This window comes from Ctenopharyngodon idella, chromosome 3 (assembly GCF_019924925.1).
Source record: "Ctenopharyngodon idella isolate HZGC_01 chromosome 3, HZGC01, whole genome shotgun sequence".
NCBI classification, from domain to species: domain Eukaryota; kingdom Metazoa; phylum Chordata; class Actinopteri; order Cypriniformes; family Xenocyprididae; genus Ctenopharyngodon; species Ctenopharyngodon idella.
Window position 1 is genome coordinate 24,338,397 of NC_067222.1, and position 144,179 is coordinate 24,482,575.

The 144,179-nt window shown below is 37.8% G+C and overlaps 6 protein-coding genes across 13 annotated transcripts; 2 read left to right on the forward strand and 4 right to left on the reverse strand.

Annotated features, from left to right (window-relative positions):
• Window positions 1-316: 316 nt before the first annotated feature.
• tmub2 (transmembrane and ubiquitin-like domain containing 2) lies at window positions 317-4,668 on the reverse strand. Of its 2 annotated transcripts, none has more exons than XM_051887533.1 (3): window positions 4,502-4,668; window positions 3,247-3,765; window positions 317-1,778 (listed from the first exon to the last, which is right to left on the reverse strand). In XM_051887533.1, the coding sequence occupies exons 2-3, from the start codon at window positions 3,747-3,749 to the stop codon at window positions 1,391-1,393; spliced, it is 891 nt and encodes a 296-aa protein (XP_051743493.1). In that variant the 5' UTR covers window positions 3,750-3,765; window positions 4,502-4,668; the 3' UTR covers window positions 317-1,390. The 2 variants fall into 2 exon arrangements, with proteins under 2 accessions (XP_051743493.1, XP_051743494.1); XM_051887534.1 differs by having other exon boundaries at window positions 4,512-4,657.
• A 966-nt stretch (window positions 4,669-5,634) lies between these two features.
• On the reverse strand, window positions 5,635-12,303 carry asb16 (ankyrin repeat and SOCS box containing 16). 3 transcript variants are annotated; one of them, XM_051887527.1, is made up of 7 exons: window positions 12,126-12,303; window positions 10,692-11,071; window positions 10,340-10,607; window positions 8,760-9,168; window positions 8,484-8,567; window positions 8,271-8,384; window positions 5,635-5,940 (listed from the first exon to the last, which is right to left on the reverse strand). In XM_051887527.1, exons 2-7 carry the CDS (start codon window positions 11,026-11,028, stop codon window positions 5,755-5,757), a joined length of 1,398 nt encoding a protein of 465 aa, XP_051743487.1. In that variant the 5' UTR covers window positions 11,029-11,071; window positions 12,126-12,303; the 3' UTR covers window positions 5,635-5,754. The 3 variants fall into 3 exon arrangements, with proteins under 3 accessions (XP_051743487.1, XP_051743490.1, XP_051743488.1); XM_051887530.1 differs by having other exon boundaries at window positions 10,692-10,978; window positions 12,126-12,276; XM_051887528.1 differs by lacking the exon at window positions 12,126-12,303 and having other exon boundaries at window positions 10,692-11,388.
• A 793-nt stretch (window positions 12,304-13,096) lies between these two features.
• Window positions 13,097-29,819, forward strand: si:busm1-163l24.3 (E3 ubiquitin-protein ligase TRIM8). 4 transcript variants are annotated; one of them, XM_051887517.1, is made up of 6 exons: window positions 13,097-13,372; window positions 13,455-13,669; window positions 15,806-15,912; window positions 16,037-18,886; window positions 19,028-19,248; window positions 21,889-22,745. In XM_051887517.1, exons 2-6 carry the CDS (start codon window positions 13,486-13,488, stop codon window positions 21,992-21,994), a joined length of 3,468 nt encoding a protein of 1,155 aa, XP_051743477.1. In that variant the 5' UTR covers window positions 13,097-13,372; window positions 13,455-13,485; the 3' UTR covers window positions 21,995-22,745. The 4 variants fall into 4 exon arrangements, with proteins under 4 accessions (XP_051743477.1, XP_051743478.1, XP_051743476.1 ...); XM_051887518.1 differs by having other exon boundaries at window positions 13,097-13,337; XM_051887516.1 differs by having other exon boundaries at window positions 13,273-13,669.
• A 1,997-nt stretch (window positions 29,820-31,816) lies between these two features.
• Window positions 31,817-63,770, reverse strand: vat1 (vesicle amine transport 1). The gene is made up of 6 exons (XM_051887526.1): window positions 63,050-63,770; window positions 55,340-55,547; window positions 45,801-45,971; window positions 44,115-44,204; window positions 38,861-39,102; window positions 31,817-36,894 (listed from the first exon to the last, which is right to left on the reverse strand). The coding sequence occupies exons 1-6, from the start codon at window positions 63,503-63,505 to the stop codon at window positions 36,616-36,618; spliced, it is 1,446 nt and encodes a 481-aa protein (XP_051743486.1). The 5' UTR covers window positions 63,506-63,770; the 3' UTR covers window positions 31,817-36,615.
• An 8,551-nt stretch (window positions 63,771-72,321) lies between these two features.
• rnd2 (Rho family GTPase 2) lies at window positions 72,322-87,834 on the forward strand. Of its 2 annotated transcripts, none has more exons than XR_007929341.1 (5): window positions 72,322-72,705; window positions 75,016-75,103; window positions 82,793-82,902; window positions 84,686-84,899; window positions 86,147-86,286. XR_007929341.1 is itself a non-coding variant. In XM_051888550.1 (5 exons), the coding sequence occupies exons 1-5, from the start codon at window positions 72,595-72,597 to the stop codon at window positions 87,559-87,561; spliced, it is 714 nt and encodes a 237-aa protein (XP_051744510.1). In that variant the 5' UTR covers window positions 72,355-72,594; the 3' UTR covers window positions 87,562-87,834. The 2 variants fall into 2 exon arrangements, 1 of the variants encoding a protein (XP_051744510.1); XM_051888550.1 differs by lacking the exon at window positions 84,686-84,899 and adding an exon at window positions 87,292-87,834 and having other exon boundaries at window positions 72,355-72,705; window positions 86,147-86,281.
• A 16,996-nt stretch (window positions 87,835-104,830) lies between these two features.
• On the reverse strand, window positions 104,831-139,857 carry mrc2 (mannose receptor, C type 2). The gene is made up of 28 exons (XM_051888531.1): window positions 139,530-139,857; window positions 131,811-132,245; window positions 126,681-126,854; window positions 126,351-126,515; window positions 126,071-126,184; window positions 125,115-125,258; window positions 124,641-124,832; window positions 124,222-124,376; window positions 123,693-123,797; window positions 118,048-118,163; window positions 117,785-117,933; window positions 117,448-117,665; window positions 115,803-115,945; window positions 114,867-114,954; window positions 114,415-114,577; window positions 114,097-114,260; window positions 113,427-113,595; window positions 113,048-113,190; window positions 112,333-112,447; window positions 111,929-112,086; window positions 110,405-110,513; window positions 110,078-110,316; window positions 109,833-109,998; window positions 109,028-109,177; window positions 108,817-108,936; window positions 108,544-108,723; window positions 106,800-106,826; window positions 104,831-106,666 (listed from the first exon to the last, which is right to left on the reverse strand). The coding sequence occupies exons 1-28, from the start codon at window positions 139,648-139,650 to the stop codon at window positions 106,446-106,448; spliced, it is 4,443 nt and encodes a 1,480-aa protein (XP_051744491.1). The 5' UTR covers window positions 139,651-139,857; the 3' UTR covers window positions 104,831-106,445.
• Between the last annotated feature and the right edge of the window lie 4,322 nt (window positions 139,858-144,179).

The following is a 144,179-nucleotide window of genomic DNA, read 5'->3' on the forward strand; positions in this document are numbered from 1 at the left end:
GTTTCTGTGACTGTCCAAAGCATGTTAATATGAGGCACGCGATTGGTTGTCGGTTGCTAAGCACCTAGTTTTAACAATCTAACGTCGTTCACCGTACCGTTTCACACTGTACAATGCTCCAAAGCAGGGTTTCATAACCCTGGGTAAAAAGCTGTGCTAACCCTGCATCTTAATTACAAGTGTGAAACGTTCCTTTATCCGGGGTTAAAAGCAGTGTTTACGACGATAACCTGGGGTTTAGCACAGTGTGAAAAGCTCTATTATGGATTTATGGATGGTGTTAATTGTGTGCGAGTGTGTGTAAAAGCACAACAACTTATTTTCAAAGATGAGCTATTTTATTCTGAATTACTGCATCAAAGCAAAAACAAAAAGCATTTCAATCAAAGAGGTGCTGGTTGTCTGTTAAAGCAAGGATGAGAATAATAGGTAGACCAGTTTTCCCCCCAAACCATTTTGGGGTTTCCCCTATTTCTGACAATACTGAAAAAAACTCGTGACCCATTCATACGAGAACCATCATATCATCAGAGAGTTTTAAGGTTCCTCCACAACTCTCTTGATTTATCTATAGTAAATATATTGCTTATATACAGATTTTACACAGGACAAGAAATTATTTGCTTTGTTATCAGTCACATATGAATTGCCTATTAATGCAGTGAGTTTTCTATAGACTCTTTAGACTATAGCAGTCCAGATGCTTCTGTGTTAGTTGCATGTAAAATCTTCAAGTATGAAACTCTTAATTGATTACTATGAGCTGTAGCTAGCAGCAGACATGCTGAACCAGACTGTCATGTAGAAACAAGTTTGAAATAAATACAGATTTCAGTGTAACTGGCAAAAGAAAAAACATCCTTCAATCACAAACATCAAAACTCTGAGTAAATTAAAAAGGAAATTGTTGTCTCACAACATCTGCTAACTGGTACATCACATCTGTTTGTTGTTATTTTTTGTGCAGTAAGACTGAACATACGACTTTATTTTTCTACTACAGATGATAGTGGTGCTAATACCGGTGAAGCTGAGACACATTAAATGATAAAAACCATCAGATGACGCAAACTGCAATTCCTCTAAAATAAAAGACCAGTCAGACATGGGATCCTGAATTCTCTTTACACAGAGAACTAAACTTTAGGCTGAGATTAAATAATTATAAAGCTATTTTTCCAAAGAAGCTAAATTATACAGCAGTGTTACTTTGTGCTGCTCACAAAGCTGAAAGCACTAGCACACACACTCTCACCCCACACACGACTTCCGTCTAAATGGCACCAGAACCCTCGAGGGCTCCCTGAGAACTTTCTCGGCTACCACTGACTGCTTATTTTCACGTCCAATTGTTTCGTTCTCCCTAATATTGGCATCTTAATTCGTCTTCTCATCGACTGTGCATGCCGAAGATGAGGAAGCTGAAGAAGACCGTGACCCCAACCAAAGAGATGGTGGCCGGGGCAGTGAACAGCTGGCGGTAGTTGATTCGGAAGTACCAGACCACGGCAAGCAGCACCACGAACACGGGGATCACCAGGCTTCCTGTGCTGAGAGCCAGGCCGGCCGACCGCAGCCCCCCGCTGAGCATGGAGCCTCTCCCGGCTCGAGGGTTCTCCTCTGCGGCCGCCTCGCGCAGCGCCTGGGCTTGAGAGATGTGACAGTGCAGCACGCTGTTATGAGTGATGTTCAGGGACAGGAGAGAGCGCTGGGGGTCCTGCAACAGCTGGCCCTGGTAGATGAGCTTAATCTGATGTTCACGGCCAGAGAAGTACTTACTGAGAGAAAGAGAGGGGGGAAATCATTACCAAACAAGAGTGAGAAACAAGAACAAGGAACATGCTGCTTACATACTTTACTTGTGCAAATGAGCAATACTGAATAAAGCAATGATTTTAATGCTTTTTGATTTGATTTTTTGCAGTCTCGCGCTTGTGACTTGCAAGAGTTATAGCATTAAAACAGACATTTTGATGTAACTCTGATTTAAACTTCAGTAGCAAAAACTTTAATACAGCTGTCGGCCCAGATCCAGCCCACATCTGGAACATGTGAATTCCACACGTACCAGATGTGGGCTGGGTCTGGGCCGACACTATGTTGCTGTTTGGGTTGCAATGGTCATGTGGACAGCAAAACATTGTGGACTACTCATGTGTGAAACAATGCATAAATAATTTTATTTAATAAATCATCTTTTTTAGCAATAAATGTTAAACAAAATGTAAACATTTAAAATGACACCTGTTCAAAAGTTTAGGGTCAGTACAAGCAAAAGACTTTAATAATGTTACAGAAAATATATTTTAAATAAATACTGTTCTTTTGAACTTTCTATTCATCGAAAAAACCTGAAAATAAGTATTATGGCTTCCACAAAATGATTAAGCAGCACAACAGTTCAACATTGATAATAATAAGAAATGTTTCTTAAGCAGCAAATCAGCATATCAGAATGATTTCTGAAGGATCATGTGACACTGAAGACTGGAGTAATGATGCTGAATATTCAGCTTTGCATCACAGGAATAAATTACAATTACACAGAAATAGTTTATTTTAAATTTCAACAATATTTCACATTTTTATTTACTGTATCTTTGAGCAACTACATGCAGTCTTGGTGGGGATAAGAAACATCTTTCAAAAACATTTCAATTGCTCAGTTAATAGCTAAACAGTTAGGGACCAAATGTTGGTTTGTAGTTATAAATCAACTTAAATTTAAAGAAAAACCTTCACCAAAAATGGCCTTGGGTAAGGTTGATAAGGTTTTATCTCTTATTAATCAGTTCATAAAATCCATTTCAGTGGAACAATTACAAACTCTGATTTAACTATTCATTTGCATAATCATTTAACAATGTTCGTTAAACTGAACCATAGCTTCTAAAAACGCCCTTTTTCTGTAATTTCAGAGGAAATACATAAAGGTATTGAATATCATGAAAGGTTATTTTGCAGTAAAGAACAGTTTTTTTTTTTTTTTTTGCACAGTCCTAGTTCTGCAATGACACACATCTTCATGTGTAAGAGATGGTACTAACCCTTCACAGTATTTACGTTATAAACTTTATTTTTAAAATAAAGTATTTTTCATGTTGGTACAGCTGATGTCTTTTTTGTATAGAAACATGGGACTTCCTTTCCCTACTCCCTGAGCATTGCGATTTCTCCCATTCATATGTAAGAGCATAACTAGAACATAACCATTTTTTCACTACTTCCTGTGTCCATTTGACTCACCTCTTTAGCACTCCGACAGTGTCCTGTGGTCTGAGCACTGCCAGCTCCTCTGTGTCATTCAGAAACTTCAGTCTCACCGTGATGCTGGTGGCCTCATCCTCTGACTCCTCTTCCATCCCTTCTTCATTTTCATCACCCTGAGCAAAGCTCACTTTCTTCCTTCCACCCTGAATATCCAGCAGCTCTTCTCCAGGCAAGTCCTCTCCCCCATCTGGCCGGCCTTCGCCCTCTTCTTGTTTCTCCTCCTCGGCGGGCTCATCGTCCGGCTGCTCGCTGGGCTCTGAGCTGGGTGTGGAGCTTGCATAGCTGTCGTGACCCCCGAGGCCAATGAGGGAGGCGTGGGCGCCTACGGTAAGAATGGTCCCCAGAATGTGATCTCCACGGTCGGCCACGTGGGTAGACAGCCAGGCAAGAACCACAGCCAGGAATAGGACCACCACACCACCCAAAGCTGTAGCCTCCTCCCCGAGCCCGTCAAGCACAGTTAGAGCACACACCGCCATCCCAGCCCCTCTCTACCTGCACAAACAGGTAAAAGAAAGATCAAATCAGCATTAAAAAACATTTAATAATACCAGGAAAGTGTATTAACAAAGCAAATAGAATTTCATGTTGACTTTAAATAAGACGTCTTAGTCTGAATCTGGCATTTATGATTTCTTGTCATTAATTATGTATGTGTCAATCGACTTTAATTGTGTAATTATTAAACTGATAGAAACATCTACAGCAGTGTGTTGTATGGATCGTAAAGATCCTTAACACTGTTATCTAACATAAAGTGACACTTCTAAGCTGCATTAGACAATAAGCCCGATGACACAAAGTACTGAGTGTCATATACTTTTCTTCGAAAGTAAACACAAATAAGAAAGTAAATACTGCATTAAAACTATATTTCACCTCTGTTATGGTATATATTAAGCTCTTTTGTTTGTAAAACACGGTTATCAGACAGTTTGTACCTTCGTTTAAAGGTTCGCTAGCGGTTTCCGCTAAAGCCATGAAACCTTTAACAAACCTTCACTGTTACACATTTCATGTCGTCCACAGGGCATAAAACAGAGTTACAGTCGATTATAAACACAAATGAGACGAAAAACGAGCAGTAAAGATATTTAATGAAAATGATCTGCTTTGTTTTGCCTGTATGGAAGGGAAGGCAGCTAATCAAGTAGCAGTGATATAGGACGACCTTGATTCGCGAGTTTTAGCACAACACATGTCCTCTAAACATATATTACAGCACATTTACCTTCTCTTACTTCAGATCATCCTGGATCGAGGCTGTTTTAATCCCTACGCCAGTTGAAAGACGCAACACCTCGCATAGAAATAAATAAACACACGTACAATCTCACGCGCACGCGCACAGCTGACGCTCAGTCAGAGTGGGGAGGTCACGTGGTTGGCAAAACGTTCAGTGATTGTGTGAAACAAAAGTAGTCTTTGGTGAAAACAACGTAATCCTCAATATCTCACTTCTACCTTAAATAAAATAAACAAACAAACGAAAAATGTATAAAATCACTTGTGTAATGGGGGAATCACAAGGTTTCAGGCTTGCATGCAAATTGTGGGACAGACATACATTTTATGTTTTTGCTAGGCCTATTTAAAATATTTTTGTACTATTAATTCTTTAAAAAATGTTATGTGGCAGTTCTCTACACAATGTGACAGTTATTGCTGCTTATACATTGTGTGGTTTAAACACACTAAAGCAAATATGGCATGAAACAATACATTTAAAAATTGTGATCAAATAAAGAAAATGTTGTACAAGGCCCCTGAATTTTCAACATTATATCAATATAACTACATCTGACAACCTCAACCTTTTATATATATATATATTGCAGATGTGGTGGTTTACAAAAAAAAAACCTTGAAGTAGGTCTGCAACATCATATCATTTTGCAGTATCTTAATCGCACGATGCGATTTTCAAATTACAGTATTGGATATTGAAATGGGATATATTTGCATTTATCTCAGAAATACAAGAAATAAAATAGCAACTGTGAGTAATAAAGAAATAACACTGCAACAGTGATGACAGTGTACATTTGGATACATAAAAGATGCAACAATACATTCAGTTAGTGCTAATCTTACTCTCATTTCTTTGTTTATTTCACATTGTGAGGACAGCCATTGGCACAAATTCAAGCACTATCCATCGATCAATATCACTATCAATATTACATTTGCAGTGCCTTATTTGTGTCTTTCAGGTCACTGTGGGCCTCTCAGTTTGAGGCCTCTGCTCTAACAGCTAAAGACCCTGGGGCACTAGTCCATTAGGCCAGGGCCAAAATCCATCCTTGACTGTGCTTCTATTTTCAAGAGGGGTGTCCAGAGAGATCTGAAACCATCAGACAGACATCAGTTTATACCAGTGTATTTATTTATCACAGATTAGAAAAGGGAAGGAAAGGAAAGAAAGAAAAAAAGTTCAGCCAACTGTTTCCAATCAGCTATTTTGTGCTTCTATAAAAGTGGAGCTCAACGGAGCTGTCCGTCGTTATGCAGCAGTAGATAATCTTTTAAAGTGCTGGGGATGTTGAGCTGGACTACTGCGAAGTGACACAGTGACCCCAGGTGGCGTCGGAGTGCACAGCGACAGAGGTGCTGAAGAGAGCGAGGCTGACCGCTCATCCGCCTGACCGCATTGAAGAAAGACTGATGCTCCTGACAATACAATTCATGGTTTTTCATTAGGATGAGATATTAGTTTCTGAATGTTAGTTACACACAAACACACATTGGATTTCCATGTTTTGGGGACATTCCATAGATATAGGCTAATGATTTTTTTTAAAACTGTACCAACAGTACAGTCTCCTAACTCTACCCCTACCCCTAAACCTACCATTCACAGAAAACTTTCTGCGTTTTCACCTTTTCAAAAAACATCATTTAATATAAATCATAAGCTGTTTTTCTCATGGGGACCAAAGTAATGTCCCCACATGGACAAGGATTTTGGACATTAATATGATCAATAAAGACAGTAAAGACATTTACATTGTTACAAAAGTTCCAATTCAAACAAATGCTGTTCTTTTGAACTTTCTATTCATCAAAGATTCATGAAAATAAATTTATCACGGTTTCCACAAAAATATTAAGTAGCAGCATATTCAATAATATTAAGAAATGTTTCTTGAGCATCAAATTAGTATATTTGAATGATTTCTGAAGGATCATGTGACAGGAGTAATGATGGAGTAATGATGCTGAAAATTCAGCTTTGCCATCACAAAAATAAATTACGTTTTAAAATATATTAAAATAGAAAACAGTTACAGTATATGTAAAAATCTTATAGCCTCCAAACTTATATACACTTTGCTACAATGTAAAGTAGTGAGTGTACAGCTTGTATAACAGTGTAAATTTGCTGTCCCCTCAAAATAACTCAACACACAGCCATTAATGTCTAAACCGCTAACCACAAAAGTGAGTACACCCTAAGTAAAAATGTCCAAATTGGGCCCAATTAGCCATTTTCTCTCCCCGGTGTCATGTGACTCGTTAGTGTTACAAGGCCTGAGGTGTGAATGGGGAGCAGGTGTGTTAAATTTGGTGTTATCGCTCTCACTCTCTCATACTGGTCACTGGAAGTTCAACATGGCACCTCATGGCAAAGAACTCTCTGAGGATCTGAAAAAAAAAGAATTGTTGTTCTACATAAAGATGGCGTAGGCTATAAGAAGATTGGCAAGACCCTGAAACTGAGCTGCAGCACGGTGGCCAAGACCATACAGCGGTTTAACAGGACAGGTTCCACTCAGAACAGGCCTCACCATGGTCGACCAAAGAAGTTGAGTGCACATGCTCAGAGTCATATCCAGAGGTTGTGTTTGGGAAATAGACGTATGAGTGCTGTCAGCATTGCTGCAGAGGTTGAAGGGGTGGGGGGGTCAGCCTGTCAGTGCTCAGACAATACGCCGAACTCTGCATCAAATTGGTCTGCATGGCTGTCATCCCAGAAGGAAGCCTCTTCTAAAGATGATGCACAAGAAAGCCTGCAAACAGTTTGCTGAAGACAAGCAGACTAAGGACATGGATTACTGGAACCATGTCCTGTGGTCTGATGAGACCAAGATAAACTTATTTGGTTCAGATGGTGTGAAGCGTGTGTGGCGGCAACGAGGTGAGGAATACAAAGACAAGTGTGTCTTGCCTACAGTCAAGCATGGTGGTGGGAGTGCATTCATGGTCTGGGGCTGCATGAGTGCTGCCGGCACTGGGGAGCTACAGTTCATTGAGGAAACCATGAATGAGCAGAGCATGATCCCCTCCCTTCGGAGACTGGGCCGCAGGGCAGTATTCCAACATGATAACGACCCCAAACACACCTCCAAGACGACCACTGCCTTGCTAAAGAAGCTGAGGGTAAAGGTGATGGACTGGCCAAGCATGTCTCCAGATCTAAAACCTATTGAGCATCTGTGGGACATCCTCAAATGGAAGGTGGAGGAGCGCAAGGTCTCTAACATCCACCAGCTCTGTGATGTCGTCATGGAGGAGTGGAAGAGGACTCCATTGTCAACCTGTGACGCTCTGGTGAACTCCATGCTCAAGAGGGTTAAGGCAGTGCTGGAAAATAATGGTGGCCACACAAAATATTGACATGTTGGGCCCAATTTGGACATTTTCACTTACTTCGCAGGAATAAATTACATTTTAAAATATATTCAAATAGAAAACAGTTATTTACAATTGTAATAATATTTCACAATATTACTGTTATAAGATACTTCTTTTAAAAACATAAAAAAATTTACAGATCCCAAAGTTTTCAACGGCACTGTGTATATATATATTTTCAATTGCATATGTCTACATTCTTATTGTATGTTAACAAATTGTGCCCAGCACATTTGTGTCTGCTTTTTAATTCGTATTAGATGTTGATCCTTCTATGAAACCTAACTGAGAACGTATTATTTCTCCTGATCTATGTAGCATAACATTTTTGGAAAGTGATTTATTTTCTCTGTATTCAAAGAGACCTTAAGTAGTTCCTCTGGTGTGTCGTCTAACCACTCCTCACATGCTGGGATGACTGCATAGCAATTCAGCATTACCTCCAAAGTGGCAGGAGAGAGGAGGCAGAGTTTCAGCATCTGAGATTTACACACACAGATATATAAAATAAGGATTCATACCAAAGGGTAGGTAGTAGGGCAGGGTAGGTACTAGGACACACAACAATCTGCACTTACTCTAGGGGAGGGCGGCTGTGCTCCATAGTTAAGAAGAGACTGGGCCACAACCTCTGGCTGCTGGTCTAGGTAATCCTCTACTACCTGGCAAAACAAAGAGAGAAGAATTCAACCATCAAGTTCATATTTAATTCTTCCTGATCAGGCTTCCCCTTCCTTTACAAATTTAAGTTTGGGGGTAAAGTGCTCTTTATATTTTTATACTGTCGCTGTGAAAATCAACATAAAAATAGGATCTTGCAGAGGTCTAAACCCTCTATCCCATCATCATCCCACCTGCAGCAGGCAGTCCATGGGTGTGTATCCGGCACAGTTAGCTATGTCCGCGCGAGCCCCATGTTCCAGTAGCAGTTTAACAATGCGGGGACAACAGTTTCCACAGGCATTATGCAGCGCCGTATGCTTTTTCCTCCCAGCAGTCTGCGCGTCGGCCCCGGCTGCTAGCAGCTTCTGGACAATACGCAGAAACCGTCCTGCATCTGCGGGCCTCTCCGCCCCAGCGCAGGCTGCATTCAATGGTGTCTCACCCTCTTGGGTCTGAGCCGTCACGTCCCCTCCATGGGACAGGAAGAGCTCCACGTGGTCCTCCAGACTTCTCCTGCAGGCCACGTGAAGGGGGGTGAGGCATGAATCACGCTGGGCCACGTTCACCAATGCACCACTGGTCACCAAGTGCTCAGCACACCTGCAGGGGAAGATAACAGTGAGATTGGTGGCGTTATTATGGTGCGCCAGAGGTGAAATAAGAAAAATGTCAGTTTCATTCCAGCACGGTATGGCGGTATGCAGTATAAATCACCTTTTGTTGTATGGAAAACATAAGCTCTGACATCCTGCCTAAGATCTCCTTTTGTTTTTTTTTTACAAAAGAAAGACAATAATACAGGTCAGAATAACATGAGGGTGAGTAAACAGACATTTTCATTTTTTTGGTTAAAACTATACAGTACTGTTCAAAAGTTTGGGGTCTGTGAGATTTTTAATGCTTTTGAAAAAGACTCTTATGCTCACCAAGGCTGCATTTATTTGATTAAGAATACAGTAGAAAAGTGAAATATTATTACATTTTAAAATAAATTTTTGTATTTTAATAAAATTAACTTATTTCTGTGATGCCAAGAATACAGTAGAAAAGTGAAATATTATTACATTTTAAATTACATTTTAAAATAAATTTTTGTATTTTAATAAAATTAACTTATTTCTGTGATGCCAGGAATTTTTTTGTGAATTTTCAGCATCATTTCTTCAGTATCACATGATTTTTCAGAAATCATTGTAGTATGCTAATTTGCTGCTCAAGAAACATTTCTTATTATTATCAATGTTGAAATTATTATCAGTGTTGTGCTGCTTAATATTTTTGTGGAAACCGTGATGCATTTTTTCAGGATTTTTTGATAAAAAGTTCAAAATAACAAAATTTATTTGAGATAAAATCTTTTGTTACATTATACTTGTCTTTAATGTCACTTTTGATCAATTTAATGTATCCTTGACCTTGGTGAAAAAAAATATTAATAATAATTTATTAAAAAAAATCTTTTGAACAGTTATGTGTGTTTTGTGGAAACCTTGATAAATAAAAATAGATACAAGTTTTTTTGGTTTGTTTGTTTTTTGTAACATAAATGTTACAAACAGTCACTTTTTTAATCAATAATTAATTTCTTTTTTTTTGTTTTTCACTTACCCCAGACCTTTGAATGGTAGCGTACCTCAAAAGATTTTAACTTTGCTTCAGAGACTTTAGCACCATATTGTTTATTTATTCTTTTTTATTTATTCATTCATTACTTTTCACATCTTGTTGTATCTTCAACTGAACCCCTCTGACCATATTCAGGTCTACTCACTGATATGTTTCCGCTGCATTGCAGAGGTGCAGTGGGGCATTGCCATCGACAGCGAGCAGGTCTGGGTCAGCCCCGTGGTCCAAGAGCAGGCGCACACAGGCATGATGGCCTCCTGAACAGGCATCGTGTAAAGCTGTACGACCGCCTGGGTCTGCATCCACCTCTGCTCCCCTAAACAGCAGCTCCTCGACACAGCCAGAGTGCCCCCTGCCGGCAGCCAGACGCAGTGCAGACGTCTGCTTTATTTTTGAGCTGAGAGTCCACATTCCTGGAAAAGAATGAGAGGAGTAGAATGTACATAAAAATACTCCTGAACTGCTTGTGTGTGTTGTGGCTGCGTAAAGTGTCCTACCCATCTCCGGGGCCCACACCATCTCCTCATGTGCGGTCTCCATCAGTGCATTCACCATGCCTGGATCTTTGAGGACGGCATACACTCTCTTCATATCTCCACACATGAAGGTACTGTGGATGGCTGGGTCTCGGCACCGTATTTGGGGTGGGGGAGCACGGACCGTCTGGATCCTCTCATTTCCGTGGCGGAGTCTGGGGGCGGCAGGCAGTGGACGTCTTGTCATTGCCCTCCTGTGTGCCAGGGCCCGCCTGGCATCCTCCCAGTCCTGAAGCTCCTGCTCCAGCCTTAAGGAGCGCAGAGAGGCAGAAGTGAAAGCAAAGGTGTCCCGGGACATCCCAACAAGAGTGTTTGTGTTTAGAAGTGTTCTAGTAGTACGCCTGAAACAAAGGAGTATTGGCACAGAGACTGTAGCCTTGTGCTGTTAGTGTTAAAGGGTTAGTTCACCCAAAAATGAAAATAATGTCATTAATTACTCATCCTCATGTCGTTCTACACCTGTAAGACCTTCGTTCATCTTCGAAACACAAATTAAGATATTGTTGATGAAATTCGATGGCTCAGTGAGGCCTGCATTGAGAGCAAAGCCATTCAAACTCTCAAGGTCCATAAAGGTACTAAAAACATATTTAAAACAGTTCATGTGAGTTCAGTGGTTCTATCTTAATATTATAAAGCGACAAGAATATTTTTTGTGCGGCAAAAAAAAAAAAAAAAAAGAGACTTTTCAACAATATCTATATGGGCTGATTTCAAAACACTGCTTCTGTGCTTTATGAATCTTTTGTTTCGAATTAGTGATTCGGATCTCCTGTCAAACGGCTAAACTGCTGAAATCACGTGACTTTGGCGCTCCGATTCACTGATTCGATTCGTCAAGCTCTGAAGCAGTGTTTTGAAATCGGCCCATATAGATATTGTTGAAAAGTCTTTATTTTTTTGTATTTTTTTTTTGGCGCACAAAAAGTATTCTTGTTGCTTTATAATATTAAGGTAGAACCACTGAATTCACATGAACTGTTTTAAATATGTTTTTAGTACCTTTATGGACCTTAAGAGTTTGAATGGCTTTGCTCTCTATAGAGGCCTCACTGAGCCATCGGATTTCATCAAAAATATCTTAATTTGTGTTTTGAAGATTAACGAAGGTCTTACGGGTATAGAACGACATGAGGGTGAGTAATAAATGACATTATTTTCATTTTTAGGTGAACTAACCCTTTAAGTAACTGCACATAGGTGTTTATAAAGCAGCACTGCTCAATAGTTGATCAAGTAAAACTCCTACACTACTCAGGACGTTGCAAAAGTGATTTTGTTTGTGTATTTAAAGAACAGACTTATATATTACATTAATAACATCCAATAATAGACTATAACAGCTCGGACACCCTTCAACAGCTGAGAACAGTGTGTATGGTAAGGTCTTCCTACCTTGAACGCACTTCAAGTTCCTCCTGTTTAGTCTGCACTTCAATAATCTATGATAAACTTGCCTAAAACATTTGTTTGATATGGAATAGACTCTGCTTGTAATTTTTGCTATTTCTCTTAATGAAACGACCGAATGTCCCTTCAAGAACGGAGCTGCCTGTCACAAGATATCGTTGACCTGACACACGGTGGAGCTCTGGGTATTAATAGACTGTGAGCAAATATGTTCCTGCACTAGCACGACATCGCCTGTAGTTGGTGCATCAAATGAAATCACTTGTCCTTTGTAAAATTCAAAACAAAACATTACTTAGTGGGCCAGATCAACTTGAGGTGTCATAATGGTTCTTGAAAGTTCAATACTTAATCACTGCAAAATATTTTATGCATTTACCTTAATAATAGCCTACTTATGTAACTGTATAACATTTGATTGCTGTTTTGAACATTTTTTTGCTCTTTTGCTATTTACAGAGTCTATGGGGGGGAAATGAGTGGCCTGGCATGCTTAAACTTTTCGTTTATAAGGTTTATATTTTCATTAGAAACTATTAAGCATCTAAAGTAGGAAAGAACGAAAGACGTCTTGATCCTGGGATGTGCAAAATAACCTAATTTTATTTTATTATTTTATATATATATATATATATATATATATTATAAAAATGTAGTTGCTTACCCATTTTATCTAGCCTTTCACATTTTATCTACCCATAAACCTTTTTAATAACTTGAGTTGATTTTCTGAGGTCTTTAAAGAGCAAGATAAGACATTAATTATAACAAATATATTAAATAAATTACAAAAATCTAGCCTATAATAAATAACAAATACATTAAATTAGGTGCACAACTTTTACTCATGACATCCGAGTTTCCATGTGGCTCAAAATACTTTGAAAAAAAAAAAAAACAATCCCTGGTCTTCTGCCTCCTTACTTTCACTTTTAGTTTTCACGACGCTGCGCATGAAATTAGAAAAAAGGGAAATCCTTCATACGAAAGATTAATAGAGCGACAAAGTATTGATATCGAGATACATAGATGAAAAAACAACATTATCTTTACTCATTTGTAAAAACGACAGTGTAATCGCGACATTTGTCACCAACTCTGTTGTTAGTTACACTTCCTGTGTGCACGAGCTCCGACGTGCACAAACGCTGGACTGGACAACGACTTTTTTCCCTTTTGTTTATTATAATGAGGAAGGTATAGTGACTGACTTAGCTGGAAAATATATTTAGGTAGGGCTGTACATCTGCTCAAATAGCTTGTCTGGTGACGCATTAATAATCATACCGCCCTTAACCACTTGTGTTTACTTAGAATCAGTGTTTATAGGTGTCAACCCTGAAGGATGGCAGAGGAAGGCCGTACGGTGTGCGTTTACGGTTTGCCAGCTAACGTGGATCATGAACGGCTACGGGACAAACTACTGATTCACTTTCTACGCGAGAGGAACGGAGGAGGAGAGGTCACCTCAGTCACTATCATCGGTCGGACACCTCAGCGTGCCCTCATCACATTTGAGGAGAGTAGAGGTCAGAGAGAATGTTTGCATGGTTATTATGAATGCTGATAAACATCACTGTAAATAGATGAATTAACGGATATTGATAAAACAGCTAGGGGAGAATGGGGTGCCATTTTTTAACATACATTGTCCTCTAAAAGAAATGAGATAAAGGACTAATTATGTTTCAGGTGGGGGGAAAGCAGCTGTAGCTACCATATGGCCATAGAAATATATATATACAGTAGTCAACATTTGAAGTGCATCAAAACCTTTCATCAAAGTTGTCCTAAAACCTTCTTCTTAAAGACAACTTAGTCCTTAGGACAACTTTGATGAACTTTTTTGATCCACTTCAAATGCTGACTACTGCATATTTATATATAAAACTGTTTCACGAGTTTACACGTACATGAAATCAAAATAAAATAATTTGTATAGTAATTTATGCGTATTTGGCGTGCTGTCCGGGGGAGGGCTCAGAGCTCGGAATTTGGCCCGAACCCAGAGTACTCCTCCTCCTTAACTGGGATAGAAACCAGCCAAGAGTGAGGTGATGGGGTGGTGGAGGGATGCTGTGAAACTTGTCGCGGGATAAAGGTGAGAGACGGCTTTATATACCGGCTTCCTCTTGCACTGATTGGTTGATTACCTGAACGTGCGCCTCCCGAATTTTGTTAAATAAAACTTCATTAAGTGGAACCATCTCCACATATTTTACAGCAATTTTTATATAATCCACACGTATTATTTAAACACTGGCAGTGTTAATTTAACACTGGGGGTTTTGCTTGAAATTGTACTAAACAAATCATTCAATTATTGGACAGAATAACTACTACATTATAAAAATATTAAGGGTTGTATCTGTCACAATTTACCCCACAGCTACCATTTTGGGAAAATGCTTAAAGGATTAGCTCACTTTAATATGAAAATTAGCCCAAGCTTTATTCACCCTCAAGCCATCCTAGGTGTATATGATTTCTTCTTTCTGATGAACACAATCGGAAATATATTAATAAATATCCTGATGCATCCAAGCTTTATAATGGCAGTGAGTGATACCAACTAGTATGAGCTGAAGAAAGTGTCTCCATCCACATCCATCCATCATAAACGTGTGCTCCACATGGCTCGAGGGGATTAATAAAGGTTAATTAATAAAATTAATTAATAAAGGTCTTCTGAAGCGAAAGCGATGCATTTGTGTAAAACAAAATCTATATTTAACATGTTATAAAGTAAAATATCTAGCTTCCGCCAGACCACCTTCCGTATTCAACTTAGTAAGGAAGTGTAATGCCTCTCGCAGTTCAAAACGCTTATGCTACGAAAAAAGCTTAAATGACGCGACGTCAGTTACGCTTTCTTCCTTAAATATGGATATTTTTCTTACACAAATGCATCGCTTCGCTTCAGAAGGACTTTATTAACCCCCCGGAGCCGTGTGGAGTACGGTTATGATGGATGGATGTGGATGGATGCATTTTCCTCAGCTCATACTCGTTGGTCCCATTCACTGCCATTATAAAGCTCGGATGCATCAGGATATTTATTAATATAACTCCGATTGTGTTCATCGGTTTTCTACTCATTTTATCTGCCAGGTAGAAAATTTACTTTGATATTTTGTTTAGTTTTTAGCATAGAATTCTGACACATCTTACCCCACGCATTATATTTCTGGTGCATACATTGAATTTCAGTGCATTTAAATGTCATTGCCAGAGTAGTTGGTCATTGGAAAAAATCCAAAATCCACTGATTGGCAGCTAGACGACTGGCATATACCTAATGAAGTCTCTGGCTCTTGCTAGCTGATGGGTCTGCCAAGGCTTAGGCAACATTTTAGTTGTGTAGTCAGTTTTCTTGATAAAGTGTGTGTGGGGGTGGGCAAGTTGTGAGGGGGTATTCTTTATGTCCTGTCAAGCCTGATTAAAGGGAGTGAGTTTTCAATGTGCTTGTGTGTGCGTCTTGCAGCAGAGTCAGAAAAGTGAGTATCGGTGTCTTTAGTGAGAAAATGAGAATTGATGCTTTTGTAAATCAGACATTATGAAAAATTTACTTCCATCTGTGTGTAAACATCTTATTTGTGTGTAAACTGCTGAGCCAGTTTATGCCTGTCATATGAGATTGATCCTTTCTTTCTGGTTTTATTTAGTGGCGCAGAGCATACTTCGTCATCATCCTCACATTTTACAGCTGGACGGCATAAAATATGAACTCTCCCTGAGTCTCTCATGCCAGGAGCCCCTGAGTCTGAATAAGGTTTGCTGACAGAATAAGCAAGATTAGAGCAAGATTGCTTTTTTAAAATTTCACAAACTTATATAGGCAAAGACAAATTTTGTTTTGACACAGTCACGCAGCTGATGTTCTTGTACTCCTTTAGGTGATCCTCGATATGACTGTGACAATAGATTGCAGTCTGCTTCCTCGGGGTGCAGACTCTCTGAATGTACTGCTTAGTGAGTTTCCAGGTCTACGTATGCAACGTGGCTTATCACAGCATATGTGCACCTTGCAAGGCAACTATTCCGATTTTCAAGGTGCTTTTCCACATATGCAGATGTTATTTTATCATCACCTTTCAAGAGCCGAATATCCTAATTATAATGGAAAAAGCAGTCAAGGTCCAGAGAAGAGGGGAGACCTTGCAAGTGTAAAGAAATGGGCCAGATTTACATCCGATTTACCAGGCCTTAATGCAGGAGACCTCAGCTCCGGATCCACAGTGGGTTTTAGACAAGAGCACTACGGACTGCAAGATAACAATGAAGCTCTCACTGAACGTAGTACTCAGAATAAGAAAAGCAAAATGGAGGAGGGAGCAGAGTGCAGGATAGATGAAGCTGATTTGGAAGATTTTTCGATTATCATGGAAGCTGATGTGTTTGCATACCTGCAGAGCATCAAAGAGTACAAGCATATACTGCATCATCATGGAGTGCAAGTGGTTCATGTTACATCCGAGGGAGTTACCACCATTTACCTGCAATCAGAGGTCCCAACTGGGTCAGAGGTTAAACAGAATATGCGGCAAGCCCATAAGGAGCTGAGGCAGCTTTATCAAAAGCAAGAGGGTTGTCTGAGGAAAGACCAGGTTCAAAAGAGTGCCCTTTACATGCCAGACGGACTGGCTGTAGCGTTAAAAAATGTGCAGTTAGTACTGCCTAATGTTTTGTTTAGCTATGACCAGGACAACGTTTATATAGTTGGAGAAAAAAGTGAGGTATCTCAGGCCAAACAAATGCTACTGCTTGGGGTGGAGAGAAGCATGATGCCGAGCTTGACAGAAATGCCACCATCCTCTTCCAGTTCTGCTTCAGCATCCTCTGAATCTTTAGAGAAAGAGCAACAGGTTAAGAGAAAAAGTGAAGTACATACTCCAGTGCCCCCTAAACTGTTCGGCTCTAACACTGAACGAAAAGGGGAGGCTGGGAATACAATGGGAAAAGAATACAAACTGGCAGCTCGGTTTAAGAGCTCTGGGCTAGGACTTGGTAGAGAGGAGATTGGTGGAGACATAAGGAGTATCACTGCTAAAATGGACATGCTAATGTTAGACCTAAACTCTAAGTCAGCACCACCCACTAAGTCTCCACTTGGCACCGCAGGCATACTCAGTAATGAACTGACAGGGGAAGGAACTGAAACATTCAAGATGACAAGTCCAAGTTGTACAGGAGAGGATGTCCTGTTTAAAAACCAAGAGCCGCTATCTATGAATAGATTTGGTGGAACCACCTTCAGCACATCCAAGGCCAAACCAACTACTCCTGCTGGATTCACTTCAACATTTACCACAGGAGTCAATGCTTCAGTGAATACAAGTGTGAATGCACTATCAGCCAGTAATACCGAAGTGAAGACAGCTGCTCCCTCCTCATCAGTACCCACTTCCAAATCCTCTTTAAGGAGGTCCAATAGTTTCTCTGGTCGACCATACCTAAGAGATCAAGTGCAAAAAAAACAGATTACCATTGAGCCAATGATTAATGCACATGCTCATCAAAGAGCAAGATCCAATAGCATTAGTAGTGGAAGACCTAGTAAAGATTGTCCGATTACTACAGTGGAAGCAGAACTTACTGTGTCTTCTCTTATGTGGGCCTATATGAAGGAGGCCTACTACAACCAAATGGACAGCATGAAATCTGACTTGCAAATGTCTGAGAAACAAGCAAGCAAAAGTGAGATGAGCGTGACGCTGAAGGGCACAGATTCATCGAAGGTTGAAGAAAGTCATCGGCAGCTTCAGAATCTGGTGGCTGTGGTGGCTAGTGACTTTTGCTCTCAGGAGGTACGTTTGGCAGAGCTTGGTGTGGTTGAACAAGATAAACTGTTTGAAACCTGCTGCTTGAATGTACGGTCACGTTTTCCCAAGGTTTTCTTGCACACTACAAAGAGCAGCATTTTCTTTCTTGGCCCAAAATTGCTGTGCTCTCAAGTCAGTGATATATTTAAGGATGTATTTCTTGGGCAAAAGTCTCATTCCTTATCACAAATGAAGACCTTCCAGGAGGGTGTACATCAAGGAGCAACCAAGGCATCTTTGAGCATACAATCAACAAAAGCTGATCACTCTAACTCTGATCAAAGTGTAAAGGTGTTTTCTTTTCAGGATACAAGTCAAGGGGTTCAGTCTAACAGCAGTCGCAAGAGCAGAGGTAAATTGACCAAACTGAACTCGGCTACATTGGAAAACTTGGAGAGCCCTAGTTCTATGATGGATGAATTAAGCACGACAAACTCACTAAGCCAATTAGCTAATGCCAGAGAAAACACAACAGGACCAAAAATTGATGGGCCAACTTCTTTACCACTTGAAGCACACAAAAAACAAGATAACGCAATGACTTTGAAACAGACCAACCTGCTGTCCCATACCTCTTCAGAGAAATGTGTGTGCGGAGCAATTAGTACAAATGTGAAACGGACCGCCTGTGGTGTCATCCTTTGCTGTGACTGCATACTACTTCATTCATACTGCCGAGTGTGTGGAAAAGAGGGAGTGTATTCTCAGAAGAAGGTGCTGGGGGATCCAGTGCAAAGTAATGGCTCAAAGGATATACGGCAGGAACATCAGGCTCAAGAGCAGCATTCAGAACAAGAGGACAGCAAAGAACACAAGGGCATCCAAGGAACGATGACATGTGCAGAGATGACTTTAGGTCTTGCAGGCTATACAAAATACACAACGGCCAAGATCACGTACTGCATACCTGATGGCATACAAGGGGTATTAGCATATATACCATTTATTAAGTAAAGCATCCTAGACATATAGCTTACTAAAAATTGTTAAAAATACAAAATGTTATTTTCATATAATAATTTTCATATCATCTTGTAATTTCCGTGCTTTACACATCTCTTCTAGGATAAGGATCCCTGTCCGGGGTCACCATTCAAAGGTGGTATATTTGAGGCTTATCTGCCGCTCGACCCAAAGGGACGGAGTTTATTGCCCTACCTGAAAAACGCATTTGATCAAGGGCTAACTTTTACTATTAGTTCAAGCAAGAAGGCCTGTGGTGGAGATGCAAAAGTGAACTGGGGCAAGATCCCCCACAAGACCAGGATGGAGGGAGGGAAAAGCAGGTGAGTCCAGATGCTAAGCTAAACAAATGCTAAGCTTGTAAAGATAATTTTGCAATAGCTGGTGGCATGGACATGTTACAGTTTTTCTCAATCGCTTTGGCTCAATTCTCGAACAAGACTTTTTTTCCCCCTCAAAACAATAAGTTCTGGTCTCTGAACAATTAGTTTCTTGTTCACATCAGATTTGGATTTCTAATTGATTTAAGCAATTTACACGTGTTTTGGCACATACACTGTATTGCCAAAAGTATTGGGACACCCCTCCAAATCAGTGAATTCAGGTGTTCCAATCACTTCCGTGGCCACAGGTGTATAAAATCAAGCAGACTGCTTCTACAAACATTTGTGAAAGAATGGGTCGGAGCTCAGTGAATTCAAGCGTGGTACCACGATAGGTTGTCACCTGTGCAATAAGTCTATTCCTGAAATTTCCTCACTACTAAATATTCCACGGTCAACTGTTAGTGGTATCATAACAAAGTGGAAGCAATTGGGAACAACAGCAACTCAGCCACGAAGTGGTAGGCCACGTAAAATCACAGAGCGGGGTCAGCGCATGCTGAGGCTCACAGTGTGCAGAAGTAACCAACTTTCTGCAGTCAATAGCTACAGACCTCCAAACTTCGTGTGGCCTACGGATTAGCTCAAGAACAGTGCGTAGAGAGCTTCGTGGAATGGGTTTCCATGGCCGAGCCGCTGCATCCAAGCCTTACATCACCAAGTGCAATGCAAAGCGTCGGATGCAGTGGTTGGGCTTGGCCCCTTAGTTCCAGTGAAAGGAACTCTTCAGCATACCAAGACATTTTGGACAATTTCATGCTCCCAACTTTGTGGGAACAGTTTGGGGATGGCCCCTTCCTGTTCCAACATGACTGCGCACCAGTGCACAAAGCAAGGTCCATAAAGACATGGATGAGCGAGTTTGGTGTGGAGGAACTTGACTGGCCTGCACAGAGTCCTGACCTCAACCCGATAAAACACCTTTGGGATGAATTAGAGCGGAGACTGCGAGCCAGGCCTTCTCGCCAACATCACTGCCTGACCTCACAAATGCGCTTCTAGAAGAATAGTCAAAAATTCCCATAAACACACTCCTAAACCTTGTGGAAAGCCTTCCCAGAAGAGTTAAAGCTGTTATAGCTGCAAAGGGTGGGCCTACTCCATATTAAACCCTACGGATTAAGAATGGGATGTCATTAAAGTTCATGTGCACGTAAAGGCAGGCGTCCCAAACCTTTTGGCAATATAGTGTATGTGCAAAAGAGTAAATACAATTGTCTACAATTTCCACAATGACTAAATGCACATGGCTTGTTGATCAAAGATTGACAGTTATCATAATATGTCAGACAAGCATGTATATTCCATAAATACCTGTGAAATGGAATGTTTATAATGTCTGCTAAATTGGCAAATGGCCTGCCATTGGAATGAAATAGGAATCACAATCTTACCAATCAAACAATCAAGCATATAGTAGCCTATATGGAGTGTGCCCAGCAAGTCACTGCCATTTTTGAACATGGAGGAACGTCTTACTCCCTAAACAGCAGCAACAGTTTATTTTTGTAGAAATGTGTTACATATAAACTGACAAAACACAGTTGCTTGTCATGGAAGAGCAATGGGAAGATATATAAGAATGTGTGGTGTTAGAGGAAGACATACTGTATAGAATACGTAAAAAAGAACAAGGATCTGTGAATTTCCAGTTTACATGTAACACATTTCTACAAAAATAAATTTGTTATTTTGGTGGCATTGGCCAGTTTACTGACACAAATAGAGATGCAATAGAGTTCTGATGTTTCAGCAAACAGTTGTGATGGTTGCACTTACAGTTTAGAGAATGTTAAGGCTTCGAGAAATGTGCCAAAGCGATTGAGGAAAAACTTATGTGTGATTTCTGTAATTTTATAGAGCACTTATTCTCTAATTATTTTTTTTTCTAATACCATTTTAGCAAGAATGTTTTAGTGCTAGTAGTCATCTTTGACACAGGTATGTTTGCCCAACTACTGTAGGCCTCGTGCTAAAAAACTAGCCGCTCCTTTGTAGTAGAGAGTGGATATTTTTGATTAATGGGTAATAATCTGTTAGAATTGAACACAAATGAAGTACATGACTGTGACAGGAGATCCATGGTGGTATTGTCCAGTTGAGTGGATCAGGGCCAATAAGATTCATTTTCAGAGTGCTTTATTTCCTGAGATCTTTCATTAAAGACTGATCACAACATTGGGTTGTGCATCATTCAGAACTGAACTTAGAATGCTTTTTAAAATCCAGTTAAATTCCTGAATTTAAATTAAAGTAGCAAAAAGGAATTCTAATTTGAGTTTGAATATAAAGTGGAATTAAAATGAATTGAAATTCAGAGATTTATAGAACTTATAGAATTGTAAATCACCTTTAACTGTAATTTTGTCATTCAAGCCAAATGTAGGAATTTCAAAGCCTTTAGGAATGTTTTGAAAAATGTTTTTTAAAGCCCTGAAGCGTTCTGGTTTATATATTTATCACTATTAATCTAATAGATTCACTTTTATGGATCAGAGAGGACGAACACTTCATTTCCCAGTATGCATTACTTTGGCATTCCAAATTTCCAATTCAGCTTTTGTTTGTGTGTGTGTGCAGCAATGGATATCCAGACTCTTCATACCTTACTCTTTTGTCTGATGCACTGGTGGCTCATGGGATTAAAGGAGCAGCTGCAATCAGTCAAGATCAAGCCAAATCCTGACCTTGAGGATAACACAAATCAGAAGACCACAAATAATTACTCAATTTTGTATTACTTATTTTCATATATTTCTTTCCTAGAAATGTAAATAAAAAAAAAAAAAAAAAAGTGTGATTGTGAAAGACTGCTTAATCATTTCTAAGTATTTGTGCTGAGAATTTTTTTTTTTGTACTTTTTGTAATCATTTTAGAGTGTCATTGTCATTTTATATTCATTTTATAATCATTGTACCATATCAGTAATGCTCAACACAATGCTGTGTATATTCTGAATCAGCTGAGCATGCTTTTTAATAAAACAATGATCTTGTTTTAGAGATTGATTATTCATTGTAATTCATCCTTCATCAGCCTAGCACATCTCTCATTTGTCTCCTCAAATTGTCTCACCTACTCAGGCTTTTATCTGTGGTGTAAATGTTAAATCATAAGGATAATGTATAATTGATTTTGAGTAAGCAGTAGGAGGCTATCTAGATTTTTTTTTGCTGCCTCAATGCTAGGTCATTATGGGTAATGTTAAGGCGTTCTCTGGATTTTAGGGTTATTAGGTTATGGGATGTTCTGAATAATTGCTGGGTGGTTAATTATATGGCCTATTCTAAAATCTAATCTTATTTAGCTTTGATTTAAGTACTTAATATTGTATTTTTAATGTATATATGGCTCATTTGTCTGTTGGCTGAATACAATTTATTCCAGTAACATGAGTTTTTACTGTACAATAAAAAGTACGTAGACATGGATGAAATGTTTCCCTTGTTGCTTCTTTCCACTGCACAAAATCACTGCAACATTCCTGCGTGTTTCCCTAATACGTCAAAGGAATCTAAGCAACAGGGTCATATTCCTTTTCTCTCTCTTTTTCTTTTTTGAATCTGTCCTTAGTATTATAACAGAAGGCTGGAGATTGACTCAGTAGCAGCTCAGCTCTGCAGACCGTCTGGCCCTTCTCCAGCATACTACACAGGCTGCATCAAGCAGTACTGGGATCAACAAGAAGCGCCAGGGTACAGAGAGACCTGTTCTCAAACAAAACACTGACCGCAACAGTGATCAGGAAGTTTAAAGAGACAGGTTACTAATTTCACCCTCAACTGTAATGTTGAATGTAGCGTCTTGATTAGAACAAAATCCCACAGGGCATTTGAAGCCGGTGTTGAGCTCTCATCATGACTTCTGGAATTTAGCTGGAATTGTTATTTGCATACAGCACCCTTTGCACCACAGCTTAGGCCAGATATTTGTGTGCAAGTTTCTGCCACAAAGTAAAAGATAAAACAGGTAATTGTGATTGCGATTATGAAAAGAAAAAAAACAATCAACAAAATATAAAGTCACAAAAACCAAATGTGGGATATGGAGTAACAGCTATTAGATATGAAGTCAAATTTACAACCAAAAAAAAGTCAAAATGACCCCTTTTTAGCATCCATATCTGTGAAATGGTGGAAGGAAAGATTTTACCAGGAGATGAGCGTCCCACTGAGAATTGAACATGCAGCAGTTTAATTAATCTAATCATAAAGTCATTTAGCATGTTTGATTTAACAGATTAAACATACATAATTTAACACAGACTTAATTAACTGGTTTTCTAAATTTGATGAGCATGTTAAAAACATGAAGTTTTATGATAAATCACAATGTGATTTCATGTTACGTATTTTAATTGAAGCACATTAGTAACTTTTCAAATAGAGTACAGTAAATGTTCAGCATTTGTTTAAAACAAACCGTCAATATCGTGTCACAACATATTGAACATTATCAGTTTGTACCCTCTGGGTTGTTATTTTCCCTGCATCTGTACAGACACCAGCCAGCACAGAGTCAACCCCCACAGTCCCCTGCTTTCAGAGCAGAAAACCTGCCTTTGGCAGTATTCTTAGCCTCTCCACTGCATTGTCTTCATTAAAATGGCTGAGCAGAGAGTTCTGCTGCTCCAAGAGCAACTCAGCGGTCCTGCACCGATTCCCTGCGGACAGTTCCTGCATGGACTGCATCAGCAGCTGCTGGGATTACAAAGCAAGAACTTTCTCTAAGGCTCGTAGTTTCATATGGTTAATGTAGTGGATAAAGAAACTGCAATTTTAAGATGCCTTTTGACATTGTAAATCATTGTTTTGAAAATCTGCCTACAACATGAATATTTTCACAACATTATTGAATGTAAGTATTGTTTAAAAACAGAATTATGTTTGTAACTTATAGAGGTATTTGTTGAGCTCTGCAGTGTGTAATTGTACTTTATGTGCGATAGGGGGCAATTTAACCCTTGTACGTCCTTAAAGACATTTTTTTTTTTTTTTTTTGCCTATTCACGCCAACTGCATTCATTTTATTAAAAGTTTAATATTTCACTCTTATTTCCTTTAATAAATCTATTTTACACTGGGTACACAAAACCCATTAAAGCTGCAGTTTTTAATCCCAGGGCCATTTAACTATAACAATGATGCCATCTTTGTTAATAGGCTTTCATTCTGCTGGCAAGGCTTCAAAATCAAAATTTTTACTCTTTTTTTTTTCTTTTTTTTTACCAGATGGGGACATTTTTTTTAGATTTGGCCTACAGGCCTAAAGCAATACCTCGCCTTTTTCCTGTTGTCTGCTTCTGCATATTATAGAGCCAATTGGATAAATTATGAAGCTATAATTGCGTGGGTGTGTTGGTATGGATGTTAGAGTGTGGTTTGCATGCGTGTAATAAAATAAAGTGTGTGTACACATTTGAGTGTTGTAAGAAAATGTAGTCTGCCTCGACCCAGATTCCACTCCAAAGTATATTTTAGAATGAGCTCATCCACAAAATGGCTTAATTATCACAGAGAAGAAAGTCAACAGTTATGTTGTTTCTGCACCATTAGGGTTGATCACATCCTGACCAAATGGTCATCAACTGTAGAATGGGAATAGGTGTGGGACAGTGGTAACCATCTCAGACAATGGGGTGTATCACAACTTCATTAACATATAGACCACAGCTGTTAAAACATGAGCAGCTACATTTACATAAAGGGTGGTAAACTGTAACTGGATAAAAGGTTTGAGATTTGGATGTTCTGGGTTCATTCCGACGCCGATGAACCCAAGGTGCTTCATGTACTGTGTCACTGCTTTGCTGCAATACACTTCTTCATCAAGATCTTTAACGTCCTCATAATTTTTTCTTACAGTGTGTAATGTTTGAGAGAGACAAATCCCAGCGCTGTGTGTACCAGTGGAGCTTTGCTGGCATCTAATCAGAAAAATGTATAAGACCACCACCTAATGTAAGGTTTGTGCCACAGCTGCCCTAAACTAACAGTATTGGTGATTACCAAAATCATGTTATCATTTTTTATGTCTCTGTAATGATTAATCCACACCAGTATGTGTAAGCTCTTTAGTCACTGTAGTGTTTCTAATGCTAAAATATAATTATTGTTTGGATTTAATGGATTCAAAGATAGATCACACAAAAGTTTAATCAAGTCTTTGGGAACAACTGTTTGGAATTCAATAACAACAGAGACTTTGGAAAAGTACAAAGTATAAAAACAATACTGGCAAGAATGCAAGCTGTTATCAAGGCCAAAGGAGGCCATACAAAATAAAGATAAAATATATAATTTTTTTTGTTATTATGTGTGAATAAAGACAATTTATTTGTTTCAGTTTGTTATTTGCACAAGGTTTAAGCAAGTTTATTTCTAAATTATCACAAACCTCAAGTTTGGATCATCCAAGAATACACTATTTGGCAACATTTTGGACACAAAACTCAATATACACTACCATTCAAAAGTTTGGGATCAGTGAGATTTAAAAAAAAAAAAAAAGAAAAAGAAATTAATACTTTTATTAAGCATCAATACAAGTTATTTCCACAATATTACTAAATTTTAGATCAAATACCAGTAAATGCAGCCTTGATGAGCTTCAGACTTATGCTTAACATGTTTGTAGTTTTCTTTGGATTTCTTTATTTGTAAATTATTTATAGCTATTTTTCTTAATTATTTATTTAGAAAAATCTCAATATGTTCTTCATGAAGTTGGTTGAACTTTATATAAGATAAAAAAAAATTGTTAATGAATTATACTTTCTTCATATACATTTGGATTATTTTTATAGTTTAAATCTCTACTATTATTCTAAAATTTGGAGAAAATAGTAGGCGTGTCTAAACTTTTGGCTGGTAGTGTATTTTCTCAAGGAAAAGCAATGAAAAAATACTTTGTTGACAGATGCTTGTACCTGTCAAACAGGTTACTGTACTTAAACACACCAGTTTCCTTTTCTCTCTTTTGCTCTCACACACTAAGTACGGAACAAATCTTGACATGTAGAGCGAGCGAACACTGAATTTAAAACAGTCAATTATAAGTTCAGACAAGCGTGTGAAATGGCAGAGGAGTGTTTCGAAGACCTCGATCCATTCAACTGTCCTATCTGTCTAGATGCACTCCAGGATCCAGTGACGATTCCCTGTGGACACAACTACTGCATGGGCTGCATTCAAGACTACTGGGATAAAAATAGCGGCAAAGACGTTGGTTACAGTTGCCCTCAGTGCAGGAAGACCTTCTCACCTCGGCCTGTTCTTAACAAAAACACCATGTTTGCAGAAGTGGTGGAGCGGTTTAAAAACACAGGCCTTCAGGATTCTCCACGCACACATTATGACGGACCTGGACACACGGAGAGAGAAACCTGCACTGCAAAAAACCCCAAAACTTTAAAGATATATCCAGAAAGTGAGGATTCATGCTGTAAGATGCACCTGAGATATCATAACAATGACTATCCCACAGAAAAACACACAGTGATTGTTATAAATCAGGAGCCTAAAGGAAATATTTGCTCACAGCACAACAGACCACTGGGAGAACAACGGTTCATTTGTCCCCTGTGTCTTGATGAAGTCCATCAAGGACATAAAGAGTTTTCAGCGGCACCTGAGAAGACAAAAACGCTGGAGAGCAGGACGACACTGGTGACACGTGAGCTCAGGAGTAAAGATAAAACAACTGGACATGGTAGGAGACCATCTAATAAGAGGGTTCATGGCACTGAACATAGACATGGGCATCGGACTGGACACACCCGGGGCTCACGTGCTAAAAGAGGGCATGAAACACACAGACATAAAAGTAGTGGACACAGAGGTAATTCACATGGGCACAGTCATGGTGCTGGACACAGAAGGAAAAGACTGGGAATCATGGTCATGACAGGAACTGGCACTAGAAGAACCACTGCAGATAACATCAGAGCGCTTTGAACCTTGAGTTTGACCACAGTGTTGCAGATGCCGTGTTTTCTAGAGGAATGTTGCTTCTACTAGATTCAGGCGTCGAATGAATTTTACTGAGGTGTCAAATTTCCTTTGAGTGACGACAATTCATTTCTGGATACATTTAATGTTCACTCTGTTATATAAATGAATAGTATTAATTAACATGGTTGTTTGCTGATATTCTTAACAATTCAATGTTGGGTGTATAACAAATATGTTCAACAGCAAGAAAAAACTCACACCTAAAATAACTTGTACACTTTACAACTCATTAATCTTGAAAACACACTACTAGTTAATAAGTTTCCTGAATGTTTATCAGATTAATTTATATATATATTTTTTTATATATATAAAGTTTATAAACATTACACTCACATCAATCAATTTCTAGCCAAATATTTTCAACTTATATTTAGTAAGGAAATTCCCATTACATTTCCTAGCCTGAAAATCACACTTTTAAAATATTTCTTTATATTTCCAAGTTGTCCATGTCTGTGGAAACTATTTTTTATTAACGAAATGTATGGTGTTTGTGCTACACTCCACAAAAAAAAAAAAAAAAAAAAAAAAAAAATGAAATAAAAATAATTTTGTTAATCAGTATCTTTGTCTTGTTTTACAGTAAGAATGTCACATTTTCACACAACATCCTTTAAATACATGAGAAGGAAAATAACAAATATATTTATTCTTGTTTTGGGAGAAATCTAACAAAATGTACAGTGGTAAAAACTTGAGTAACACCATTTTACAGTGTCCTTGTTACACGTTTTATATAGTTTCTATAGTATTAACTATAAATTATGCATAATTTCATAACTATCCCTAAACTAATCCTTAAAGGATTAGTTCACTTTCAAATGAAAATTAGCCCGAGCTTTACTCACCCTCAAGCCATCCTAGGTGTATATGACTTTCTTCTTTCTGATGAACACAATCGGAGTTATATTAATAAATATCCGGACGCATCTGAGCTTTATAATGGCAGTGAGCGGGATCAACGAGTATGAGCTGAAGAAAGTGTCTCCATCCACATCCATCCATCATAAACAGTACTCCACACGGCTCCAGGGGGTTAATAAAGGCCTTCTGAAGAGAAGCGATGCATTTGTGTAAAAAAATATCCATATTTAACAAGTTATGAAGTAAAATATCTAGCTTCCGCCAGCTTGGGGTAATTTTCATTTGAAAGTGAACTAATCCTTTAATCTAACCCTAATTATATAGTAAGTACATTTAGTAAATTAATATTACTCAGTACTTAAATGTATAATTACACTGAAATAAGGACACCTTAAAATAAAGTGTAACCAAAACTTTAGAAAAATAAACTTGTATTTCTATTTTAATTAAGTTTTTCTTACCTGAACAGCAAACAGGCAAATAGTTTATTTTTAGCCTTATACAAACCTCCGTAGTTTTTGTTCTATCTCGAAGTAAATGCATCTTATTTTAAGAATGTTTAGATATTTATAGTGAAAAGCAAGTACTTGTGGTTTTGCATTGTCCTGCTGAAATACACAAGGCCTTCCCTGAAATAGACGTCGTCTGGAGGGGAGCATATGTTGCTCTAAAACCTTTATATAACTTTCAGCATTCATAGTGCCTTCCAAAACATGCAAGCCGTCCATACCGTATGCACTTATGCACCCCCATACCATCAGAGATGCTGGCTTTTGAACTGAACGCTGATAACATACTGGAAGGTCTCCCTCCTCTTTAGCCCGGAGGACACGGCATCCGTGATTTCCAACAAGAACGTCAAATTTGAACTCGCCTGACCATAGAACACTTTTCCACTTTGAAACAGTCCGTTTTAAATGAGCCTTGGCCCACAGGACACGACGGCGCTTCTGGACCATATGTCCATGTGGCTTTCTTTTTGCATGACAGAGCTTTAGTTGGCATCTGCAGACTATGACATCCCTTTTATAGCTAATCATGTTACAGACCTGATATCAATTAGTGCTGTAGTAGCGGACTCGAAGCGTTTTTCTGTTGTCTCGGACTTGTCTCTGACTTGGTCATTGGTCTCGCAAAAAGTTCTAGATGGTCTCGACCGAGTCCAGCAGGTCAGTCTCACTTCTTTCCGATTCCGAGCCGATCCGTTGTTACCAGCGGCGCCGAATAGGCAATAACGTCAGCTACGCGTTCTCACTCTCTTCTCTCCGACGGTGAAGTGACACACCAGCGCGGGCGCCTCCTCTCTCTCACTCGTCTCATTCGCTCCAGTTAATAGTGCTTGTATTGCGCATAATTTTATTCATTCCCGCAGGTTTCGTGCTCACACCAAAGGCGCGCGCACCACTGATCTATATTAGTGAAGCGAACAAGCCATTCTCAGTCTCAAATAGAGACAGAAGTCAAACAGAGTCACAAAATGAGTGTCTTACTGCGCTTAAAAGGTCAAATACATACAAAATTATGTCAAAATGCCCGTCTTGGCGATTATTCAGATAAACACAGTCAGTTTTGGATCGTTAAATAGCTAAGAAAGAGAACGCATGTTGTGTAACAGTATTGGGTCCATTAATAAAGTCCAATATTCCTGCTGCTGTCTGTCATGTTATTTAAAGAACAAAAGACTGAATCTTGACTGAATTCGTTTTATAACTTTAATGGTAAGAATGAATCTGTATTTAATATTTACAATAAAGACTACAGAAATTAAGGTAACCAATGTAAAATAACACTGGATGTGTTATTTTACATTTGATTACTTTAATTTCTGTAGTAGGCTATTTCTTACCTGAATTAAAACCTACTTAACCTGAAAAACTTAGTTTCATCTCTATTCTATTGCATTTATTTGTGCTGTTGTTTGCAATTTTTTTTATTTGTTCTTATTTTATTACTGAGTTTTACTTTTGTTTTTTATGAAAATAAAACTTTGCGTTGAAGAAAAGTAGATTTTTTATGCTGTCAATTATAGTTCTTAGAAAGAAAATCGGAATCGACAAAAATAGGTATTGGCAGATCACACTATCTAAAAAAAAAAATAAAAAAAATAATCGGAAATCAGAATCGGCCAAGAAAATTGCAATCAGCACATCTCTAGTTCCAACTCATATCAATGTTTCGTGAACGAATCTGTGGCTGTGAAAAAACCATGAGAGCCAATGATTCAATTACCCTTTTAAAAATACCGCCACTTGCTCCGTTACTGAATGAATGAATGACTCGATAACTCACTCATTTAGACAGTGACTTTCCGCCACCTACTGGTGGTTTTAATTTTAATATTTAAAAGTATCACTCGTTTTAACATCATTGCTTATTTCTCTTTTGGACATTTTTAATTTAAAACATTATTTTATAAAGGTATTTATAAAGGTTAAAAAAAAAGAACTTTAATGCACAATGAGTTTAAGGGCGAAAATATTGTCCCTTAATGGAAAAGGTGTAACTGCAGCAGTCTAAGTGGAAGAGAGGGGGTATGCAGAGGAATGTTAAATGCCTCAGGGAGTACGCGACTGTAAAATGTTTGGGAACCACAGCTGAAGTGAATTTAAAAACAAGCAGGCAGCTAATATGCACACTTAATTATTAGTTTATTTATCGCAAGTCATCGTCATTGCAAAAGCCCCCACTGGTTTATTATTTTAGTTACTTTGTAGGCCTACTATGGATTCTTTAGGACAAGTAATAAGTTCAAGAATTGGAACATGTCATTTTTTTTTTTTTTTATAGTGACACCCGTGTTGCTTGTTATTTTTTTACATTTTCCATTGGTAGCCCAAAATGTGATTGTTACACTATAATAAAAAAGACTGAAAATGTGAAGTTGCACTTCAGCTTTATCTGACTTTAGTGAAATTGCTATACCTAAAGTAAATAAAATGGCCTAATTTGATCCTACAGTGTTGCTACTCTGCACATGCTTTTTGATCATTACAAATAATAATGCAAAAGGCTTATCTTAGAATAGAAGATATGCTGTCTCTCGCGTCACATGAATTATCAATAGTTATGTATGTGGTCTTGAAGAGGATTCTTTTTTTTCCTGTCTCTGTCTTGACTGTCTCATTTGGACTCAAACCTCTTTGGACCCGGTCTTGACTCGGTCTCGACTAGTCCTGGACTTGGACTTGTCTTGGACTCGACAAAGGTGGACTTGACTACAGCCCTAATATCAATTAACTTAATTAGTTGCTAATTTTGAATCTTTTCAAAATTTCTTGCTTTTTCAGCCATTTGTAGCCCCCATGCCAACTTTTTTGAGACCTGGAGCAGGCATCAAATTTGAAATGAGCTCATTAAGTGGATAAGTGTAAAATTTCTCGGTTTAAACATTTGTTATGATATCTATGTTCTATTGTGAATAAAATATTGGCTCATGTGATTTGAAAGTCTTGTAGTTTTCATTTTTTTCAAATTTAAAAAACGTCCCAACATTTCCAGAACTCGGGTTGTACATTATCTCAAATCAGATGAAATAAAATCCCCTTTGATAAACCTAAATAATGTGTATCGCTCTACATGTATGTATTTATGGCTGCAGCGTGTTCAATAATGACTCGGTAAACACCTCTTTTAGTTATGCTCTTTAATTAGTCCTGGAAAACATGTAAGGCAAAATGGTCACATCACACACAGAAGCGTTATGAACTCTACGGTCCTCATGACCACACGCAGTCCAACCAACCCAGAGTCGAGCACAGAAACAGCAGCACTTCAGATTCTCAAAATTAAATGGAGAAGGTTCTGATGGAAGGTTTCAAGAAACAAACAACAAAACACAAACAACCCGTGATGCTTCTCTGACGTGTGTGGAGGGGAGGAGCCTTAATGCTGACGGTTAGGGGCGGGGTTTGAATTTAGAACCAATCAGTGTACAGAAATGCAAGCTGGTGCCTCTGATTGGCTCTTCAGTCGAAAGGCCAAGCAGGAAAGTTGGAACTGTAATTTACAGAGTGCAAATGCTTTCATAACTCGAGATCTTTCCGAAAAGTCTCCGAAGTCACCATGACACTTTGTTTGCGCAAATATGCATCCAAACATACATAAAAAGTGCATCAAGACATTGTGATGTGTGCAGTGTACATTTGCGAGACAAAGATAGATCTGTTACGCTGAGCATGTGTGGGAAACAGTCCACAATGACTCACTGTTTCTCGTATGTGCCAGACAAAGAAGGCAAATACATCTGCTATATAAATTTAGACCTAAAAGGGTTTCAAAGCTTCATTTTATTAGTGATTTTATAAATGCATAAATTAATGAATACATTTCACTGTAGGCACACTGAAACTGCACTACATTTGTGTATCTAATATTGTATAAATAATGTCTAAACGTGATAGGATTCAGCGCTGGTTAAGGCTGCATTTGTAGCAGGAATTCTGCACTCTGCAAACCTGAGGGGTGTTTCCTGTTCTGGGAAAACTATTGGATTGAGAGACTGAGGAAGGAAGCAGCTTGGCTCGATCCGAGCCTCTCTCTGGCTCCCAGTCGCACAATTCCATATCCACGAGAGACACTCGCACCTGCAGCTGAGCTCATTGTGGAGCTGTGTGTGCTCCAAGAAAAAGGAAGAGGAAGAATTCTCCAAACCATCATGCTATAATAATGTCTAAACCTTGAGAGATTTAAAGTGAGCATTCCCAGCCCAGATGTCATTGTTGTTGGGTGTGTGTGCTCTGAACGGTCTCTGAACGGACCCAGTGGCGCATATCTTTAGCCAACGCAGACAGAACCAGGGACGAAACCGAATCAACAGCCGCTCTGATGTCATAAGCAGCCGAGATCAATTCCAGAACCGGAATGTCGCTGCTAGATCTTCTGGAAATGAAAACACAGCGGGACTGGCTTGTGAACAGGGCTCTAAGACTTATGTTAAAGGAATAGTTCACCCAAAAATGAAAATTCTGTCATTTTTTACTCACCCTCATGTCGTTTCAAACATGTATGACTTATTTTCTTCTACGGATGAAGCACAAAACATGATACTTTGAAGACATTTTGGTTACCATTGATTTCCATTGCACGGATTAAAAAACGCACTTTTTTCAAAATATCTTTTATGTTCCACACACATACACGTTTAGAACAATATGAGGGTGAGTAATTAATGACAGAATTTCAGTTTTGGGTGAACTAACCCTTTAATATCACATTCATTGAGAAACAAAAAAGCGAAAACAACGAATAATCAGCAAACGCTTGTGGCCTGAAACGGCTTGGAAAACTAAACCGACATTAATCATTAGTTCGTTCTGACTGCTGCTGGATCTTTTTGTTGGGTTACCTCTGGTCATAGGTTATCAAATATGCCGAATTACCTATGAACACCCACATGATACACAAAAAGTGCATCCGTAAACAACAGTACACCTGATTTGGGGGGGGGGGTCCTCAGATCAGTGGGAATGAGATTCCAGCCCTTCAGGACAGCAGAGCTGAGAAGGCGTTGGGGGCGAACTAGTGTCTACGTGTTTGTATATGCATTCACGTGTAAACATGCGCGGAGGCAATCTGGTGTTGGTCTACGACTGAGGCACAGTGAGAACGAGAGGTTTTGCATGGATTCGAACGTTAGCGGAAAACAAAAAAAAAAAGTCAAAAATCAGTCAGCACCAATAATATTCAGGGCGTAGTCGACCACACACGACAGGAGCGAATTCAGAATCTCAAGATCTTTTACTGCAAGGTCATTTTGACAATAACCACACACGTTTAGGTTTTTTTTTTTTTCTTCATCTTTCATTCTTTGTTTTTTTTTTTTTTCTTCTTCAGTACAGTAAGCACAGTTATAGCGAAGGTCACACCTTCACAAAAAAGTTTGGCACACTCGGTCAGGACCAACAAAATCACATGATTCATCACATTTTAGAGGAACTGCAGCAAAGCCTTTTGAACTCAAACTACTGAAATGCAGACCACAAAAACAAACAAACATACAAAAGAAAAACAAAAAAAAACAAAACAAACAAAATACAAAGAGGACGGATATATTTCACTGAAGTGTTAGTTAGGGTCACTTGGTGCTCTGAGTCACCATCCACAGGAACACAGGAAGAGAACCAGCAGAACACAACAAGAAGCTGAAACTCATCCCCTCGGATCCGGAACTAAAAACCGGATTGGGATTTAATAAATTGGAACAAGGTAACTCTTCAGACAAGTATGGCAGTTCCAAGCCCATCCCAGTGCATTCTGGGCCTGAACGGTTATCTGCACTCATATTGTGATTATGTAAACACGAGCATGCATCAAACAATGCAGCCTTCTGAGCATTTCCATGCATGTTCAAACTCTTCTTTCTCAGTTTTAGAGGTGCATAAAGAGCGAGTGTGTTGGTGGGAGAACGAGAATGTGACTGAAACGGAAGGTCTAAGTGAAGACCCGGACGGGAACCAGAGATACGGTGGATCGGGAGTGGAACCGCCATTCTCTATAAGTGCAAGCTGAGTGCAAACGATAGCAAACCAATGCAGGCCGTTCATGGGGGCCGGAATATTCAAGAGTGACGGTGAGAGTTAGAAACTGACAGAGGAGGACAGAAAGAGACGGTTAAAATGCCAGACGGTAGCATAAGGTAGCATGAGGGAGGTAGAGAGACAGAAAGAAAGAACATTTGAGTCTAAATCCAACAACAAACCTAAGGACAGACGGACAAATACAGAAACGCACACACACTCACTCACACACACAACAAACACACATATAAAATAGGGGATCTGGTTTTGTTTCACATAAACACTCATTCAAATGAACCGAAGAAGAGTGTTCAGCAGGTGTCTTGAGTACTTGAATGATAGCACTGCAATGCATATAAATCACCAGCGGAGGCAGTAGATTACTGCTATCTGAGAAACCGGGGAGAGGGAGGAGCCAGAGGGTTTGATTGACATGTCAAAGAGAGGGAGTAGCCACATTCCTGAATGCGTTGAAATAAAACCACTGAAGTTTATCTTATATAAAAAAGCTGCAGCGGAGAGATGCAAGTGGTTGTATGTTTGCGTCCGTCTGGGATGTGGGGGTGAGACCTATAACTGTCATCCCTAACTAACCTAACTGCTGTTGCTATGCCAACCACCATGCCGAAAAGGGTAAGAGAACGGGGAGAGGGAGAGCATAGTTAGAAGAGCCGGAGTGGAGATCATATTTAAATGCGAGCTGCAGGTCAGCGTTATCACGTGGTAAGCTGTCACGGGAATGAGGGGCGGAAAGCGTCAGGATCCTAAGGAATCCTGGAGGAGGTTCTGGAATGAAAGGCCACTCCTGTCTTTATGCAGCCACATCTGATATAAGAGAAACGATGGGAAAAAGGCTGGGAGAATGTTCTCTATAATTGGTCCTGCTTGCCAAGCTAGACTCATTAAAAGCCTGGCACTTGCCCCGTTTTAATGACATGGCACATTGATCAGCTGAAGCCTAAGACACCCTTGTTAGTTTTTGGGGTAATGTTGGTGGGGTGTTTGTGAATTTAGCACACATGCGTGTGCATGAAAGAAGCTTGTTGTCCCTCTCGGCCAATCAGAAACCACCCTGACTCCTCTAGGGGGCGGGGCTTGAGTGTATGTCAGTGAGTCTGGCCCAATGGGGGGAAAACAACATAAACAATGGGAGCGTAGGTGGTGGGTGCTCTTGTTTTGTGTGCCAAGGTGGGCAGGAAAAAAAGCTCTTTCACTTTTGATGATGTACAACAAATCAAACAAGTGCACCCACTTCAGAACAGAAACGAAAAGGGAACGGAAAACCCAGTCTCGCGGCAGATACACAAACACACGGAGGGGTGTAGAGAGCGAACAAGGTGGTTTTTGGTTTGCGTCTAGAAAAGTTAACGAATATTTCGGTGGAATACAATAATTTTATAGTGCATTAGTTTGGCAGGAATAACGTTAGAGGATATGGTAGTACGATTTTAAAGGGTGCAGAATAAGGTTATTTTGTTATATAATTAAAGACGTTGGTTGAGTAAACACTGTGGTGATACTTATAAAAAGGATAATACTGCCCTAACACGCCTCGGTGGCATGCAGTCATACGAAAGAGTTAGAAAGGACGCAGCAAAACTGAGAATAAATACTACCGGGTTACAACAGAACAATAAAGTGGTGTGTTCCCTTGGTGTATAATGTGTGTGTGTGTTTGTGTTTGAGTGTGTGGGTGAACATAAGTGGTGCGTGAATTCTGTTGATTGAATGATTGCAGAAATGCAGATCTAATGTCAGGGATCACCTGGGCTTCAGCTAATCATACTATACACCCCTCCATACACACACACACACACATATATAACACACACATACATACACACACACACACTCAGACCACTCCCAAACTGCTGACACAGACACAAAGCACATCCACAATGTTTCTGGCCACTCAGTTCTCCTCTTTCTTGACTTCTTCCTTCTTTTCTTCTGCTTTCTTGTCATCCTTCTTGGTCTCTTCCTTCTTCTTCTCCTCCTTTTTCTCCTCCTTCTTGGCCTCGTCCTTCTTCTTGTCATCCTTCTTCTTGTCGTCCTTTTTCTTGTCGTCTTTCTTCTTCTCCTCGTCTTTCTTGGCCTCGTCTTTCTTCTCCTCTTCCTTCATGGGCTCGGTGGTGAGGATGATTTTACCGATGTTGTGCCTCTCTTGCATCCTACGCATGGCATCACCGACCTGGGCGGGACAAAAGAGAGAGAGAGAGAGAGAGAGACCGGTGAGGGTGTGGATGAGGAACGGCAGAGAGAGCAGCTTGACTGGCCATCTGCTGTGGTAAGAATATCTAACAAGCTGTTGACAGTTGATCTAATACTGAACTTCACACGCACACAAACACCATTTATGAGATTTTATATGGTCACTTGCTACATTACTCTAGCGAGTAAGGCGGCTGGTGACCTATAGACAAGCCTTTAGATTTACACCAGTGTGAACTGCTTTTCTGGCACTTTCATTCTAAAAGAGCATTTTATTATTAATGGACATTGATTAAAGTCCACAAAACTCCATTTTGATTTCAAGAACTCTATTTACAATATATTATTGCAATCAGAAAAAGATATTTGAAAACAGAAAACAGATTATCTACTGACAAGGATGTCAGGTTTTTTTTTTTGTTTTAACTGACACTAGGTGGAATTATTATTTCTTTCAGTTGGTTAATCAGGCACATTTATCGACAAATGGCAGTAATCTGAAAATGGCCAAATGTCAGCTGATATTGTTTTTTAATGGCCAGTACTGAAATCTAGATAGCTGTGTGGCTTTAATTTAATTTAAATGATAAAATGCATACTTTTTTTTATTATTATTATTATTATAAATAATGAACATTTTTAGGTTACTATTTTAATTATATTGATATAATTGTTATTATAAAGTATTAGATACATTTTAGTATGATATATGAATATTTAAATTATAGCAAATCCAAGAAAAAAAAAAAAATAATAATAATAATAACAACAACAACAACAACAAAAAATATTGAATGATAAAAAAAAATTATATATATATATATATATATATATATATATATATATATATATATATATATATAGCAAATCATCAATAACATAAGAGTTTTTAAGACACATTTTTCACTTGTCATTTTCAGGTGAAAAACGATTGTTATTCAGCTAAGCATCTACAGCTGTAATGTCAAAATGGCCCAATAACAAACAATATGTCGGTCTATCACTAGTTACAAAAATGGTGATATAAGTACAATTGAAAACAAATTTGTTTTCTTCTTTGAATGTTCAACGTATGTCAGCTATTCTCTGGTCACTCCACCTGTCTCCCTCTCTGTTTTCCCCCCAGGTCACCTCTCCTTTACCACTCTACCTAACAACCAGCGCCACGGCAACAGCGAGCCATCTCCTAGCAACGATGAAAAGCAACCTGGCCCTGACGATTGACTCGGACAGATTGAGGAAAGAGAATGAGACAGGAAATGAGAGCGAAGGACAGGGAGAATGAGTTACCAACAAACACGGAGCACTTTTCTTAAAACAGAGCTTCTCTCACCCATCAGCTGAAGTCTTGTGAAATATGCGTTTCACTTGAATGTGAAAGCACTTCATAATTCTTTTTTTGAATTTTCAATAACACCAAAGTCTGATGAGGATGATAAAAGCCCAGATCGTCAAAGAACCATCAGCTCGCATTCGCAGTCACTTACTGTAAGAAGGAAGAGACGTCTCCATAGCAACAGGGGAGATAAGAAAGGAGAAGAAATAATAGGGAAAGATGGATGAAAGAATGAGTGAGGGACAAAGCAAATACGCTTGATCAAAGGGTGGAAGGAGTACAAGGCATGGATGGTGGTTGAGGTGAAGATCATGAAAGAACACCCACGCATGCATATTATATATATATATATATATATATATATATATATATATATATATATATTATATATATATATATATATATATATCTGCTCAAGGTGGAATCTCAATGGATTCCAACATCCTGGAATAAATACACTCCCAAATGTAATTATACTCATGTTTTTTTTTTTCCAAAGAACTCCCACACACACACACACACACACACACACACACACACACACACACACACACACACACACACACACACAAGAGTTCAAATTACCCCCATCAGACACTCATTCATTCACCTGTTCTAGGTGGTAGGTGGAGTCAATTCGGGGCTTGATCTTGCCCTGTTTGTACAGGTCCATAATGACTGCCATGGCCTGAGCGATGAGCTCACTCTCAGAGTCCAGGTACCCCAGATGAAAGCCGCACACAGAGCGGTTCCCTTGGATCAGACTCAGGGTGTGTACGGAAAACTGCTGGTACCAGGTCTTGGCCACCGCAAACAGGTTCTTCTTCTGGCCCGCCAACATGTTAGCGGCACCTGCAGGATCCAAACACAAACATCAAGTTGACATTGAAAACATCATTCCATTAAGTTCATGGTTTTGGATCCATTTTCAGTATCCAGGTACTTGATTCTTGCAAGATACTGGTATGATTTAGGGGATGGGCGATACGACCAAACTGTTTTGAGAACACTTTTATCACGGTAACAGAAAATATCATGCTACCATTCAAAAAAAAATTTTTTTTTTTTGTTTTTTTAAAAAGAAAGTACTTTTATTCAGCAAGGATGCATTAAATCAAAAGTGACAGGAAAGACATTTATAATGTTACAAAAATTTCTAACTGGTGGAAAAAGTTTTCAGCATTGATAATAATAATAAGAAAAGTTCCTTGAGCACCAAATATTAATATTAGAATGATTTCTGAAGGATCATGTGACTCTGAAGACTGAGTAATGATGCTGGAAATTCAGCTTTAACATCACAGGAATAAATTACATTTTAAAATTTATTAAAATTAGAAAAACAGTTATTTTAAATTGTAATAATCATAATTATGTTTAATATTTATATATTATGTATAATTATAATTGTAATAATTAACAATATTATTGTTTTTACTATATTTTTGCTCAAATAAATGCAGCACTGGTGAGCATAAGAGACTTATTTCAAAAACATAAATTAGAGCCCAAACTTTTGAACTGTAGCATAATTTGTTTAGCTGGACAATCAAAAAATGGATAATGGTTTATATATTAAATTAGCATGTATCAATGCCTGTAACTGATAAATCAGTAAAATAAATACTAAAATGTAGGGCTGCCCTCGACTAAAGATTTTACTAATCGACTAGTGATTAGTCGACTAATTGCACGTGTATATTAGCCATATAATACTTGTTTTCCACTTGAATTGGTTGACAATCGTTTGACATTTCAAGCTTTTTATAGATATATTTCTCATGTCTGTGAGGCAAGTATACACTGAGTTTTGGTTTATATTTATGACGCGCTCAAGTTCACAGAGACCGAGACAGCAGAAAGTGTATCCTGTTTGTTTTCTTTATTTTACAAAGGCACAACTTTTTCTTGTTATTGTGAATCTCCACACAAATAAAAGTAGACCCCTGAATTATGTATTACTTTTATCTGTTTGACCAAAAATTGAGTATTTTAAGTTGTTTCCACTGTTATCAGGAAAAAAATGCAAGCGATCGCGCCAGCGCCTCCATGTCTAGCAGTAAGCGCACCAATACTTCAGATTCCACACTCTGTACAAACACTTGGACATGCGCCTATCACACATTTATCTAGGTTAAAGCTGCAGGCCATAAGTTTTGCCTCTTTGTCGCCATCTCTGTTTGAAACCTGCAATTGCAGTTATTTGTGGAATTATCATCTTTACGTGGGTTGTGCGTCAGCACGACTCCTCAGCACGGATGAATCTAATGTTTTGAGGTGCAGCTGTGTGTGGGGGCTGTCAGTCAACGCACCAGTGTGGATCTTCACTGTACATCGTAATCACAGATGCTACGTCTTGTATGCATGTCCAAAATAAGAAGTTTCACTGGAAAATGTCATCAAGTAACATGTCATCCACTTTTGTTCTGACTGAAAAAAAAGTTTTACAATAAATCGCACAACCAATGGTGCAAATTATTACGGTTATACTTTGTTCTCGAATTGTTAATGTTAAAAACATCAACATTGCATGACTAAGTGTATGTAGTGTGTATTATCGTTATCCATAACTGTATGGATTAAGCGAATACATGTGCTACTGTTACCTTTTTTACCCAATGAACCACTGAAATGTCTTACCTGTCCAGCAGAAAAATATCCATCTCTGCGTCCATTTTTAGGTCACGCCACCTTTCAAAAGCCCTGCCGACATTTATTCTTGTTTTCGCACGGGCCCTGTCGCTTTCCCTTTTTTACTGTAGGCTCTCCGCAGACCGAAGTCTTTTACTTTTTACCAGTTGTCGATGATGATTGTCGTTTTGAACTTTCTGGATTACAAGTTTACATCTCAAGTTTAAATACATTCCAACTGCTGTAAGAAGATGCTACAAATGATGTGCAACCAGCAGCATCCACACATGCGATATAGCCTACTAGCCAGGCTCCTTCTTTCTGTTTACAGACGTGATGTAATGACGCAAAGACAAACTTCAGCAAACTTGTATTTACCGCGAAATCCTACCAGTACCAGTCAGATTATAAAACATTATTACAAGCTTACTGTTGTAAATCGAGCTAAGGTAAGGAGATAGTTTTGAACACTGATTGGTTAGGTACTGGCTCAATAATTGATTTTGGATCATTTTTAACTAAAAAGTTACGTACAGCAGCTTTAACGTTAGAGCGAGCAGCCATGTAAAGTTGATATTACATGTTTCAAATGATAAGCCATATTTGAGGTCGATGGATGCTAGGCGAACATTTGGATTTCCTGCCCGACATACTGTGATCTGTCCCTCACGGACTGCGTGACTTCGCCACAAGGGTTTTTTTAGGCAAATAACCGACTATTAAACTTTTTGGTCGATTAAGCCTCTTCTAGTCGATCAACGTTTAGTCGAATATTAGGGGGCAGCCCTACTAAAATGCATATATAATCTCTACTTCGGAACTTAGACAAAAGATAATATCACTGACTACATATACGTTTCTTGCTAAAATATAAAACAAAAAACAAAACCACTCTCACATGGTTATAAACGATTACACAGAATCTCTACCAGTCAATACATTTCTATCATACTGCCCATTTCCCTATGTGCTAACATGAAAAAATGTCTTTGCGTGTGCAAGGCGACTGAACTGAGAGTATGTTCCCCGAGCATGAATAGGTATTTGTGTGAGTTTTCTGCATGTAAAATGTGTGTGTGGTTGACCGACGGGTGAATTACTGCTTAATGGCTCCCTCAGTGAGCGTTCTTCATTTACAGAGGAATGACATGCCTCTCTGGCCCTCCTTCTCGCTCTCTTTTTCCCTTTTCCAACACTGTACTCTTTGACCCGTCTTCATTTGCTCACTGTCCTCACATCCTCTCGCGTCGCTTCCCATGTCTGTCACTCCCTTGCTTGTTTTCTCCCTTTCGTTTCAGTGTCTCTCCACATGATTATCCTCTTCATTTCGTACATGTCCTCACTTTCATTTTCTAACAGTCCAACCATCACTCTTTATGTTCACTTCAAAAGGTGGCTTATTAGCATGAAATAAGATAAGAACGCCACATATTGGGAAGACAAAGGATATCAGAGTAAATTACACTCTATAGTACCATTAGAGAAGGATAAATGTACACAAAGCAATGACAACCCTCTCTGTTTGTCTCTCTGCCTCACTTTCTCACACACACATTCACACAAAGCGAGCTCTGAGTTGGCCTGTGATTTGGACCTGACCCAGTCTGCTACATTCGGACACATTCTGGGTTCTGTGTCAGATAGAGGAGCCATTGTTCTGATAAGACAGGATAGAGGAAGAGAGTGAGAGAGAAAAAGAGACAGGGGGACAAAGACAGTTGGGTGGGACTACAGGGCGCCATGTTGTTTAAGGGGTCTTGTTCCGGGTATTGTGTGTCTGAAGTTGATTTACTGTAATACGTCACTGTCAAGCAGGCCCAGTTCTTGGCAGCTAAAGAAGGGTGGACTGACAGATATCATGGGTGGGATATCTTCTTTTTTTTTATGGGTAATTGATAGATATTCTATCTTAACTATTATTAAAAACTATGTTTATTTATACTGGGCATTTTACATTACAGCTCTCCATTATATGATAGTTTATCTTATTTTCACTTAAAATAAAATGCTTAATGAACAATGAATAAAATCACTTTGCTACTGTCCAGTGACAAATCGGAGAGAGAATCCTACTGGAACAAACGCAACTTTAAGTGCCGATTCACACAGAACGTGTTTTTCCATTTCCACTGCATTACTTTTTCCATTGTTTTTCAATGTAAACACATGCTAGTTGGACGTGTTTGACAGATGTGACAGTTCGGGGCTTGATCTGAGACACATGCGTCTCGCATCCATACTTTTGCAGCATCTCGTGCATGACACGGGGTTCTAAAAATGCAGTGTTTGAGTTAAAATAAGTTCAACTTTAAAAAAAAAAAAAAAAAATAAAAAAAAAACGTCTCTCGACCTGCACTGACATGCATCTCGTGTGAATGGCCCGCAATTGATCGATAAATAAAACGCACATTATTTCAGTGTTGTTATTTAAGCAGACAGTTTGCCTCGTACATTCAGTTTAAAAGCATTAACGGCAATCCAAAGAGGGCAAGGTTTCAACTGAACTATGCATATGTATTTCATACACTTCCATTATGTTCTTGCTTAGTCGATGTAATAAATGCACGTTCTTAAATGAGTGAGCTTTTCTAGCAAATTTCAACTGCTCAAGGTATGACCTGTTTTAGTGGCGGCCAAATTCCAATTTAAAATCAGTCAGAGCTATAAAAATGTATATTAATATTTACAAGTAGATACATATTCATGAAGATGCATTAAACTCCCTGTTATTTGCATCTTAATAGCGCGCAAATATTTCTGCCCGTTTTCTGGACTTGTGTGATCGTCAGCCTCTGCTTTTCTGCTACAGACTGAAAGCACCTTGTGAGTGTATGACATGCCACAGCATTACTTTCAGCTAATAAAAGAAAAATACTGCAATTTTCTAGTGTGATTTTTTTTGATTGGTTGGGACCAATCTAGAACCCTTCATCAAACTTCTCAAGACACAGCCCGCCTCAGACTGTTTTTAATCAATGCCCAAATCGTAAAAAGCAGATTAACACCATCTGTGCCTAAATTCTGATTGGGTGGGCTCAACCCACCCCCGCCCAGGCCTAGATCCGGCCCCGCTGTGAAGCCATACAGACGCGTCTACTGGTTTTTTTTTTTTTTAACTTAACCAGTAAAACCTCAGATTGTACATTACTTTAAAACTGTAGTATCTGGTCGAAGTGATATGAAAACTTATAAACAAGAGGAATGTACGCAAGCTGATATTCAGAGTGTCTCACCATAGCTGATGAGCTTCCCCATTGGCTTCAGTAGGTTGTAGCCCTTATGGGTGTCAGAGCCTCCCAGAGGATCCAGAACAATATCCAACCCTGAAACACACAGGCAGAAAGACAGATGCTGAATTACCAAATTAATTCTCCTCCTTCATTTACTATATTTATATATACTCTATCTATAAAACTGTACCTGCTTGGCCAATTAACATAAGTCAAATTCAGAGTGCATGTCATTTTTGTGTGAATTGTGAGAGAATATTGCGTAAATTAAATGTTCATTTGTGGCAGTCATTAACAAAGATATATTGCATGTAGCAAAAATACACACTACTGCTCAAAAGTTCAAGGTCAGTAAGATTTTATTTAAATAAATTATTACTTTTATTAAGCAAGGATGCATTAAATTGATCAAAAGTCATAGTAAAGATTTTCCATTGTTACAAAAGATTTCTTTTTTAAATAAATGCTGATCTTTTTAACTTTCTCTTCATCAAAGAATCCTGACAAAAATGTATCACATTTCCACAAAAACATTAAGGAGCACAACTGTTTTCAATATCAATACTTAATACTGTTTTCAGTATTTCTATTAATCAAAGAATCCTATAAAAGTTTATTATTTTGATAATTTTAGCAATGCTGTTTTACCATGCAAATGCCCTAACAGCTAAAGAACACTCTCAGAAAAGTACTTTCTTTTTTTTTTTGGAGAGAGCTGCACACAGGTGTTGTTTTTATTTATCCCATTTCAGAATTTCTGTCTTTTACTGCAGATGGCCTTGTCTTATCAGCTCAAGTTTAGCAAATCAGTGTATCGCTGAATTTTCAGCTCTTTATGGGTTAACATTGCTCTAATCTTGACCGGAGTGGAATGTCATCAATGTGATAAGGTTTCTAAATCTCTAAGATTGTTATGGTCAGAGGAGTACGTCAAATAAAATGTTCAGTCAGGGAAAAGAGTTAAACAAAAAGGAAGGAATTTGTTCTGTCCATTTCTGTGATAAGATAAAAGTGTGTTAAGAATTACAGCTGACTATACATACATAAACACACACAAAACCTCAATATACACATCAGATATACAACCAAAAACACAAATGTGGAAGGCAGAGTGGACAGATGGACCCCAAGGTTAAAAATACAAAAACGGTCCATTACCAGCAATTCAAAGCAGAAAAATTCATTATAGACTTCTTAGAGGAGGCTTTATATTTCTTATGTTAGCTTTCCATTCGGTCTTTAATTGCAGTATATTTAATAGACTATTTGCACACACAGCACAGAAAGCAGAACAACAGATTTATTCTATTTTCACAGATTTATTTGGGGTGATTAGTCAGTGGGTGAACATGTTGCAGTTTTGATTATGCCTAATTTGAATTTTCAGCATCATTACTCCAGTCTTCAGTGTCACATTATCCTTCAGAAATCATTCTAATATGCTGATTTGCGCTAAACAAACATTTATTATTATTATCAATGTTGAAAACAGCCGTGCTGCTTAATATTTTTGTGACTTATTTTTTCAGGATTCTTTCATGAATAGAAAGTTCAGAAGAACAGCATTTATTTAAAGTAGAAATCTTTTGTAACTTTATGAATGTCTTTAATGTCACTTTCGATCAATTTAACGTGGCCCCAAACCTTTGCACGGTAGTGTACATTTTTAAAAGCTGTGTCTGCGCTCACCTTTGGGGCTTATTTTACGGATCTCCTCTACGTAATCACGTGTCCTGTAGTCGATGGGGTGCGTGACTCCACCCTGGCTGATGACCTCGTGCTTGCTGGCTGAGGCGGTGCCAAACACTGTGACATCGTTCACCGTTTTACACAATTGAGTGGCAGCAATGCCTACTCCACCTAGAGAGGGAACAAAACAAGAACTCTCAACACAGAGTATTTCAGCATTTTCCATCTCAAAACAAAAGCAGAACCATGTAAGCAAAGGGTACAAGAGGACAAAACTCAAACGCAGCCATTTGACCTTAAAGATGAACAGCCACCCACACATGTACAAACATTAGGACCATTGTAGCAATCCCATTATCCTTGTTTGACTTGTGGTTTCAAGGGCAGATAACTTTGACCAATTTTTTAATGGATTTTCTAATGCATTTCTACTCTAATGCATCTTTTTCTTCTTCTGGAGAAACAACAAAAAAAAAAAAAAAAAAAAAAAATCAAAAAGAAACTCATGAACATCTAAAAACTTAATGTTCAAACGTGGCGGTTTATGGTGAAAGTTTTACGAAAACGGTTTACTTGCGTACACAATCTGAAACGGCAACAGCAAACATTTCAAAGCATAGTATCTTTAATTACGAGCTTTAACCTCAAGATTGAGAGTCTAGGCTCCAAGACAGCACAGCAGGTCACCAATCACGAGCTCTTTCTGGGGTCTAATGTCTTAAAGATGCCATTTACATCAGACATAGATTATGAACAGATCTATTTAATCTGAGTTTGAACTGTGTCTCTTGCATATGTGTTTAAAAAAAGAGAGAGGCAGAGCAGTGTCTTAAAAGGTCACTAGTGCACAAACCTATAAAGGGTAAAGCTTATCTAATGACAAAATTAATAGAGCGCACATACATACAGTGATATTCATAAAATGTGATCATCAAGTGCTCTAGGCTTCGGATTGTGAGGAACTGCACTTGCAAACACACACACACAGGTTTGTTTTGCTATCTTAGTGAGGACATTGCATAGACTTCCACTGATTTTATATCAGGTCAATGATATTTTCTATCCCCTAACCCAACCCCTACTCCCAAACCTACCATCACAGACACATGTACACATCACTAGATTTAAATAAAAAACTTCTTTTGGCTGATTTATAAGCCTTTTTAACTAGTGAGGACCAGTCAATGTCCTCACTAGTGGGTTGTGAAAGTATTTCACAATGTAAGTGAGGACATTTGGTCCTCACAAGTATAGTCAAAACAAGTACACAGACACACACAAACACACACACACACACACACACACACACACACACACAAACACTTAATTTAGCTGGCACTTTTCATGAAAAGGATACAAAATTTGAGTGCCTGATGCTCAAAAACATTAAGTCACTTTTTTCCAGAAGCTAAAAAAAAAAAAAAAATAATTATATAAAATAAAATAACATTTTAACAAATTTTAATTTTACGTAAATTACAGCATGGAAAAAAACAGCCATGAGAAGAAACAAAATATATAAAAATTAAACAAAAATAAATAAATAAATAAATAAATAAATAAATAAATAAGAGCCTGAGAATCTTAAAAATAGTTATAATATAATATAAAATAAATATAATTATAAATATAGTTATAATATAAATATAGCCTAAAGACAAAATTTATACAAATAGTGTAAAAGGGTAGCAGACTTGCAAAAATTATATACTATTATAATAAATAATAGGTACAGTCTAGCTTGTTTGGGACCAAATAATTGATAAATATTTCTTGATAAACTTATATTTCCCTCTTCTTTTTCTTACAATAACACTGAGAGCAGAGTTGAATGATTGAGCTCTTGATGCCGTCAACGCTTCAATTTGTGTAAAAATTGAGACAGTGAAATGAGAATATTTACTTCTCTTTCTACTATGCTGTAGAAGGGGTCCAAATGATGTGACTTTGTCCCTAATGTATAGCTAAATAAATCCACACACAGTCAGTCAGTGAGGTCAGTGAGGACTGACACTGAATCAAGCTCATGTAATGCTCATATACAGTATCTTCTTCTGTTCCATCACTTCATTAAACGGCCCTCTCTTCCTCTCTCTCATTCACTCGGTAGTGAATGAAGTTTGTGTTGCCATGGCGACTCGGGAAGAGTTGGTTTCTCTGAAAGCAGCAGGGCCGCCATTTTCTGTGTCAGAGAGCTCACAATGCATGAGAACACACGTCTCTTTCACATCGTGCTTTTTAACCTGCTGTCTCTCTCGTCTTGTATCCTGGACCTCGAGGGGGGTGCAGTGCCAGGCCACCCCATGACCACTGAGCTCCGATCACAAGACCTGCGGTAGAGCTGCCAAGAGATCCCCTCAACCTCACACACACAGAAACGTACACAAAATGAACCTCTTTTATGTGTGCTCATATCTACTAATCTCCAAAAATATGTGCGCTTTATTCTCCCTCACTCAGTCTCACGTGTTTGCTAAGTCTTTTGTGTGAATTTTACGTACTTCTGCATATGTAGGAGTGGGTTCAAGCATGGGAAATTACCTCGGACCCAAGAAGGTCTAATAACTAGAGCAAGACTTTTTTTTTTATACAGATTTTGTTTTGAAAGAAATTGATACTTTTATTCAGCAAGGATGCTTTACATTTATCAAAAGTGACAGGAAAGACACTTTTGTATATCTTACAAAAGATTTCTATTTAAATAAATACTGTTTTTTTTTTCTATTCAAAAAAACCTGGAAAAAACAAAACAAAAAACAAAACAAATGTATGATGGTTTCCACAAGACTATTAGGCAGCAGATTTCAACATATGAAGTGTTTCTTGAGCAGCAAATCAACATATTAGAATTTATTTCTGAAGGATCATAAACGATCACTAAAATATATTAAAATAGCAAACAGTTATTTAACAACTGTAATATGTTTAAATAAATATTTCACAATATCGCTATTTTTGATCAAATAATTACAGCAAATATATTACAGTAAAAAACAGAAATTCTTATTCATTAAAAAAAACAATATTTTTCTCCAACAGTAACTATGTTTTTCCATGGAGGTTTTCCAAGTGGTAAAGGAGAGTCTTTATTTGAAATACATTTTTCCACCCTGGTCTTTTATTGTGGTATTTCTCAGATAAAATCGTCTCTAAACGGCATGTAAAATAAAAACTGCATTGGTCACTTCAGAAGGCCTCTTTCTGTCCAAGTGGACAGTTCTTGGCCTGAATAAGCTGCAGTGCGGACCATGCCATATGTCATTTAGTCAAAGGTCTGGCTGCTTTGGCAACACCAGAATTCAAAAGTAATCCATGTTTCTGAATAAAATATATAGGCACTGATTAAACTGCCTCAGGGTTTGTAGAGTGAGAGATTTAGATAGAGCAAGAGAACATAAAGAATCTGCATAAGCAAATTCCTGTTTAATTCCATTTGTTGCGCTCAGGATTGTGCGGTATTTTTATATTTAAAAAAATTAAGCACAATGTTCATCTAATCAGGTCGTTTTACACAAGGGCGTACGAGGGTGAAACACACACAGTGAAGTCTTTATGTTTCCCTCTATCCACACATTCATACACACACACACACAGACTTGGCAGCCAACAATCTCGGCCACAACAATATTACCCTCCCAGTATCACCCTCCTCTGGCGAGAGGGAATTTTCCCCCAAAACACAGAGGAATTCTGCAGATTCCCAACATACGAGCACTCAGCCCACACCCTCAGTGCAAATAGAGGACAGAGAAAGAGAAGGACTTGTTTCACTGCGAGTTGTTTGACAGGATTCAAAGTGGAGGTTGCAAATGTGATAATTTATAAACAGCTTCTTTTATCTGAATTTTGTTTTTGAATTCTTCAAAACGGATTTCAATTCAGAGCAAAGTTCCAGCAAACTAAATAAAACAGCTAGTGACTGGACTAGTCAATCAAATACAAATGAGTCACACACCAATCAGACTGATAATGGTGTAGTATTGGGCATGAGGTGCTGTCACAATGAAGAGGTTGTGCTCTGCTCGAATTTGTTCTGGCAGTTTGAGTTAAAAATCAAGAGAAGGCTACTATATATCACATTTTAATGTCTTACCTTATAGGAGAGTGAACTAAAGCCAAGAAACTGAAATTCTCGAGATGTATCATATGAGGTAAAGTAACATTTCACTCAAAAATGAAAGTGTCAGCTGTGATATTTCCAGTATGTAAAAGTGCAAATAAGACTTGACAGCTGTGAAGTTGTTAATTGAAATAAAGCTTAAAGGGATGGTTCACCCAAAATTGAAAATTTTGTCATCACTTACTCATCCTCAACTTGCTCCAAACCTGTATTAATTTCTTTCTTCTGCTGAACACAAAATAAGATATTTTGAAGACTATGGGTAACCATGGACCCCATTGACTTTCATAGTAATTTCATAGTATAGTATTTTTTTCCATACTCAATGGGGTCCATCAACTGTTTGGTTACCAGCATTCTTCAAAATATCGTCCTTTGTGTTCAGCAGAAGAAATAAATTATTACAAGTTTGGAACAACTTGAGGGTGAGTAAATGATGACAGAACTGAACCGTTATCCCTTTAAGTACAATAAAATATAAATATTAGATGAAAAACTTAAACTTAAATGTTGCATTGGAAACTGCTTGAAATAAAGTACATTAAAGTTGAAGTACTAAAATTACTAACACTAAAAAGCTAATAAATTAAAGCTAAAGAGGAATGTAAAAAAAAAAAAAAAAAAAAAAAAGAATGACAAAAGCACAAAATTACTAAACTTAAAAAAAACTATATATAATATAAAAATATATTTTAAAAAAATCTAATTTAAAGTATTAATAATACATTAATAGTATATAAATAATAAAATAACACTGCAGCTGTGGTAGAGGGGAAGATTTTCAATAAACAACGACTCAAATTTCGGTCTTTTCCCCTCAGAAAAAGCTATTGCATGGCTTTAGAAGACTTGAAATGTAGCACACGGGTCATATAGAACATTCTTCAAAACCTCTTCTTTTGTGTTCCACAGAAGAAATGGAATTCATACGGGTTTGAAAAGACATGAGGGTGAATAAATTCATTTTTGTATGAACTAATCTTTAAAAGAATAACAGGAGATTTGGACTTTCATATATCATAGCGGATGGTGACTGCTGTTCCTGGATGTTGTAATCCTGGAATGCTGTTTTTGGTGCGAGTGTAATGTTTGTTTTATTTTACAAACGCAGCGCCCATTGAGATCCACGTCTTTCCTTTAAGGTTGTCCAAATAAAACAATCTATTATAACAAGCAGGCGGCTCTTCACAGTTGTGCGGATTAGTGTTTACACTACAAATGTGTTGTGGTCACATGTGCTTTCAACTACCTTTGACTGATCTGATCACAAAACGCTTCGGACCCCGTTTACACCTGTATTTAGTGCTGTCTGTTACTGAAGCCAGACAGCTTCAGAGTGACAGGCATCAAAATTGCTCCTTTTGTGTTCCCTAGAAGAAATAAAGTCATTTGGGTTTGGACCAACATATAAGAGTGAGTACCTAATAACAATTTTCATTTTTCCTTTAAAGAAGAGAACACATTAGTATTTGTCTGAAATGCACATCAAGCTCCACATGAAGGTGTGGTGCTATTCTTTACTCTTAGTGAAACTCAAGAGGAAACACATTTTCAGTTTTACAGAGAATTCAAAAAACATCCTGTGCACTGAGATACCAAGGGCTTCCTGAGAGCACATGCACACTCAAGCATTCATACACACACAAACAATCTCAAGAACAAGATCAACAAGTTGATCTTGAACATACAAGAAAACATACAAGTTGAAACAAAGAGCGATGGTTATAATTATGAAAAACATGATGTGCTATATAACTACAGACTACTCATCTGTGACTGACGCCTCCACTCCAGGGATGACAGACAAGAAAGCCTTATTTATTATGAGGGTTTTGGTTTGATTTCTCTGCAAATATTTGTGACTACTACTAAGTTTTGTCTTAAAACATTCCCTCTTTCACTGTTAGGGTGTGGTGGCGGTTCAAGGAGACGCTTTCGAGATTTCTGGTTTCAGAAACACTCCAGTTGGACGAGAGCGTTTCCTTCCACCCCGAGCCAAAGCTTCATCCACACCCACACTGATGCATATGTCCACCAGCGTTCACAGCGACAGGGGATATCAGACACATATCAGACCTCAGAGAGAGAATGAGAATATTTCAGTCTGTTCATTGGGTCTCATTCATGAAACACAAGCAGAATTGATTCCTGTGTAAATCATTCGTAAAAATTATTGACTGAAGTGAATGCAACAGTTTTCCAAGAATGGTTTTATGTACGATTTACACAAATTTCTGTGTATCAGTTTGTGTGTCATTCGTGCTCATTGGGCCTCATTTATGAAACAAATGTACGACAGAAAACTGGGCATACAGTCGTTTCCACTTGGCATTTATCAATATGGACACGAGCGGTGGCTACGATCAAATCTCACGTCAGGTCTCAGCTCATGTACGCAAGTTTTTGAGTTAGCGTGAACTTGCGTGCAGCATAGTAAATCTGCTGGAGAACTGTAATGTGAGCCTTTTGATCACTTAGATTATTTTATTAGATTATTAAAAATAATGAAATTCTTGAATACCGTTTTAGGATTTGTTGTGGACTGAGGAGAAAACAGCCTAGGCTATATGCGTTTATAATGTTTGGTTTTATTAACCGGTATTTAATATACATATAAATTAATGTAATTGTTTGCCATTGCAAGGTTAATGGGTGTTTTTGAAGTAAGACCAGTTTCTCTTTCATGAGATTACTTCCATTTCTTGGCCGGTTTACGTTTCTCCATGTCATAAACTCTAGGGACAAGGCTTCTAATCCGTGAATTTTTAGGGGCGTAATATTCCGATGACAACTGTTTTAGCCGCCACATTTATCAACGTACGATCATTCATACGATGGGATTGGCAGCGAATGTTTGATGAATCACGTGAACCCTGTCGTAACATGTTTTCTGCACTTGTTAGCTTGATAAATGAGGCCCATTGTGTTTAAAAAACACATACTGGATGAGTGTTTCCAAATAACAATGATTAGACAAAAATGTTGTTACACTAACAAGTGTAAAACTCTTTCCTCACAAGTGCACAGAAATAAATGCAACATGGAAGCTATCTCATATTCTTTTTAAATGGTGTGCCTGACATGCAGTTAGACAGAAAACCTCCAGGCACTTTTCAGAAAAATGTAATCAGCTAATGCAAAAGTGCTGCATACAAAACACTGAAATACCTCCACTGGGCTATGTCATCACTTTGAAATTGAAAAAAAAAAAAGAAAAGAAAAAAGAAAAGGTGGTTTTGTAAATACTGAACTTGTACTACAGAATGTCCCTTCCAGGGTCCAGGAGGAAAAATTCTTCTTAAAATGAACTTTCACAATTCACAAACACAATCTAGCAAGAAACACAGCTGCAAAAACTGAACGATGTGTATTGCAATACTGGGATGGAGCTGTCAGTACACCAAAGCATGGTGGAGAAAATGCTGTTGCTGCTACAGACAAATGAGTTTGAATTAGCGCTGTAAGACAATTAATCACGATTAATTGCATCCAAAAATAAAAGTTTGTGTTTACATAATACATGTGTGCAATAATTATTATGTATATATAAATACACACATGTATATATTTAAGAAATACTTGTATATATTGCATATATTTATATGTAATTTATATTATGTATAAATATTTGATATATAAATAAAAAAATGTCTTAAATATTTACATGCATGTGTTTATATTTATATATACATAATAATTATACACCGTAAACACACATATATTATGTAAACACTAACTTTTATTTTGGATGTGATTAATCATTTGAGTACCCGAATACAAAAAATGTTTTTGATTTGTACAATAAATTCAGATGCACTCAGAAAATGTGTCAATGATGATCACCAAATTTTGTTTCTATATCACAAAACATTAAAAAGTTTCAGCATTTTAAAATTCAATATGGCAGAGAGGCAATATGCCCAAAAAAAAAAAAAAAAAAAAAAAAAAAAAAAAAAAGCACTGACTGGACTCCATGATCCAATGAATCTGCACCTAATATTAAAGTCTGCATGACATTGCGATAGTCTTTCTTCCCTATTGTGGTTTGTATTGGATTGTTGTGGTTTGCTATTCTTTCGTTTACTGCAATCTCATATGAGTGACAACTTGTCCCGTTCTGCAATATTCCATTAAAAATATATTTTAATAAAACATAAAAAAAACATGTTTTTTGCATTACAAAATAGCTTTGTAATGCATCTTATTAAGCTTTGTTTGAAAGCCATGCATTAAAACACATGCACTACAAAGCGCAAACAATTATACATCATTTTTTTAAGTTTTGAAACTTGAATTGGATGAATGATTTCTCAGCAGTCCTCTCAGACAGGAGGCTGTGTGGTACTTTATCATTTTTAATAGTGGCATTTCTTAGGTATGTGGAGGGCGTTTCATACTAGAGTAGTCTGTTCTCTAGTTTGCAGATTTTATCAGCAATTTCGATGCATTTAGCTACTCCCCTCAGTTTGATTCCAGCTATTCCACTTGTTTTCCCGACATTCCCTCTCGTAAGCAAATGTAATATCACTTTGAATGATCAAAACAGTGATTTGTTTTATATTGATACCACAAAAATTTGCCCATTAGCCTGCCCTGAAATAGTTTCTCACTTAGGTTGTTAAATCAAACACAAAACACCCTCGTGAACAAAAATGCACACTTAAAAACCTAACACCGCAACACGCTCACAGGCAACGCTGGGATCCGACAGCGAATTGTGGCTGAATTATCAATATGCGCACGTTCTCACAAGCACACAAACATACGCCGTTCTGTTCTAACTAGAAAACACTTAATTGCTTGAAATTTTACTATCATCCCAAATTCAGTCAGTGTTTTCCAATACAAGCACAGAACAGTCTTTACTGGCGGCAGTACATTGTCTAAGCGTTTATAAATGAAACAGCTGCTAAGGGACTTGCTCTCATAAATTTATCAATAAGAGATTTGTTTGACACCAACAGGAATATTCTCTGAGAACTAATATACTTTTCAAACCTGCACCTGCACTTAGAGTGTCTCCCAACATTCATTATTTAGAGAGCACAGATTCCCAACATACCCCCGCACATACGTACACCTCCACACAGAGTAAAAGATCCCTTAGGGACAGCACTTGGAAAAAGTTAATTAACACAAGGGACTCGCTGATCCACTCTCACGAATGATGATGGGAGAGCGTAAGTAAATGTAAACCAATGCTGTACTCTCGTGCCGGCATAAAAAGCCCCAGGGCTCCCTTTTGGCCAGCTGCAGGAACCATGTACACAAACACTTACGCACACCTGCACATGATGGATGTATCCATTGTGTTGTTGCTCATGAAAATATAACTGCATTAGGCTGCATGTAATCACTGTTATGAAGCCCGAAATACATTTCCATAATCTCCACAGCACACACACACACTTTCACTTACCTGCGGCCATATGGACCAGTACACTCTGGTTGGGACGCAGGTGCCCAAAGTCGAAGAGCATCATGTAGGCGGTGATGTAATTGACAGGAAGTGCCGCCGCCTCCTCAAAGCTCATGCCCTCGGGCATCAGGAAGGTGTGTGTGGTCGCCACCACTACTACTTCCTGCCACAGACCGCTGCGATTCAGAACCAGAACCTTATCACCCACCTACAAAAGAGGAAAGAGAAAGAAACGTTCAAGGAACATTTGCAAAACAGTCTGGAATGTTTTAGCAACAATATGCCTTTCAGTGTTTTATGCCACAGTCAGTCACCATAGCAGTGCTGCAACAATGTTGTGTACAACAATAAACATTAAGACCATATTCGAGAAGATGTGATAATGCTCATTGGATCAGTATAGCAATTTTCTCATTTGCTGTTTTGCGTAGCATTGGATTTTTTTTTTTTTTTTTTTTACTTTTCTGGCAAGACAATCGCACAGCTGCACAGATCTGGGGGAACTTTTGTCTATGTTTTGTTGTCATTATCCTTCAAAACAGTTAGCATACTTCAACGAAATATTTGAACCTGTACTGTTGGCCATCTGGACTGTTTCGCTAAACTTTATCTTGGAGCAGATAAATGTGCTTCATTTAGAGTTGTTTGATAATGTCGGTTGTAACTGAAAATCCTTTAATTGCCTTGGAGACCCATACACACAGATACAGGAAAACTGGAAAACTCAGCAGACTTCCACTACTTCCTTTGGAATAAGGAGATACAAGGAATGCAAACACACACACACACACACACACACACACACGTAGCACAGACCTCTGAGCCTCCCTAAGTACGTTTACATGTGGAGTTAAAAATCAAGGTACAACAGTTTGTTGCATAGTCTAACTAAAGTATCCATCTGTGTGTTCAAGTATACATGACAATGTATTTAATCGAATAGTTTAAGGATACATACACATTAGCTGCTTTTCCATTATCCTTCAAGTTGAGCAAATTGAAATTGCGAATTGAAAATGCGCCCAATGGAAACACGTCAACTCCCATATATCACAAAAAACGCTCGCATGAGGTGGTTTTTCAGGTGATCCGAAAAAAGAATATTTCGCAAAACTGCAATGGAAACAGTTTTTCTGCATTTACAGATCACCTGGCGTATGTAAAAGTCAATCATTCTTTAAAGATGGCACGGTATATTTGGACAGAAGACGAGAGTTCTTTATTAAACTCATAAAAGACAAAAGAATTACAGGAATACTGGATTCTACATAAAGAAATGCCACAATTTATCAAAACACTTCATATGTGACCGCTCCCTTGCCATTAATGCTCGGATAACATGCCTACGTCTCCTTCGATTAAAAATTATGGCTAGTGCAGTGGCTGCGATATACTTAAACCAACTAACACCCGTTGCCATGATTTTTTAGAATGACAACGTGAGGGGGAAAAAAAAAAAGAAAAGTCACATAACATCGATTAATGGAAACGTCATCACTTTGCAATAAGTGTTTTTTTAATCGACATTTAGAAAATAGCGCAATATACTGCCAAGTGTGTCTTTCACAGCATGTGCACAACAGGGACTAAAACTATAATCCGATTGATTTACAGTAAATTCACCCCATTTATTTGGTGGAATGACCTACCAAGCTCTATCCGAGCAGCCGAGTCTTTAGCCATTTTCAAAAAACTGCTAAAGACATATCTTTTTCGTCAAAACTTGACCCAGTAATATAGCACTTTTTTAATTTATATTTTACTTTTCTTTTCTCGATTTTCTATTCTTTCTCCATATATTTGCGTATATATTTATAAAAAAAAAAATAAAAAAAAAAACCAACCTTGCTACGAGCACTTTACTGATGAAACATGACACAGCACTTACATACTGTTGTACTCATGTTGATTTGATTGCTTCTACTATTCTCATTTGTAAGTCGCTTTGGAGAAGAGCGTCTGCTAAATGACTAAATGTAAATGTAAATTTATTTTCTAAATGCATCTTATTGATCGTCCGAACGCCGGCTCAGTATTGCTGTTCAAGCTCTGCACTGTCTATACAACGTGAACAGTGTAGGAGAATGACATAGAAGACAAGAAGTCATTACTTTTGTTAGTTTTTTTTGAGCACAAAAAGTATTCTGGTCGCTTCATAACATTAAGGTTGAACCACTGCAGTCACATGGACTGTTTTAACGATGTCTTTACTACCTTTCTAGGCTTTGAAAGTGTTAGTTGTGTTGCAGTCTGTTGGAGGCCAGATAGCTCATGGATCTCATAAAAAATATCTTAATTTGTGTTTCAAAGATGAATGAAGGTCTTATGGGCATGGAACAACATGAGGGTGAGTAATTAATGAGAGAATTTTCATTTTTGGGTGAAAATTTGTTCAGAATTGTTTTCAAGTTTTCAAGTCATTGGTTGACCCAGTGTTATTATATCAGACCTGGTCAAGCCGCTCAAATAAACAGACTGCAATTCTGTTTGGTGTCGCTAGCACCAACAAATGGCACACTTCACCTTTAAGCGGTGTTCAAAATTCATAAAGGCAGTGACACTGACTGATCTGACCTTTGTAACGTGCACAAAACACTCAACACTTATGCCCCCTCCTCCACTTGTGTATTTTCCCAATCAGTAGCATCATAAACATCTCACTTCCTCTACCACTCTTTCTCTGTCTATCACTTCTTTTCATCTCCCATCTCCCCCTCTATCATGCTCCGTCTTTCTTTATTTCTAAGATCAGTTCCTCTCATCAGGGGGCAGGCAGATCCTTCAGCCTCAATGAGCTTGAGAGAAGACAACACACACACACAAACACACACACACCGTCGGGAAAAGCACCTCTCTCTTTATTTCTCTTTCTGAGGACACACAAACTTGGCACAAATGTTCAGCGGAGCTTCAGGAACCACACACACACAGAGGCTTTTCTCAAAGTAAAACGCAAACACTAATATACCCAGTGCTTCCCTCACAGACAGGAAGACATACACACACAGTCTAATAGGCCCAAGGGACACATGGGCATCTTTGTCTATACTGTCCAATTAGAGAACGGGGCTACTCCCAAGCCGATACGTCCGTGCCCCATTTCATCTCTCCTCCCTGTCTCTCTCATCTCGTCTTCCACGTCTCTGGCTTGCTTTCTGCCATTCCTCTTCCTCCTTTAATTGGACTTTCTGCACATCACAGATCAATGGGCATTCAAGTCTTGGCCAGGAATTGTGATCATGACTCACCATACGGGGAAACCAAACCTCCCCCCCCTTCTTTTTTTCTCTCTCTTTGTCAGGCTTGCAAAACAGTCACACTTGTGTCACAAATTTATCATACTTTGTATTCTGTGCTTGCACAAAAGCAAACACTTCAGCTGAGGCTGCAAAGATCAAGGCCAGCTGAAGGTCTTGTGAGATGTCTGTCACTGGCTGCGCAAGTCTCTCCTGTCTCTTCCTTTCCGCGTACAAACTCAAACACACATGCACACTCTCACACACACACACACACACACACACACACACACACACACACACAGACTTTGAAGGGTAAAGTGGCTCTCTAATGCATTAGGCTCATAAAATACGTCTGTCGGCAAACTTCTAATCTTGTTGCTGTGGAAATAAGCAGGATTCTGCTCCATGAAGCTTTGCTGTCTCCCAGCACTGATTTTGTCTATTTTATCTGTTTGTTTGTTTTGTAATGTGACGGCAGTATCCCTGCGGTTAAGGCAGAATCCCACGTGGGCCGGAGAGATATTGAGATCACAATCCTGCTTTATCACCACTGTGCCTTTGAGCACGACGCTCCAGGTGGGGTGAAAACCATGCACAACAAATGCACTGTTGCATCTATGACATAGCAATTAATTATACAGGAGCTAATTAAAAGTGAATTTCTGATATATTTTAACTGATTTATTATTTATAATCTTATTTATATTATATTTTCATTTAAACTCAATGCTGAAATACTTTTGGGAAGTAAAGCTCTTTATTTTTAAATAGCTTAATTATTTTTTATAATTATTATGCATGCAGCTTAATGACCTCACATTAATTAAGATATTACATTAATTATTTATATATTTTTTTCCTTCACCTTTTTTGCCCTGTGGAATTTAAAATAAACTAGAAAAGGTAAAGGGTGACAAAAATGATGAAAAACTTTATAGAAATGGTGATCAGTACAAGACCCAAGATATACACAGTCCCTTTTTTATATATTATATCAATATCATGTATTTTTTCCATTAATATATTAATATAACATTTAAGTTTTTAACTACAGACTTGCCATTTGGCAGAAATGTTTCCATATATTTCACACAGATATGCATGCATGATAGTCCTGCGGAAGTTCGTCGTTTTTGGAATTTTGTCTATTTATCAGATTCCATGATAATTAAAAAAGTATTAAATGCAGGATTAAATGCGTACGAAGAAAGTGTAAAACTCTTGCAGTTCAAAAAGCTTACGCTACGTCCTACGCCTGCCCTATTCAATTTAAGGAAAAAGATTAACTGACGCGACGCCAGTTTACACTTTCTTCGTAACTTGAATACGGAAGGCGGTCTGGCGGAAGCTAGATATTTTACTTCATAACTTCTTAAATATGAATTTTTTTTTTTTTTCTTTCTTACACAAACACATCGCTTCGCTTCAGAACAGGGCCGTAACCACCAAAGACTTTGAGGGGGACATGTCCCCCCCAATAATTAGAAATGGTCAAATTTTCCCCCCAATATTTGATATTATTGGTGCTTAAAAGTTACATTTTTAGGCTGGTCTGCCTCAGTGGTCTAACAGCGCTCATCACTGTCAGAATGAGTGAGCTGGCCAATCAAGTCAAAGAAGGCGGGGCTTACTGTTCACAGAAGACGAGTGCGAATTCCAATGCAACACTTGTGTTTTAGCAGTAAGTAGCTAAACATTTGACGACTGTTTTGATTGAAATATTCAGCGACCGACAGTAATATACAATGATGCAAACTACGCAACATTTTTATGAAATTTCGCCGTTTTGAATTGAAGACATGTTTTTATATGATTAATACGATATGATTAATGTAATTCATAACTAAATGTGACAAGAAACATTTTGCGTTTTTGACATTAGACATACCATTCTTTTCATTATTTCCTTTAAAATACTTAAAATGCACTGAAAGCTACTGCAGTCAGAGTTTGACTTTTCAAGCTATCCGTTTATTTTTGCTTGTTTTATGTGGCACCTGCTGGTGAAACTGGGCTTAGAAATATTTTTATCCTCATCTGCATTGTTTAATCCCTACAATTGTCAAATTAGGTCATACTTCCATCATAGCACCAGTACTGTTTCCACTTCTGTAACCTCTCTCTCTACCCTTTGTGAAACACTGTTACCTCCTCTCTTGTTCTACTGTGACATTTACTGCGCAATAAAAGGGTTTTTTTATTATTCTACAACGACACAGCTTGAATATGTTGATCACTCTTATAGCGATATAGTAATACTAACTGAACAAATCTTGGCCCACAACTCATAAAACCATAACTCTACTCTTATATCACAGCTAAACTGCTCTTAAATACGAGTACTTGAAAAGACATCAGGTTTCCATGTCAAAAATCTTGTGGTTAAAATAGCTTCTCGATGAGAAACATAACACGGCACCATCAGATTCAGCTAAAAAGGCGCGTGTCCCTGCTGTTCACTTACTGATATTCACTGCATCGCTGTTTATCATCGACCTGTCAAATCACACACACACAAACAGAGGGAGGGAAGAGAGAGAGAGAGCGAGCGAGAGCGAGAGAGAGGAAATTCCAGGCTGACAATGTGGTCCAGAGGAAGATAATTGTGAACAGATGCATCTGATCCTCGCAGCAGAACTCTGATAAATATTGTGTGTGTGCATAAGCAACAAGTTACATGAATTATTCATTTAAAAATGCTAATATAGACAGAGAGTGGGCACAAGAGAGCAGTTTAGGAATAACATCTGTCAGGTCATGTGAGAGGATGTCATGGCCTTTAGCATCCACCTCTACAGCTCTCAAGAGTTTGTTTAAGGAGATGGTATGATGCAGAGACAGTCACTCAGTCTCTTCCTCTAAGAAAGACTCATTTTCTGGATACCACAATCAGCAGATTCCTCACCTCACATGCTCACCAAACAATGTCGGCTTTGCCAAGCACTATCAGGTCTCCTAATGTGAGACGAAGCAATTGTTTGTGTGCTGACATGGTAATACAGAGAGCAAGAGAGAGATAGGGTGGACGATGACCTTTAAAATTCAATATCGATGACAGCCGAGGCTGAGGAAGGGCTGAACCATTATCTTCCTCCTCCGCATCACCCACCAGCCAACGCCTAGTGCTTGCTTTTGCTCGCTTCCTCTTTCTTTCCCTCCCTTTTACTCGTATACATAAAGATTCGGGTTTTAATCTGCAGTTCGCACAATTCTTGAACAGCTTTCCTCGACTGGTTCTCATTAAATATGTTTATTCTCGGTAATACAAATATCGAATCCTTTCAACACTGCGCCGGTGCATGGCGTTGCCATGATACGTTGCCATGGAGACCAGCAGCGACCACCAGGCATGACTCATCGATTTGTTCATATGGAGCACATAGAAAGTCAATTAATCCACGCCATACTAAGACTCCAGTGTTTTCTATAGAGATTTAGGGCTGGGAAAGGTAACCCGAGCATTAGGTTTATTATTTACACTGTTTTAATCACAAAGAGAATCGCTGTCCAACTATATCAAATATGGTAATACTAAAGAAACTGTATTTCATTGGCGCGATGCCTACAGAAATAGGCGTTGACGTTTGTATAGGCCTAAAGGGAAGAACTTTAATTACTGTTTAAAGAGGCCAAAAGAAGAAAAAAATCTGGCCGGAATGATGAATGATGTCAGAGAGTATGTTGGTGTCACAATGCGCGAGGCAGATGACAAAGGGCGCGTGCGATTAGCATTTTCCCCCCTCGCGAGCCTCGCCCTTTTTTTCTGCGCGTGGGGAGAGTCCTCCACGCGCGCGCCCGCATTACACCGGGCATCGTTCGCACGTAATAGCTGTAACTGAATTAATGTCGAAAGCATTATTTACGACTAAAATAGTCTAGAGTTGACGGCTCGCTCGTGTGGATGCTGCGCGTCTCAGGTGCGACTTCACAAAACCCGTCAATCTCAGAGAGAAAGAGGGCGGTGGTTCCATTTACACTCTGTCGCCATAAAACTAAACGCTGCCATTATAATAAACAAAGCTGCATACATTGACCGTGACGCGACAGTTCATTCTTTACAGTGGGCGTTATTGTTTAGCTGTGTATATAAAGTATCACCAGGCGGTTTGTTACTTTCAATTCGCCGCGCACACAAGAGCAAAGCTCGCTCTCCCGCGAACGTTTAGCGTTCCAGGCCATTGCTCGGGTCAGCGCGACAAGAGCTCCGGTGCTTCTGAAATGAGGCTACCGGCGCCCCTCCCGCTCCTCTTTTGTCTCCGGTGGCGAGTGAATATGAGAGGACTTTAAGGAGTTGTCTCTCTCTTTGAATAACTGACATATTTTAAAAACCGTTAAAGATTCTAAATAACTGTAAACACTGGGGAAACATTTTCATAAAACAACACAAACTCGTTATATGTAATAAAATGAACACCGCAGAACGAATATTAATATCAATAAATGTCTGCATGAATAAACTAAGTTTACTCACTTTTCTGTCAGTCACATCTTCACCGACAGCCTCGATGATCCCAGAGCACTCCATGCCTGGGGTTACCGGCGGGGATGGGAGTCGGTCGTACAGTCCCTGTCTCGCCATCAGATCAGCGAAGTTCAGCCCGCACATTTTCACGCGCACCATCACCTCGCCGCTCTTGAGCGCCGGTTTCCCCTTCTTCACCTGGAGCTTCACCTTATCATACCCGCCGTAACCGGTGAGCACCAGAGCCCTGTAGCTGAACGTGTCCTCCTCTGGGGCTTTCTCGGCGGCGGGCGCTGGGGTGTCGGCGTCAGCAGCAGCAGCGGCGGCCTCGGTGGACGCGCTGGTGGGCGGCGGGTCTGGTTTGCTCTCGGTTTTTGGGGACTCGGCGGGCGTCTTGGTCTCCTGCTGCTGCTGCTTCTGCTCCTCGGCGTTTTGCTGCTGGGCAGGTGCGTCTTCGCCGGACATGGTCGGAGTTAGGGTAGAGAACTTTTGAGGAGAAAAGACTCGCGTTTGTTTTCCTGCCTCACTCAGGCAAATAATAAAGAGCTCAAACAACCTCAGATATACGAACGGCTTCGCGGTCCACGGTTTTCTCAGCCTTTGCAAAAAAGGATGCTGGAGCCTGAGAAGGTGGAGGACAGGGAGACAGAGAGAGAGAAAGAAAGGGAGTGGAAGATGCCTCACGACGACTAGTGAGTGACCCGAGGCTCTGACAACTATTGAGAAAAAACGAGGCGAGGCGTGGCGAGCTGCAAAGCCCGGAGAAATGGAATTGTGGGGGAAGAATAATGGATTGAAGAGTCCAATGAGGGAGTTTATGCGCTGACAGGCAGCTGTGCTGACTTCAATTTAGTAAATGCAGTAAAGCTGTTTTTACTACTCAGCTGAAATTCAGACAAGAGCATGAGAGGAATTCTGGCTGAGTGTTAAATACACTTTCACAGATTAATTTTTTTTCTCTTTAAGATTGTGTACAGTTGAAATGCAAACTTAAATAGTTCTCCTTAAAAATGTTATTTGAATTGCAAATTGATTTGATTCAGCTTATGTTGCATATTAAGTTGAAAAGACCTGTCAATAAATCAGCTAAATAAAAGTAAATTTCGTAAGAAAAGAATTTTGAAAATTTGCAATCCTCCTATAGTCATCTTGCTTCAGACAACAGGAACTGATTTTCTTATTGATGTTGAGCAATAATCACACTGAATGCTGTTCTGAATTTCAGTATGGCTGTGATTCAGCCGCAGGCACAAGGCCGCATAGGTTCATATAGTGTCAATATAAATGGTTCAGACAGAAGCCAAACATTTGATTATCATGTCACCATGCTACACACAAACTCGAAGCGTTCAGTAAGCGCTGTGCAAGCTCATACACTGGACAAACTGTTGTATAACCATATTTTATTGTATTTTAAAGGATTAGTTTACTTCAGAATTAAAATTTCCTGATAATTTACTCACCCCCATGTCATCCAAGATGTTCATGTCTTTCTTTCTTCATTCGAAAAGAAATTAAGAAAAACATTCCAGGATTTTTCTCCATATATTGGACTTCACTGGGGTTCAACGGGTTGAAGGTCCAAATTGCAGTTTCAATGCAGCTTCAAAGGGCTCTACGTGATCTCAGACGAGGAATAATGGTCTTGTCTAGCGAAACAATCGGTCATTTTCTATAAAAAATAAAAAATTATATACTTTTTAACCACAAATGCTCATCTTGCACTGCTCTGCGATGCACCACGTATTACGTAATCACGTTACAAAGGTCATGCGTGACGTAGGCGGATCTCATTTTCTCCTCCAACTTCATCGTTGTTTTACCCTCTTTTTTTTTTAAAAAGGGCATTTGACTTAATCTTTGCATGTTTGCTTTGTAGACACTGGATCTGTACTTTCACCTACGTCACGCGTGACCTTTCCAACGTGATCACGTCATGCGTGGCGCATCACAGAGTACAAGATTATCCTACAATATATGTGACATCAAATAAGGGTTAGCACAAAAGTAATCTAAATGTAATCAAAAAGTAGTCAGATTACGTTACCAAAAATGTGTAATTTAAGAGATTATATTGATTACAATTCATAAGTAATCTACCCAGCCTGTGACCTTACTAACGTGATTACGTCATGCGTGGCGCATCACAGAGCAGTGCAAGACGAGCATTTGTGGTTAAAAAGTATATAAATGTTTATTTTTTTAGAAAGTGACGGATCGTTTCACTAGATAAGACCCTTATTCCTTGTCTGGGATCCTGTAGAGCCCTTTGAAGCTGCACTGAAACTGCAATTTGTACCTTCAACCCGTTGAACCCCACTGAAGTCCACTATATGGAGAGAAATCCTGGAATGTTTTCCTCAGAAACCTTAATTTCTTAATCGACTGAAGAAAGAAGGACATGAACATCTTGGATGACATATGAGTAAATCTGAATTCTAAAATGAACTAATCCTTTAAGACAATTCACAATCCCCCGGTCTCACAGACAAGGCTTAAGACTATAGTCCCAGACTAAAATGCATGTTTTAACTGAAAGCAACTTGTACTGAGATATCTTAAAATATGTCAGTGCAATTGATTTGTCTCAAGATTCACACCAGTAAGGTTTTTTCTAAGGAATGTTTTTATAAAAACTACTTAAATGCACTAATTGAACTAAGGCCTAATCCTGGCTTAACCTAAGCCCTGTCTGTGAAACTGGGCCAATATGTATTAATATTGCATTATATTTTCCCCCAAACCATTTAAGTGCATAATTTTATTGGTTAGTCATGGATTCAGTTCAGAAAAATCATGGATGAATCTGATCCTGACAAATATGTTTCAGCACTGTGACTGACCAATGAAAATCTTCAGAATCACCTGTGAGGAGGGATTTCTGCTTAACTGGGTGGGGAGGGGTTTCACACATTCATATTTTTCTCAACGTGAGAAGAAATATACTTCACTAGGAAATCATAATGGTGCACACTGCCTGTGTGAGAAAGAGATGTGCATGTTAAAACCACAGTACACAGCAGCTACAATGTGTGGAGTTTTAAGTGTTGTTTTTGTTAGCATGAATGTAGTGGAACGGATGTGTGCATCTGCGTGCATGTGTGTAAAGGCGCGTATGTCCTTCGCGTGGCTGTGGAGGCGTGCTTACGAGCATGTTTGTGTGCAACCAGAAGGCCGAGAGGAAATGTCTATTTATTCCTTCTATTCTCCAAGACTGATGTGGAAATCACAGTAAATTCACAAACCATTGTTCACACTTGAAGGCGGTGCATCGCATCCATGTGTTTGTGAGTGCTGACATAAAATAACTGTGCTAGCAACAACTCCGGCCAAAGTGCTTTTGCACACTAAATCTCACACCGCACGCCAACACATTCATACCAACATACATACTGCCACCCACTGCAGTGGTAAAGGTCACTGAAACTGCACTCTTGACTCATCAACAAGTGCAAAGGAAGTGCTTTGAGAGAAACAGGAAGTGAACTGTAGGTCATGGGTCTGAATGAGATTAGAAGCTATGCAGATCATGCCAGGAAAAAGAATAAATAAGCGGAATTCTATTTCCTTTTATCAGGTCACCGGGATTCTAGAAACAATGACAAAAAATAAATTGCTTTAGAAATCTAAAAATTGTAGAGATCTTGGAAACCACCCAATGTCTTGCTAACTGTGGCTTAGTTGCTTGAGCTCTGGTCTTAAATCTTTGCAAATAACGTCTGGTGTTTGTGTGCCAGTCTGACTGTACCCAATGGTGACATAAATCCTCTAATGGCTCAAGAGTCGGGCAAAGTCCTGCTGGCAGGCAAAACCTGTGTGCCAAATGATAAGAAATTAAAGTGCCTCAAGCACTTATAATATAAACATTGAGTAAATGTCCATAGTATATTGAATTTCATTCTTTTTAAATAAATAATTATTATAATTTTATTTGGACTTTCTCACCAATCTCCCCCAGTCAGTGCAGCTGGACAAGCATACATCCTCTACAATAGATCTGAGTACCGGTGTGCCACAAGGATGTGCTTTATGCATTTTTCACCCATGACTGTCAAGCTACCCACGAATCAAACATTCTGGTTAAATTTGAAGATGATACGACTGTCATTGTGCTCATATATCAAACAACATTGAAGCTGCATACAGGGAGGAGGTTCAGAAACTGACAGCGTGGTGTGACATCAACAGCCTGGTCTTAAAACATCAAAAAGACCAAAGAAATGATTGTGGATTTTAGGACCACTAAAAAGATCACCCGCAGCTCAGTAACTATCAAAGAAGAGGTCGTGAAGAGAGTCCCCAACTACGAGTTACCATCACAGAGGATCTCTCCTGGGGTGACAACACTGCAGGTATAGCAGGCAAAGCACAACAACGCCTCTACTTTCTGAGAAGGCTAAGGAGAGCTAACCTTCCCCAGAAGCTGTTGGTCAGTTTCTATAGATGCACTATAGAGAGCTTCTTGACTAATTGTATGTCAACCTGGTATAGCTTGCTGTACCAAAACTGCCAAAAAAGCCCTGCAGCAGGTTGTAAAAGCAGCACAGGACATTGTTGGCATTGATTTGCCATCACCCTCATAAGACTCGCTGTTTGAGAAGGGCCAAAAACATCATCAAGGACATCACTCACCCTTTAGATCAATCCGTTTACGCACAAACAGACTAAAAAATAGTTGTTGTTTTTGTCCAACAGCAATGTCTGTCTGACCATGTACAATAAGCTATGTTGTGACTAATTGTTCAATAATACGTGAAATAATGCTGCTATACACATGTGCAATACTAATTGTGTTGGTTATTTGTGTTAATACTGTATATTCTGAGCAACTTTAAATATTTTGTATGATGATTCTCTTTACTTAGCCTTTATATTGTATTTATTTAGTGTATTGTTATGCTAATTATTCATATTTATAACTATTTTATCTTGTAGTTATTTAATTATTGTATTTTAGGATATATTGTTGCTTACCTGTACTCTGTTTCATTTTAAATGGTCATTTTTCTCTTGAATTTAGATTTTCAATGCACCTTTGGGGTTGTCATAAGAGTAATTTCGTTGTGCTACACAATGACAATAAAGTCTTTTTTAATTATGCTTATTTTAACAATTTATATCTATGCAAAAATTGTATTTTAATCATAAATATAATCATAAATTCTAATAATTTCAATTATGCTTATTTTATCAATATCTATATATATATGCAAATAATTGTTTAATCATATACGGGTCAATGACGTGACGGGTCATTTTTTTGTCCAAAGTCCTTAATAATAATAAAAAACAAAGATATGACATCCAAAGTATGTAAGGTAGTACAACTAGATCTCTTTTATTGAATCTAAAATGTTTTAATTATATTTTGCTACATATAAAAGTATTTTAAAGATTTTGAAGTGACAAAAGGTCATTCGGTTTAACCGTCCAAAGGCCAATACAGCCATTTCATTTGTGATTAAAATACCTTAAAATGTAATAAATGTACATATTTTTATTCTGGCATGATTTTATAACATCATATATCAACATAGTGCAAAATGGTATTAAAATTATGTGTAGAAGTCGTCGCTTTGTTATGAGAAAGAATGTCCAGAAAAATGAATTTCATTGACGTCATTCAGAGTAACCAATATAAAGGGACCATTTTGGATCAAGTCATGTCAATATCATGTAACAGGATGTGACATCATTCAGACATCTGCAAAGGACCACATGGTCATGAAGCAAGGCAACTAACTCTCTCTTAACTATAACGAAAAATTCATGTTTTCAGTTGCTCATACGCATGTCCCGAAACATCAGGTCATTCCGTACAACCCCTATAAAACATGGAAAATGTTGTAATATTTTAAAAACTTGTACTAAATATAAAATGTTTGATGATTGTCCTTTAGCTAGATATCAGTCTGTTAGCATTGTTTGAAAATATCGTCATTCGGTATAACCAAGTGTCATTTGGTAAAACCAAAATTTTGGTTAAACCGAATGACTTTTTTGGTGACAAATTTTGTCCATCTTGTAAAAAATGACAAAAGCAGTGTTAATGGATTATAAAAACCACATAATCTCATTGTTAACACTTAATAAAACTTCAAAATTAATTATTTCTCCATTTTTTATTACACTTTTAAAAACCTTATTTGTCAATGACCCACATATAATAATTATGAATTGTATTTATACAACTTATAAGTTATTTTATCAATATCTATCTATTTATGCAAAATAACTGTGTTATCACATATTCATAATTTCCTCTACTTATTGTGTGTCAATAATAGTCTCATTTGTGTCCATAAGAAATGTTAAGAGAAACATCTGAGACAAAGTTGCTACTTAAATAAAACATGACCAAGGACTTGTTTAAATCTCCTGAGCTATGAAAGAGCAATATCATTTTCCTCTTGGTGTAACCTTCTGGTAATTAGAACATCAGGCTTCATCTCTTTCCTGGATGACATATAAGGGGTAATAAAATTTACAAGGGCATTTGTAGAGTGATCTGGAGTAGACTGAAAGAGAAGAGAGACAAAGAGAGATCCTGACCATAGTTAACCCCGGTCCATAGTTCTATGTGAATAAGCTCCCTTTTCAGTCTGGTTAAGCTGTAAGTGGGTTACGCTGTGAGTACAGCAATGCATCTGATGCATTCTGGGCCTGATATAGGTTATGCACACATAACAAGACAGAGAGAATGAGGCTGGAGCGCTGGATGAAAATTAGCTTTCCTAGGCCCCTTGAGATCTGGAGACGTGAGGTACATTCACACACTTTAGTTGTAAATTAAGTCAGCTACTTGTTTAAACTTGCTCAGACTTATGCCAGATTTGCATACGCAACAAAAAGCGGAGGGCACTACTGTTTATAAGAAGCTAAGACACTAAATACCCACTGACTGCTCTCCCTCTGACCAACAGACCAGCAAACAGGCTTCTGTGTGTCCAACAGGAATATATTTTGCTAGACAGTCCTTTATGTAATCAGGTCCACAGCACGCTCATTCAGTACTTGAACAAATAAACATAGTGACCAGGCAAAAAATAAATAAATAAAAAACCTACAAAACTAACTGACATGACATTCAAGTAGTGACAGTTTTCTGCAGTGTGACATGCTATAAATGATATAATATGGTAAACTATGATATGTTAAAACTAACATCACCAGATTTTCTATCTTGGACCAGTTAGAAGTCACTTAACAATCACTCAAAACACCCAAGCAACCACATAGAAATATAGATGAAACACTTAAAAAGCACCTTAGCAACTGTATACCATCATTCTGCATATCATCATGTCTTCAAAAATTAACCGGGACCATTAAAGTGAAAAAATGAGAATTGGTGATAATCAAAATGTTGAAAAACTTATATACACCTCTATACAATAATATATATATATATATATATATATATATATACTCTCCATTATACATTCATATAAACTGTAACCTATAATCTTGATATAAACAAATACAAACAATACAAAGTTGTTACTTTTCAAGGGACTATGTGCCAAGAAGTATTACAGTAATCTAGATGGGAATGAGGGCTTGTTTAAGTGGATTAACATTTCTAAAAGATTTTTAAAAAGATTCTTAAAATCTCAATCTTTGTTTTTTTAAAAAAACAAAACAAAAATTGTCTTATTTGTACATTTAGCTTATCTAAACGTATGCAACGTGCATGTAGATAAACTCAAAATAAATGACCCAACCATACCAGGAACCTACAGGCCATAACAATGTGGCCTTACAAACAAACAGACAAAAAACACACAGAAACAGACTGTACAAGAAATAACGCTGAAAGAATATGAAGTGTAAATATAATGCAGTTACACAGTTCAGAAGGTCATAAACCTCTTTGTGTGAAAGTAAACATTCACGGACAGCAGGAATGTGGTTGGCTAACCTACCGTGGTAACTGATAGATCACTTCTGTTAGTTTCTAAAACTTCTTGTGACAACAAAATAATATAATTCAGAGGTTTTAATTATATTACCCTGTTCAACAGCTCAATGCTAAATAAAACGACATAAAACGCTTAGTAATGTGTGATATCGTAATACAAGTTCGTGGTCTTGTGGTATTTGTCTCCCCCTGTTGGTAAAAGCAGGACAGTGCTAAATGGGTGTGGCTTCCCAAATGTATATCACAAAGGTTAGGTTTAGGCCGTGAACTAAAATGCCTGAGGCCTGAAATATTCAAAAATCAATGAGTATGACTTCAATTCATAACCAGAACATGAAACATTACAATAAGTTCACTGCTGATTTTAATACAATTTAAAAGTATGTTTACAACCACGACGCTAAGTTTTAATGTTAAACACAATTAGTCAATGTAAAGAAGCTGAGAACTAATGACAATTAAAAAAAATAAATAAAAAATAATTATTGCATTCGTGCACAGATCTTGTTATGCCGCACACAACACCAAACAAAAATTCTGCAATACCGACAATAAACAGAAGATGGCGGCATTTCTTTTACAATGAATGCGAAACAATCTGTTGTAGCAAACTTGAAAACTTTGCCAGAAACAAAAGGCTGTTGAAAACTTTAAAATCCACGGATCCAAAAACTGTAATTTTTAATATTAAAATATTTATTTTAAAATGTAATATTTACTAATTTAAAGAACTGGGATTTGCTATTCATTGCGCCACTGGAATGGATCGCCCATTGATTTAAAATGTTAAACTTAACTCTTTTTCAAAGAACCGAGACAACTTTTGCTTTTAATTTATGCTGACATTATTAAACTCAAACACAAAAATAAAATGAAAATGGTAGCCTAACTATGAAAACAAAATATAACATCTCTACATTTTATCAGCTTACCTTTTTTTTATTTTTTTATTATTAGGCTATTGTTTTAGGAAGATACATTTATTACCCAAAGATCAAAAGTGTGGCTGGAAAAGTCAATTAAATTCATCAAAGACAGACAAAAAGACTGGATTTCAGATGATTCATGCAATTCTTCGAGAAAAAAAGAGAGGGAGATTCAGTTAAAGGCTATTTGCAAACACTTTCTGACTTTTAAACATTAAATTATAACATCTATTTTTTTAAAATTCCACTAATGTTCCAAGTGCATGATATTTTATATTTTAGGATATTTTCATAACATGTTTCATGACCTTGGAAAGCCTGGATGGGGGGTTCAGTGATGTGTTAAACCGCATCGTTAAAACAATTTCCATACACGCGATAGAGGGGTCGTTAATTTACACCGTGCCCAAACCCCAGTAGGAAGGCTAGATCACATCGTGTCATTAGAAATCAGTGGAGAGGCAGCACGACCCGCATGCCCGGCTCATGACGCGAGGGAGGCGGTGAGACTCAGCGCGTGGTGTCACCGTGGGAACCAGGAGACTGACAGGAGGACTGGGAGGGGCGCGCGCCAGTGTGAGTGGACTCTCTCCCTGGCACATACACGTCCACTCAGACAGACTCACTGTGAATCAGTAATTCGGCGCTATAAAGGATCGCTATCAGGCAGCGGATGGTGTTCGTTAAGCGCTGGGGCAGTGCTGATAATGATGATGATGGAAGGACAGTGCAGTCGCTGTAAGATCGTGGTGGTCGGTGACACTCAGTGTGGAAAGACGGCGCTGCTGCATGTGTTCGCCAAGGACAGCTACCCAGAGGTGAACCGATCTATCATTTATCATTAATGTCATTACTAGAAAAACAGAAAATAAGTTACTAAATTAGACGAATGGAGTGATGACAACCGTAAGAGTAGCCTAACACTATGTCTGTTTTAAACCAATAAACATAACTGAAAGTTGCTTTAATTATGCGATTCGAGTTGATAAATTGTTATGAGTTAAATAAACTGCATGATGTCCCGTGCATGTCGCACTGGAGCGCCATTGGATAGAAAAAAATGCTGGAGCCTCGGGGTTTTAACTTGGCACGAGACGCTGAAGTGAGGCTGCTCTTAACCAATGTTCTTTTCAAATTGCATTGCACTACAAAACTATCAAAGTTGTGTTGCAGGTTAGGGCCAGTTGCATGAACACAGCGTACTAGTCTGACCAACTCGACGTTATCCAAGGGACTTTTCGTTCTCAAATTAGACCAGTCTATGTTTTATGCAACTTATTTAGTTCAAAAAAAAAAAAAAAGGAAAAAAGATGACTAGGATGCGCGAGGTAGAATTCGTATCGGTACACTCTAAAAAAAATGCTGGGTTAAAATCAACCCAAGTTGGGTTATATATGGACAAACCCAGTGACTGGGTTGTTTTAAAGGAAAAGTTCACCCAAAAATGAAAATTATTCCATGATTTACTCACCCTCAAGCCATCCTAGGTGTATATGACTATCTTCTTTCAGACGAACACAATCGGAGATATATTTAAAAATATCCTTAGTCCTCCAAGGTTTATAATGGTTGTGAATGGAGGGCCACGTTTTGAAGTCAAAAATAATGCATCCATCCATAAAAAAAGTAATCCATACGACTCCAGGGGGTTAATAAAGTTCTTTTGAGGTGAAGTGATGCGTTTTTGTAAGAAAAATATCCATATTTAAAACTTTATAAATTCAAATAACTAGCTTTTGGCAGACAAGTCGACTTGCGGCAAATGAGTAATCCTCTGACGTGATGTATGACGCAGGATGTAGGAGGATTGTAAGCTTAGACGCCTCTCGCGGTTTAAACAAATAGGGCTGTGCAACAAATTTAAGCTCCTCTTCGTTTATATTGAAATCCTCCGAAATTTGTCTTTAAAAATTATTGTTTTAGACTTATAATCCGTGACCGGTGATTTGTTTTGCTCTATCCTCTGTGCCTCCGCGTTCGTTGTGTGCCACAAATCGACTTGCACATTCTGCGTACGGTCGTCCACCGGAAGCTAGTTATTTGAATTAATAAAGTTTTAAATATGGATATTTTTCTTACAAAAATGCATCGCTTCACTTCAAAAGACCTTTATTAACCATCGGGAGTCATGTGGATTACTTTTTTTATGGATGGATTATTTTTGACTTCAAAACGCAGCCCCCCATTCACAACCATTATAAACCTTGGAGGACTAAGGATATTTTAAAAAATATCTCTGGTTGTGTTTGTCTGAAAGAAGATAGTCATATACACCTAGGATGGCTTGAGGGTGAGTAAATCATGGGATAATTTTCATTTTTGGGTGAACTATCCCTTTAACCCAGAAGTTGGGTTAAATGTTTGACCCAACCTGCTGGGTAGTTTTAATTATCTCAACTATTGTTTAAAAATTACTATATGGCTGGCTTAAAATGAACCCAAAATTTACATTTATTAAACATATTAAACATACATATTTTGGCTTAATTTTAAGCAAGCAATATAGTAATTTTTAAACAATAGTTGAGATAAATAAAACTACCCAACCGCTCGGTTGAAACAACCCAATCACTGGGTTTGTCAATATTTAACCCAGCATTTTTACATCGATAAAATATAAAGACTGTCATTATTTATTGATTTATTATATACATTGCAGGTAGATCACAAAATACTTTGTTCAAAAAGTAGGCTACTTTAAAGTCACCATAAAATCAAAATGGTCTCGATTGCAATTGATTGCAGTATTATTATAAATGATTTATTAGTGCACATCATTATTTTTTAATTTAAAAAAAGAAAGAATGTGTTCTTGTTATATATTTAATCGAAATAACTTCTCCCTCTTGCACAGACACCTCATCTATTCTCTGATGACCGGTGTGAGGGCAGGACAACTTGTCACTCACATGACATAGCAATAGCAATTCCCAATCAATTCCCGATGGACAAAATCAATTCCCGCCCTACATTTTTTCTTGTTTCGGAAGCTGTTTCACTCAGATATATGTCCCAATAGGGAAGAAAGGACAATCGCAACTTCTGTTCAATGCCCACTATAAATAGTTGATGTACTGTCATAGTAGACTAAAATGATTTACCAGTATTAATATGATTTTTCATTGCAGAATTATGTGCCCACGGTGTTTGAGAACTACACTGCAAGCTTTGAGATCGATAAGCACCGCATTGAGCTGAACATGTGGGATACATCAGGTGAGATCTGGCAAGACATCAAATGAAACTGTTATCCAGAATACTATGATACCTTAATTGTTTTTTAATTTATTTTTTAAAAATATTTTTTAACATGGAAGTAAGCTATTTTCTGTGAATGTGCCAATTCATTTGCTGCAACAACTATAAGAGTAACAAAAAATGCTGCAAATGGTGAAATACTTTGCGCTACAAACCAGTGTGTTTTATGTTATGATAATAAATTAAAATAATATGATAACAAGTAGCAGTTTGCAAAATCAAGCAGCATAATGGACACTTTTTGTACAGCTAAAATGAAAGCGGGTTAGACCGGAAGTCTATACACATTCAAGTTACAATGGCCATGCCGGCTCTTATGAAAATTAGGTGGATACTGTAGTAGGCAAAATTTTATTTACTTATTTTTTGAGAAATCATCAAAACACTTTTTTACAGACCTACTTCATTTTCCAAACTGTGCAATAAACAACAAAGCACATGGTTCACAATACTGAATCCCACAATGCGCTGCACTTGACCTTAACCAGAAGTAGTGATGGTCTTATTATTGGGAGACACGGGGGTCCGTGGCACTAAGATTGGAGAAAATGTAACAACCAACTTTGATCACATGTTCCTTGACAACCAATCACATTACAGCTTTCACGTCATTGAATTTCGTTCAGAGTTGTGCGGCAGTCAATCACTGTTTGCGGATACCATAGAAATTAATGAGAAGTCCGTGACTTCTCTTATAAAACACCATTTATTCTCAGAGTAAAGTCTAAAAATAGATCAATCCAAAATGAATGTTTAAGAGCAAACATGTTGAAGATTAGCCGAGAGGCTGTCGATTCATTAAATGATAAGCCGTTTTTCCACAAAAGCAGTTTATTCAGCGTACTGAAGCCTCTTCTCCATTGACAACCATTAAAAAATGGATTTTGGTATCCTTCCCTGCATACCACAGCATTGCGCTAGTTTTTGCTAACCTTGTAGGCTTGCCTTCAGAAGTAACATCACTTGATTTTTAAGTTTTATCATTTTTTGCATGATCATTTCACACCACTCGCTGAAAAAAAACATGCTTGTAATACAGTCAAGCTATAATTTTGATGTACACTGTTCCACATTTTCTATATAATAATAAATATATTCTCACAACCATTATTATATTAGGCAGTATGCAATAGGTAGCTACTCCAAACATAGCCAGTGATCTACTGTGACATTGTGCTCTAGTGGCGTCAGACTGATTAGGACAGTTTGGGAGTGTACGTTTTGAAACCTCCTCATGGATAGACAGATAGATGCAATAGCAAACATTCTACTGTAACAAATCCTGGTGCCAGTCTAGTCTGTGAATGGATGCGGTTCATTCCTGTCCCTGCCGACTGCTGACCGCTCCCATGGCCTGACCGACCCCTTGTGTTTTTGTATTAGAGTGACTGAAAATGACTCTTTGGTTCTCTTGAGTGACGGTTTTATGTGATGCTTATTACGAAGAGTCGGGTAGCAGAACTCTCCCTGCTTTGATTTCAACAATACACAATAGACAATACTGGGTTTATGAAATTAGAACAGGATATGATCCAGTTATATTGCTCTTGAGTCCTGGACTGTATCTGTGAGTGAGATGGCTTTGTGTGGATTCTAGCTTCTCTTCTATAAAACAAAACAAATTAGCCAGAACTTAAGTAATATGGTTGTGCATGTGTGTTTGGACAGTACTGTCAATGTGGATTGTTGCACACTTGGTGTTAAGCTACCCTACTGCTGACACACACTTGTCCTGACACACACTTCAGGGGTTTCTCAGCAAGCGTGACCCATTAAATCCCCCGCTCTAGGCCTCTGCATGTTTCCCCACCCTGCTATAAAAGTCCTTTATGGGAATTTCTTTTCTTGTCATCTCCATTTTTAAGTTCCTATGGGAATGTTTTCCTCTCCCACTGTTGTTGTTGGTCTGTTGGGTTGTGCCATGGTCAGACTGTAACCCTGTCGAGAGTAAATCTTCTCTTTACTGTAAGTGCTCTCAGTCTGGGACACAAGAGTCCATGTTTCAACATGATAATAAAGTTCAGCTGGTTGTGAACTTTATCACTGTTTAAAAATGGTGTCAGTAAGCCCACTTGACAACAGCCAGGCACACAGCAGCTATATGTGCAAAATATGTATATTTAGATATGCTTTATTAGACCATACTGTCTTACCGAAGTAACCTAAAAAAGATGCACTCTGTAAGTTGGTGCAACTTGTAGACAAAATTTAAGGCAAACAGAACAAAAATATGGAAATGATAAACTAAAGCATTTCCCACACGCATTAAAGGTGCCATTTGCGTCACCAAATGAGTCGTAAAAACACTGGAAATGTTTGGAAATGCATTCTACTCTAAGTCTTACAAACTACTTGCATACTACTTTTACTCTTACATACTGAAGTATGTGTACGGCATGCAATTTTTTGTATGCATAGAATACCAAGATGACCTTTAACATTTACAGCATGCAACTGAGCAAACTGCATGAAATACTGTACCCCACAATGCAATGCACTTGACTTGACCTTCCATCTCCAGCGTGATCAATGAGCCAGATGTATAATCAGCTACAAAAAAATTTTTTTTGAAGGAAAATAAGCATTTCTATTTCCAAGATAACAACTGCTTACAGTTGTATCCACCCATTAAGCTGGGATAAAAGGAGTATTTTGGCATGAAAAGAATTAGTGCTACAAAATTACGTAACCATGTGAACAAATCTCTCACCAGAAATGAGCTAAATCTAATAAAAAAAATAAAATCTTATTTTTAAAGTCCCCCTGTGGTAAAAAATCAAGTTTTTAATGTTGTTTATATGTCTATGTGGTGTTTTTAATATGCTTTAAGACAAACCATGTGCAAATTCATGTAAACTCCATTGCTGAGTATTTTCCCCTTAAAACTGCAGTGAAAAAAAAATAGCTGTTTGATAACATAGTCAAGCAAAAGGCTAATCATATTAATTACCGTTATGTGTCCGACGTTGTAAAGAGCGATACCATTGTGCAGCGTTTACCTCAGTAAGTTGACCGAGAAATGGGTGTGTCAGACAAAGGAGACATGGAAAATGTGCAGTGTTGGGCGGCCTCCAGGAACGTGGTTGGGAATTTACTTACCCTCAAGTAGTTCAAAACCTGTACAAATTTCTTTGTTCTGCTGAACACAAAGAAAGATATTTGGAAGAATGTCAGTAGCCAAACAGATCTCACCCCCCATTTAGGAAAAATAAATACTATGGTTGTAAATGGGGGGCGAGATCTGCTTGTTTACAAACATTCTTCCAAATATTTTCCTTTGTGTTCAGCAGAACAAAGAAATTCATACAGGTTTTGAACAACTTGAGGGTGAGTAAATGATGACAGAGTTTTCATTTTTGGGTGAACTATCCCTTTAAGCGGCACTTTCAGAAAAAAAATGGTACAAAAGCTGTCACTGGGGCAGTACCCTTTCAAAGGTTACTAATATGTATGCTTTAGGTAACAAATATGTACCTTTTGAAAGGGGACTGCTCTTTGTACCATTGTTTTGAGAGTGTTGGATAAAAGGAAGTATTTTGACATGAAAGGGATTAGCTTTAAGTGCTACAAAATTATGTAATCATATAGATAAATCTTAATTTGTCACAATGTTGGAATTTGTTATGGATTTGTAATGGATGTGTGTGAAAAGTGAATTTGCTGTTTTAAAATTTAGAGGATGAGCATATTGGCCCGACCATCTGGAGAACTGGGGCAACTAATGATTTGATGACTAATGAGAAATGAGTAATGAGAACGCTGAATGGTAATGAGAGGCTCCCTTTGTTTCACTGTGTGTGATTTGTTTTGTTTGTTATATGTGTGTGTGTGCTTTCTTAAGCATTTTCCTCTGTATTTTCAGTTATTTCCAGTCGTCCCTCAGTTGGTAAAACCAAAAAACAACATGTTGACAGAAATCTACTTATAAGGAAGTCTATGGGGCTGTAGTGGTTCGTTTACCTCAAAAACTTCCATTGTAATCACATATCTGTCAATGCGATTTTTGTTTGACATTCTGAGAAATTAGCTGAAAATGGTAATCAACAGCATGGGACAGATGTTGTTCATAGAGCTCAAAGGGAAAACGAAATATGTTATATCGTTCCAAAGCTATATGACTTTTCTTCTGTGGAATTCAAAAGAACACAAAAAAGAATTGTTGGTTTAACTTAAAAAAAAATAAGTTACCTGGTTGCCTTAAAATTTTGAGTTCATTGAAATTAAAAATTTTAATTCATACAATGAATTGGTTTAATCAACAGAAACTCAAAATATTATGTTATCTGAACCACATTAATTATCTAAGTTGATTTGACAAAAGAAAACATTTTTACAGTGAAGATATTCACTGTAAAAAAAAAAAAAAAAAAAAAAATGAGTGGGGTTCAATGTTGTTTTGGACCTCATAGACTTTCATTGTTTGGACAAAAACAGTTAAAACATTCTCCAAAACAAAGTCATACAGGTTTAGAATGACATGAAGGTGAGAAAATGATGAATGAATTCATTTTAATTTTTGGGTGAACTATCCCTTTATGTACATTTACTGTAAGCTTATTCAAATTTCTAGATTTTTGAATAGAGAATTTGAATTCTGCTGACATAAAATCCTTTTTAACCTTTTTGTGCATTACCCTTAAGCCTGTTTAGATCTACAAAAATGCAAAGATAAACACAGATTCACACAGGTAATCACGCTGTGCCTCTGATGGGTCTTAATGAGGTGTCTGAGGATGTGTGTGTGAGCATATGTGTGCTGCTCCTGAGCTAACTGACACTCTGGTGCTTACGGCTACATCTTCAACAATCTGTAATGACATCCCATAGAGTTCTGCTTCCGTCACACACACACACACACACACACACACACACACACACACACACACACACACACACAGCTGCACAGTTGGCAAGAGGTGAATCTAGGGACTGGAAGAGGGGAATGTTTACTGGCAAACATTCAGGTCAGCATTTCATATGGACACACTGTTCTTAACAAGATACAAATTATGTCTAGTACTACAGACGTAATCACAGTAATAACGTCTTGAAAAATAAAACAACGGCCAGAGAATTCAGTGGTGATATTTAACAAGACACTGCAAACAAGACAGGAAATGAAGATTTTTAACATGGTGTGAATGTTTTAGCATCAGCAGAGAAAAATGACCATAAATGAGAAGGTCAGAAAAACAGATACAGACAACAGGAGTGCTAAGAAGTGAATTTACACACATTCAAACACAGAGGCTGCGATGTGGCGCAGCTGTACAGTAAACACTGTCTGTGTGTGTGTGTGTGTGTGTGTGTGTGTGTGTGTGTGTGTGGGTGTGGGTTTACTGAGCCATACTTTGGGGACAAATCTGTCCCAAGAACTTAGCTAAATGTAAAAAAAATTCTTGGAAAAACAAATCTGAGACATTCCATTCATACGTAATGAATGGAAAATGATTAAAATGATACATAAAATTAAAATACATTTTATTGTTATTATATTAACAATAATAATGTATGAATCATTTTCCATTTTATGAAGGGGAAGAGTATTATGATGATGATGACAACAAAAAGGGAAATTAATAATATATAACATTATTATTTAGTTATTATTTATAATAATAATAATAATACATGAATCATCTTACCATTTATGAAAGGTAACATTATTATTATTTTTTTTTAATTAATTTTATATATCTTTAATTTATTATTTATTATTATTATTATCAGCAACAACAATAATTATTATTTGTAATACAATCATTTTTTTATGAAGTATAATTATTTATTTTTATAAAGTATAATTATTATTATTATTTTATTATTATTATATTATAATTATTATTATATTATAATTATTATATACAAAAATAATTGTACATTATTTTTTTTATTAATTTTATATATCATTCATTTCCCTTATATAGAATTAATTTTCATTATTATTATTATTATTATTATTATTAACAACAATAATTATTATTTGTAATATAATCATTTTTATGAAGGGTAAAGTATTATAATAATAATAATTATTATTAGTATATTAATTTACATTATTTTTGTTTTGTTTTTTTAATTAATTTTATATATCATTAACTTCCCTTATATATAATTAATTTTCATTATTATTATTATTATTATTATTATCAGCAACAATAATTATTATTTGTAATATAATCATTTTTATGAAGGGTAAAGTATAATAATAATAATAATTATTACTATTATTATAATGGTAACACTTTATTCATAAGGTCTCATTTATTAACATTAGTTAATGCATTAACTAAGAAACTAACAATGTTCAGTATATTTGTACAGCATTAACCTTTGCTAATGTTAGTTAATAATAATGTTCATGTTAGTTCACTGTGCAGATACAGCTTTGGATCTTAATAATGTATTAGTAAATGTTGAGATTAACAATAAATGCTGTAGTTCATGTTAACAAATGAAACCATATGTTTTAAAAATGTTTTTAAAAAATTTCTTCTAGAAGTAGGGTTCGGATTTGGGTGATTATTATGGGTTTTATAATAAAACTAAACAATATGAAAGTCTATAGCGTGTCCTCATTTAAATAGCAAAGTAAGCAAGTGTATTTTAGAAGCTGTTGTAGGGAGATCAGAGAAAAGTGTCCCTGTGGACCAGCACACTCAACATGGAGACAAATAACAAACAAGCAATATGACAACAGTATCAGCCTTTCTTTCCATTCCAGTCTCTCTCTCTCTCTGTACACTTTTATTAGTTTTTTCTTATCCTTATTTGCATTCTCATCTAAGAAATTAGATTCAACCATCTTTCCGTGAGTGCGGTTGACAGACCTGCCAACAGGGATTGTGGGACATGTAGCTCAGGGTGGCTCCTGAGGCCAGCCCATAATAACTGATAGCTTTGATCAGCGCTTCAAACACTCATTGTCACTCTCACATGTCCTCTCTCTTTCCCTCCCTATCTCTCACTGTCTATGTCTGGATTTGTGTCCTCACTCGAGGGAAGGACAGGAGAGTGAGAGATGAATGCAAAGTTCGAGAGAGGAGATCAGGAAAGACAGAGAGTATGGCAGATGTAGACAGCGGCAGTTCACCAGATGCAAAGTATGCATACTGTGCTCCTTATGGAAATTTTCTATATGTATCCCACAATGCTATGAGCTAAACTTGCCTATCTATAACTATTTTTACCTAATAAATAAAAATAGTATCTCAATACTTAAACTGAGACATTAAAAATCTTTGCTGTATTACTTTTGGTTCATTCATTAGACTGGAAATGGTGTCAAGTTATGCATATTGCATTGTGGGAAACAACAGGTAAATTAGGAACGTTGCCCCGATCCCTTTGATGAGGGGAGGCTTAAAAACATTCACATAATGTGCACAGTATACACACTTTAAACTGCAGAAACAGTATATATACGCTAATGTTAAAATGTTATTCCTTCCTGCTCAGGAACTCACCACTGGAGAAACATTGTTCTTTTTTATCATCTGCCCTGCTGTTTGACCCACTGTACATAATTTGTACGTGCCACAGCATTCGTGAGCACCATTAGCAGTGTTTCGCTCTTTGATTCGAACATCAGCTTTATCATAATGAAGCGTTTTTCTCCTGACCCCTCACTGTGCTTGTGTTCTACAGGGTCCTCGTATTATGATAATGTACGGCCCCTGGCGTATCCAGACTGTGATGCTGTGCTCATCTGTTTTGATATCAGCAGACCAGAGACGCTGGACAGCATCCCTAAGAAGGTCAGAATCTCCTTTCCTTTCCCTTCTTCTTTTCTCTCGTCCTAAAAAAGAAACAATAAGTATATACTTGCAATAGTGCATTTTGGAATGACATTATTAGTTGCAGTTGTAAACACGCACATACTTGCAGCATTAGTCTCTCGCTGTGAAAACACAATGTAATTGTCGACTAAGAGAAGTTTTTGTTTGTGGGTGTTTCGCAGTTGGAGGATGACGACATTGTGGATTTACACAAAAATACAAGCTTTACCTAAACACAGATGCCAGCAATTATGTGGTGATGAGGGTGTGAGCCTAGAGCTGAAAGGTTTAAATGTGTTTTTCAATTTTAAGTCTATATATGTCTGGTGAGAAAAAGATATTCGGATGATGTAGAAAGAAGAGTGGGTAGTGTGAAAAAATATCACATATATTTATATCACAGTAACGGTAAACACTACCTTTCAGAAGTTTTAATGAGAAGAAATTAATACATTTATTCAGCAAGGACACATTAAAGGGTTAGTTCACACAAAAATGAAATTTCTGTCATTAATCACTCACCCTCATGTCGTTCCACACCCGTAAGACCTTCGTTCATCTTCAGAACACAAATTAAGATATTTTTGATGAAGTCTGAGAGGTTTCTGTCTCTCCATAGAGATCCGATGCAACTACAACTAGGAAAAAGACATCATTAAAGTACTCCATGTGACTCCAGTGACTTAAACTCAATTTTATGAAGCAACGTGAGTGATTTGTTTGTGCAAAAAAACTTTTTTTTTTTACAAAATAATATTATCCAAAGCGTGTTCAAGCAACAGTACCTCATGCGTCATGAAGCTCTTGTGAACGCAAGTTGCAGATCAATATTTTTGTAAGTAAAGTGGTAAATTATGTTTTTTTGCACAAACAAAGCACTCACGTCACTTCATAAAATTGAGTTTAAGCCACTGGAGTCACATGAGTCTTTTTCCTACCTTACTGGACCTTGGAGTTCTAGTTGCTTTGGCTCTCTATGGAGAGACAGAAACCTCTCAGACTTCATCAAAAATATCTTAATTTGTGTTTTGAAGATGAACGAAGGTTTTATGGATGTGGAACGACATGAGGGTGAGTAATTAATGACAGAATTTTCATTTTTGGGTAAACTAACCCTTTAAATTAATCAAAAATGACAGTTATCAGGACAATTATCATTTTACAAAAGAGTTCTATTTCAAACAAATGCTGTTCCCTTTTTTTAAATCCTGAAAAAATGTATCATGGTTTCTACAAAAATATTTAAAGGATTAGTTCACTTTCAAATGAAAATTATCCCAAGATTTACTCACCCTCAAGCCATCCTAGGTGTATATGACTTTCTTCTTTCAGATGAACACAATCGAAGAAATATTATTAAATATCCTGACGCATCTGAGCTTTATAACAGCAGTGAACGGGACCAACGAGTCTGAGCTGAAGAAAGTGCATCCATCCACATCCATCCATCATAAACGTGTTAATAAAGGCCTTCTGAAGCGAAGCGATGAGTTTGGTAAAAAAAATATATCCATATTTAACAAGTTATGAAGTCAAATATCTAGCTTCTGCGAGAACGCCTTCCGTATTGAAATTACGGAAAAATGGAACTGGCGTCGCGTTAGTTCCGTAAGTTGAATAGGGAAGGTGTAGGACATACGGCATAAGCATTTGAAGAAAACAGAAGGCGGTCTGGCGGAAGCACTTGCAAGACGAGCATTTGTGTTTATAAAGCATATAAATTTTTTTTTTTTTTTTAGAAAATGACCGTTCGTTTCTCTAGATAAGACCCTTATTCCTCGTCTGGTATCGTTTAAAGCCCTTTGAAGCTGCACTGAAACTGTACTTTTGACCTTGGCCCAGTTTGGGGTCAACGGACTGTTTGGGGTCCGTTGAATTCCACTATATGGAGAAAAATCCTGGAATGTTTTCATCAAAAACCTTAATTTCTTTTCAACTGAAGAAAGAAAGACATAAACATCTTGGATGACATTGGGGTGAGTAAATTATCAGGAAATTTTAATTTGAAAGTGAACTATGTGAATCCTTTAACATTGATCATAATAAGAAATGTTTCTTGAGCACCAAATCAGCATCATCATGTGACACTGAGGACTGCTGAAAATTCAGCTTTGCCATCACAGGAATAAATTATATTTGAAAACATATTAAAATAGAGAGCGGTTCTTTTAAATTGTAATAATATTTCACAATATTACTGTTTATATTGTATTTTTTGATCAAATAAATGCAGCCTTTGTGAGCATAAGAGACTTCTTTCAAAGACAGAACTCAAACTTTTGAATGGGTAGTGTATATAAGTTTTTTTTTGAGTGATTTAATCTGACGTAATTATCACAACATTTCCCGAATGCCTTTCATTCTCTAACTGTCCTAATGCTAACCCTTCCACACTGAATGCTTTTACACCATGACTTCAGCATCTCACCTCTGAGGCCACAGGGGTGGAGCTAAAGGCTGTTGTGGAATGTTGAGAGGCAGGCGGTGACCTCCGATTGGCCAGTTAATGGTAGCTTTTAAGGTTAAAGATCACAGTGCTGTTTGATGGATGGTTGAACACATTCAGAACCTGTGAAATGGTGCCATAGCTGAGATTGCTGAACCTTTGCAGGGACTGGTGAATAACACACACACACACAAATGCACCATGCATGCTCACACATAAGCTGTCTGAATAACTGGCTCTGGATGGTTCTGCATTAGCAGGAATGTTCCTGAAAAGGGCCTTGTTTGGGCCATTTCAAGCTACACTGGTGTAAAAGGAGATTGGAAGCTGTTGTTGTTTACCATGCCGAATAGTTAATTGGTAAAAACTGGTGTAAATATTGTCTGATTTGATTTGGATGTGCATGAGTATGACTGTTTGCAAGTAATCAGACAATAGCTGGTTAAATTGCTTCCCTAATACTCTCTCTCATGCGCACACAACTACATTATTCACTCATTATGCACACATAAATGATAGGAAGGAAGACAAATAATGTACCACAGGCTCACTGTATTAAAGCATAACCAACTATTGCAAGTATAGGCTAGACAGTAAAATAAAATGAAAACTAGTCTCAAACTTCAAATACTGAGATCTGTAGATAGATAGATAGATAGATGGATGTAAACTTTTGAACTGTAGTGTAGATCAATAGGTAGGTAAGTAGATGGGTAGGTCAGTAGGTGGATAGATGTTTTTATTTAAAGTGACGGATTCTTTCTTTCGTTCTTTCAGTGGCAGGTGGAGGCTCAGGAGTATTGTCCTAATGCAAAGTTGGTGCTGGTTGGCTGTAAGCTGGATATGAGAACAGATGTCAGCACCTTAAGAGAACTGTCCAAACAGAGACTCATACCTGTCACTCATGAACAGGTGAGCGTACACAAACTCACACACACAGGGACTAGAACATTAAGAGAAAAGAGAGATTGTGTTAGGACATCAGTGTCTGTTTACTCAACTGCTGCCACACAAACACAAGAACAAAGGCATGTAGTCAGAAGGTTTGCTAGCAAGCTAACAGTTAAAAACACAAATATCGCTCATAGTGTCTACATTAATATGAATTCAAATTAAAAAAATGAATTAAACACTTCTTTTATGTAAACTAAATACTTTCCTCAAGGACTATATAAAAATGTTTAAAAGAGATGAAGTATCACATCTCACACTGCAGTATACTTATGTCACAGCTTGAAATGTCGTCAACTGCTCTTACATTGTGTTTTAAACCTTTTAAGCACACACAAACACTAGAAGAAAGCTCTATAATTACACGTAGAAACAGAAGTACAGAGAGAGCATCAGAAAATGTTCCCTCTATTACGTCAATGCACTGAGCAGGTCAACTCACTGTAGCAACATTTCATTATGAAACACCTAGCTCTCTCTATAATTCTGCTCTGTAATGAGAGAAATAATTGACACTTTATATGAAAATGGTACAATTCTTTGTCCCACGACTTTCATTTTTAAAGCATTATGGGCACAAATTACATGTTTTTGTTGTGAGGCCTATTAGATATGTTCATGTTTTTCACTGACCTTTTGTTGTTAAAAAAAAGACATTTTAGAAGAGTTTCAGGTATTATTTTTGCACCCTACTCAAGGAAAGTACCATATAAAAAAGAAACATTAGCTGACATGAACAAAAAGTATGAAACAGTTAGATAGGGAACGATAGAGTGTTTATTTTTGCTTTGACATTTAGTTCAGCTTTTGCTGTAATTCATATGAACACCGAAAAAGGGTTTTCATTAAAGAGCGCAAAAGAGTGACAAGGAAATTGTGATGTGTTTTTGATAGAGAAATGAGAAAGTAAATGCTCCTGGATAGTTCTGACACAGTCCAATGATGCCGACTTCTTTCTGTCTGTCTAACAGGGGAGTTTACGAGCACGCGAGCTGGGCGCAGTTGCATACGTGGAATGTTCATCCCGAATGTGCGTGAACAGTGTACGAGACGTCTTTCACATCACCACGCTCGTGTCCGTCAGACGTGAGCCCGCCCCGAGCCTCAAGAGAAGCTCCTCGCGCCACGCTCTGAAGCGCATATCTAATCAGCCTCTGCTGCCAGTCAGCTCACAAGCCACGCCCCTTGAACCCACCCCGACCCTCAGGGAGGACAGAGCCAAGAGTTGCACAATCATGTAGACTAATGCATCTGTACATGCATATAGTCACAGCAGAGTGTGTCAATGAAAAAAATGTGCAGAAAAGGGACAGAATCTCTGTATTTATGGGACACTGAGGGTCATATATGGCCCATGGGACTGTACAGTTGTGTGAATATATTATACAGAGGAGTTCTATTTATTAACTTCAAGCTTGCTTTTATTTTTTATCATTGTGGTATGATTTAGCAGACCTAAGTGTCAAAAAGTGTGTAAAGCAAATGGAAAAATAATTAAAAAAATGGGTTTGGAATTTTATGTGTGGACAGCTTCAATATTTATCATTTATTTACCAAAGATATTTTTTTTTTCTCTGATTTTTTTAGTGTCATACTTTCATTTTATCTCTTGGGACACACTTCTCTAGAGATTGCAGATCTGTAACAAGCTCATTTGTGTGGAACTAAATCCCTGGAATTCTGGATTTCTGAGAATCTTTCCCCAGCATTAGCGATCATTAGCATTAGCATTAGCAGAACAAAGACATCTGTGACTTCTGCTGTTCGCTCCTTTACATGTGTGACAGCACCATCAGTCATGCTCCACGCCATCACAAAGACTTCATTCACACTATACTGAAACACCAACGCAAATGCTGTCTATGGATAGATGTGGTATATTTTTGTGAGCTAGAATTTCAATAGTTCATGTGGGAATTGAGAAGATGAGTTTTCTAGGTTACATAAAAGTTAAAAGTATAGTTTACTTAAAAGAAAATCCTGTCATCATTTACTCACCCTCATGTCGTTCCAAACCTGTATGACTTTCATTGTTCATTTTTGGGTGAACTACCCATTTAAACTCTGTTGATTAAATTATAAAATAACTTTAAATTGTCTTTCAGTTTGTAAAAAACTCTTAACAGTACTGTATACTCATTTTGAGCAATGCATTTACATTGAAAGTTCACTGGGCCAAGGCACTGCACTGGCATAAATGTTTCGAAATACTATTGAGATAACATCACTGTGTAACATTGTGGTCTAATATTTGAACTCATTTCAATAGTATATAGTAAAATTCCATCAAATTGAAATGAATAATCCTTACATATTATTTATATTATGAATGTTTAAATGAGTAAAAAAAACTAGAGCGTAATAAAACATTTTGAATAAATCTTAATTGAACAAGGGAATGGACCATTTCAGTGTATATGATTCGTATTCATAAATTTGAAATATATATATATATATATTTTTTTATGTATTTAAATCACATAAACTGAAATGGTCCATTCCCTTGATTCCACATAAATCATCGAAAATAAATAGTTACTCCTTGTGGGCTTTACAAAAGTGTAATGTAACAATTATAATTTAGTTTCAGTGTATTATTTGACTCTAATTTATATCGCAGAGGCCAGGAGAATGGGGACTTTTTGTGCTTTATATGACTATTCCAATTTGGAATAAACCCATAATCCAACCTCAAAGAGAAGCAACTCAAGAAATCCAGCTTTGTGCAGCATTACAATGTTCTGGATACAGCAAACAGTGGTTATTTCTGTATGCAAATTCTCTTGGAGCCAGTTAGATGCATGAAAAAACCACTAGGGCTTCATATCAGAAAAATCCAGTCATTGCCAAGGCAACTGTGTACAGCCCTATGTGACATCACAACACAGTCTAGCAATAGGGGAATGCTGTTGCCGTGGTTTCTGGAGGCTCTATGAAGAAGTCCATCAATTTGAACAAACAGAGAAATACATTTGAACATGTACGCATACACATACACACACACAAACAGAGGTCATGCATCCAACCCCAACTGGCAGATGAGTTAGAATTAGTCGTGTTTAAGAACACTTATTTTACATGTTCTGTATTAGTGAACACTGCACCCAGTCACGTTCACCTACTGCCTCAGAGACACACACACACACACACACAGAGAGAGAGAGAGAAACATGTGGCATGATGAGCTTCTGACAGCAGCAGGTAGCTGAGGATGCCAGCAACAGTCATGACCAGCCGAGCCCTACAGCTCAGGCTGCGGTGTAAGAGGATTAGACTATGTGTGCGTGTGTCTGACAGTTAGTCATCATGTGCTCTCTGAATATTCAAAGACACATTCTTCCCTTCAAAGTCTGCACTGTTTTGACTCTGGAATGTGAAATTGCTCATTTACTGGGCAAAACAGGAATGATGAACTAAAAAGAAGCATGTAAACGCACACAGTCTTAAAATAATCAAGTCAAAAGGGATGATCAAGTGTGTCTCTAGAGTGAATCCATCAAGTTTTGGCTACATTATGGGGATCAAAATGTCCCCAAGAGGATATAAATCTTGGAATCAGCAACCAATTGAGCAACCAGTGTTCCCCACGAGGACAACCACCTATTAAACATATTAAATACTTGTTACTGACAGTATAAAAATGCAGATAGATCTGATATAAAATATCATTAGTTCAGTATAACACAGTAAAAGTCAAAGGAGAGATCGTACTATGATACAAAAACAAGTGTGTGTGTGTGTGTGTGGCTGGCAGATCTCGTTGAATGGCAAAATGCCCTTTCGTCTGTGGGTAACCAGATGAACAGACAACAGGGGTGAATTAGCATTCGCATTAGTATTCCAGCCTTAAAATCACCATTTCAATTGAGAGTTCACAGGTGCGAAGAAAGGCAAAACAAACAGAGCTAAATATGAAATCCTCTGTGACAAGGTGATGTTTCCATTCAACTGTCGTGCTCTGATTGTCTACGAGCATGTGTATGTGCATTTGTTTTGCCACCAAATAATTTGAGTTATACTAAATGACTTACAAATATGCTTATGCTTACTTACTATATACAAAAATGTTTGCAAATGGATTGGCTGATTAAAACATAGGCCTATAGCCCCACCCCTTTTCAGCGCTGCGCTTGTTGTTCACTACATGAAGGTAAGATCTTACGGATTTATGAATGAACCGCCCATTTTTAAATCTTCCCGGTTTGCTGACATTTGTTATGACATCCGCTTCAATGCCCATCATAACTTTCGTTAACTCTACAATAAATAAATCCACTTCACCAGCTAATTACTTTTCGACAGCGATGACATAAATATATCCAGAGCTACCGCAAAAACAGAAGTTCAAACACAAAAATTCTAAGGATGGCTGTGCTTGTCTCTCTGGCGGATATGACAGGTATGAAAGCGAGGCTGAGAGGACTTACCATGTTTTCAATGGCATCCGCTGTATAAAGCAGTATAAAGCTCCTAGATCACTTGTAATTTTCCACAGCTTATGTTGTCTGGAGTTTTTTGTCTACTGAAATTTTTTGGAAAGATATTTTTGCAGTGTTTTGTCAGCAGAACAATTCAAAAACACATTAAATAAGAGTACAGCCCACTGAAGATATGTATGTCTATCCCTCACCCTCGCTTTCATTCCCGTTAAAAATCAAAGATGGCGCTGCTGTGAATAATGTCTATAAGCTTGTTATACGGCAAATTACACTAAATGCCAATAGAGTGGTGCAGGTATGACATTACTTTGTAGGCCAAAACGCGGAAGTGAGTTAGCATTTTAGCACTTCTGGTTCCATCACCCCGAAGTCAATGGTTTTTTTGAATGGGATTTTGGTTAAATGGCTGAAATAAGGTCTGTGGTGAACGCAAGCTTAAGACAGTTTCACGTTTTATTCTATGACATAAAATGCATCAGTATTACCCCACTTGTGATTTTAAGCTGTTATGTGTCTTGAAAAAGGGCTAAATGGGACTACACAGGCAGTTGGGGATATTAAACGTCATCACGCTGAAAAGGTAAGCTCAGTCTGCTTTTACAGCCTCATTATGCTCATAATTGTACTCTTATAAACTATTCTAACACAAACGTGCTGGGAAAATGTTTTTAGATAAAAACTGAAAGAGTTGTCAGAAGCTTAGTGATGGTGACGTTGAAGTCGAGCGACCGTGGTGTGGTTCGTTTATAGCCTACCTTTAGCTTTTTACTTCTGGCGACTGCATTTAGGCTTCAACCTTCATAAAAGTTATGTTCATCTGTGAAAATTATCTTGATGGATAAAACGTGTAAGTATAAACCTTTGTTGATCACAGAGCTTGTTTTTTGTGATAATCCAAAAGCCTATGGAAAATCCCATTGGGTTTTTGTCGAGGGAACCAGTGTGATGCTAACTTCTGATTGGCCTACAAAGTGACGTTATACCTGCAACACTCTATATCTATGCAAGACAAGCCCGGACTTGTAGCAGGTGGGCGGTGCTTACCGGAAGAGAGTCTGAATTATTATGTTCTGGAGTTCTGCATGTTTGTTCCAGTGAGTGACTGACTCCAAACAAAGTAAGTCATTTAATTTGTATAGTATCTTTGCATGGAAACAGCCCTTTATATAGCCTACTAATCTTGTTTATGCTATTGAATTCTTGTGTTACTAATTGCTATTTCAACCAGTTTTTCTACTTGTTAGGTCTCACAAATGTCACTTGTAATTCACGTTGTACTGTTTGTAATACCGTTTATGAACCTACTTAATTGTTCCTTATTTCTGTTTAATTGTAGACCTCAAATATCAACATGCACACAGAATAGCCTCAACAAATCCTTGAACCGGGACATCAATGGCTGAATCCCAAATGGCACACTTCTATGCACTTTCGGTCTTGTGGACTTACAACGGCTGACGGGTGCGCTTGTCCGTTAAAGCCCCGGGTATACTTCGGCCGTCCGCGTTCGTGCACCGTCCGCATGACGTAATTTTTGTCATGCGGAGGGCTTGCGGCCGGCCGCACACCCTGTCCGCGTGCAGCCCAAATTTCGAGACCGCGCGGACAGTGCGCGTGCAACAGCGCACGCGCAAGCAGGACAGAAGAGTCCACTAGGTGGCAATACGCACAGTACTGAGCACAATGTGCGAGCTATGCAGAGGAATTTACCCGGCAGTCAAAGTGGCATTACATCACGAAAGTGCGGACTCAGAGGAAGACCGTGAGAGTTTAGGGTGCCATTTGGGACCAAGCCAATCTCTCCCTCGTTTCTCTAACCGGAAGCCAGGGTTGCCAGGTTTTTACAACAAAACCCGCCCCATTGCTACTCAAAACTAGCCCAAAACTAGCCCAATCACGTTTCAGGGGGGCTCCCCCGGTAAAAATCGTGTTGCAGGGGGTAAAATATGCGTTTTTGGCGGAGTTCCCCTGGTAAAATTTGCATTCCAGAGGCTAAATATCATGTTATTTGGGATTGCTTAAACCCGCGGACATGAAAAACCATCCGCAGCAACAGTGTAAAAGTAGCCCAATTCCGCGTGGACTTGGCAACACTGCAGGAAACACGCCCATGTATTTCTACTTGTACTCAACGTGAATCCCCTAGTGCTCATACAATTATTATTGCCAAAAAGCACTCAGATTAAAATAATCGACTGATTTTGCAGTATCACGCAAACAAAAATGGCGTTGTTCAGTATCAACATGGCTGTGATTTGGTCGCAGGTAATAAAACACCTGCTCATATGTAGACCAACAGCACAATTACAATTGTGCTTTAACACAACCGTTCATTAACAAGATGTTAATATTGAGCAACTTACATTTTAGACTCGATATGTTCAGTTAGTTTGTTCCACAATAGTTCCAAACGAATCAAGCCATTCGTCTCCGAGCAACACACAGTAGTGGTGTTCCTCATTGAATAAGTGTGATTGAATGAATCGGCTGAGTGAATGATTCAATGACTCGCTCGCTCACAAAGGTCACTTGTTTCATTCCTGGATGAATCAGTGTGTTTGAACGAATCGATTGAGTGATTAAATGAAGACATGCCTCACTCATACAGACACCACTTGTCTTCTACTGGCTTAAAGATGTAACTCGCTATAAATATAAATGAACTGATTTTGTTCATTTGTTCACATTAATTTGGTGTCACACTTCAAATAACCAAATTGACAGTAATCAATGTACAAAAATAGGCATTCAACTTCTTTTAGCAAACACTTTTCAAACCAGTCATTTCAATAGGGATCAATGCGATTTTGAATTCTGCATTAGAATGAAAGATTTCCCCACATCGAGTTAAAATTGGTCACATTGATTCGACACATTGGCCAACAGAAAACTATTTGGTTTGAAAGTGACTTCTTTGTGAGCTGTGCTTCAAACATCACTACAAAAGACACTGGACCTTTTTAAAAAATTTGCTAATGTGTAGTCTGGGACTCATTAATATAGCACTGAAGTATAAGGTTCAGTATACTGTATAAAAAACAGCCTAAAATGGTTTGCTGTTCTTAGGTAGTTTAGCTGCGTAGTCTAGTTGGTATTTAACTGGTATCCAGCTGGTCAGTTTTGGGAGTCCTGCTGGCTACCACCCCCTTAAAAACCAGCAAAACAGACAAGCTATAACTACTGTAAGCTGATCTAAGCTGTTCAGCAGAGTTTGTGACTGATGTTGTCAGCACAGTCTGTTTGTGTTTTGGTTGATTGACACATAAACACAGAGCTTGTGAAACCACTCACTGGTCAGATTGAGCTTCATTGACACTAAGTGAGGCTCTAAGCGCACTTTGCTCTCTGCATGTGTCCACAAATATACACAAACACACTTACAGAGTAAGCAAATACTGATGAAACACTTGCTTTGGTGTTGCCTAGGAAACTTTCTGTCTGTAGTACGGTGTGTGTGTGTGCGAGCCTTGATATTGAAGTTCAGAAGCTGAATAATGGATGAGAAGGTTGATGTAATTTCCAGACGTATTTTGCTGCTTCTGCTTCTTTATTGGTGCTGCCCAGGCAAGAGGCCAAACCTGGTGTGGAAAGTGACAAAACAAAAGGAGAAAAAGAGAGAGGGGGAGAGATGAAAATGAAGTCTTTGAAGAGTGACATGCACACTTGACATGCACAAACACTGTCAACATGCGCAAACATTCTCAAGCAAATATTTAGACATCATCTCCCTCTCAGCCGTGGCACTGATTGGTTCACACAGATGCTCTTGCTCTCTCTATCCCTGTGGTGCGAGCAGTTAAAGGTGAAGGCTCAGTGAGATTCTTTCTATTCTGTCACCAGTCTGTCTGACTCCTGAGACCGGTCGGAAGTGAGTCAAGGGTTAAAATGTTCTGTTTGATTTTGTCAGATGAAACCAAGGTGGTTTTATAATACCTGGTGAAACCTGTTAGCATTCCCATTCATTTCTATGGCAGCGACTCAACTAGAGAAAATATGCCATCGAAATATGCCATCATTTTTTTGGAGCCAATCAGGTGAACCATAAATGCTATTAGGTGTGCATGATTTATCGTGATTAAACTGCACGCGATTTGGCAAAGGCTGCGATTATTTTATGCACAGCTTGTCAGAGCTGTACGGCTCTGTGATCAGTAGTAAATGCTTCTCCATCTGAAAGCCAGAGGGCGATCTTGTGCAGAAACTCCAAATATGCCCTGCCGCAGAAGTAGATAACGCGTCATATCGCTGTAGCTGAATAAACAGAAGATTGAAATGCTTTGATTAAACATGGCTAATAAACACACGACTGCCTTATTCTGTGTAAGAAGCCACATCATCTCACAGAAGGACGCTCAACTGTCGTTATGAAGTGAGTTTGGAGTAAAAACATGTTATTAAATGTTGTCTTTTGTTGGACAAGATGTTAATAAATGCTTCTCATGTCTGGAAAGATGTTTGACGCGTGTTGCTTTTTCGAATGTACATTATAAGCGACTCAAATTCGCAGTGCTTTCAGATGGATTAGCATTTGGAGCCATACTTCATTGACAAGCTGCACATAAAAAAATAATCACAGCCTTTGCGACTTCATAATCGCACTAAGAATCGTGTTTAAGCGATAATCGATGTTCAAGTTCAATGTTATTTTTCGTATCGTGCGATAAATCGTGCGATAAATCGTGCAGCCCTAAATGCTATGTGACTAATTGCTCAGAAGGTGATGTTGTGATAATGCTAAATGGCAAAGGCTGTACACATGGAAAAACAAATAAATGAGTGAAAATTTTAATCACTGGCATAGCAATATTTAGTAATACATAATATAATTAAATACTTAAAATAGAAAGATGGTTTTTGCCCTCATAATGGTGTAGTTACAGCATCTACCAGTTAGCAACTAACTGCCGATGATAACCAGACAAACGTTCAACCTTGATGAAGCACAGATTGAAATAGAAGTAGCAATAGATCTATTCTTCCATATTGTGATGTACATACAAGTGAAACGGATTATCAAAAAACAAAAAAAAGTAGGCCGGTGACTCATCAGTTGTTGATTGGATGGAGGCAGATCTGAATGCCAGCTTGCAGCTGATTGTAAGAAAGGGGCGGGGTTTACATGTACAAAATGATTGGAGAAGTCCTGCATAGATCACCAGACAGAAGTCTGTCATTTCACTGGAAGATCGAGTTATGACATTTTAATTAAACATTACAAGGTCAAAACAAATTTTAAAAATGGAACATGCACAGATAAATCATTCACAATAAGATCAATAACATGCATTTAGAAAATAGATAGGGTAAATTTGTATTTCATGATGACTTAATCAGTTCATTTGTCGTCATCTTGACAAAATCCTCAAGCAAAGGGCTTGCAAGAATGCACCAATCAATATGGTCCAGTGGGGGAAAAAAATCCCACAAAAATAGATGAGTAGGCTACTCTTAATGGAAAAGCTTCCTATGAGTGGTTTGCCTTTTCCTCCTGTCTCTGGTAATGGCACAGAAGTGAGGCAAGACAAACACACACACACACACACACACTAGAGCAAAAATGACGGTGCACATTGTTGACTATAATTATTGGGTGTTGATGCTAATGTTAGTACTAATTAACATTTTGTATTTAATTGCTGGTATCATTTGCTTTTGCTGACATGTTAGGAATAGTCCACCCAGAAGTGAAAATCATCATTTACTCAAGTCGTTCCAAACCCGTATGACTTTCTTTTATCTGTGGAGCACAAAAGAAGAATTTTAGCAGAATAATGAGAGTTTTTTGAATAATGAGAGTTAAAGGTAAAGGTTAAAGTAAAGCTTTCAAGCTTTAGATTTGGAACAAAATGAGGGTGGATATTTTTTCATTCTTGGTTAAGATGTTAATACAAGTGTTCCTATAGCTCCTCTAGTATAGCCATGGTAAGTCATTTTGGGTGAAATCGTTTGTGCGTGAGCGTTAACAGGTTGAATATAATTGGGCATAGTGCCCCACCCATCATGGCTTTCGGCCAATCAGATTCCCCCTGCTAGGTGATTGACGCATCAGGAGTGCATGCGAGGCCCCATATCGGCTGACACCTGCTGCTTTACAATATGTCGTCCTGTTCCTCTGAGAGCACAAGAAAAACAACACTCATTCACACATCAGACCTTCCTCTCATTTTATGTTCACTCTACGCTGTTTTCTCACCTCTCTTTTTTCTCTCTGCACTCACTCACACACACACATAAATCTTATAGTGTGGCAAAACACTAGGGAAATTAAAGCAAATCAGTCAGCCTTCACACCTATGCTTGAACACAGCCTAAATCATCACTCATATCACTGTTTTCCTAAACACACGCATACGTTCTCCTTTAAACCTGCACACGCAATCAGATTTACCCTGTGCAAGCCTCTAATTCAATCACTCTGCCTCGTTTCAGTTTGCTTTAGATTACACCCTTGAGACAAACAGAAGGAGACACATGCAGTGTGCAGTGTTGTGCGGCAGGGCTTTAGGGTTGAGTTGACAACCACAACTGCAGTCAGTGGGGTGCAGCTGCTATAATACAAATGTACATTTATCTGCCTTGGGACAAGAAAAAATTGATATCAAGCTGAACTGTTCTTTTTCCAGTTTTTCCCCCCCTCTCAGTCTTTGCTGATACACAGGAGAAGATGTGTTCAGTCAAATGCAGTGGTCTGGTAAGGCAGCTTATGTTGACAGAGCATCTAATCTAACTTTGCTCTTTACTCATACACTATCACTTATTACAATTTCCACTTATATCAACACACAGAACTATATATATATATATATATATATATATATATATATATATATATATATACACACACACACACATACACACACACATATGAGCATTTATATTTTAAAATAATTGTATAGAATGCATACAAATCTAAATACAAAATAAAGCAATAAGCCCCAAGAAGCCATGGTTTACAGTGAATTTATAACAGCTAAGGGGCATTGTTAGGCACGACAGGGAGCGGAGTGCCTAAAACCCCCTTAGCTTTTATAAATTCACTGTAAACCACGGCTTCACGGGGGCTTATTGCTTTTATAAAACGGTTACCACACAATACAAATATTAAAGCAAAAAAAAATATGTATCAATTCAACTTTCATGAAGTAAAATCATTAAAAGACTTCCTTCCGCCGGAAGAAGTAGTCCCTGACCATGAACAGCAACAGAAGTTACATTTATTACGCCATTAGATCGCGGCAAAGATTGTCTTTATAGGGTCGCAAAGACTTTTATATTTGTTGTGAACACGGAACAAGACGCAACTGACACGTTGACTAGCGCTGTCAGTGTCAGCAGGGCACGGGAAAATCCATTTAATGTTAAAAGGACAAGATCGCAGCGGACATTCAAACGGATTTTTAATTATGAACATAGGACTGACCTAAAGGAAAATGCTACATCTAAATGCAGGTAATACACTCGGTAACTCAATATCTCTCTCACAATAGTCTTCTACATAATGCAGTAAACTAAAGCTTCAATGAACAAAATCAATTGAGAACAAACATATGTTTACGTTGCTAAGAGTGGTTGCTAAGGCACTCAGTGGCGCAGTATGTTTTCGGGAATTTTACAACGGCTTCGAACGCGGCTCAACCAATCAGAATCAAGGGCCGGAACTATCCATTTTATATATTATATTATATTATATTATATTATATTATTATAAGTCTAATAGTCTCATGTCTAGCCTAGTTGGGCAACTCAAACAGTGCCACTAGTGGTACAGAAATTACATAGGACACCTTTAGAGAACAACAATAAAAATGAAGGTAAAATGAACACTAATATAAAGGATGAGCAATAGTAATATTGAAGAAGTTTGGTGAGAAAAAGACACAAGAGCTGATCAAGCCCTCTCTCTCTCTCCCTCCCTCTCAACACAATCTCTATTTACACTCATAACCCCTCAGCTGGTCTGTTGTTCACCACTTCACTTGATGAATTCTATTCACTTCTGTTCAACAGTTCTCTCTCCTAATCCTCTCTCTCTTGTTCACCATTCATTGTCCAAGTCTTTGTGGATGTGTGTGGTGCATTTTTATGTATGTAATCATATCTATAAAGACTGCTAATGAGCTTATTGGAGCACAGACAACACACAGCGTAGCCTGGCACACACACATGCCTCAGGGGTCGCCACAGGGAAGAGTGAAATTAACATAATCTATCCTATTCACGCTGACACTCTCCTCTTTGTTTGCCGTAAATGAACTCTAACCCCTGACACCATGACTGTAAAACACCCACATACACACAGTCTTGCTTCACAAAGAACAGTCGGATATGAAACTTTAACTAAACTGGGGGAAAAGCAGCAATGAGATGTGATACCAGTGATAGACTGTAGACATATCAGCCTGACCAATTGAGTCATTGCTATTTGGCTAAATTAAGAGTATCAGTTTATAACTTTACCTGCTTCACCGAAGGGTCAAGGTTTGGCTGGTTAGTGGTAGTAGTATTCTGAAGCGACCAGAATACTTTTTGTGCGCCAAAAAAAAAAAAAAAAAACGACTTTATTCAACAATATCTAGTGATTTACAATATCTAGCCGATTTCAAAACACTGCTTCATGAAGCTTCGAAGCTTTACAAATCTTTTGTTTCGAATCAGTGGTTCGGAGCGCGTACCAAACTGCCAAAGTCACACCCCCCAGTGGTGAACCATTGAAATTTCAAAACACTTATGACGTATCAAAGCCTCATTTACTGAAATCACGTGACTTTGGCAGTTTGATACGTGCTCCGAACCACTGATTCGAAACAAAAGATTTGTAAAGCTTCGAAGCTTCATGAAGCAGTGTTTTTTTTTTTTGGCGCACAAAAAGTATTCTGGTCGCTTCATAACATTAAGGTTGAACATTAAGGTTAAATATGTCTTTAGTATCTTTCTGGGCATTGCAATGGTTAATTATCTTGCTGTCAATGGAGGCCTCACTGAGCCATCGGATTTTATCAAAAATAGATATATATATCATGTTCCAAAGATGAATGAAGGTCTTACAGGTGTGTAACGACATGAGGGTAAGTAATTAATAACAGAAGTTTCATTTTTGGGTGAACTAAGCCTTTAATATATTTAAAGAGGACATATTATGTTATTTTAAATCATCAGCTTTCTTTAGTGCGAATGTTGCTGTTTGAGCATGAAAAAGGTCTGAAAAGTTACAAAACACAAAGTCACTCCAAAAGGGAGTTATTCTTTGTATCAGTAAGCACTGTTTCTAAACTCACTGAAATGCCTCAATTGTAATCTTGAGTTTTCTTCTGGGAACGTACACGTCACAACATTCCTTATTTTAATAATTCTCGGCCAAAGCATATGCAAAAAACGGGGCAAAGCCTGGTTGAGTTGCATTAGAAGTGTGTTAAAACTCACGTTTATGGTAAGGAGCATGACATTTCCAAAACACGGTCAAAGCATTTGACCAATTACAATACACTGGTCCAGCTGACCAATCAGAGTACATTGTGCTTTTCAGTAGGAGGGGCTTCAGCCCGGAAATGAACACAGCGTTACTGACAGACTGGGAAGAGAGGTGCTGCAATAATGTCAAATATAATGTTTTTTGAACATTCAAGCAAGAAAACCTATTCTAGTAGACCCTGAAAACAAAATCAAGACTTTGTAAAAGGGTATAATATGGCTTCATTAAGTTTTGTGAACATCTCACAAAATTAAATTATATAAAGGCCTGCATGCATTGGCCACTGAAAAGCTCATGTCAACATCTAACTCATTCAAAGGTTACAGGTTTAGGTGCGACCCATGCAGTAAGGCCCCTCTTCCTGCCGACAATACGGTGTCCTTGAACAAAGCTCGGCTGATATTACCACTGCACTTTGAAAAACATCTGCCAAATGATAGCGAATAAAGGAAGCTCAGCGCTTTTTCTGGAAACCTACACAGTGCTGAAACAGGCACTTCTGTTTGATTGGTTTTGAGATTTGGGAATATAGCACAGACACACACACACAGAGGAAGACAAATCTGAAATTAACTGTCACTCTGGCGAAATGATGTATCTTACTGTCACACACAAAAACATGTTTACTGAGGCATCTAAATTAAAATTAAAATGTTTGTTTTTGAAGTATATGTTTTTGAAGGAAGTCTCTTATACTTACCAGTAAAAACAGCAGTACTGTGAAATATTACATTTTAAAATAACTGTTTTCAATTTAATATATTTAAAAGCTTAATTTTCAGCATCATTACTCCAGTCTTCAGTGTCACATGATCCTTCAGAAATCATTCTAACATGCTGATTTGATGCTGAAGAAACATTACTTTATATTATCAATGTTGAAAACAATTGTGCTGTTTAATATTTTTTGTGTAAACCATGATACATTTTTCAGGATACTTTGATGAATAGAAAGTTAAAAAGAAAAGCATTTATTAGAGATATAACTCTTTTTGTAACATTTTAAATCTTTACTAACAATTTTGATCAATTTTAATACATCTTTGCTGAAAGTGTTAAATCCTTTAAAAAATCTTATTGACCCCAAACGTTCTCTCTCTCTCTATACAGTTATGTTCATATATATTTGGACACAGACACATTTTTTGTTATTTTAGATGTTTACCAAAACATATTCAAGTTACATTTAATAATATGGCCTTAAATTGCACACTCTCAGCTTTAATTTGAGGGTCCAAATTGGTGGAAGGGTTTATGAATGTGTAGCCCCTCCTTTTTCAAGGCACCAAAAGTAATTGGACAATTGACTCAAAAGCTGTTTCATGGACAGCTGTGGGCTTTTCCTTCATTATTTCTTCTTCAGTTAAGCAGGTAAAAAGTCTGGAGTTGATTCTAAGTGCATGTGGCATTTGTATTTGGAAGCTGTTACTGTGAATCCACATCATGCGGTCAAAGGAGCGCTCCATGCAAGTGAAACAGCCCATCGTTAGGCTTCAAAAACAAAACAAAACCATAGCAGGAACATTAGGAGTGGCCAAATCAACAGTTGGATAGATGGCGCTTCACAGTACAGGTGAAGAAGTGGAATATTCTGCAATAGCAGAGTCAATCACCTGATCTCAACCCAATCGAGCATGCTTTTCACTTGGCAGAAAGACCCACCAACAAACAACAACTGAAGACAGCTGCAGTGAAGGCCTTGATAGCATCACAAAGGAGGAAACCCAGTCTTTGGTGATATCTATGGGATCCAGACTTCAGGCAGTCATTGCCTGCAAAGGATTCTCAACAAAATATTAAAAATGAACATCTTATTTATCATTATATTCATTTGTCCAATCACATTTGAGCCCTTGAAAATACAGGGATTTCTTGAACGTTTCACATATTTTTTGTTCAACCCAATGTATTAAAGCTGAAAGTCTGTGCTTCAGTTTCATCTTGATTGTTTAATTTTAATTCTATTCTGGTGGCATACAGAGCTAAAGTCATGAACACGTTTTCTTTTAGGGGCTCTTCTTCAATAATAATCATAAATCCTGACCAAAACTAAGGATACATTTTCATCCTGCCCTTCATTATTCGTGAGAATATTTGAAAACAAACTCTGCCCCCTAGCGACACATAAGGTTTAGTGCAATTGTTCAAACAGGTATGTAGATTCACGTTTCACAAGCATTTATGTAAAGTTTTCAAAGAACATTCCAAGCGTTTTTAAATCACTTTGGGTTACTGATAAGACAAACTTTTTTCTAGCAGTCACATAGCAAACATATTCTTTATTCATTTTTAAAAGCAAATTCATAAAACAAAATATTCAAAACAAACAAAAATAAAATAAAAAATTGAACATTTTTCATTGTCTTCACAGGGACTGAAGATGCTTTTTTTTTATCATTCAGTCAAAAAAAAAATGTGTTTCCTGTAATTTGACTTCTGTTTGCTGAGGGCGAATTCAGTCTGAACTACTCACACAAACTGTTTCACAAAAGCTGCGAATAATTCTTGCATAATCATGACGGCGTGTGTGACATCATAGTCCAGGTATGTGGTGAAGTCACATGATCTGATGCTCTGTATGATCTGGTCAAAATCAAACATGTCATTTCAAACACACCATTGTGAGAAACAACTGTCTGATGTCGTACTGCAGTTTCAGGCCACATGCGACATGGTCATGACATTTCTTATAATTATATTAAAGGCCATTCTCATACAAATCTTATTTCATAGTTATAACTGTAATGTTATAACTATGTAATGTTTAAAGTGTAAAGAATAGTGTATAAGTGCTGAAATGGCGCCACCTATCTCTCTAAAAACAAAGCCTTGCGAGTAAAGTTAGCACGGATATATGGAAGCACTGGTTACGGATTATTAGTGGTGTTTGCTAACGCAAGAATTACTATTATTACGCATCATAAGTAGGGTTAGCGATCTGAACAAACCCCTAAGCCTGAATAACCTAAAAACCAGACTGTCAAAGGAACTTGGAGGTGAGCTCTTTTGAGCAAGAAACTATATAGCAATGCACTAAAAAACCCCTTAGAAACCATATCCTGATAAGCACTACTCACAATGTAGAAATATCTTGAAATTCCTTGTTAACTAAGATAATGGCCTTCAAACTGCAGACTGTATATTGTATATTGAGAAATAAATGTATAAAGAATGTACACTGAAAAAAAAAGTTTTTATTACTTAGAATTTTTGTCTTGATTTTCAGTACAAATATCTAAACATTTGCTCAAGAAGCATATTAAGTTTTTTTTTTTTGTTGTTTTTTTTTTAACTATCAAAATTAAGTGTTTTTACCCAGGTGAAAAAAGTACACTTCCATAATGGATCCTTAAAGTGCTCTATTTTCATGCACTAATTTTGTACTTAAAGGGTTAGTTCACCCAAAAATGAAAATTAATTACTCACCCTCATGTCGTTCCACACCCATAAGACCTTCGTTCATCTTCAGAACACAAATTAAGATATTTTTTGATAAAATCCGATGGCCTTCATCTCCAGCAATAACACTCCCTTTTTCAATGCCCAGAAAGCTACTCAAGACATATTTAAAACAGTTCATGTGACTACAGTGGTTCAACCTTAATATTATAAAGCGACGAGAATACATTTTGTGCACCAAAACTAATAAAATAACGACTTTATTCCACAATATCTAGTGATGGGTGATTTCAAAACACTGCTTCATGAAGCTTCGAAGCTTTACGAATCTTTTGTTTCGAATCAGTGGTTCGGAGCGCATATCAAACTGCCAAAGTCACGTGAAGCACTGAAGTTTCAAAACACTTATGACGTAACGAAGCCTCGTTTACTGAAATCACGTGACTTTGGTGCTCCGAACCACTGATTCGAAACAAAAGATTCGTAAAGCTTCAAAGCTTCATGAAGCAGTATTTTGAAATCACCCATCACTAGATATTGTTGAATAAAGTCGCTATTTTGTTATTTTTGGCGCACAACAAGTATTCTCATCACTTTATAATATTAAGGTTGAACCACTGTAGTCACATGAACTGTTTTAATTTTTGTCTTTAGTAGCTTTCTGGGCACTGAAAAAGGGAGTGTTATTGCTGGAGATGCAGGCCTTACTATTTCATCAAAAATATCTTAATTTGTGTTCAGAAGATGAACGAAGGTCTTACGGGTGTGGAACAACATGAGGGTGAGTAATTAATGACATAATTTTCATTTTTGGGTGAATTAACCCTTTAATATACTAAAAATTCTTCTTTAGTACTTCTTAAGATAATCTTAAGAATATCTAAGTGTACTCAACTGTGCTATTTTGAGACACCATGAATATAAATTAAAATGTGCTTTTAACATACTCTCTCTGAATTAAAAAATGTATTTAGTTACCACTTGTAGTACACTTTGTATGAAAGATGGGTTCAAGTGTACTACAAGCAGTTCATATTCATGGTGTCTCAAAATAGCACAGTTGAGTACACTTAGATGTTCTTAAGATTATCTTAAGAAGTACTAAAGAAGAATTTTTAATTATCAAAATTAGTGTATGAAAAAAGAGCACTTTAAGCACATGGAAGTGTACTTTTTTCACCTGGGTACTTAAAACAAGGTAAAATATCTGCCAACAGGGTAAGAAAAATAAAGTTAATTCAAAGGGGAAATTATTTTTCTTACCCTGTTGGCAGATATTTTACCTTGTTTTAAGCATAAACTCACTTAATTTTGATACATTTTCCAGAAAGCAAGACAAAATAGTCATTTAGCTTCTCAAGTAAATGTATCTTGATTTAAGAATGTTTAGATATTTGTACTGGAAAATAATACTAAGTATGAACTTTTTTTATTCAGTGTAACAGCAACAATCTATACAACTTTGTCCATTTGTAAAAATATTTTGACTTGATTTCTTTGGCAAATGTATCCACAGCACTAAAACACTCCTAGATAAGCTGTTTGAGCAAATATCCAGCAGGGAGCAGTAACGTAATCCCTCTTTCAGTCGCCAGCACTTCCCGTAACTCCTGCTCACCTAAAGTCCCTCTCTCGAAAACCCCACCTCTTACTGTCTCCTTCTCTCCATCTTCTCCTCCCTTAACCCTTTTTGTAAAACCCATTCAAACCTTCACTATTCTCTCTCTCTCTCTCTCTCTCTCCTGCCCTCTTCGCTCCTGTGCTCTGATTGGTTCCAGATCTGCTCCACTCGCTGACTCGACATTCCACAGCTGGCCACAGCACCGTTTCACCTCGAGGCCTTGCCAAGAGTCGAGAGGGAAAAAAAGGAAGGCAAGAAAATAGGGAAAAGTTAAGAACTGAAATGAAGAATTAGAGAAAGTAAAGAAAGAAGTACAAAGTTTAAGTTTCATTCCATGTACTGTTTGGATTCAGCGTTTACATGAGCTCATCACACCAGCTGAGATCAAGCAAATCGTTACAGTGAGGTCAGACTTCCTGTTGGGCAGCTCTGCATTTCAGCATGTGATTAGAGAGAGACACTGTAGTGCTTGTGACAGGCTCATTCTCATGCACTTTCATCTGTCTATTTCTGTCCGCAGTTTTTTTTCTTGGTTCTGCACCACTGAACTTCAAACGTACCATCATTTCATTTGATGTGTAATTATTATGATTATCATGTTTAGAAGGATCCATGAGGGACCTGGATTCTCAAATTTCTCAAAAAAGAACATCAAATTCAGCTGCACAAATTTTGAAAAGAACAACAAAAAATGTCACAACAAATAACTTCAAAAGTCACAGTCTGAAAAAGAAATACTGTTGTGGCATTACCTTGTAGTGTGTGTGATTGTGCGCTCTCATAGTCTGGAAGTTCCAGTCAATGTGATTTTTCGGGGGACTTTGCTCCCTTTTGGCACTAAAGGATAACTATGACATTGAAAAATATGCATACAAACTGTATTTCCATATCCGGATAAAGAAACAAAAAATCAAACAAAAACAAAATGCTATTTTCCACACTAGACAATCCAAACAGCTCCTCTGAGATGGTGGAATTTGATTGGCTGACAGACTTAGATGGATGGACCTTGGGAGAAAAAGGTTTCGCCTCTGTTGATTTTGGTTGATCATCTGCTGCGCTCTACACAGCTTTCTCAGTGTCTTTAAAAAACCGCAAAACAAAACCGCAACTCTTTTTTCTTAAACGTAAATTCTCTCAGTCAGTTGCTGCCTTAGCAGAATTATTGTGCTTGAATCAGTTTGAACACATTCAGCATTATTCGCCCTGTTCGTTCAACTCCATGTCTGAAACGAGAATGTTTTTTTCTGCTTCTTCGGAGGGGGCGGAGTTAGTGCGACTGTACCGAGCGCTCTCATAGGCGCCCGTGGAGCCAAAGCTCCGCCTACGATACAGATAAATCCCACCCACCACCAGAGCAATCAGAACGAGCGCTGCCACCAGGACCTGAATTAATACATGGAGATGGTGGACCTCAGCTGGAAGAAAGAGAAAAATCAAAATATTCAAATAAAACAATTACCTCATGATTATTCATTCAGTAGATTTTTCTTAATAATGTTGTAAACATATTTTAGGTAAATGTGAGGTTTAAATATGATTATAACTTACGGTGAAATACAGGGTCTGTTGCGGCTCCTATTGAAAAAGGGAAATATAAAAAGGAAAATTGGGCTCAAAAATGTCAATTAATGTATTAGCATTTCTTCCATTTCATATATTCTTACATGTTTATTTTTTCCTTGAGGTCAACTTAGTCAAGTTTTTTTTTTAATTTCTTGTTATATACTACCGTTTTGGGTTGGTAAGATATTGTACTGTTTTTGAACATGGCTGCATTTATTTGATCAAAAATACAGTAAAAACAGTAATATTGTGAAATTACAATAAAGCAATTTATTATTTTAAAGGGTTAGTTCACCCAAAAATGAAATTTCTGTCATTAATTACTCACCCTCATGTCGTTCTACACCCGTAAGACCTTCGTTCATCTTCAGAACACAAATGAAGATATTTTTGATGAAATCCGAGAGATTTTTTGTCCTCCATTGAAAGCAACTTTCAATTAGCGAAATTAGCACATTCAATGTCCAGAAAAGTAGTAAAAATATAGTTAAAATAGCATAACTAGAGTGGTTCAACCTTAATATTATGAAGCGATGAGAATACTTTTTGTGCGCAAAAACAAAACAAAAATATTCAAAAAAATTTCCTCTTCCCTGTCAATCTGTTAAGCAGTTGGCGCAGTGCTGCGTTTCCGTGTTTACGTCCGAACGGCAGCTCATTATTGGCCACTGTAGTCACGTCGATTATTTTTACTACTTTTCTGGACCTTGAATGTGGTAATTCCGTTGCTTTCAATGGAGGATAAAAAAAACGGATAAAAAAACTCTCGGATTTCATCAAAAATATCTTAATTTGTGTTCCGAAGATGAACGAAGGTCTTACAGGTGTGGAACGACATGAGGGTGAGCAATTAATGACAGAATTTTCATTTTTGGGTGAACTAACCCTTTAAAAAGCAATTTATTCCTGTGAAGGCAAAACAGTCATTACTGTGTCACATGATCCTTCAGAAATCATACTAATATGATGATTTGCTACTCAAGTTACATTTCTTATTATTATCAATGTTGAAAACGGTTGTGCTGCTTAATATTTTTGTGAAAACAATAGGTGCATCCCATTTCTCTTACTTATGCACTACTCTATGACGTTTTTAAGTATAAATAGTGCGAGTAGTGTGTTCACACAGAAAATTCCAAAAAGAAAAAGTGCACTTTAAATACCCGGATAATACACTAAATTAACAGAAAAAACGAAGTGTGGAATGTTGGACATTTCATGCACCCAACTGTCACAGCTTTAATTACGTAGCAGAAGGGAAGGGGCTATTAGACTTCGATATTGAATGACAAAATAACCTTATAAAATTCACACACTACACAGATGAGTACATAGTGCATAAGTACATAGAGTATAAGTGCATAGTGTATAGTGCATCATTTGGGATGCAACTAATAATTTTTCAGTATTCTTTGATAAACAGGTTCAAAAGAGCTGTTTTTATAATATCATAAATGTCTTTACTCTCAGTTTTGATCAATTGAATGCATCATTGCTGAATAAAATCTTTCTGACCCCAAACATTAGTGTAAATTATTTTTGCATGACCATTTATCACCTGCCTACTGACCTTTAGAAAACAATGAGGCTAATTTTTTGTTGTTGAGACTTCTTTAAGACTTCTATGTACACATACTTTTGGATATAAAATGGGCAACAATACTTTTGAGTAGCTTTTTTCTATATGCAGATACATCGTATGTTTCCATATGTACGTGACAGTCCATACCTCGTGGTCGTTTACAGATGACTCCATGTGTGCGGTTTTTACAAGACCCAGGCCTCCAGAGTCCAGTGTTGCTTTGAACCCAGAAGCAGCTGTTGGCGGACAGCATGCTCAGATTAGCGTCCTGCTGCTCCCAGTTACTGTAGTCCACTATTTCACTGTCGGACCACTCCAGACTGCCTTCTGTAGAATCAAACACATAACAGAGGTCTAGATAAAGGAGATCCAAATTGCAGGTCAATAAAGGAAACAAGTGTTAATTATTAATCTTCTTGCCTTTGGAGTTAAAAATCATTCCAAGCCAAGCGCCGTGGGCCTGTTGTTGAAAACTTTGCATGTGTTCCCACACAAAACCGTTCTCGTTTTCATCTAATATTGACAACAGTTTAGCTCCCACTGAAAAAGAAAAAACATGATTACTGAAGTTTATTGTGTGTAATATGTTCCTGTGCCATTCTTGTTGGTTTTTCCTGTGGATGGACGTTACCTTTGCTACACGTGCGTATGGCCTCGTGTTTAAATTGTAGCTCATGCAGGATGAACGAGTAGCAGTGGTTTCTGAAAGGAACCCATGACCAGTTACCTACAGGCTGTGGGCAAAACCCCGGATACATCCACCTGTGGTCTATCCTTTTCTCTGACACAGAAACAGAACAAGCAAAATGCAATTAGACCACACCTGCAAATGTTGTACAAAAATAACCCCACAGACAGATCCAAACTCACACTGGCTATGTCTGGAAAGGAATACCAGCATACTGCACAGTATAATTCTGGCTCAACCAAACTTGAATGACGCATAAGAACAAACCTTTTCCGGAAGCTCAAACGTGCTGCATAACCAATGAGGTTGATTCTCGTGTGTTACGCAGAACGTTTGAGCTTCTGGAAAAGGTTTGTTCCCGTGCGTCATTTAAGTTTGTTTGAGCTTCTGTTTATGTTCGCTGATCAAGGTTTATATGTGAAGATCAAAGATCAAGTTGCAAAGGCAGTCACTGGAGGGACAGACATCTCTCATATTTCATCAAAAATATCTTAATTTGTGTTCCGAAGATGAACGAAAGTCTTACGGGTGTGGAACGACATGAGGGTGAGTAATAAATGACAGAATTTTCATTTTGGGGTGAACTAACCCTTTAATTTTGGATGCATATTGCACATTTGTGTCAAAGTAGTAGGCTACTTCATCGGGGAGTTCCATGCACATATGAAAATTACATACTGTACACAGAATACTACAAAAACAGTTCTGGTAGTATGCCATTCTGAAATATACTGTAAGATTTTCTTACCTGTGTTAATTTCACAGATGGCTGCATTTAATTTTGTATTACAAGCAGCAACAGTCCATTGGCCCTCAGTGGTCATGTGACCACATCCATACATATGATTGGGCTCTCCATCTCGCCAGTCACTAAAAGTGATCTCCTCTTCGCCCAACCATGTGTAGCTCCGCCCCTGGAAATACAAGAAGTTTTTGCTGAAGCTCTGACATGTCAGGAGAAGAGACGTACAACATGCACACAATGTCACTCACCCCATCGTTATGTAGTGCAATCCAGGCGGGTTTGCGGAGAGTGCTGAGGAGGAGGGTGAGGTAGGCATGCTGCCGAGGGTCCCGTACTGCAGCCAGTGTTCCATTAACGGATTCACACACCTGCAGAGCTGCATGCCAATCCAGACGCTTCTGCAGGATCCGGTACTGCACGCCGTTAAATTCTAATGAGCCATCTAATGATGGGGGAAGAGGGTCCATGCCAGTTGGCAAGGCAGGGTCTGGAAACACACGCACACAGGGTATATAACACAGCATATATTCAATGCATATTTGTGTGTGCCTGTCACATTTGAGACGTTCCTGTACCTTTATCCTTCATGCAGATGAAGCCATGTTTCTCTGCGTCACACTTGCGAGATGCCCACATGCCCATCATCCGAAGAGGACTACCATGGAGAAGCACTACGCAGTTACCCTAATGGGACACACACATATGCATATTTCTAAAATTATAAATGATAGATACTGTAGACAGATGGTCAGACAGACAGACAGATGGTAGGTAAGTAGAAAGACAGATGGTTGAATGGACGGACGGACAGATAGATAGACGTCCAGCGACATCCAAGGGTAAAGTTACAGCACGAGTCCTCATCCTTTTCCCTCCTCTGAGACCATTGAGTTTAAACAGACCCCCTAAAGCATGCGATGGGTTTGGTGAGGGGTAATTGATAATGAATGTGGGAAAGTCACATGAGAGGAGGCAATGCCGCTATTGTGCTATAATTGGATATGATTGGTTATGGTTGGATATTAACGGTACACGTATTCATACCAAAAATTGTCGGTACGCATCTTTCGGTTCAGTACACACGTGTACCGATGAATACAGAGTTGTAGCCCATTAACCACTTTTAACCACCATTGACCACCAATAAAAAATTGAAACAATAAATGCTGTTTTGTCAGTCTTTGATGTGGCGTGACAGATCGCTGTATAGGCGCCTCAGTTCAAGTGGTAGCGCGGAGCACGAGTGAACGCGATCATCTCTTCCTCTTTAATACTAGTTAGAGAATAAACATAAATGAACATCTGAAGGTATGTTGAAAGTTGAGTACAACTTACTAAAATGTATCTCATGCAATCGATCAATCAGTGTTTCAACCGCAGAAAGACATCAATGAAACAACTTGTAAACAATATAGCATTTACCTCAGAAATGCCATTCACAGCTTGTGTCCACAGCTTGTTAGTTCACTAGAGAAATGAAACCTTTCACTAAATATATATGCACTTTATTAGCCTATATATTCATTATATTTTACTTAACCTGTATTGATTATTTAATGTATATGTTTAATGTGTTTAAATAAATCTGTCATAAAAACAAGTTATGACGGCCACTGTTTATCGGTTTGTGCGATAAATCCCGCCACTTGTTTTTGTGCGCGTTCGTGAATCTGTCTGAATGAACAAAAATGATGGCGCTAATGGGAAGACTTATTAAAAAATAAGTAAACAATTCACCCACTTAGATATCACTGCTTTATGTCACTTCAGAATCAAACTTAAAATGACCTAAAAATATGATGACTCTGGGGTTTTTAGTGAGAAATCAGCTTGGTGAAATTAAAGGTACATCTTCGTGTTTACCGAGCTTGTTTACAAATGATCTGAAAATAAGTGGACTATTAAAAAGAACAGCTGAACATCAATACACAAATAAAATAAATGGATGGATGGATAGATAGATAGATAGATAGATAGATAGATAGATAGATAGATAGATAGACAGATAGATAGATAGATAGATAGATAGATAGATAGATAGATAGATAGATAGATAGATAGATAGTCATTCATAAAAAATTAAAAAAACAATCCAGTACCGGGCTTTTCATTTGTCTATTGTCCACTGGTTCTCCAGGGGCCCAGTTAGTGTAGCTAAGCAACCCGGGTTCAAACCACCTGAACTGAGCCTGAGATTCTGAGGTGAGCCCCACCCACACATGGAAACTGCTGTTGGGTAACAGAGTCACAAGGAACGCTGGAGAGAGAGAGAGAGAAAGAAATAGACAAAATTCAGAGGTTAGTCTGTTTCCATTCACACAAGTTATTGCAACATACACAAATTGAAAGCAGGGCCCTAAACACCAGAGACATTGGGGCATGTAAGTCCATATATTCATAATAGATTCTTATTCTTCACAATTTTTTTTCTTGCTTTTTTTTTCATGTAACCTAGCTTCTCTTCTGTAGTGTGTGTGCGTCAGTGTGCGTGGGTTTGATTTACCCTGAACTCTGTGGTTTGGCACTGTCACTATCGCGGCTTTGTGTGTCAGACACGTCTTGGAGGCAGTCTCCCAAGTGCTACGACTCGACAGCTCCTCTCCAAACACCTTATAACACTGGTGCAAAGAGCAGAAAAACAGAAATCAGAGATTACTGATATGTGAAATTGTGCAAGGTGAATAATCCTGTGAGAAAGGCCTGATCTGTATTTCCCTATATTCTAAAGTAAAAAATATATATAATCAAAATGTAATATCTTGCTTCATCAGTGAAATGACTGATTTTCTGACTGATCTGATTTTTATCACTTTATCTGTGAAAATCTGTAAAAAAAAAAAAAAAAAAAAGACCATGATCTTTTCATGATCTAATCAATTCCTAACAAAATCCCTGATAAAATCAAGACCCGCCCAACATTTCTCTCAATGAATATATCATTTCAAATGGAAATATGTCACATTACAAAAATAAAATTAGTTGGGAAAACTGTTTTTTGTTGAGCTTAAGGTACGCTTATAAAGACAAACAGTTGCAGTTAAGTCAAAGTAATTATACATTTCTTAAAAAGTATTAAGTTATATATAAAATAGATTAACCAATAAGTTGAAATGATCAACAAAACAAAATCTGAATGCAAACTGAACTGATTACATTTTTTTTTTAACTACAGCCTTGGAAGTGTAAAAGAACACAGGTTCTGGGAAAGAAGTTTTCACCTTGTGTAGAAAAGGACTCCAGCCCTGGGGGCAGCCGGCGGGTATGAGAGGAGGAGCGGGTGTGGGAGGAATGGTACCCGTCACATTTACCCTCTTACACACGTACGGAAGATCGACATGACACTTCTGGTCTGACCAGTCACCTGAGAAAACATTAAAGCAATCTACTAAACTCACTGCTGTTGAATCACATATTATTCCCCAAAATAACCTGGACATAAAATAGACATTAAAATGTTTTTAACCAAAAGCCTGTGGACTACTTTAGTTTATTAAATTATGAATGTTTAAAAACATGCAGTTAAAAACGGTGCATGTCAAATCAAGGTAAAGATTACATATTTTTTGTTTCTATATGAGAGTGTAAAAGTGCTCAAACCTTTTGAGGCAGAGATTTGGACACATTTGGGCTCTTTGCTGATTGGTCGAGGCTGTCCTAGTCCCCAGGACACATAGTTGAGCACCGAATGATCAGACCACCTTAATCTCCCATCATTCTTAAATGTGTGTAACCCAACCCACCACAGATCATTTTCTTTGCGGGACATCTAGGCACAGCAAAATACACAAATCTTGGTTGGTGTTCCAAATACATTTCATATACAGTCAAGATTAAAAGTAAATATTTGTAAATAAACTCTCCTCCATACAAAATATTCACCCCAAAATGAAATTTTGTCAATTTACTCTCAAGTCATTCCAACTCCATATTTCTTTCCACCTTCTGTGAAACTCAAAATGATACATAGAACATTCACAATATAAATCACTGTTACCAGTCAATGCCCTGACATTCTGTCTAAAATTTCATTTTGAGTATCATATAAGAAAGAAAATAATGTGAGGTTGGGATGACATGAAGGAAATACTGCAGTTTTGGGTAATTTTGCTAATTTGATGCCAGATCACATTAATTTTCATAAGCATACATCTTAGAGGAGAGAGTGTGTGTGTGTGTGTGTGTGTGTGTGTGTGTGTGTGTGTGTGTGTGTGTGTGTGTGTGTGTGTGTGTGTGTGTGTGTGTGTTTGTGTCTGCTATGTGTGCGTACCTTGCGTAAAGTGCTAACCAAAAACTGATTCTCCTTAGGAGAGTGCATAGAGACTAGGGAGGCGTCGAACCACGAGCAGATCCTCTGAGCCTGGTCCCACGTGGAGCGATGTTCAAACATTTTATACTGGGCCTCCTCAAAATCAACCCACTCTAAACCAGTGTCTACACAAACACACACACTTATAATAATCTCACATTTCTTAGATTAAAATCATATTCAGCTCACAAACAAGCTTGTTTCGATTATATTACAGTCTTACATTTCTAAAAGCAAAAAAAGAGAGAAAATAACATGGTAATGTGCACTGTGACAGACCTTCATGGCTCTCGGGTTCCACTTCTACCTTCCCTTTCGGTATTTTGCAGATCCAGTCTAGCTCAGACTCACAATGTGATACCAGCCAGTTGGTGTCAGCCATGTTAGCTGCTCCGCACTCAGCAGAACCATAATTCCCTCTGCCAAAGTTCTGATAGGTCACCTGAAAGAGAAAAAAAATCATATACTTTATATGTTCGAATTCCTTGCACAAATCTAGTGTGGTGGTACCATAGTAAAGTAATGGCGGCAGATCACAATACCATGGTACACTGATATTTGCCATGGTACTTAAAAGAATACAATGGTAGTACATTTTTGTTTTTTTGCTCTATGGCATTGGTTCTCAACCAGGGGGTCAAACTTCCAAATTACTAAACATATTATTAAAATACTACTGCTGTAGTGCAATAAAATACAATGAAAAATTCACAGAATTTTAAGAAACTCACAGCAGATCCGTCACTCCATGTCCAACTGTCACTATTCCGGCGTGAAATCCCAATCCATAGCCAGTGCTGCTCATGATCCTCCGCCTCCCTGCCCACACAGCCAATCAGAAGGCAGAACTGTTAGACAGTACTATACCTTTAACAGGCAGTTTACACATGATGCATTCTACTTATAAAAGCTGAGTTTGACTTAATGAGGCGCCTGACAAACGCAATGCATTCTGGTTAGAAATTTTTCACGATTGGCCTGTTTCACGATCCGGCTGATTCAACAAAGACAATGTTCATGTGTGTTTTAAGTTTATTCTGACACATTCAGCTCGGCTGATGCTCACAAATCCATGTTTTTATAACAGTAAATACTCTTTTCATGTAACTTTAATGTTATATTGTGTCATGTTTATCAAAATAAAACTGATTTAAAAAAAAAATTAGAACCACTTTATTGGTATTTAAATACTATAGACTTTATTCTTGTACATTTGGCACTGTATTCTGCAGTACAGAAGCAGTGAATGAAAAGTGTTTCTGTTGCTTCATGAAAACATCTGAAACATCTGTGTATTTGACAAATACTGCATCTAATCCACTTCATCTGTGATAAAGTACACAAACACCTTGTGAGTGTCACTACAGGAAGCCGAAAATGTCCGACTTGATGTCTCCATTTTCATCTCCTCCCTGCCTGCACCTGGCAGATTTCGCCTAGTATAGTTCAACTCGAACACACCTATTGTCTTAGATAATAACTTATCTTACACATAACAAACATAAAGACATTCTATTTTAGGGGTATTTGAGTGTAAAAATTGGTGAATAAAGGAAACTTTACAACAACATTCATTCTCACACAAATCACAACCTCATAGATTACAAATACACAGTTTTTCTTAAGGGGTGGATTTTAGACCTGTACCCTTAATCACACACACCTACCCAAAGGCCTCATGGAGGATCTGGAAGACAAAGGCCTCTTCCTCCGGTGTGCTGAAGCTGGCGAGCTGAGCTCCATGTTTCTGGCAGAATTTGTAAGCTTGAATCCAAGTCAATCTCTTCTCCAGTGCACCTGCATGAAAGACCTACAAAAACACAGCCATGAGGTAACACCGACACCAGGGCTAGACAAAATTCAGTTTTTAAGAATATGTACAATTTTTTTTAATTTTTGTACAGCCACACTAACAGGATGTTGAACTGGAATTTGAATTGGAATGACTGGAAGAAGAATTTATTGGATTGTAATTCAACTCAAAAGATTTGTGATTATCAATTTTGTGATAAACTTGTCATTAATTGTGACATTTTATTCCCTGATATGTAAAATATATAAAATTTCTTATTAATTTCTATTAAAAACAGTTTCATTACTGTCAAAACAATTAATGCAGTCATCAAAAAGAGCACCATGAAATGTCCACTACATTGTTTTCAGATTTGTTTGACAACATTATAAAGACTTTATGTTAAATTAGAGCAATATGTGAAAATAAATGTTTAAATTGTTAATATGATCTAATTTCTCTGGAAAGAGTTTATGAGTAATTCATACAGAAACTTTTTTAAAATATAAAAAAAAAAAAACTACACTAAAAGAATTTTTTTTTTTTTAAATATTTCAAGCCAAGTCAAATTTATTTTTATAGTACTTTTCACAATACACATTGTTTCAAAGCAGCTTTACAGAAAATCATGATGTTAATGTTTATAATATCTAAATTTCTTCATGACTTGTAGATGGATTTAGCAGATTAGATCTGGACGATTTTTTGGACGAGTTTACATTTTGCAACAATACAAGCAATCAAGCAGATGAAATTTGCTAGTATAAATCACTCTGTGCAAACATATGGTACAATTATGCATACATACTTATATATCCAACTTTTTATAAAGTTGATAAAGTTGATAATAATATTAAATGGGTGATAGGAAAATTAAATTTAAAAAAATCATTTTGATTTGCTATTTAGTATATATCACTTTACGTGAGTGAACTGTTTGTATGTGGATAAAGTGGGATATAAAATATGTGACCCTGGACCACAAAACCAGTCATAAGGGTCAATTTTTTTGAAATTGAGATGTATACTGAACAAAATCTGAACAAATAATCTTTCCATTGATGTATGGTTTGTTAGGATAGGACAATATTTGGCCGAGATACAACTAACTGAAAATCTGGAATCTGAGGGTGCAAAAAAATCAAATAAAGTCCTTAGCAATGCATATCCACTCACAAAAATAAATTTTTGTTATGTATATTGTAGGAAATTTACAAAATATCTTCATGGAACATCTTTACTTAATATCCTAATGATTTTTGGCATAAAAGAAAAATCTATAATTTTGACCCATACAATGTATTTTTGGCTATTGCTACAAATATACCCGTGCGAATTATGACAGGTTTTGTGATCCAGGGTCACATATATAGATCTGTGCGGTAATGCGGTTTACATTTAGTAACAATATTTAATCACAATTAAAATCACAATTCTGCATCCAAATACAAATTCAGTTCAAATTGTAATTTCCAAGGCATTTTCGATTCCAAAGAGGCACACAGCTGTGACAGACACACCTTGTAGCAGTGGTGGAACTTATTGGTGCTTTTCCATCCTGATGGGCATGATCCTGTCAGAGAGGGTGTAGGCTGAGGAGCAGGAGGGCTGGGGATGAAAGAAGAGTCCTGATTCTGTTTGCAAATGTATTTGGAGCGGACACTGGCACAGTCCTTCACCTCCCACAGACCCATGGCCTGACCTGCCACCATCACCACACAGCCTCTCTTCATCCGTGCTGCACATCAAGCAGGTTCATGATTAGCATTTTTATGGTTTGGTACCAAATGATAAAAGACACAAGCTATTCAGGTGCACATCTCATAAATACAGTCGTGTGTGTGTGTGTTTCTGTACCTGGCTCGTCTCTGTTCCAGTTGGTGTATGTGAGCTCGTCCCCTGTTATCCAGCGGAAAGGGCCGGTGCTGTTCTCATTATACAGGCCGAGCCAGAACTGGTCATCAGACCGTCCAAACACCAGGCTGCTCACAAAGGCCTGCTCAAACCTGGAAACATGCACAAGTACACCTCATAAGTTACTTCATAATTCAGTGATTTCAGGAAAAAGCACACAAGCTGAATACAAATCCAGTCCATGTTGCTAGGCTTGTGTCCAGTACCTGTTATTAATAATGGCGAGTGTAGCATTGTTGCTAGCGCACATTCCTTTTGCATCATTAAAGGTTAGAGATTCTTCTCCAACCTTGAAACACGAAGGACTGTGCCATCTCCAACCCTGAGGAGATTCACCAGAAGGAAAGAGAAAGAAGTTTGCTGTGTTATAATGCATTATATTATTCTTGCTTGAAAAATAATGCACTGGTAGATGCTCCTGAACAGTTCAGCACATTTTTTAACCCAGAGATTTTTAAATGTTTAATGTATCGATACAACTGAAAGAAAACCGTTTGTGGGGGGCATAATATGGAAATTTGTCTGAAAAGTGTTTGAAATGTTTGCATTTATTTTTTCTAAGTGCATGTCCACCAGCACAAACCAGCATAAACCAGTCTGAACTAGCAAGGAATTCATATTGGTCTAAGCTGGTTCTGTCAGTAGGTGAATTTTTGACCTATGGCAAAAAAAAAACAAAAAAACTTCAATATATTAGTGAGGACATTGCATAGACTTCCACTGTTTCTATATCAGATTAATGAGATTTTCTATCCCCTAACCCACAACCACTAAGCCTACCCATCACAGAAACGTGTGCAAAACACTAGATTCAAATAAAAACGTATTTTGGACGATTTATAAGCTTTTTTAACTAGTAAGGACAAGTAAAATGTCTTCACTAGTCCATTGTCATAATATTTCACTAAATAAGTGTAGCCAAACACAAGTATAGCCAACAAGTACACCCTCACAAATATAGCCAAACCTGTACACACACATACACACACACATACAGTATATGTAGTTGACGGGGACTCTCTATAGGCGTAATGGTTTTTATACTGTACAAACTGTATATTCTATCCCCTTAACCCTACCCCTAAATCTACTCATCACATAAAACTTTTGGCATTTTTAGAATTGTGTTTCATAAGCCATTTGATTTACGAGGACTTGTAAACCATGTTTAAATTGTAATACCCATGTCATTATACACATTTGTGTCCTCATTAACCATAATACAAGAACACACACACACATTTTAAGGAATGTATCTAAATGACACGTCAGCACTTGGCAAGAGGCAGTAACTTGACCTGTCTGCCGGCTGTCTGCTACACTGTTTAAGACATCACAGAGAGACAGATGTGTTCCCTCATTGTCTGACAATCACAAAATCACAATGACTCCATATCTAGCCCGTTCCAAAAAAACAAACATTAAATTCTTAAAACTAGATTTTCATCTGCAGAAAGTGCTTGCAAAGCAGCAAAAGAATGTTAAAGACTTATAAAATTATTGCAATTTGTAAAGCTCCAAACAGGAAGTGGGAGAGAGATTAACAATGGCTGGTTTATGTTACTCCTATGTTGTTCTCCTCTACCAGAGTGTTTTGTTTAGTGTTTTATTTAGTTCAGTAAGGTAAGGCTTCTGCCAACAGATTCTTTGCTTGCCTCACAGTGAAAAACCAACCCGTGACAAATATATTTTAAAATAAAATTTATTTCTGTGTTGGCAAAGCTGAATTTTCAGCATCATTTCTCAGTCTTCAGTGTCACATGATCCTTCAGAAATCATTCTAATATGCTGATTTGCTGCTCAAGAAACATTTATTATTATTATCAATATTGAAAACAGTTGATTAATATTTTTGATCATTTTTTTTCAGAATTCTTTGATGAATAGAAAGTTTGAAAGAACAGCATTTATTTGAGATTAATCTTTCGTAACATACTGTAAATGTCTTTACTGTCACTATTGATTAATTTAATGCATACTTGCTGAATAAAAGAATGAACTTAAAAGTTTAAAAAAATCATAATAACGCCAAACTTTGAATGGTAGAGTAAATCAATCAATCAATCAATCAATCAATCATAATAAACCAATCACAATTCAGTATGCAAATATTATGTTAATGGGACTGCTGATGGCTACATTTTAATGACTGAACATTCTATCAGTGTAAGTCAAAAATTGCTGAAAATGAAATTTGAATGGGGCTGGAGTAAAAGTAAATTGTGGAGTAGAAAAATAAAAGGAAGAAATATGAGGTAAAATATTGTAAAGCACTGTAATTATATGAAATTGACAAGACACACATCATTTTTAATACTGCTCTCATTTGTGATTTAACAACCCCCTAACCTAAAATATTCAATTTGAACACATAACCATCCATTTGTGCTATACAGATATGAACGATATCTCAAATTGTGTGGCTTACTGAAGAAATGTGTGCTGTATTACGTCTGCAAGTATTAGGACGTTTTGTCCGGTGGATGATAAACAGGTAAAAAAAAAAATCCCATAGACCAGTGTTACTCATTGCGCGGCTCGCCATGCTCTACCCAAGCTTTAATAGAGTACCTCAGGGATGACGTGTTTTTGTAGGCCAACCCGGAAGTTAGCAGCGCACGGGTTCCCTCGATCGAAAGCCTATTCATTTTTCCCATAGACTTTTGGAAAATCGCAAAAAATAAGCTCTGTGTTTAACAAAGGGTTATGACACTTACACGTTTTGTCTATCAAGATAATCTTTACAAGTTAACACAACATTTATACATTTTGAAGCCTAAATAAAGTCGTCAGATATAAAAAGCTAACAGTAGGCTATAAACGGACTACAGCACACCATGGTCGCGGATCAACGTCACCACCACCAAGCTTCCTCAAACTTTATTTAGAAAACAACTTTATTTAAAAACATGCTCGCTGATTATGATCTGCGCTGTGTATGAATACTTATCCACTTTTTCATGAGAAATGCTGTCCAAATGTCCTGTTTGTCATGATGACGTCTAAAGTCCCCACCAAAGGAAGTAGTCCCTTTTAGCAATTTGTTAGCAACCGCCGTTTTAAAAATAAAGGTTTAAAAAATCTCAAGCGGGTTATAACTGGTGTGTTTTATGTCATAAATCAAAATGTGAAAATATTTAGAGGCTTTGTTAACCACAGACCTTATTTCAGGCGATTTAGCAAAAACCCATTCAAAAAACCCATAGACTTTGGGGCGATGGAACCGGAAGTCCTAAAATGCTAACTCGCTTCCGGGTTTTGCCTACAAAAACACGTCATCTCTGAGGTACTCTATTTGTGGCTCACGTGGCAGTAAATAATACGGTGATATGACCTAATGTGAAAATGAGCGGAGCAGCCAGAAATCTGCCCCAATGGCTCTCTATGAGAGCGCGCTGCAGTTCCATTTTCCACCACAGATTTACGTTGGAAATTTGTGGGGCGCTGTAGAGCTGGGAAGGGCTCCACACATCCTCTGAGAGACCGGCTGCCCACGAATACATGCCTGCCGAATCCATGCGCTACATTTAATATATCCTTCTCACTTTACGACTTAAAATAGTCTAGAAAATCCGAAAAATTATCAACCATGAACACTATAAAGAGGAAACAGAGAAACCGCCTCACCAATGAACATCTTACATGCCTCACAACAAGGATTGCAACAACAAGCTACAAATCTTTCGCTCATCCCATCATTAAGGTAATCCTGCTTTTTTGTCATTTAAAGGGTTAGTTCACCCAAAAATGAAAATTCTGTCATTAATTACTCACCCTCATGTCGTTTCACACCAGTAAGACCTTCGTTAATCTTCGGAACACAAATTAAGATATTTTTGTTGAAATCCGATGGCTCAGTGAGGCCTCCATAGCCAGCAATGACATTTCCTCTCTCAAGATCCATTAATGTACTACAAACATATTTAAATCAGTTCATGTGAGTACAGTGGTTCAATATTAATATTATAAAGCGACGAGAATATTTTTGGTGCGCCAAAAAAAAAAAAAAAATAACGACTTATATAGTGATGGCCGATTTCAAAATACTGCTTCAGGAAGCTTCGGAGCGTTATGAATCAGTGTATCGAATCAAGATTCGGATCGCGTGTCAAACCGCCAAACTGCTGAAATCACGTGACTTTGGCGCTCCGAACCACTGATTCGACACGCTGATTCATAACGCTCCGAAGCTTCCCGAAGCAGTATTTTGAAATTGGCCATCACTATATAAGTCGTTATTTTGGGTTTTTTTTGGCGCACCAAAAATATTCTCGTCGCTTTATAATATTAATATTGAACCACTGTACTCACATGAACTGATTTAAATATGTTTTTAGTACATTAGTGGATATTGAGAGAGGAAATGTCATTGCTGGCTATGCAGGCCTCACTGAGCCATCTGATTTCAACAAAAATATCTTAATTTGTGTTCCAAAGATTAACAAAGGTCTTACGGGTGTGGAACGGCATGAGGGGTGAGTAATTAATGACATTATTTTCATTTTTGGATGAACTAACCCTTTAAGGAAATCATCTTGTCTCAATTACAAATTTGACTGGTAAAAGATAAAGAATGATTTTTTTCTGCCTTTTGTATTTATTGCATAGCATATTGTATGTTCAAGGATGACAGATTGATAAGCAGATATGCTAACACATGTAAAAATACTATAGTAATTTACAATAAATACTATAGCGTTTTTAAACCATACTACAGTAAAGTACTTGAATTAATTTGTTGTGGTAATTCTATAGTTGTGGTGGTAATGTAACAACTATAGTAATATAAACAAATTACTTTACCTAATAGTTTTCTACAACTATAGGGTACATATTTTACCACAATACATTACAGTTTACTGTAGTAAAAACTAAAGTATACTACAGTATTTATTACAGTATTTATCAATTCACAATAGTTAATACTACAGTATGCTGTAGCATTCATTAACAAAGTGTTGTAAATACTATACTATATACAGTATACTACAATTTACTATAGTATGGTTCAAAACACTATAGTATTTACTATATAAATTATTATTTCATGTACTGGATGTAACTTTTGATACTTTGCGGTGAAAGTGGCTCTCCCATTGACTTTCTCCTATTAGTGTGGCTCTCATGAAAAAAATATTGAAGACCACTGCCATAGATCAGTCAGACACTTTTACAAATAAAGAGCAACGCCCTGGTTTCACATGTGCAAGAACTGTTTTCTTCAGGGAAAGAAGTAACTTAGTCAAACTGTCTGTTTTAAAGCTTTAGGGTGTCCACAAGTAACCTCTGAACTCTGACCTAGCTGATGGCATTCAGGGTCACAGATCTTATTTAACCAGGGTCACAGCAAGGTAACAGCGATAATGCACACACCCATTTAAAACAAAGATGGTTTCACATAGAGAGACCCGAATGATTTGGATGGAGGGGTGAGAGACGAGGGCAATGAGAATGAAATGTAGCCGACGTATGCATATTTTGTGCCTGTGAGAGTGTAACTTGGTCCATGACCTCAAACTTTTTGAAAACAGTTATGAAGACTAGCGTGTGTGAGTCAGACTTCTCTGTTTATTGTATGCTTGTGGCAGGTCTAGGTCTACTGACCACATCTGGAGTTTTAACAGCATGACACAGCAGCGACTGTGAATAGAGGCTTTATGCAGAGAGAAAGAGGGCAACAGAAAGTATGTAAGGGGGGGAAATCCAGCTAAACAGAAGTAACAAACAGAACACTGCAGGAGCTGCAGAGAACTAAACAAGAAAGGATAATTAGAGGATTAAAACAAATGAAAAAGGAAGAATGACAAAGACGAATGGGAGACGGAAGGAAAAAGGCAACAGAGTGATTTACCCGTTTGCAGCCGTGGTCCTCTATCCGGTCGTCAGCTTTCTGAGCCGGTTTCTTACAGATCGAGGGCAGCGAGTAATTACATGGGCTATCGTTCCAGCGGCCCTCCTACAAACACACACACATACTGTATAATGAGGGGTTATCGTTATGAAACTGCTGTAAATTTAGCCTTTTAGGATCGCTGTCTTAATCATGAGTTTAAAGAAAAACAGATTCATATCCATTAACATCAGTCAGACAGTACTAAAAGGATAAGGTTTGAAACACTATGGGCTGGTTTCACAGACAGGGCTTACCCTAAGCCAGGATTAGGTCTTAGTTCAATTAGGGTATTTAAGTAGCTTTTATAAACGTTTACTAGAAAAAAAAAACATTACTGGTGTGCATCTTGAGACAAAACAATGGTGCTGGCATATGTCTTTACTGTCACTTTTGATCAACTTAATGTGTCCTTGCTGAATAAATGTGACCACTGACCCCAAACTTTTTATATACCATGTATACACACACATATATAATATATACTCACAGGACCCCAGATGGTGACACAATCCTCATTAACACTTCGGAAATTGTTGGGTTCAAACGGATGCCAGTAAGTGAAGATGACTGGAGTGCGATCCGTCCATTCAAAGTTCATCTGCATAGCTGTATCATGTAGACCAATCCACAACTCCTCTATGTCTAAGAGAGACAGGAAGAGAGAGAGTCTGAAACATCATGGAGATTGTGTCAAATTATATAAAATATTAAGCTTCTTTTCTTTTCTTTTTCTTTTTAATTATGATAATTATTATATATTTTATTTTTATTGTGCAAAATGTACAAAATTTAGTGAGGTTTATGCTCAACAAAAAAGGCATTTTCTTGTTTTTACTGAAAAGACTAAAATACTGATAAATAAAATCTTCTCTGTATATTTATAAATGGCCATTAGCATGTCTATACCTTTCTTCATATGCTTAATGATAAATTCGAGCTCTGGGAGGGTGTGGATGCTAACGAGGTTAGCCTCCATCTTCTGACACATTTTGTGGGCGGAGCTCCAGTCCAGGTTGTCTGAGTTCAGCCTATAGCAGCCCGCCTGGAAGTTCTGCCAGCCTACATCACACTGGTACCGCCCATCATCTGCCCAGGAGTCTGTTTCACACACAGACACAGGTGAAATCTTCGAGATCAAAGCAGACTTTCAGGTAGATCAGCAGAATCCAAACTAAAATCTCCAAGGCATGCAAAAAAAAACATGCAATTTTGGGTCAAGATACTCAAATTGCATGGCTGGGCCTGACAAGGTTTACCTCTGAAATAAATCAAAGCATATTTAATCATTTAAAGTATAAGTGTAAGCAGTGGTAACATCGCTGTGTAAATTTATATGTGAACCACAAGCCACAAATGTGCATTCACATACTGCACACATACCTGTGGTGAAGGGGTCGAGTGTGGCGTTCGGGCGTTTCTTGCAAATGTAAGGCAGAGCTACTGAACAGTCCCGGTTGTTCCAGCGACCCTGAGCATCAGTGCTGATCACTCCACAGTTTTCCTCCTCGTCATAGCTTGGCATTTCTACAACACGCACACAAACACACACGAGATAATAACACATCCTTCCTAATAGAAATGCAAATGAGCTCTTTCATATCATAGTTAAAATAAAAACTACCAAGAACTCTAAAGAGAGCAGAACAATGCAGAAAAAGGGTTAAAGTTTAATAAAGTAAAAAAGTTTCATATCAAATATATAGTCAGCTGGTCATTATTGGTTTACTGTTTGATCACTGGTCATTATCAGGGGGTAAATAATGACCTGCTGACTGCACATTACCCCACTTATTACACGGCTACTTAAACTAACAAGTAAACAAACAAGTAAATAATATATTCAATACCATTCAAAAGTTTGGGGTTGGTAAGACTTTTTAAATGTTTTCGAAAGTAGTCTCTTATGCTCACCAAGACTGCATTCATTTAATTAAAAATACAGTAAAAACAATAATATTGCGAGATATTATTGCAGTTTAAAATAAACTTTTTTTCTATTTGATTATATTATAAAATGTACTTTATTCCTCTGACGTCAAAGGTGAATTTTCAGCATAATTTTTCCAATCCTTCAGTGTCACATGATTCTTCAGAAATCATTTGATATATTTCTTATTATTTGATTTCATCATTGATTTTAGTTGAAATCACTGAATTACTGTATGTGAGAAGAAAACTGTAAAGTGCTACAAAAGACATGAAACTACCACAGTTATGAAACTAGATGTATCTAAACTTAAACAGTGTAGGTGTCATTATATGAAAATATTTGACTGCAGAATGCTTCAAATGTCCAGAATCACATAGAGAACATAATAAATAAAAAGTTGCTTCACCTGCTTCCCAGTTTAGGTACTTGAGAGGGGCAGAGTCAGCCCACTGCCAGCCACCATTGAGATCCAAGTCATTCAGACCCATCCACAGGGTGGCACTGTAACCAGTTAGCAAACCTACGGTACAAACACACTTTATAAACACATTCCACAGAGTTTTAAACAAAAGTGAGAGTAGCAATTCTGGTCTTGTTTTTCTGCATTTACCAGAATCCTTTTTAATCCCTTTCCAAACCAAATAATTTGAATAATGTAATCATGTTTATTTCTGTCTGTCTCTCACCGTTGATATAGATTTGTTCCTCTACTTTAGTGATGCTGAGCAGGTCTGCTCCCTGCTGTTGGCAGCTGGTTCGTGCTTCACTCCAAGACAGCGTGGCCTGAAAGTTAAACTGGTAACAGTTATCCATCAAAGGGTTTATGTCCCAAAACGTCTCACAGTCGGAACCTTCGGAAAGAGAGAGGGATGCATTTTAGTGAGCAGGAATGTGTGCTCAATGATGTACAGTAGTCTCACATTCCAGCTGCCAGACTAAAACAGTGAAAGAATGTCCTGAATTTAACAGGTCAGGTCTGTGGATGACATGAACAGGATTCAGCTGAATTCACTCACTCTTTACTGGGCAGAAGCCCCAGCGTTGGTCCTTTCCGTAATCATGAGTAGTGGCGCACCAGTGAAAGCCATCTTCCCTGCCCACACTGGTGCAGCTGTGGAACCACTGGCCATCATACAGGAAGGGGAAGTAACATGGGCTGCCGTGAGAGTTTCCTTGGATGGTGTAGATTTCTATGAAAAAGAAGAGACAGAGAGACATGGGAACCCTAACTCCAGAAAACACTCTTGATTACCTGGGAAGACAGATAATTATAAATATAAAGCTTGAATATGGATACAAACGTCTGCCAAATGAATAAATGTAAATGTAGAAGAGGAGAGGGAATGTTTTATCATGAAAACATAAAAGCTGTACATTTTATTGTCATCTACTATATCTTTTTTTTTTTTTTTTTTACAAGTTTATACAACAATCCATTCCACCACAAAGTAGTTATCCCAGAAGAACTTGCTGCTATGTTAATGTGACCTGGCAGTCATGGGTGAAAAATGCTTTTCATTTGGTCAGACTATGTGGCCAGACATAACTGTTAAAATAGGTTGTAATACCACTAAAATTGTGCATTGTCATACACAAATAGATAGATAATAGATAGAGAAACAGATAGATAGATAGATAGACAGACAGACATACAGATAAATAGACAGACAGACAGATAGACAGACAGATATATAGACAGATAGATAGACAAACGGATAGATACATAGATAGACAGATAGACAAATAGACAAACTGATATATACATAGACAGACATATAGATAGATAGACAAACGGATAGATACATAGACAGACAGACAGATTGCAAGATAAATAGATAGTCAGATTGACAGACAGAGATAGACAGATAGACACACACAGAGAGACATATAGATAAACAGATAGACATGCAGATAGACAGACAGATAGACAGGTAGATAGACATATAGATAAATAGACAGATAGACAAACAGATAGATACATAGACAAACAGACAGACATATAGATAAACAGATAGATAGATAGACAAACGGATATATAGACAGACAGACAGACATAGACAGACAGAATGACAGATAGATAGATAGATAGATAGATAGATAGGCAGATAGACAGCCAGACAGACAGACAGACAAACGGATAGATACATAGACAGACAGACATATAGATAGACAGACAGACAAATAGATAGATAGACAGACAGACAGACAGACAGACAGACAGACAGATAGATAGATAGATAGATAGATAGATAGATAGATAGATAGATAGACAAAACGGATAGATACATAGACAGACAGACATATAGATAAACAGACAGAATGACAAATAGACAGATAGATAGATAGATAGATAGATAGATAGATAGATAGATAGATAGATAGATAGATAGACAAAACGGATAGATACATAGACAGACAGACATATAGATAAACAGACAGAATGACAAATAGATAGATAGATAGATAGATAGATAGATAGATAGATGCAGTGAAATATTTGATACTTAATAGTCAGTTCATGTCTATGTGAAACTTCTTCCTCCCTTGAACTCTTAACCCGCCCCTCTCCTTCCCTCTTTGCATTTTCACACTTTCTTCCTCTCAGTTGCCCCTCTGTTGGAATGCAGCTGTTACTATAGAAACCCCTGGGCATTCTGTCTGACTGTACAGATTAGCTCTCAGTCAACAAAAAGAGAGGAGGGGGAGATGTGAAGGAAGTGTGAGAGATGAGTTACTAAGACAAAAAGAAGATAACTTCATAGGAAAAACAGAGAACACATGTCAGACTCGAGAGAGAGTGTGTAGTTGTGTTACAGTTCTACCAATGCTGTAGTTCAGAGATGTGGAAAAGTAGGACACTCTCGATAAAAACACATATTCACTTCCAAAAACTTCTCTCTCAGTTGAACTTTCAGAACTTACGCAGTTTCATTCTTGTATATGCAAACACACACACACACACACAAAAACAGCTCTTTGTTGGCATATGTCAGTGGCAAATTTCTGTCAGGAACGACCCGCCACAGCACTGAGACCAAGAAACACAGAGGTGAGAGGAAAGAGAGAAGAGGAATCTGTGCTGTGTGTGAAGTGTAGATATATAGACATATAGATACATAGATACCAGACAGACAGAACACCTGGAAATCAGTCTTCTGAAGGACTTTAACAGTTCCAGTTGCCATTCCAATTAATGATCCTGTTTCCTAAACATTTCCATTGACAGTTCTGCTAGGTCTTTTTAAGCCTGCCAATAAATGTATATACACTAAGCAAAAATAATTGTTGCTATATTTTTATAATAACATTTTTTTAAATAAAGTATTATTGTATTCCAACTATGTTTTGGATGTGTATAATATTTATTATAAAAATATTTTTAATTCAAGTATCTTTCTGTGCTGAAGGTGTAACTTTAACCATACAATAACATATAAACAACCAGTTAGTTTAAATACTGATTTAAGACTCCAGTCTGAAGTACACCAATATCTCATGAGGTGGAGAATGATTCATTAAAAAGAATTGGCTCATAAGAGTCATTTGTTCATGAATCAGACTACTGTGGTCTTACTATATGTTTGTTTTTACGTGCAACCAGCAAGGACAATGCTATAGAAAGATACACTATATTGCCAAAAGTTTTGACACCTGCCTTGATGTGCACATGAACTTTAATGACATCCCATTCTTAATCTGTAGGGTTTAATATGGAGTTGGCCCACCCTTTGCAGCTATTACAGCTTCAAATCTTCAGGGAAGGTTTCCACAAGGTTTAGGAGTGTGTTTATGGGAATTTTTGACCATTCTTCTAGAAGCGCATTTGTGAGGTCAGGCAGTGATGTTGGTGAGAAGGCCTGGCTCACAGTCTCCGCTCTAATTCATCCCAAAGGTGTTCAATCGGGTTGAGGTCAGGACTCTGTGCAGGCCAGTCAAGTTCCTCCACACCAAACTCGCTCATCCATGTCTTTATGGACCTTGCTTTGTGCACTGGTGCGCAGTCATGTTGGAACGGCATGCGCTGACCCCGCTCTGTGATTTTACGTGGCCTACCACTTCATGGCTGAGTTGCTGTTGTTACCAATTGCTTCCACTTTGTTATGATACCACTAACAGTTGACCGTGGAATATTTAATAGTGAGGAAATTTCACAAATGGACTTATTGCAAAGGTCTCTTCTCTCACTGAGCTCCTGAGAGCGATCCATTCTTTCACAAATGTTTGTAGAAGCAGTCTGCATGCCTAGGTGCTTGATTTTATACACCTGTGGCCATGCAAGTGATTGGAACACCTGAATTCAGTTATTTGGAGGGGTGTCCTAAAACTTTTGGCAATTTGATGAGTTCGCCTGCCCATTCAGTTTTGACGGTTAATGATAAAACAAACTTGGCTTGCTGTCTGTGGAGGAGGCTCGAGCCTGAAGTTCAGCTCGAGCTCCGAGTTAAAACCCCCCCTACGGAGCTGCGCGTAGGAAAAAAGAGAGAATTAGAGGAGGAGGCGGGGAGGAGGGGGGTTGCAGGGAAAATTTGTCAATGGAATGACGCGATGTTCGCGGCTTATATAGTACGCGCGTAATGATGATTGACAGGACTGAATGTTTAGGCTCCTCCCGAACCTACGTTTGGAACTTCATATAGTGTATGTCTACTGTATTTATTGTGTTATTATTGTTGTTGTTGTTTTGTATTATTTTGTGGCACTCAGTATCTCTCTCTCTTTCAGTCTCATCACATTCAATTGGGACTGAATCTCACAACTGAGCTGAAACATCATTTGTTTAGCCATGGTGCTCTAGATTCAGTAGCATCAAAGCACAAGCTCCACCAACATGGGCAGAAGAAAGCAGACGTTCAAGAACCGCTAACATAACCAAATGTCACGAAATTTTAAAAATATAATAACTCTTTAGCCTACTATAAAACCACAATGACCATCAGTAATGTTATGATCTAAAAATACATGTAAGAAACTACTGTGGGGTAATGAATGACTGTGATTTGAGATGTAAATTAGTCACTATGAGACAGATTGTCTGATGAGACTCAGACTGAGAGACGACTGGGCCTCAGCACTGTATACAAACACAGACCAGACTTTTTAATTGGCTTCCTTTTTGGTGACTAGCTGATCCAAATTTGGATTCAAATCCAATCCAAAAACTCCACAAACATGAAGAAAATCTTAGTCTAAATATCACTTAGGTCCAAAAGACATGTGGCCTTGTTTAAACGTCCTTTCCTCTGTCCGGACTACCTTCCCTTACCCTTTGTTTCTTTTTTTTAAATAATCCTCTCTTGATCCTTTTATCATTTCTTTTTTCCACCCCCTTTAATTTCTATATTTTCTAAAACACAATGTCCTCACCATGTGTGACAGCGACAAACGATAAAAGTCATGTAAATCTGAGTATTTCTCCAAACCATCTGCAACAAGAGGCTGGACATATTGTTGATTGCTTGGTTGCCCCGCCCACAATGCAATCTCATTGGTCCAAAAATCATGCTTCACATAGCTATGCGCTACTATTTTGGGGTCAGTAAGACTTTTATTTATTTTATCTTTTTTTTATTTTTGGAAACAAATTAATGCTTTTATTTAGCAAGGACTCATTAAAGACTCATTAAATTGATGATAAGTGACAGTAAAGACATTTATAATGTTATAAATCATTTCTATTTCAAATAAATGCTGCTTTTTTTACCTTTTTATGCATCAAAGAATCCAGAAAAAAAATGAACACAGTTTCCGCAAAAATTTAGGAGGCAGCATAACTGTTTTCGCTTCATAAAATTAAAGTTGAACCACTGTAGTCACATGGACTATTTTAAGGATGTCTTTACTACCTTTCTGGGCCTTGAAAGTGGTAATTGCGTTTGCTCTCTATGGGGATCGGAAAACTCTCGGATTTCATCAAAAATATCTTAATTTGTGTTCCAAAGATGAACGAAGGTCTTACGGGTTTGGAACGAAATTAGGGTGAGTAATTAATGACAGAATTTTCATTTTTGGGTGAACTAACCCTTTAAACATGAAATATGTTCTGACTGGCTGTGATTTGCTTCAGTGTGGACAGACAAATTATGGGTTAGGATATTGTGTAACTGTGAGAAAGAGAGAAAAGAAACAACAACATTTAATGTGCTTACCTCGGTATGACTTGGCGCAAAGGTCTTGATCATCATAGACTCGCCACAGGAACTTTTGGGAGGGGGATCTTGCAGGCGGGGAGTCGGCGACCGAGACATTGCCGCTGTTGAGGAGTAATTTAGGGGAGGGCAAATAAGTTTCAAGTGTCTCCAAAAACTTGCTGCAGCTCCAGGTCCAGCGCACTCGCGGAGGCTCGTAGTCGCACCGAAACACGCCCAGTGGTGACTTGTTGCCAAATGTGCTCACGTTGCCCACGGTGATGCCCAAGCAGAGGGAGGAGCCAATGTTGAAGAGCCGCCCCCTGGTCACCCACTTCCAAAGCTGGGCGTCACCCTTGCAGGAAGACGAGAGGTAGAGCATGTGATCTCGTACCCCCAAGCAGCCCAGCGCTCCCTCGTGGAAAAACGCGAAAGTGTCCGATTCATCTGTATGTGCTGTTGCAGAAAAAGAGAGACAAGAGTTATTAGCTTGACATATTGTAGAAGAGACATCTGATAACCCTATAATTATGGAAAGATCATTAATGTTTTAATGCCAAGCATTTACAGAGGTTTTTGATGATTTTACCCACCATTAAGCCAAATGACTGATCCGACAGAAACAATTTCATGTGACTAAAACTGTTTTTGTCTCATAGCTATTTTCATAGTATGTTATTAAAGCAGTAGGATAAGCAAACCCCTTTTGATTCTCTTTCACCCACTCATATGTTCAACAAAATCAAGTAGATCACAGCCAACACAAGCAAAGCACAAATCCTGCTCAAACAATCCCACAAAAAGTTTTTATGTGCTTTGACTGGCCTCCATTGTAAAACACTGATTTTATTACAGGTGAAAAGTAATTGTTTGGGGGGAATCTGGAGCTTCAGGTTACATTCTGTGTGTGTGGCTTCTGTGTGTGCTTTGGTTTTAGAAAACACATCATATATCTGACTGCAAATAGATAGTAATTAACAAAAACAAAACAAAAATGTGCAACAGAAACTGCCACGAGAGAACGCATTGGCAATCTTCCTCTTTTTTTGTGAACACACACATTATCCCAGCTTCGTTATAACTGAGAACTCTCAAGCACCTATCAGTGGTTCGTGGTATTCTGAAATGAGGAGGCAAAACAACCTCTCTGTGTTTATATATATATATATATATATATATAATTTTTTTTTCCATAAAGATGTACATACATTGTTGTACAAATGTTTTGGGGTCAAAAAGATTTTTTATTTTTAGTTTTTTTTTTTTGAAAGAATCTATAGTGCTCACCACAGCTGCATTTACTTACTCAAAAATACAGTAAAACAGTAATATTATGAAACATTATAACAATTTAAAATAACTGCTTTCATTTTTAATATATTTTAAAATGCAGTTTATTCCTGTGATGACAAAGCTGTATTTTCAGCATCATTACGTCAGTCTTCAGTGTCACATGATCTTTCAGAAATCATTCTAATATGATGATGATGATTGCTGCTCAAGAAACATGTCTTATTGTTATTAATGTTGAAATATTTTTGTGGAAATTGTTATAAATTTTTTCAGGATTCTTTGATGAATAGAAAGTTTAAAAGAACAGCATTTATTTGAAATAGAAATCTTTTGAAATCTATTGTCACTTTTGATTGATTTAAAGTTGTTTTAATGTAATTTTAATGCATCCTTGCTGAATAAAAGTAGTAATTTCTTTTAAAAAAAAAACTTACTGGCCCTAAACTTTTGAACAGTATACATTTACACTGGACTAAAATGTATTAAATTTATACTAAAATATATTAAATGTATATATCACAAACATGTTAATAAACATGTTACATTGTTTCAAAATCACTGTAATGACACAGCTTCAAATAACTGCTCACAAATCATGTACTTTTCATTCTGACATGAAAGAAAGCGATGATATCCGAGTGGACGAATTTTTTCAATGATTTGTATCAGCTGCAAACATAATAGTTGGTATTAATCTGTTGACAAGGTAATTACTGCTGTTAAAATTTATTTACTGGTGTCACTGAGTTTAATTTCACAATATTGTTTTCCTTTTGTACTGTTGATTATTTTCTAAATTTTCTGAGGAAGAACTTCCATTTCTTGCCTCCTTGGAAAAAAATGTGCCTGCATGTCATACATTATAGAGCTGCCGCGCCGGATACTCACATTGCAGTAAGAATAGACAAATATATTGGTATTTGACTATATATGTGTTTTTTAGTGAGAGAAGGAAAAGGAAAAGAGATGGCTAGGAGGAAAGTCAAATAGATGGCTGAAGAGCCAAACCCGGCAGCGTTCCCGAAAGCCAGTCTGGTTTCTTTTTATACTTTCATTCTGCTTTTCTCTCTCTTTATCTGTCTCTCTCGTGCACCCTCTCATTCCTGCAGGGGGGAATGCAAGGTTACAACCACAATGTCAGAGAGAAAGAAAATCAGAGCAAAAGAAAGATAGCCTGAAGAGAGACCAGAGACAAACAGCTGTGTTTCCAAACAGAGTAGTTCTAAAGCAGGGGAATGGGAAATGGGATCACTCCAAAAACAAACAAAAGAGAGACAAAAAATGTTTACTGAGACCCTGGGAGACTTTCCGAATATCACCAAGCAATGCTCAGACATATATTTCCATAAGTAAGCATGCTGTAAAAAAAATGTTAAGAAGCTCTATAACAATTTAAAATTGATATAATAAGAGCTTTCTAAAAGATAAATATCTACAGTGGCCCCGAAAAAGTATTTGGATGCTTTTTACCAGGTCCTGGCAACACATCACCTGTGGAAAAATCCTATCAAGTGTCTAACTTGTGAGATGTAAAATAACAAGAGTTTAAAATGTGAACAAATCCAACTAGCACAATTCTTTCCATGAGGTCCTGATTCCACTTATTAATGACATGCAATCCGTGACAAACCGGGATTAAAACAAGTCTTTCCGTCTTCCTGCAGAACAGCAGAAGAATTTGAGGGCATCATGTGATCTGAGTGAGTCATATAATTGGTGGAGGTAAGACCCTGGGGAGACATACTTGAGGAGGAAGGAAGGTAAAGACATGCGCGTTCACACAAACATCAAAGCGTTTCTCTGCACTTCTGACAGATAAAGGGCGAAGCAGGCTCAGACATTTCTTGAGCATCATCCTAATGTCTTCACAATGAAACAGGGCTTTACTGAGATGACTAATATGGGCGTTTGAATAAAGGAAACAAAAATAAATGACAATGTTTATGATCACAATCTCTGATCAAATATTTTTGATAATCAGGTCAGGAATACATTTTAAGGTTTAGTTTGAAACTAAATATATAATTAAATGATAAAGTCGATCTTAAAATTTAAATTTAAACATCAATAGTACTACTACTAATAATAATAATAAACCTACTCATTTTTTTTTCAAATAAATAAATTAAAATAAAAAGCATTTAAAATAATAATATTACTCTCAGTTTATTTTTCTCATTATTTTTTAAATAAATAAATAAAAACATTAATAATATTAAAAGTAATAGTAGTAGTAGAAGTAGTAATAATAATAATTAGTTTACTTTCATTTTTCTTATTGAGGGCCAAATAAAAAGAAATGAACAAAAATGAAAAAGTATAAATAAAATTTTAAAAAGCATTAATAATAATAATACTAATCTTTCTCTCTCTCAGTGTAGGCCTAATAAAATGTAATGAATAAAAATAAATAAAATAGCAGCAGCAGCAGTAGTAGTAGTGGTAGTAATAATAATAATGACACTTAAAACTGTAAATTCATAAAAAAGAAAGCCTAAAGCAAATAACTATCATAATCAATGTGCCCTTGAGCAAGGCAGGTTACTTAAAACAAGATTGCTTCAAGGGAATTGTTGCTTTGCATAAAAGCATCTGCTAAATGACTGCTTACTTCCAGAAATACTGCATAACATAAAGCAAAAATACCATGATAGCTGGCACAGGATGTCACATGAGCCGTAATAATGCATGCAAAGACATGCAGTGTTAAAAAATGTTATTAAACAATTAAAAAATGATCTGTAAATCAGCATTGGTTTAGTAATTAAAGAGAAGTGCATAGGTATTGATGATTTGTCTGATGTTACAGTTAGAGCACTGTGAGGCAGAATGCCATCCATTACAATGTTTTCGAACATTGAGTAGGATGACAGCTTACAGGAAGGAACTCTTTTTTCAGGCTGTGGTTTTGGCATGAATGCTCCATAAAACCACCTTCCAGATGGTAGAGATGAGAACATATCATGGCACAGATGATGCCGCACAGCTAAACAAATTGTTTTTGCGATCACTGATTACATAATGCTGATGATGACATCGATATAGTGTGGGCGAAAATTGTCTCTTCATCACAGTCTGTGGAATGTTTCCGATGAATTGTTGTTTAAAGTTGGTCTAGGCGCTGGTAAAACAGATATGATGCAAGATTCCCATCTGAAACAGTTATACCTCGGGAGCTGAAGGCTAACTAAAACTGGAAACATCGCTAAAATTGTGATATTCCACCTCAGGCAACAACTAATCGATTACCTGAGGAAGAATGTTGTTATCTCAGAAATGAACCATGTTCTGATTGGTGTTTGACCAATACTGGCTTTCTAATTTGCATGGTGACTGATAATAGGCTAATATGTAATGCAATACAATGTACTAATGAAAAGATGTGCTAAAAATTGTCCACATGCAATGGAGGCTTATTTTACATACTATTTTCTCAACATGAATGGTTCATTGATCAAGAATTGATCACAATCATTTAAAAAATAAATTTACATACAAACATTTAAAAAAAAAAAGTGATTCTATACTTTGACATACTTCTGTACTACTGCCAACATATTAGAAACTAGTCAATGCCTTCTGAATTTAGAGTGTAATCCCCATGACAAAATACAAAGGACACCACGAAATGGAAAAGGCAGAAGAAACAGGCACTCATTGGGGGGACTAAAGTCTTAGCGTCAGCTCATGTGGTGGTATGTGGTTTTCCTGAACCCTGATTCTAAGCTACCAAAGCTAAACGTTTATTATTATGACAGATGTATTTTTGTTTCTCCCTTCCCCTTTTTGGAGGAGGGTAATGAGTGAGGGATACAATATGAGAGAGAGAGATGGAGTTGGGGGAAGGAAGGTAACAAGCCAGCAGGGAGACAGGGAGGAAAAAAAGAGTGAGGGAGCAAACGGAAGGGTGCAGAGAGAGGTCAGGGTTTTGTATAGATTATCCTTTTATTCTGTAAACACAGAGGTTGACCAACACACAGGAAATTCTGGCTGGTATTTGTTTCTCAGCTTCCGTTACTGAGCCCTCAACCTAGTCAGAGCTCTGACCTGAGATCAAACCCCAAATGAGGCAGAAACAGGTCTGATATAAGAGTCTCCTCAAGAAGACATCAATAATCAATAAAATAAAAAAACATCAATAATTAACAAAACATTGTAAGAGAAAAAAACAGCTGCAAATTTTTATAATAATAATAATAGTCAAATTTTCTTTCTCTTTTTTTCTCTTACAATGTTTTGTTAATTATTTATGTTTTTTTTTTTAAATAAGTGTCAAAAGGCCAAAATGCATGAATAATAGGCTACATTTTAAAAAATGATCTTTGACCATATTACCCATTATGGTCAAAGATCATTTTTTACAATGTAGCCTAATAAATCTGCTAGAAACAAATATAAATCGGAAGCATCAAATGGTCAATATTTAAAAAAATATTTAAATATAAAATTTTAAAGACTGAAATGCTAAAATTGATCAATAAAACTACTGAATTAAAAAAAAGAAATTCACTACAATAATAAAAAAAAAATCAATCATATTGTGTGATTAGTCAAAAAGCTCAAGACCAGAGATGAGCCAATATTACCATTTTAAGAGATACAAGAGAGAATAAGAAAACTTCCAGCTTCTCATGCTAAGAATTATTGATACATAATTTCATCTCCTACAGGAATTGGGTGTCGGGTCTTTGGTGACGAATTTTAGCCTGTTTAAAAATCCTGCTCTGTTCTTCAAAACTTTTTTCCCCTTTTTATTAGAGATGTGACAGTCCCTGACACAGAGGTGCAAAAACCTATCCTGTCTTTGCTGGACTGTGAAGTTGAGAGAAGCACTAAAAAGTATACAAGACCCCCGAGAAGCAGACAGCCCTCAGCTGAGGCTCGTTATTGTGTAACCGGATATTTAGGGCACATCTGCTTACGGGTGAGAATCAAGCGCTTGAGAACCCAGGTTAACAGAGCAGTGAGAAACCAAGAACATACTTCTGCAAACAGGCATAACGACTGTCCCTTTATAATTCAAAATGTCCTTTCGCCCACTAAAGTTGCGCTATAAAACATAAAACAAGTGCCTAATGGTGTTGCGTCGTCTATGAACGAATACGTTTTCTGAACAAATCTTTTGAGTGAAGGAATTACATTCAGGCACTGAATCGTTCAGAGAATCGTTCGAGTGCTTTCCTGCCTTTAATGACTGAATATGGTAGGCCTATGAGCAAACAGCATTAGAGTTCGGGCTCTAAAGGAGCATAAACTTTATTAGACTAACTGAACGAGTCAAATGTCAAATGACTTATTTGGACTTCATGAACGAGACAGAAACAGCATTTAACAAGACACTCGTTTGTGAAGGAAATGAACGAATGAGACATCTTGTTCAGAAGCGAACCACATCCTATTTCTACAGTTTAATAGGCTACAAAGACATTATGCCAAGCAGTTGACAAAATGAAGGAAAAAATTACAGGTATGGTATGAAATGCTTATGATGTTTAAATGTCATTTCTAGAGTTTCTTCTTTATAGCCTAGCCCTAGTTTAACCAAAGTCCCTTTCAAGGAAAGTCTGTTTACTCGGCGGCCATATTTGCAACGCCTCCGGACAGCTATTTCGGGCATCCAAGACCAAGTCCTATCGTTTTTAATGGAGTAATCCAGAAATCTCAAAAACTGCTTGGCGAACTCACAATTAAATAACATATTTCAAATCAGCAACAAAATCTGACACAAACTGTCCTATGAATGTTGTTTCTTATGCTCAAATAGCGTTAAAAAAGCTTATTTTTCAGGCTAGACTAGCCAATGCGCATGTGCAGTCCTAAGCTTTGACTTTATTAATTAGCCATTGGCTTTTTTACTTAGAAGGCGGGACGTATTCCGCCATATTGCGCGTTGCAGTTTCTCCCATTCATAACTAAAAGGAGTGAACCATCTTTCTATATCTATAGTCTTTGGTATAACCATGCAGTTTTTAATAAAGCATCTAAAACGACTTGATGCTTAATAACGAATCAGTTGACAACACGATTCAGTGACTCAAAAATAACACACCAAAGGGCATTGTCGCCACCTACTGGCGTAACTACGTAACCTGCAGAAAGCATCAATAAACGAACCAGTTAACGATTCTCTTAGTGAGTCGATTCAAATGATTCGAATAACGAATGAATCAATATCCACACCAGCAGCGCTCGCACTCCCCTCCCCCTGTTCTCTCTTCTTCTCACATCTGGTTCCACTCAGAGTTTGGACTTTCGTGGCATTCCTTCACATCAGTGCACCCGGAGCCAACATAACACAACAGCACCCCAAATAAAACCAAGCCTCATTATTGGTATTATTTCTAGCCTAATTCACAAAACACTTCAATAATCATGAAAACAAAGAAGTCAGAAAAAAGGGCAAAGACATAATAAAAAAAGAGATAATAAAGCGTGAATGTTTCCTACCTGAGTGCACGGTGCTCCGCTCCAGGCTTAATACTAGAAATAAATATAAAGTGCATCTGCAAACATTTATCCACGCGCGACTCCAGCAGCCCTCCGGGTGCCCGCCACCGTGCTGATGCATGCCCGCGGAAAGGTGAAACGGAGAGAAAAACGTCTGGTTTCCCCCCTTCCCGTTGAAACAGAAGCAGGAATTGTGAAGGACAGACGGTCTTTGAGAGTGTCAGTGTCGCTGTGTGCGTGGACTGTGATGAGTTTGGAGTGAATGAGCGGGGCAGACCGTTCACTTTCACTGCACACGCACACACTCACACGTCCCAAGAAAATGAAGTGGAAGAGGCGGAGAAATAAGTTTGAATGACTACCCGACACCCGGGATAAGTGTCTGAGAATTTAGCATAAGTTCGCAATACTTTGCTCTCAGGCAACATAATCACAACGCTGTTTGTTTTTTGTGTGATATTATTATTTACTCACATGCAACACTAGCTTTACTTGGGGAAATAAATAGCGTGCTTAGAAGTCTCCTCTGTCAAAAGCAAGTAAACGTCCTACATATTTCCTGCATATGAAATTAGACTAATAACATTCAATGTATTGCAGACCAACAGACTTTATATACATTTAAATAAAAATGTATATGAAAATATAATTCGCTCCCAACAAATGGGGTACAACCAAGGGCCTATAACTCAAATGGTCAACAAATGGTCAGTGGAAGGAAGTGCTTAACCTCAGAAGGTCAAACTAAATTATAAATTAACAATTTTATTTTAATTCTTTTATTTTCTAGTTATTTCACAACTGTGTTACCAAAATCTGATCATTTAAAAAGTTTTAAACACCAATATAGAAAATACATAGAAATGGCAGAATTGATCATTACATATTAAATATTATATAATGCAATTTTAACTATCAAAATATTACATTTTTGGTCACTAAATCAAGCTAATTAAAAAAAGCGCAATAAACTGAACATCAGTTCAACAGATTATGTTGTGTTTTTTCAGCCAAGAGCTTCAAGACCTGAAGGTGACAATAGTCAAAATCACCATTTTAGGTGATACAAGCATACAACATAATTGTATGCTAATGTTAGATAACAGTTATAAAATAATAGTTCCCTTTCGAAAGGAAACTCAACACTGCGTTTGAACACGCTATGGGGAACGTCATCACGTGAACCGGTGTCTGAAAGCAATTATCAAATCTCACCATCCCATTGGCCGGCGAAAGCCTATGCCTATGACATAGTAGGCGCGACCCGGAAGTATAAAAGGAGCATCTAGAGAAGCAGTCATCTTATCGTCTTCAGGGACTGCTTTGTTTGACTGCGATTCTTCAAATCTGGTAGGAAATATGTCTAACAAACGTTTCAGGAAGTGTGTGGATCCGTGTCCCAGGTTTTTGACACCCGATGACACACACAATCTGTGCGTTTTCTGTCTGGGAGAAGAGCATGCACGGACAGTGCTCGGGGGCGCTGTCTGTGCAAACTGTGAGTGTCTGCCTATTAGGACGCTCCGCTCTCGTTTGGCCCTCTTCTCAAGAGAAGAGCGGCCGGCATCTGTGCCCAGTGGTTCTGGTCCGGCCCGTGCTGAGGCGGACCAGAGGCTGAAATCATGGGGCTCACAGATGGAGCTTGCTGAGGAGTTTAAGAGAGGTGTAAATCTTTCGCAGCCCCCAGCGGCTGATGAGGGTGAGCTGCTGAATGATGATGATGTTCTTTCTTTAACATCATCTGATCCAGCAGCGAGTGCTCTTCTGGCTTTAAGCCCAAGAGAGCAGGAGCCCAATCTGAGGATCGGAGACAGGGCCAGAAGTCCAGTCTCGCCTCTCGGGCACCTCCTCCTTTTCCCCTGAACTCCTTGAATTAAGATTCAAGCTTGAGTGAAACAGCGTTAGCTTTCTTTAAGCTCCTGTTCCCTAGGGTTCAGTACAGATGTCTCTGTCTTTGGTGAAAAGTGCCCACCCTTGAAATTCACAATTTCAGGGTAGTATGAATGAAAAGTAAAGCATTCCCCTGTTTCTCAGGGTTGTTAATGCTCTAGTTCTATTTTGCCCTACACAATGTGAGCCCAATAACTCTATTGCTGCCACAGGTTAGCACCTGTTTTCTGTAGTAGTAGGCTTTGTTCTGGCCTCCTTCAGAGCATGGTGACTAAGTTTGCACTCCCCTTGCTAGTAAGGGTAGTTAGGTAGCTCAGGTTGAGTTTGTTTAGTGAACCTCACAATTTAGTTTGGTTCTTATGTAGGTCCCTTTAGAGTTTGAACACTGCCACAAGATGTTGATTGTGTTGTTTGGAGTAGAAGGCTTTGTTTTGGGACTCCTTCAGAGCACAATAGCTTGTTGTATCACAAGTTTTGTTGGTAGATGTTTAATCAGAGTTTTGCTCACTTAGATCTAGTACTGCCACAGGTTAATGCCCGTGTTTATTTGAAGTAGTAGGCCGGTTTTGGCCTCCTTCAGAGCATGGCGGCATATATTCTTTGTACTCCCCTTACTGTAAGGGTAAAAAGTGTACATTGCCTGTTGGAATGTGTAGATTTTAAGCTCAGGTTGAGTTAAGCTAGGTAACCTCACTTGATAGTTTGGTTCTCAGATTAGGCTCCCTTAGAGCTTAGACACTGCCACTGGCTGATGCCCGTGTCTTTCTGGAGTAGCAGGCCCTGTTTGGACCTCTTTCAGAGCATGTTGGCATAGTTTGTACTCCTCTTGCTTAAAGAGTAAAAAGTGTTTTTACGGAGTACACTGCTTGTTGGAATGTGTTGAGGTAGACTGTTATGTGGGCACTCTACAGTCTTATCTGCTAGTTAAACTCGGTTTCAATCAGAACAAGTTCCCATGTTTGTGGGCTCTTGCTTTATCAGCAATTGAGCTGCTTTAGGTGTGTGGCCTTCACAGGCCGCCCTCTCTGAGGCCTCCCTGATGAAGATCAGCCCCTAGGCTGGTTGTACTCCCCTTGTTTGGGTCCCTTTAGAGTGCACAGCCTCCTCAGTGCAAATAATCAAGCGCTGAGTAGATCTTAGGATTGAGCAGAGTGTTACTCCCCTCATTGGTAAGGGTAAAAAGCGCTAAGCTGAGTCCTGCTCTCCAGGACTCTATGTTCTGGTCTGAGTTGATTACTGCCTCTTTTACAGTCCCTCTTACTGGATATCTTCTCTGAAGAATGTGAATTGAGACTCTGTGATCAGACAGGTTGTTGGCCAAGACTAGGTTACTTTAATTAGACCAGGTTGGCCTCCTTGGTGGCATTCAGGGTTGACTTTGTTCCCCTGACAAGTGACTGGCTAGGGTTCCTTCAGGCCCCCTGGCTACATTCCCTTAGAGGTACCCTCTTTTCTTCGAAAAGAAGTTGGTCCCAGAAGACTTTGAGCGGCCTTGGTAGGCCTTCTGCGGAAGGCCTCTTTGAGGTTTATAGCTTGGGCTGTTGGCCATAGGGAATGCTGCCACTGACAGCCTATGTATGATTCTGGCATTTCAGTTGAAACTGCTAGTTCTGACGTTTGTCTAGCCATTTTTTGGCATGCACTCCCCTCAAGCATGGTGGCATGGGTATATCGTTCCCCATAGCGTGTTCAAACGTAGTGTTGAGTTCCCTTTCGAAAGGGAACGTCTCAGGTTATTTATGTAACCATGGTTCCCTGAGAACAGGGAATGAGACACTGCGTTACCTGCCATGCATCGGGGCTGCCTGCTGAACAGTCCCTTCAGACGATAAGGTACTGACTGCTTCTCTAGGCGCTCCTTTTATACTTCCGTGTCGCGTCTATTATGATGTCATAGGCTGTTGCCGGCCAGTAGGATTGGTGAGATTTGATAATTGCTTTCAGACACCGGTTCACGTGATGACGTTCAAACGCAGTGTTGAGTTCCCTGTTCTCAGGGAACCATGGTTACAGACGTAACCTGAGACGTTTTTCAAACATATTATCAAACAAGTTACAGTCCAAAAACATTTTTAAATCATGCTCCATAATGCTTTAAAATCATGTGATCACAATCATTCAGTTATTTGTCCCATTATGTTTCAAATTTTTACATTTTTTCATATTTTATATAAATTTTGTTTATATTTTATTCAGATTTTTTTTTTTTTTTTTTTTCCAAATATTCCAATTACAGAAACAGAAAAGTGAAGTAAAGCTTCTATGGACGTCACATTTCTGAAAGCTTGCAGAAAAGTGATTCAAACAGGAAGCGCATGTTGAAAGAAGCACTTACTAATGTGTGAACTTAGTAATGTGCTATTGGTATTTTCTATTTCTTGTTGGCAGTAAACACAATTAAGGTGGACAATCTTTGTGAGACTATGGCGAGGTGAGAGGAGAATACTTTAATTCAAGCTGTGTATGTTCTTGACACTCCTTGTACCATTTGGCAGTCCAGGACAGGTTCTGTAATGTAATCGCGCATGAGATCACGAGGCCAGAGTAAATAAGTGGGTGGAGTAGTTGGGGTGGAATAGTCAGACAGGCCCTGGTTTGGTAAAGTAATCATCTACAGGTTCTAGCTGCTGCTTGCCTAAGTGTTTGTCCAAAACAATCCCCAAATGGCGAGTCACAGAAACTGGAAATCTGCTTAAACTGTGGGGAGGGTATTTTGTTTTTGTTTTTTGGTGCCAGTTTTGTAAAAAGTACAAATAAAAA

What these genes read in the sequence shown, in the direction of transcription:
- asb16 (XM_051887527.1), bottom strand. Translation starts at nt 11,028, where the DNA reads ATGTCCCGGGACACCTTTGCTTTCACTTCTGCCTCTCTGCGCTCCTTA. An exon ending in CCATGGACTGCCTGCTGCAG is followed by an intron (nt 8,568 to 8,759) that starts GTGGGATGATGA and finishes TTGTTTTGCCAG; the next exon opens with GTAGTAGAGGATTACCTAGA. An exon ending in CACAGCCGCCCTCCCCTAGA is followed by an intron (nt 8,385 to 8,483) that starts GTAAGTGCAGAT and finishes TGTAAATCTCAG; the next exon opens with ATGCTGAAACTCTGCCTCCT.
- mrc2 (XM_051888531.1), bottom strand. Translation starts at nt 139,650, where the DNA reads ATGCATCAGCACGGTGGCGGGCACCCGGAGGGCTGCTGGAGTCGCGCG. An exon ending in CATCTGTGAAATTAACACAG is followed by an intron (nt 109,178 to 109,832) that starts GTAAGAAAATCT and finishes TTTCTGTGTCAG; the next exon opens with AGAAAAGGATAGACCACAGG. An exon ending in CATCTGTAAACGACCACGAG is followed by an intron (nt 106,827 to 108,543) that starts GTATGGACTGTC and finishes CTTTTTCAATAG; the next exon opens with GAGCCGCAACAGACCCTGTA.
- si:busm1-163l24.3 (XM_051887517.1), top strand. Translation starts at nt 13,486, where the DNA reads ATGGCAGAGGAAGGCCGTACGGTGTGCGTTTACGGTTTGCCAGCTAAC. An exon ending in TACCTGATGGCATACAAGGG is followed by an intron (nt 18,887 to 19,027) that starts GTATTAGCATAT and finishes CATCTCTTCTAG; the next exon opens with GATAAGGATCCCTGTCCGGG. An exon ending in ATGGAGGGAGGGAAAAGCAG is followed by an intron (nt 19,249 to 21,888) that starts GTGAGTCCAGAT and finishes GTGTGTGTGCAG; the next exon opens with CAATGGATATCCAGACTCTT.
- tmub2 (XM_051887533.1), bottom strand. Translation starts at nt 3,749, where the DNA reads ATGGCGGTGTGTGCTCTAACTGTGCTTGACGGGCTCGGGGAGGAGGCT. An exon ending in ACTGTCGGAGTGCTAAAGAG is followed by an intron (nt 1,779 to 3,246) that starts GTGAGTCAAATG and finishes TCTTTCTCTCAG; the next exon opens with TAAGTACTTCTCTGGCCGTG.
- rnd2 (XM_051888550.1), top strand. Translation starts at nt 72,595, where the DNA reads ATGATGATGATGGAAGGACAGTGCAGTCGCTGTAAGATCGTGGTGGTC. An exon ending in CCAAGGACAGCTACCCAGAG is followed by an intron (nt 72,706 to 75,015) that starts GTGAACCGATCT and finishes TTTTCATTGCAG; the next exon opens with AATTATGTGCCCACGGTGTT. An exon ending in TACCTGTCACTCATGAACAG is followed by an intron (nt 86,282 to 87,291) that starts GTGAGCGTACAC and finishes TCTGTCTAACAG; the next exon opens with GGGAGTTTACGAGCACGCGA.
- vat1 (XM_051887526.1), bottom strand. Translation starts at nt 63,505, where the DNA reads ATGTCCGGCGAAGACGCACCTGCCCAGCAGCAAAACGCCGAGGAGCAG. An exon ending in AAGATGTGACTGACAGAAAA is followed by an intron (nt 55,548 to 63,049) that starts GTGAGTAAACTT and finishes CCTCTTTTGTAG; the next exon opens with GTGGGTGATAAGGTTCTGGT. An exon ending in GGGGAAGCTCATCAGCTATG is followed by an intron (nt 39,103 to 44,114) that starts GTGAGACACTCT and finishes TGGATCCTGCAG; the next exon opens with GTGCCGCTAACATGTTGGCG.